This window comes from Neoarius graeffei, chromosome 15 (genome assembly GCF_027579695.1).
Source record: "Neoarius graeffei isolate fNeoGra1 chromosome 15, fNeoGra1.pri, whole genome shotgun sequence".
NCBI classification, from domain to species: Eukaryota; Metazoa; Chordata; class Actinopteri; order Siluriformes; family Ariidae; genus Neoarius; species Neoarius graeffei.
This window is the reverse complement of record NC_083583.1, coordinates 41,930,746-42,037,915: the sequence shown is the minus strand read 5'-3', so window position 1 is coordinate 42,037,915 and position 107,170 is coordinate 41,930,746. Positions and strand designations below refer to the sequence as shown.

Here is a 107,170-nt window from a genome sequence, read left to right as displayed (position 1 = left end):
ATGATTTCCTTGAACTGTTCTTTTTCTGGGAAAGAAGTATTGTAAAACATACATCTTTAATAGAAAGAAGAAACAAGAATTTGTTTCCTAAGTTTTATTTTGGGTTTTCTGAAATCAACACAGGGTGAAAATGATTCATACAGTGTTATACACACACACACAATCAATATATATATATATATATATATATATATATATATATGACAGCACGGTGGTGTAGTGGTTAGCGCTGTCGCCTCACAGCAAGAAGGTCCGGGTTCGAGCCCCGTGGCCGGCGAGGGCCTTTCTGTGCGGAGTTTGCATGTTCTCCCTGTGGGTTTCCTCCGGGTGCTCTGGTTTCCCCCACAGTCCAAAGACATGCAGGTTAGGTTAACTGGTGACTCTAAATTGACCGTGAGTGTGAATGGTTGTCTGTGTCTATGTGTCAGCCCTGCCATGACCTGGCGACTTGTCCAGGGTGTACCCCGCCTTTCGCCCGTAGTCAGCTGGGATAGGCTCCAGCTTGCCTGCGACCCTGTAGAACAGGATAAAGCGGCTAGAGATAATGATACACACACACACTTAGATGGTAGCTGGTAGCTTCTCTGTTCCAACACAAATATGGTTGGTTTGACAAGTACAAGTTATTGGGAGGTATAGCCACTTTGCCAAACGACTCAAACTGTCATGTTCAGCTCAGAGGAAACTGGTTCAGATGATGAGGAACAACCCAGGAAACACCAAGGCACAGGTCTGCCATGAACTGAAAGCTGTTGGAGCAGCATTGTCAGCAAGGCTGCCAAGCAAGAAAGAAGCCCCTGCTCCAAAATCAGTACCTTCAAGCTCAATTAAAGTTTACAGCTGACCACATGGACCAAAAAAAACTTTCTAGAGGAAAGTTTTATGGATAAGACAAAGATTGAATTGTTTGAAGGATTAAAGGTGTAGCATTCAACCCCAAGGACACTGTACCAACTGTTAAACATGATTAAACAAAGTAGATGGAATAATGAAGAAGGAGGATTACCTCAGAATTCTTCAGCATAACCTCAAACCATCAGGACATTTAACCAAATATTCGGTGTGCTGTATGTATATTTTTGATCCTGTGTTGATTTCAGAAAACCTAAAATAAATTAAAATGTGTGTGCCAAATTCTTGTTTTGCATTTTTTCTATTTAAGATGTATCTTGTACAATAATGCTTCCCTAGAAAAAAACAGTTCAAAGGAGTCACTGAAAGCCCAATATTGCCATGACATCCATGTCCATGGATGGATGTATGTGTATGTAAACTTCTGACCACAACTGTAATATTAAATATACTACATGTTATTTATATATTATCTAGGCATGAAAAATAATTATAATTAAATTTAATAAAATAATAATGAAAATAAATCCATTGAAAAATCTAGTTAGATTAATCTGTTTTAGCCCACACTCTGCCCATTCTAATGTAGGTTATGACCACTTGAGATAATATAGTGCATGGTTATGACCACTTGAGAGTGGACCATGGCCTTATTTTAATCTTTATTTACATACATTAATTGATACAATCATGTGAAACAGGCAGTGATTTGGCAATGAGTTTACAAACATACTGTATAGTCAGGACTCAACCCAAAATTGTACTGTAATTCAAAATGCAAAAATCATTCTGGTAGAAAACTATTTTTATTATGTACCCAAGTATTTCATATACACTTGTGCTTTAAAGGTAGATGGCCTTTCAATTTTATAAAATCGGTGAAATTTAGTTCCCTCTGAAATTTGGTCATTGTGATATATGTTTATTTATGTAATATCTCACAAAATATCAGGTCATTCTGTAGCTGGGAAGTTATTTAATTTGAGGGGAGCAAATAATGTGCTTGAAATTGTTTGCTTCACACAGTCAGGCAGACAAAGGTAGTCAGTGTGTGCGTGCATGCGCAGCTTTACCTTCTTCTTCTTCTTTTGGATTTTATAGCAGCTGGCATTCACAGTGTTGCATTACTGCCATCTACAGGTTTACCTTGAGCGTGCACTGACAGTTGCATCATTCTGTCACTAAACGAACAGCTGATCACACCAAGGTGCTCGCTGACCGCTGATATTTATTAGTTTGGTCCTGTGTTTCCTTTCCTTCGCAACATGTCTTTTCACTTTTTGTTACTGTAGTCAGTCTTCCACATTTCATTCACACACTCACGTCCTCCATTTTTATCTCCTGTTTCAAATGTGTATCCCTCAATGCCTTGCATGAACGGGGAAAGCCTACCACATGAAGCATGATGTAGTATCTTGAATTGGGTCATGGTGAAGCAGGAAAAAATAGTGGAGAATTTAGGGCCACATGGCCTTAAATTCATTAATTGTTCTATTTAAAAAAAACTTAATAAAATTGGAAGTCTGTGATTCGAATTAAGTAGCTTTCGGTCCACAAAACAAAAATAATTGGGTGTCAGGGAAAATTCTTTTTATAACCTACACTTGAAAAATCTGAAAGACAATCTACCTTTAATTCTTCTGTAAAATTTCAGCCTTTTTGACTGTGCCTTTAAAAAAAAAAGAAAGAAAGAAAAACATTTCAGTGTGTTTTTTTGTAATGTAGAAAATCTGCTCATCTAGAGTACACCACTAAGTTATGTGCTTTCTGATGGTTTAGCGTTTCTTGCTGCTTTTAGTCGATTTGGGGCTGGGAGTGGACTGCTGGCTCACCTCTTTCAGTTCAGGAGCAGCCTCCTTCTTAGCAACTGGTGAAACAGACTTGCTCACTGAAACAGAAATGCAAATTGCTATGTTCAAGCACTAACACGATTGTGGATGCATTCTAGATTGTTTTCATATTTCTAATTATTAAGCATAAAAAATCAAAACTACAACTTTCTGTAGTTGTGGGAGAGCTGTGAGAACATGGAGTGCTGTACTGTTGTACTGATATTTTCCTTTCAGCGACACTTAGATGAATCTTTAACCCAGTTTACAGATGGCCTTTTAATAGGACTTGTATCTAGATTGCATTCTTACAAGATATTAATTGTGTACATTTACACTTGTGGTGAAATTAAAATCCAATTGCTGTCGAACACAAATATGCAAATAACTTGGTGATGGAAGTCATTGACCATGAGCGTTATGAGAAATATCTGGCTTTAAATATATATTTTAAATGTTTTAGGTGCATTTAACTCTATTTTATGTGGATAGCCTGGATATTCAAGATAGATGAAACGACCAGTGTTTTTTTTTTTTTAATGTTTAGCCCACCTTTGGTTTCTAGACTGGTTCTTTGTGGTAGTTGTCTCTCTAAATCATGGATCTTCTCTAAAGCTGCCTGGAGTGCTTCCTCTGCCTTCAGAGCCCTCTCCTCAGCACTGATAGCACGAGCCTCCACAGCTCTTACACACACACACACACACACACACACACACACACACACAGTCAAACTGCAGATTAAAAAAACCTGAGCTGTGATATGAAAAAATTTTATTTAAGCAATTAGATAGCATTAAGAACTTAGAGTGCCGTAGATGAAGTTTCAAATTAGGGAGTGGAATTTTATGTGGCAAACGGATGTGATGAGCGGAGTGATACAAACAGTGAAATGTCCCAGTGCAGTTATAATAAATAGAAATCATTCTTGGAATGGCAATCAAATTAGTGGAGTGGAACTAGCTGTTTTGTTAATTCATATTATACTCACAGTAGCTCCTGCTGAAGAAGCTCCACAGTACCCAGTGCACTAAAAGCCTGCTGTGCATTCTCAGAGCGTGGCCGCACCACAAGGTCACTGGTCTACACAGCAATAAGCATATTTATAATTACTTAATTGGTTTTACTCTGTTTCATATGTGGATTTGATGGGTGTGAATAGTAAATGAACACTGACCCCAGTGATGTGCACAGTTTCCTCTCCCAACATCTGTTCAATAATGTGACCATCATGGCCAATAAGCTTCAGGACTGACATGCTCTTTTCATCCTCTGTGACATCCTCTTCCCTCTCCTCTGCCTATAGTTACAATATATTCATTTAAATCAGCAAAAGCAGTCTACATGACAAAATGAGAAGGAAGTTGTGTTTTACGTGCCACACACCAGTAAGCTGTACATTGTAAGAAGGTTAAAGTTAATTAATATTTTGCAAAAGTAAAAATCATTGACCTGCTTATTATTTTTATTGGAACTGTAAGGGCTCCCTCCTGCTTTTATAGCTACCTTCTCGTCTTCCTTGGCTTCTGCTGGCCTCTCTGGTTTGGCATAATCACCAGCCTAAAATACAAATAAAACACTTTTGCATGTGTAATGATTAATCCTTTTTGAATTAAACCCTCTGTACAGTTCAGTTAAGTAGGTAGTAATACTTGGGTGCAGACAAAAACAGGTCAGAGGCAAGATGGACTGACAAACACTGATTTGACCAAACTTCAGGAATTATTCCACTCTGTGTATTATGGGTTACAGGTTACAGGGTAACAGAGTCACATTTTCTCATATATAAACTGACTAAACCGATATGCAAGAAACAAAAACAATGGCCAGAAACCAAAGCTGAAAGTACAGCATATTGGATATGCTGAACAAAATTATATATGAGTGATTCCACGCTTATGGGTACTGAAATGGGGACATGAACTTATTCACCTACAACCATTTCTTTTTTTACCATCAGGTCACAAAACATGTAATCTTTAATGAATGATATGTTAAAAGATAACTTTAATTTTCTGAGATGTAATAAAAACATATTTATATGCCAAAGTCAAGCCTATGAGTTCCAAAATGATGTCTGTTACATTACTTCTGTTACGATTGTCCATCTCGCGTCTGTTACAAATTAATTACAATCTAGCTATATACCATGTTAATCTTATTGAAAGAATGTGTATGTTTATTCTACTACACATGTTTATTAATTATATTTGCTAAAACATCACCTTCCTATGTTTCAAAAAGTAATTCTACATTGTTAAAATTGAGAATATATATGTCCACAACACTTCTGTTACGTTCTGACTTTGGCATATAAATATGTTTTTATTACATCTCAGAAAATTAAAGTTATCTTTTAACATATCATTCATTAAAGATTACATGTTTTGTGACCTGATGGTAAAAAAAGAAATGGTTTTAGGTGAATAAGTTCATGTCCCCATTTCAGTACCCATAAGCGTGGAATCACTCATATATAATTTTTTTTTTTTTAAAGAAAAATGTGGTTGAATGGATACAGTTTTTGGAAAAGGTTTATATTTTGCACCATTATATTTTGCCTGGGGTGGCATGATGCTGCAGTGGTTAGCACTGTTGCCTCACAGCAAGCAGATTCTGGATCCAAACCTGCCAGTGGAGGAGTTTGCATGTTCTCCTGGTGCCCGCGTGGGTTTCCTCTGGGTGCTCCAGCTTCCTCCCACAGTGAAAAGACATGTGAATTAGGTTAACTGACTACTCTAAATTACCCACAGGTATGAATGTGAGTGTGAACAGTTGTCTGAGTGTGTGTGTGTTAGCCTGATGAAAACCTGACAACCTGCCCAGGGTGTACCCCACCTCTTGCCCAGTGTCAGCTGTGATTGGCTCCAGCTCGCCCGTCATCCTCAACGATAAACAGTATATTTCCTGCCTCACCCCTTTCCCACAGACCCTTGAGCAAAGGTTTTTCTTTTTTGAATAAGACCAAACATTAAACACACCAAAAACTTATTCAAAACTAGGCACATGGACTACTAGGTAAGAAAACACATCAAAAGTCAAGTCAAAGTCCCTCCTGAGCCAGGATCTGGTCTTCCCAGGTAATCTCTTGTCCCCAGTACTAACCAGCTCTTGATGCGCATGGGTGCAGCGCTGATTTCTGTTACAGTAGCCCTCGGCCTCTCACCTATTATATAGCTAGGGTTACAGTGGAGGGGCTAGTCCTCTGGTAACCGTGAGAGCTTGACTCCCCACTCACATCTGTATTGCAGCATGCCTTGCCAGATGGCAGTAGGTACCATTTTTATGATGGTCTTTGGTATGACCCGACCGGGAGTAGAACTCGCAATCTCCCGGTTGAGAGGCAGACACGCTAACCACTTGGCCAGCTCATGGTAAGAAAACAGGTGAGGTACTTTATTATGTCTCACATGAAATTCCCCTAAACAAAGTAAATTTAAATGAATCCAGAACAAGCTCAGTAGTTGTTCTACCGATTTTAGAACTGCAGCACAAAACACAGCAGTTTCTGCTGTAAAAAGCATTGCACATACAGCATTGCATGAATATGTATAGTGCATACTACAATGCATAAGTGAAGGTCACTATTACAGATGATATATTCTTAGCAGATCCTGGAGTGAAACAAAGCTGAGGAACATTTTATACTGAAGGGATAAAGCTTCTCACCGGAGAGGGTACACTCTCCACAGATAAGGAGAGGTCAGTGATGAACTTGGGCACAGCTTCCCCAGACAGCTGCAGCTCCAAAGGGCGTCCCATCAAATCACACAGCAGGATCCCACAGACGTCTAGCCACTCTGCACACTCCCTCTGACAAATCATACACACAAATGAAAGAATATGCTTTCTGACTGATTGCCAAGATTTGTTGAACTATCAGATACTGGTCATACACTGCAAGAATTATATCTTAACCAGTCATAATGTAATATAAATATTTTTCTGACAGCCAAATATTATGTATACAGAGATGAGAGATCTTTTACCTGAAGCTTGTTGAGCTGGTAAATTTCATTTTCTGTGTCATCTTGAGTCATATTCTTCTGCATCATCTCCTCTACGATAGCTTGCCAAGAACTATAGGGTGATAAACCAAGTGGATCACCAAATAATGTCTCAATTTAACTGCCATTCTGTACCTCCTTTCCTATAACAGCACATCCTGAAGGAGTACAATTTTCATTTTAATGAAGAACATCATACCTGCTATCATTTTATAGTTACATTTAATGTTGTGGAACATTACTCTTACAAACTTCTGACACTGGGGAACACTTCCAAAAATGTGAAAGAAACATCTCCTCACAGGAAACTTCCCTATATTAACAATTATAGATTATCATTATTTGTTGAATAACATGTTTGGGTTTTAATTCATACACCATACAAGACCCTGAATGAATTGTTGCTATAGAGATTATAACATATGAGAACAAGGTCATCAGTATAAACCTGTGATTTGCCTTGTAGCTGGAACTACTGTCAGAGCTGCTATTACAGTGAGTTAAACAACACCATCTGAACAGCTGGTTATTTTTCCAGTGCTTCATGTCTATGTAAAAACTTCTGTCATTCATACTATACAGCGAGAGCACTGGCATTACCTTGTAATATATTTGGACAAGTAGTTAAGTTTCTGTGCAAGATTCCTGGCATCTTCCTCCATCTTCTGAAAAGACACATCCTTAAAGACATTTAATTCTGGGCCTGGTGGAGGAGGGGACTCCTGGGCATCACATCGATCTGGCACCATCAGTAGCAGCAGTTCCACCATCCAGCGAGTCCGCAGAGTGTGCATAGAGCTGACCTATTCATCACAGATGAGCTCAGCTGACTGTTCTACTGGCTCAGAGCATACATAAAAACACAAAAGAGCAGGTACTATACCGCCTCATAAAGTGTCAGGTTTGTGTAGTCAAAGAAGTTGTTTTGAGAGGAGACAAACTCCCTCAGCATGTTCAGGACATCATCGATTTCAATCCTGCCATTGAGACAGATGGCTCAGAGACTAATCAATTACACACGGTGTGCAGTACTGTTCTTAAAACTACTAAAACTTACTTGACGTGAGGCTTGTGCTTTATCCTTTCACTCTCTTTCTGAGTGTTGCCTATGTTTACCAGGGCCTCCTCACACAGATTTATCCAACTTCCTAGGGCCTTCTCCAGCTTTGACCAATCAGAGTGATGCAGTGTTTCAAGCCGTCCAATAAGAGACTTCAGTTTGTTAGCCCAGGAGTCCATTACTCCAGCCAGAGTGATCAACTGTTGATGAATTCCTGAAGTAGCAAAAACAGAGGATCCTGGGTAAAAAAAAAAAAAAAAGACTCACTTTTTGGAGTGAATTAAAATTGTTACATTTGTATTTAGCCAATTGTTTTATCCCAAATTAGTTACAATCCACAAGCTACAACTGAGCAGTTGAGGGTTAAGGATCTTGCTCAAGGGCCCAACAGTGGCAGCTTGGTGGGTCTTGGATTTCAACTAACAACCTTCCAATCAGTAGCCCCAAAGGCTTAACTGCAAAAATAGCTTAAGCTACAAATAGTAGCCAATCAAATGAAGCTACCCAACATTTTTTTTCTTGTAAACAAACTGGTCTCATTAGTGATGTATTAGCACTGGTTTATACTAATAACTCTAAAAAACATGGAGAGTGTATCCATCCATCCATTATCTGTAGCCTATCCTAGCTGATTATGGGTGAGAGGCAGGATACACCCTGGACAAGTCGCCAGGTTATCGCAGGGCTGACAAAGAGACAAACAATCATTCACACCTACGGTCAATTTAGAGCCACCAATTTACTTAATCTGCATGTCTTTGGACTGTGGGGGAAACCGGAGCACCCGGAGGAAACCCACACAGACACGGGAAAACATGCAAACTCCACACAGAAAGGCCCTCACCAGCCGCTGGGCTTGAACCCAGGACCTTCTTGCTGTGAGGCGACAGTGCTAACCACCACACCACCCATGAACAGTGTAATGTCTCTAAAAAGTGAAGAAATCACAGGTCTAGCGCCCCTGCTGGCTGGCTGCAGTATAATATGTAGCACCACCCATCCACATATGTTTTAATGACAAAATAGCCTATTTTCCATGTCAAATTACTCATCTAAACTGTCTTTCCATCTACAGTGTCTAATTCAAACAGTTAGTTTCCCCTATGCTGATATCCGCACATTTTTTAAAATTTTACTCCAGAAATTAGGTTTTAAAATATTATTCTATTATATCTTAAGAAGGTGTGGAAACACTTGGGAATTAAGCGATTTACAGCCTTGGCTGGAAGAGACTGGCTGCAGCACCTGCATCGTGCCCTGTTTGTTCATTCCATGGAGCAACTGAGTTTCCAGGCGAGTTTGTCAGGAAACCTAATCTAACCTCCTAATGTTTTATCATTTCTTATAAATATTAAATTTGACATTCGGCGACATGCTAGACATTGGTATTGGAATAAAGGGGCAGACCTACCAAATGAGTAGGTGTACCTGACTTCCACTCTCGTCTCAACTGCACAGACTCTGGCTTCAAATAGCAGCACAAAGTCCCTACTGTACAAATTCTTGCTCCAAATTTGACAGGATGGTGGAGAAATTTTTGTTTAATTTCTATAGAACAGAAGGGCATGGAGCCACATGGTCCGTTTTTTACAGTCATTGGTTAATACCAACAGTCAAGGAACAACTACATACAATATGATGGACAAAAATTGTGCCACTCTCCCAATGGTGAGACACACAGCCAAATTGACTTCATCCTGGTGCCATGCAGATTCAAATCCAGCATCAACAAAACCAAGACCAGAACATTCCCTGGAGCTGACATCGGTAGTGACCACGACATGGTCCTGATGACAGTGAAACTAAAGCTGAAAAAGAACTTCAAGTCCAAAAGCCCTCGCATCAGATTTAACATCAAGAAACTGAAAGATCCAGAGGTGGCAGCTCTATTTGAAGCAACAGTCGGAGGGAAGTTTGCTGCACTCAATCTGCTTCAAGAAGACATAGACTCCCTCACTGACAGTGTTAAGGAAATCCTACAGGACACAGCTCAACAGGTTTTGGGGAAGAGAAGAAAGAGAAACAAACCGTGGATCACCAATGACATCCTAGATCTATGTGATACCAGACAAGAACTAAAAAAGACCAAACGAACAGACCCAGTGGTTGCACAGCAGTACAGCACAGTGGACAAGCTCATTAGAACCAAAATGAAGGAAGCCAAAGAGAACTGGATATTGGACCAATGCAGAACTATTAATAAAGGAATGAGAGAGGGCAACAGCAGGATTGCATTCGGCACCTTGAAGATGTTGACCAGACAACAACAGTCAAGTACAAGAAACATTCAAGATGAGAATGGATCCCTGTTTACAGATGAGTCAGACATACTGAATCAATGGACAAGATACTGCAGCAAGTTGTACAACTACCCGCTCAGTCCAGACACCACCATCTTGTCTGAATATCCCAATACCAACAGGGAGCAAGGAGATGCCCCAATACTACGGGGGGAGGTAGAAGAGGCAGTGCGAATGCTCAAGGGAGGCAAGTCGCCAGGAGTTGATAATGTACCAGCTGAACTCCTGAAGCATGGAGGTCCTGAGCTCATCAAAATCCTAACTGCCATTTGTCAAAGGATTTGGGAAACCAAGAAATGGCCTACAGATTGGACCCAGTCTCTGATTATTACCATCCCTAAGAAAGGCAACCTGACACTCTGCCAAAACTACAGGACAATCAGCCTGATCAGCCATCCCAGCAAGGTAATGCTCAAGGTTATCCTAAACAGAATGAAGAAAAGGACAGAAGAAATACTTGCTGAAGAACAAGCAGGATTCAGACCCAAGAGAAGCACTGTGGAACAGATCTTCAACATCAGAGTGTTGCTTGAGAAACACCTACAACATCAGCACAGCCTGTTTCACAACTTCATTGACTTCAAAAAGCCTTTTGATCATGTCTGGCAGGAGGGCTTATGGCAGGTAATGAGAAATTATAACTTTGACAGCACACTTATCAACTTGATCAAAAGTCTTTACGACAACTTGAACAGTGCTGTCATTATGAACAACATGATTGGAAAGCCCTTCAGAACATCAGTTGGAGTGCGTCAAGGCTGCCTTCTCTCTCCTGCACTTTTCAACATCTATCTAGAAAACATCATGACAGAGACACTGTACAACTTCCGTCCATCTATTTCCATCAATGGACGCCCTCTGAGTAACATGAGATTTGCCGATGACATCAACCTCATGACAGGCAGTGAAGAGGAACTCCAGGACCTCACCACCAGACTGCAGCATGCAGCAGGAGCGTTCGGCATGGAAGTGAGTGCTGAGAAAAGCAAGACCCTAGTCAACAGCACCACTCAGCAGGCAATAACCAACATCATGCTGAATGGCCAGAAACTAGAAGAGGTGGTTCACTTCAAATACCTTGGATCCATCATTACTAAAGATGGCAGCTCCACCAAAGAAGTCCTTGCCAGACTCAGACTGGCCAACTCTGCCATGATCAAGCTGAATGCAATCTGGAAGAGCAGTGACATGAGCCTTCACATCAAGATTAAGCTGTACAAGTTCCTGGTGGTCTCCATCCTCCTGTATGGTTGTGAAAGCTGGACACTAACTGCAGATACTGAGAGGAGAATCCAAGCTTTTGAATACAAGTTCTTCAGAAGACTCCTTCACATCAACTACTCGGAGCACGAGACGAATGATTACGTCCTACAGCAGATCACCGCACATGCAGGCAAGCAGGAGCCACTCTTAGTCACAGTTCGTCGTCGCAAGCTTGCTTGGTACGGCCACGTGACCCACCATGACTCACTAGCCAAGACCATCCTCCAGGGAACAGTGGAAGGAAAACGCTGCAGAGGACGCCAGCGCAAATCCTGGCTTGACAACATAAAGGAGTGGTCCGGACAAGCCCCCAACATACTGCTGTGATTGGCAGAAGACCGAGAACATTGGAGGTCACTGATTGCCCTCTCCAGCATGGCACCCCTACGACGTCAGTCAAGTAAGTAAGTAAGTAAGTAAGTAAGTAAGTAAGTAACAAAAATTGTTTTGGGTATATTAGTTGCTAAAATAGTTAATAACCAAATACAAGCTCGTTGATTTAAAAATGTAAAGCAACACTATCAGCACTACAGTATGTTCATACAACTCTACACAATCACCTATTTTATTATATTACGTGTCAAGTGCAGCTTTCAACACCAACAATATTACATATTAGAATTTGCAAGAATCTTGCATCAACTTTTTTTCCTTACATCAGGTTAGATGAGTTCCATTCCTGGTTCATGTTGGCACTAAACATTATAACTATGCAGCTATGAGCTTGTCTATACCTGAATTTCAAAACTTGGTGATAGAGCAAATAAAGAAGTGCAGACACAGAAAACCTCTTACCACTCTCTCCATTGATACGGATATCCAGCTGCGTGTGGAGCTCAGTGATAGCATGGCTCAGTTCTGTCATGGCCGCCTGGCCCTTAGGAGTCTCTCTATCCAGTGATGGATGTCTTCTGAACAGCTGCATACACACCTCCACCCACAAATTGTGCAGCTGCCCCAGTGTGTGAAGAGTCTCCTTATTAGAGAGAAGGCCTTCTCCTCCACACCGCTCACACTGGACGATCAACACCTATATATGACACATTACAGTATGAAAAACTCATTCTGTGGCCTTAAAATATTAAGAATGAATAAACAGAAGTTAGGAATTTCTAACCATTGACCATTGCTTCAAGTCATTAAACAACACCTCCTCTGAAGCTTTTTCAAATTTTACATCAGGGCTCCTACAAAATAATTATAAATTTAAATAAATTTAATTAGATCAGATGAAATCAAAATGAATTTAAAAACAAACAAAGTAAATCATCTTTACCTGATGTTACTCTCACAGAACTCGTGCCACCTGACAAGGCCATGCTGGATGGACCTGATACTCTCATACTGTTTTTTTTCAGTCTCTCTGAGGTTCTCCATGAAACCAATTAGCTGCTCTTTCCACTGGTCTGTCAGTTGCATGATGCGTTTCAGGTCCTCGGAGTCCTAGTGTGTTTGTTATAACATGTTTCATACCAAGTATGCAAGAGTTTATATCCTATTGTGGCCACAACTGTTGCAAAACAGTGTTTGTACCTTTGCTGTCAGGAGAGTGGTGAAATGCTCTGCGGTTTTGGTCCATGCCTGCTCACTAACATGAAGTCTGCTGACCAGTTGTAAGTTGTTTAACTTAATAACCTGGAAAAAGGTCTTATTTAGATGTTTAAAAATACAGATGTGGGAACCAAATTTATAAACATGTGGATGTACTGTTATTTTCTAATTACTGACAAAATATCCATACAAAAATGTATGTACATACTAAATTTATCTGACCTCTATTGACAATCGGAATGACTTCACCTAGAAAATGCCCTCAATATATAGTGATATATAGGCAAGTGATTATTCATAGCAAATCTTCTGTTAAATTAGTAACTGATAGTGAAGTAGCCATATTGTGATGGGGAAAAAAGTCTAAGTGATGTCAGTAAACACACATTTTTTTAAAGTACTTCTAGTAGATTCAGGATTTTTCATTATTTCAGTGATTCACTGATTTATTTATTCATTTATATATGCTGTACATTCCTTTTAACTAGATAATGTCTACAGAATTTAGGATCAAATCTGGTCATTTTTATAAACATAGTCTCTTAAAAGCAAAATGGGGAAGTCATGGTCTAAAGGTTAGAGAAGCAGCTGATTCGATTCCCTGGACCAGCAGGAAAGGCTTAAGTGCCCTTGAGCAAGGCACCTAACCCCCAACTGCTCCCCAGGCTGCTCTGGGTATGTTGTATGTCACTCTGGATAAGATTGTCTGCTAAATGCCAGTAATGTAATGTTTGGAAGTTAACCTGATGTCTAGAATGTGTTTAAAATTATTTTATCCCATACATTCTTATTATCAGACCTTGAGAGCAATACTGTAGGTGACTTTGCTCCATAAGTCCCTCTCTGCAGTCAGTACGGTTACTTGCCCCTCCAGCCTTTGCCTCTGTAGTTCATACAGATTGTGGTACTCCCCAACAATGCTGCAAAGGAAACCTGCATGTCATCTAAAAACTATGCACTATACTGTATTAATCTTATCAAAGTTCTCATCTCATCTCATCTCATTATCTCTAGCCGCTTTATCCTTCTACAGGGTCGCAGGCAAGCTGGAGCCTATCCCAGCTGACTACGGGCGAAAGGCGGGGTACACCCTGGACAAGTCGCCAGGTCATCACAGGGCTGACACATAGACACAGACAACCATTCACACTCACATTCACATCTACGGTCAATTTAGAGTCACCAGTTAACCTAACCTGCATGTCTTTGGACTGTGGGGGAAACCGGAGCACCCGGAGGAAACCCACGCGGACACGGGGAGAACATGCAAACTCCACACAGAAAGGCCCTCGCCGGCCCCGGGGCTCGAACCCAGGACCTTCTTGCTGTGAGGCGACAGCGCTAACCACTACACCACCGTGCCGCCCCTCTTATCAAAGTTATATTGCCAAATTAAGATCAGTTAGTGAGATCTCTAAATAAGACAGTGTGAGCCTGAAGATTATATCCATCCATTATCCTTCAGGGTCACAGGGGAAGCGGGAGCCAATCCCAGCTGACTTTGGGTGAGAGGCAGGTCATCTATGAGCTCTATCGCAGGGATGAGCAACCATTCACACTCACATTCACACCTATGAACAATTTAGATTAGAGAGTTGACCTAATCTGCATGTCTTTGGACTGTGGAAGGAAACCAGAGCACCCAGAGGAAACCCACACAGACACAGGGAGAACATGCAAAGGTCCCAGTCAGCCACGAAGTTTGAACTCAGAACTTTTCGGCAGTGAGGCGACAGTGCTAACCACTGCACCACTATGCCACCATGAAGATTATATTAATATGGTTAAGTGGTAGCTGGGCTTTGGATCTACTGACGTACAGTATGTGTCTACTCACTCAGAGTCAAGCTGTGATTGCTTCAGTGCTTTAGCCAGTTCCTCCTGGGCCTTTTCAGCCTGCATGGACACATGCTCATCATGCTCCCTCAGCTGATTTAGCTCTCTGGCTTATCGTAATAAGAAACCACCATATCAAAAGCAAAGCACATGAGGTAAAATGATGAATGCTTAGAACTGCAGATGAGAGAAGCAACTGTTCCTTTCACCCTACAGAGAATTTTCTCCATGTTCCACAGATACACTGAGGTAATTTTAAAGAATAAGAGTGGTGACACACTGAAGAATTAAGAACACTTATTAATACACTTCGTACACTTCTAAAACATTGTTATTTAGTTAGAATTGCAATGCAAGTAGGGGCTTATAATAAGTCATATAACATAGGACTTTACTCATTAAGTTGTGAAATAGAGTGCTTGAAGCAGATGATCTCTTCGGTCAGCCGGCGGTCCAGAGCTCTCTGTGCCAGGGTCTCTGTATGCAGACTTATGAGCTGACGGGGGATTCGGTCCAACAGACTCACATACCTGTGCCTAGGGCAAGTTATCATTATTTATGTCGAGATTTTCAGTTTAGTATTTTAGAAAAGGTTGTAATATTAAAACAGAGGAAATATATGATTATGCTGGTGAAGTCACAAGGTCACAATCGATTAAGGAAACTAGTGAGAAAGGAAGAGAAAAGCTGATGTAATAGTGTTTGAGAAAAACACACCTGAGTTTAGCTAGTAGCTGGCCCCTCTCTCTACACTCCACGCTCACCTGCCGAATTAACTCATGAAACACAATGTTGTAGATGTTCTGCTCCACCCGCACCAACTCCAGCAGACCCTGTATCTGAAACCCAAAGAAAGGTATCAGGGCTATTTTTATATTATTAGTCCCAAAGTTAACAAAAACTAAGACTAAAACTAAAACTAGCAGTGAAAAAAACAATTTTGTTCACTGAAACAAAAATAAATCTCATCTCATCTCATTATCTGTAGCCGCTTTATCCTGTTCTACAGGGTCGCAGGCAAGCTGGAGCCTTTCCCAGCTGACTACGGGCGAAAGGCGGGGTACACCCTGGACAAGTCGCCAGGTCATCACAGGGCTGACACATAGACACAGACAACCATTCACACTCACATTCACACCTACAGTCAATTTAGAGTCACCAGTTAACCTAACCTGCATGTCTTTGGACTGTGGGGGAAACCGGAGCACCCGGAGGAAACCCACGCGGACACGGGGAGAACATGCAAACTCCGCACAGAAAGGCCCTCGCCGGCCACGGGGCTCGAACCCGGACCTTCTTGCTGTGAGGCGACAGCACTAACCACTACACCACCGTGCCGCCCACAAAAATAAATATGACAATAAAAAAAAAACAACAAAAAAACAAAACAAAAAAACTACAATGAACAATGCAACACAAACTAAAACTAAATAGAATTACAGGTAAAATGAGCTTCGTTTTCATTTTCATTTCATTTTCTCTCTTGAGACAGTAAGACAGTATACTTCTGTAGATCTGGCTTTGCACAACGTTACATCAAACGTATTTGTGAGCCGTGGACTCATCACTATGCCATCTTAGAACATTGATTTTCCAGCATCCTTTAAGATGACAGATGCGTGAGTGGACTAAATTCCTTGGAAGGAACATGAATGCTTCTTGATTAACTGTATCCATTATGTCAACAAATATTGAAAATCAAGAAGGATCACCTTCCACAAGTAAGAATTCAAGTTCAAGACATATTTTTGGACTATTTACATTATTGTGCTGTTTGGATGTGCTGATTTTCAGCTACATGCTTTGCTTAGAAGTGCATACCGTAAAACAAAGCACATAGTCATGCAATCTCTATAGACAAACACTAGCAGTAGAACAGGTCATACCGAAGAGCTCAGTGACTTTAACACGGTACTGTCATAGGATGTCACCTTTGCCACAAATCAGTTTGTGAAAGTTCTGCCCTGCTAGATGTGCCCCAGTCAAATGGAAATGCTGGTGTCGTGAAATAGAAGCGTGTAGGAGCAACAACAGCTCAGCCATGTAGCAGTAGACCATGCAAACTCACAGAGCAAGTGCTGAAGTGCATAGCATGTAAAAATTGCTGTCCTCTGTTGTATCTCTCTCTACAGAATTCTAAATGGCCTTTGGAAGCAACAGCAGCACAAGAATTTGCAAATCTCATCTCATTATCTCTAGCCGCTTTATCCTGTCCTACAGGGTCGCAGGCAAGCTGGAGCCTATCCTAGCTGACTACGGGCGAAAGGCGGGGTACACCCTGGACAAGTCGCCAGGTCATCACAGGGCTGACACATAGACACAGACAACCATTCACACTCACATTCACACCTAGGGTCAATTTAGAGTCACCAGTTAACCTAACCTGCATGTCTTTGGACTGTGGGGGAAACCGGAGCACCCGGAGGAAACCCATGGGGACACGGGGAGAACATGCAAACTCCACACAGAAAGACCCTCGCCGGCCACGGGGCTCGAACCCAGGACATGCTTTGACCTGCTAACCACTACACCACCGTGCCGCCCCACAAGAATTTGGATACACCATATTGGGATGTCCAACAAACTCATACAGGTGTGATGGTCAGAGGGCCACATATTTTGGCCATACGAGGGTAAGTCAAAAAGTTCTAAGACAAATTGAAAAAAATCTTTATTTATGAAAATAACAAAGCTATTTCTCTACATGTCCTCCATTTAAGTCTAAACACTTCTGCAAGCGGTGTTTCCATTGGAGAATTCCTTCTTTGTAGAATTCTGGGGGATGTCTTTCATATCTTTTGAAATGATAACATCTGTCTTAGAACTTTTTGACTTACCCTCGTATACTGTACACAAGAGCAGTTTACATGCTACAGAAGGGATGGATAGAGATTAAATAGATATACTTTATTGATCCCCAAGGGTAATTTGGGAGTATTCGAGTACTTCATGTACCTTGTTGGAACCGTGTTTAAATCAAGCCTACTTTACACTAGACCTTATAATGTTAAAAAAAGAAAAAAAGCATACCTGTGAGACGCCTTTGACCTCCTCAAACTCTTGATTGACACCTGCCTTTTCCAGCATATCATCCATTACCCTCATCAGCTGCACTGCCTCCAGGCGCCCACTCGGCCTCCTAATGGGCACATGGACTGTTTTAAGCAGGATTAGTACGAGCATATAATCACATACATATAGTCAGACATACTCTGTGAATAAGGAATAAAAAACTTGAGCTATGTTGTTACAGGTAAATAATCAGTGACAGGATGGTGTGTTGCAGCCCCCCTATAAACCCTGCAGCCAGAAGTAATGCCATTAGTGTAATTAATCAACACATTCTGACCAATCAGAATTGAGGATTCTCCAGTGCTGTGGTATAAGGACAGAGGACGGGAAGGAGGGGGCGGCACGGTGGTGTAGTGGTTAGCGCTGTCGCCTCACAGCAAGAAGGTCCGGGTTCGAGCCCCGTGGCCGGCGAGGGCCTTTCTGTGCAGAGTTTGCATGTTCTCCCCGTGTCCGCGTGGGTTTCCTCCGGGTGCTCCGGTTTCCCCCACAGTCCAAAGACATGCAGGTTAGGTTAACTGGTGACTCTAAATTGACCGTAGGTGTGAATGTGAGTGTGAATGGTTGTCTGTGTCTATGTGTCAGCCCTGTGATGACCTGGCAACTTGTCCAGGGTGTACCCCGCCTTTCGCCCGTAGTCAGCTGGGATAGGCTCCAGCTTGCCTGCGACCCTGTAGAAGGATAAAGCGGCTAGAGATAATGAGATGAGATGAGACGGGAAGGAGCAGTAGCCTAGCCTAACAATAAGCAATACCGGACAATGTGCAATATCTTTCCTGCTCCCCCTCCCCCCCCCCCACACACCCACACTTACCCCACTTCTCCCCCCTTCCTCTCTTCCCCATATCTTATTCTTTTATATTTGTATATGTAAATACTTAATTTATATAGAAGTTTTCTCTATTTCTTTTCTCTGTTTATCTGTAATGATGCTGCTGGAATCTTAATTTCCCTGAGGGAACCCTCCCAAAGGGATCAATAAAGTAAAGTAAAGTAAAGTAAAGTAAAGTCTAGTCTAGAATTCACAGCAATTACTTTGACAGTTTTAAATATATTTTATTTAAGATATTTTTAAGGATATTGGAACTCACATTGATGGAAAGATCTTGAGTCTCTTTTGCTCATCCTCTAACAGAACTGTAAAGTTGCTGAAATCAAATAAAAGCAAGCTGATGAACAATAAACAAGCCATATGTAACCTTACATAAACATTTAAGCCAGAGTTAGTGTTCTGGTGTTTTTACATTCAAATCGGTGATTCTTACTCATCATAACACTGCAGTGCTTTCACTCCTTTATTTGTCATTATATGGTATTCCTCTGGGATTAACGTCTCAGTAGCATTCGTACCCTGTATTTAAAATCACACTATAAGCCTTAGCACAGGAGGAACTGTTATGCCTGGGATTTTTCTTGTGCTTGACTTGCCTTCTGACTATCATCCAAAGAAATGGTGGCCCTGTTAGGCACAGGTGGGAGGGAGATTCGCTGCCTCTGAGCTGCCAAAGCGTCACACAGAAAGGATATATCCCTGTTTACACAACAGAACAGCTCATAAAATGTGCAATACTCTCGGTTAGCTGTACTGTATATTGTTTTAGTTGGCAGTAATTATCAACCTCCCAGCTCCAGTCACAGATGTGGGCTGGTCAAGAAAGTAGTGGTATTTTTTGCGGCCAGTGCTGTGGTGCCATACTACATCTGGTGCACGTATTCCACAAACCTGCACCAAAAAGTAACATTAAATGAAGAGGTTCTTTTGAGCAGGTAAAATTAATGCAAAAACAACATATCCAGGGTCTTTTATCGTGAGCATGAAAGACAGACACAGTAATATTATTTGAACAAACCTTTGTGTATTTGTGGGTTTTGTTGTACTGGGCTCTGTCTTGTGGGCATATGGTTGAGGTGAGATTTGAGAGAAGCTCATCTGGTATGAAGTCATTTTGCTCATTTTGTAGTGAGAGCACTGGCATTTGAACTCCCTCCTTTACTGATGATCTGTCTTTTACTTCAGGAAGCTCAGCCACTGCTGCACATACATAGTAATATGTAGAAAGAATTCATATATTAGACATTTGACATTTTTAACATTCAGGCTGGAACGTTTCTCAAAAACGGACTGTTAATGACTAGGTAAAATAAATTCCTTGCAAATGTCAGAATTAGCATGGAGAAGCTGGGAGCTTAAGAAAAAAAATTACTTCTAACCTGCAATTTGAATTAATATTTTAATGTATTCTTTCCTAGTTTATTCTTGATTCCTATTTCAGCTGTTTCATGTAAATGAACCACATATCTGTGTGATTTCTATAGTCTGTGAAGGACTGGTTTCAGATACGCTACATCCATAATGCTAGAATTTCTTCAGATTGCGATATTTTTATTGACAATAATATTTAGTAATACTGTTATCTACCTATATTAGCCATTTTATCAGGTACTGCTATGTAGGTGTACAATTACTAACAATAGCCCCTCTGTTCTCCTGTACAATGTGTCAGACCCCCTCTATCCCATATCCATGAGTGGGAAGGAACCACCAGGACCACCACTAACAAAATATTTAGGAGCTGATGATATGAGCTTATCTGGGACAGCAGCACTGTTGAGGCTTTTAAACAGTTATTGATGGTTTCTGTCCACACACTGCTCTTGGCTGGATATTTTTGGTTAGTGGACTGTTTCTTAGGGCGGCACAGTGGTGTAGTGGTTAGCACTGTCGCCTCACAGCAAGAAGGTCCTGGGTTCGAACCCAGCTGCCGGCGAGGGCCTTTCTGTGTGGAGTTTGCATGTTCTCCCCGTGTCCGCGTGGGTTTCCTCCGGGTGCTCCGGTTTCCCCCACAGTCCAAAGACATGCAGGTTAGGTTAATTGGTGGCTCTAAATTGAGCGTAGGTGTGAATGTGAGTGTGAATGGCTGTCTGTGTCTATGTGTCAGCCCTGTGATGACCTAGCAACTTGTCCAGGGTGTACCCCGCCTTTCACCCGTAGTCAGCTGGGATAGGCTCCAGCTTGCCTGTGACCCTGTATGACAGGATAAGCAGCTACAGATAATGGATGGATGGATGGATGGATGGACTGTTTCTTAACCCATGAGTGAAAGCAAGGTGAGGTGAAAATGAAAACAACAACAAAAATAAAATTTGCATCCGGACATTCCACTATCACGTCAGTGTGATGCTGACAGCTGTCCTTACCCAAATCAGATTGTATTTCATTGGGAAAAAAGGTAGTTACTTTCCATTTATAGACTGAGCAGAAGTGTAGAAATGATCGACTACAGTCAGGTACTGTAGAGATACCAAGTGTGCCTGTATTGTTCAAGTGCTCAGTGTATACCAAGGCACCAACTAATATTTATAGTGCTTGCAAAGCAAAACACTATATTGTTCTTCCTAGACTTCTCCCCCCCCCAACCAATTTTCTGCAAATAATTCCTCAAAAACCACTGACATTCAAACTTTGCTGCATATGTCTTGTAAACAACACATAAGCTCTTATTTATACATATTATAAATCTTTCTGACGTTTTTATTTTTGAAAACTTTATACTTTAAGATATTAAAGAAAATCTAGCAATAATTTCCCATTGAAATGAATGATGGAATCTTTGTGACTTTAACATTCTATTACAGTCAATTGTCAACAGTCACATCACTGCTGCAGTCTCTACAGCTCTCTCCCACTCCTTATCTATCTATTGATCTATCTTCTCCATCTTTTTAAATTCTCTCTTTATTTCTCTCTCTGTCTTTATCAGCTTCCAATCTCTACATGTCTGTCTCTCTTTAACAAATTGGGATTACCATCACATATTGTGCTTTATTTAATATATTAATACACTGCCCTATCTGCATACCTTTTTACTCTTATATACTTTTACTTTTTTTGTGGGCTGGGCTATCAATCAATCTTAACTAATCTCATTTTACATCAAGGAAAGTAGTTTGGGTAAATTCTTTATCTATGCCTGCATTATATAGCTTTAAAACTTTCTAATATTTTACTTTGTACTTAGTTTGAACTTTATTTTATTTAGCAAGCAATACTTCCTTCAGGAAATGCAAATCTAGCTTACTTTTGAATGATCTGCATGTTCCCTGCAAGGGCATTCCATAGAAGTGGCAGAAGAGTGAACTGAAGTGATAGAAAAGTGTCTCTAAGCTCATGGAGGCAGGATTAATGAACTGCATAAAGCTGATTACTCACAACTGATTCCTTCCACAGACACAACAGAGTGACTGAGTTTCTTCGACCTGCGGCTCTCTGGCTTTGGGAAATCAGGAGGACACGGTCCGGCTTTCACACACGCACACATCTTGGCTTAATTAGTGGACTACAGACACATACCCATTATATTACAGTTTTAAAAAAAAGGGTTTAATTTTGCACAGCCCAGCTTTACCACACAGTGCTGCGGTCTGGCAGACAGTAATAAAGTTTGTTGCCATGGGGCGCGCGCGTTTCCACGCAACTTAACGAGCGCATACTTACGTACTACTTAAAAAAAAAAGGGGAGGTGCGCCTCCATGTTACCAGGTCGCGTGCTATTTTATACAGTATCTAGTACAGTAATATGTGGGTTAAGAAGTAGGAAGAGCACTGAGAACTATAGGCGCCGTTTATCTCGAAATCATAACAAATGGGCTGCTAACCCTGACTACTTCTGTCTTTTTTTTTTCCTTCCCACATTCACTGCACTCAGTTCTTACATTTTTAATGAACATTCAGTTTAAATTATTGATGGAAACTCAATAACCTGTCGCCTGGGTGAATAAGTGAGGAGCCTATAAAATAGCTTAAATTAATAACATGCTATTTCTTTTCCTTTAGATATAACACGTCTTTTAATAAATTCAGGGCAATCCAAAACTTTTAAGACATTACCCTTTTCTAAAATGAAATCATATATTGCTTAAATAAAAAGTGGACAAACATCTTGAATGTATAAATGTCTTACATAACCTTAGTTTCGATGCAAATTCTCTCAAATTTGACACTAATCACTGGTGCTTATAATTTTATGATACAATCACACTCGTGATCAGCAAAAATGTAGGTGTAGAAACATTTGCAAGTTCTGTTTCTCAAGAAAAATGCATGTTGCAGTGACAGTTTTTGTTCTTTTACCATCCTGCACAATCAAATAAATTCCACAATTCTAGCTCGAATTAAAACAATGCTAATCGATTTGTTTAAAACAAACAGCACAATTTGCCTTGTCCCCAGACACACATTTACTACATATAATATATATACACACACATTTGACAAAAAGACAGATGATAAAAACATGCTATACTGTATATGCTACAGCACTCAGTTCAGGTAAGCCTTGCATTGCAATTCTACATCACATACTGTATCACATTACCTATAATCACGTCTTCAAAACCTCATGTCTCACAAAAAGACAATCAATCTAGAATCTACTGCAGAAAGTAAAAAATCTCTGCATTCACATGCTCCACCTTCAGCAAATCCTTCGCTTTGGTGAATTTTGAATACTCGGATAACTTTCAGCAGTAATTAGATTTTCTTTCTAAGCAGCTGATGAAATGTCTGCATTTCTTTTGCTCACCTAAAATAATAAACACAGTCCATCTTAGTAATCCAGTCTACTTTTTTCCTTTGTCACATGTATATACACTGATATGATACCCCATTACAGTGCATCACTATTTTATATACTTGAGAATAATCATTGGTAAATGAACAGTTGAGTCGAATTCTGAGGTAGCTCCTCAAACTAGTACTCTTGCACAGCTATTCCTGAGTTCTATTGGGATGGAGTTGTAATTTAGCCAAGGATTTTGTGGTATGGATGGAGCGTAAGTGAGGAGGTGAATGCACGGATGTCCGTGATCATGGAGGCTCCAGAAAGGGCTGGTGAGGCTGGGAGGAAGGTGAGTTTGGACACCTCTCCATATGATGAACACATGTCTGTACTGTCTTCACTCTTCTGTAGCAGGTCAAAGGAGCTCTGGTTGTCTCCATGGTCTTGCTCCTCCTGCCCAAAGCCAACCACCTGGGTGGAGTTGGAAGAGGGGATACGATATGTACTACAGATGCATGGCTAAGATACTGTAAAGACTGACTAAAGAATTAACATATTAGCACTGGTACAGGTCAAGTATTGCACTCACATGTACACTGAGCTTCTTGCTGTCTGCACCTCTGTGCTCCATATACCAAGACACCAGATCTGCTTTGGTCATTTGCTTCAGAGCCGATATCTGTCAGGTCGAAGGACACATAGCATAATATATAATTACAACCCCGATTCCAAAAAAGTTGGGACAAAGTACAAATTGTAAATAAAAACGGAATGCAATAATTTACAAGTCTCAAAAACTGATATTGTATTCACAATAGAACATAGACAACATATCAAATGTCGAAAGTGAGACATTTTGAAATTTCATGCCAAATATTGGCCCATTTGAAATTTCATGACAGTAACACATCTCAAAAAAGTTGGGACAGGGGCAATAAGAGGCTGGAAAAGTTAAAGGTACAAAAAAGGAACAGCTGGAGGACCAAATTGCAACTCATTAGGTCAATTGGCAATAGGTCATTAACATGACTGGGTATAAAAAGAGCATCTTGGAGTGGCAGCGGCTCTCAGAAGTAAAGATGGGAAGAGGATCACCGATCCCCCTAATTCTGCACTGACAAATAGTGGAGCAATATCAGAAAGGAGTTCGACAGTGTAAAATTGCAAAGAGTTTGAACATATCATCATCTACAGTGCATATCATCATCAAAAGATTCAGAGAATCTGGAAGAATCTCTGTGCGCAAGGGTCAAGGCCGGAAAACCATGCTGGGTGCCCGTGATCTTCGGGCCCTTAGACGGCACTGCATCACATACAGGCATGCTTCTGTATTGGAAATCACAAAATGGGCTCAGGAATATTTCCAGAGAACATTATCTGTGAACACAATTCACCGTGCCATCCGCCATTGCCAGCTAAAACTCTATAGTTCAAAGAAGCCGTATCTAAACATGATCCAGAAGTGCAGACGTCTTCTCTGGGCCAAGGCTCATTTAAAATGGACTGTGGCAAAGTGGAAAACTGTTCTGTGGTCAGACAAATCAAAAATTGAAGTTCTTTATGGAAATCAGGGACGCCGTGTCATTCGGACTAAAGAGGAGAAGGACAACCCGCGTTATCAGCGCTCAGTTCAGAAGCCTGCATCTCTGATGGTATGGGGTTGCATTAGTGCGTGCGGCATGGGCAGCTTACACATCTGGAAAGACACCATCAATGCTGAAAGGTATATCCAGGTTCTAGAGCAACATATGCTCCCATCCAGACGACGTCTCTTTCAGGGAAGACCTTGCATTTTCCAACATGACAATGCCAAACCACATACTGCATCAATTACAGCATCATGGCTGCGTAGAAGGGTCCGGGTACTGAACTGGCCAGCCTGTAGTCCAGATCTTTCACCCGTACAAAACATTTGGCGCATCATAAAACGGAAGATACGACAAAAAAGACCTAAGACAGTTGAGCAACTAGAATCCTACATTAGACAAGAATGGGTTAACATTCCTATCCCTAAACTTGAGCAACTTGTCTCCTCAGTCCCCAGACGTTTACAGACTGTTGCAAAGAGAAAAGGGGATGTCTTACAGTGGTAAACGTGGCCCTGTCCCAACTTTTTTGAGATGTGTTGTCATGAAATTTAAAATCACCTAATTTTTCTCTTTAAATGATACATTTTCTCAGTTTAAACATTTGATATGTCATCTATGTTCTATTCTGAATAAAATATGGAATTTTGAAACTTCCACATCATTGCATTCCGTTTTTATTTACAATTTGTACTTTGTCCCAATTTTTTTTGGAATCAGGGTTGTATATCCAGCTTGCATACAAGATATGCTAAATCTTTACCTTTTGTTTTACTGAGAAGCATCTTTAAAGCAATAGTGTAGTGAAAAAAATTTACCCCAAACGTACTAAGGGGTGCATCAATGAGCCAAGAAATGTATCAACCAAATAAAGAGCTTCAAATGAGGCACTTTGTGGAAAAGATAAAGCACCAGTACGTGGATGGTGTGGTTTGTTTTCTCACCTCTTTGCTGAGTCGGTCAAACAAGTACTGCTGGGTGACCACCTCAAACCAGTTCCTGTCCACCTCTTCACCGAGGTGTGTATCCTCACACTCCTTCAGCTTGATCAGAGCAGTGACTTGTGCCTGAAATGCCTCTTCTGACAGATTGGCCATCTTCTCATCAAAGTTCACCAAGAACTCTTCAATTTTATTCTCTACAAAGTCAGTGCTGTCAGTGTAACAATGGCTTAGTCAGGCTCTGCTCAAACATCACAGTCAGTCAATTTGCATATCCATTATGTCAACTGAACATAATAATAACCTTCAACTGCAATTTAAGAGAGCAACATTAAACTCTGTTAGCCCCATAGATATGGTACTAACCATGTAAATAGACTGAACAACCTGATTTTGAGACAGATTTAAAATTAATCACCTGAATTTGGTTGCTTGAGTCTCAACAGTAATCGAGAAGCCAAGGATACTGGACGTGTTCCGGCAGGTAGGATACACCTGATACCTGTGGGATGGGGCAGAAAGAATGTCCATCTTCTTTCATCAGCACCAACCATTTGAAAAGAACACAGACTTTTACACAAATCATTGCACTGAATCGATAAATCTCATCTGACCCCAAAGTCTCTTTAGTCCTTAGGAAATCAAAGCAAGGCTCCTCCATGTGCATCTAACCAACAAAAACACAAAACGCCACACACACCCTAATTAAAACATCATCTCCTTTGCTCATGCGGTATATAACTGAAGTGCAGAACTCTTACCACAAGCAGCTCCATTAGTGCATGCTCTCGGAGATTCTTAATACCAGACTGGAAACAAGGACATTAGACAATGTCAAGGCCACAAGCATAGAACCAATTAGTAGAACATACTTCATAATTAATAAAAGTTGTGTCACTTGCATTGCTTCCTAGGTCCCTGTAACACAGTATATTTAATAAAGTGAGACACATGTGAACAGGGCTAACCCTACCTATGAGCCATCAAAAAACAAAATATTCAGGCAGAATTAAAAAAAAAAAAAAGACAGATGTATGGACTAAGGATCTTGTGCTATCATGTTAAACAGTATACAAAACAGCTTTCTGTATTGAGATTTATGTAAAAATCACTCAAAAGTTTAAATACCAATGCCAAAACCCATCCAGTTCTTCAGTAATGTCAGACAGACTTACTGAAAAAGTGATATTCAATTCAATTTCATTTGTATAGGGATTTTTAAAATAAAAACTCGGCCACAAAGCAGCTTTACTGAAACCTAGACGTAGATTTCGATTGACAATGAACAAACCAGTAGTGACTGTAGTAAGACAAATTTCTCGCAGATGAAATGAAGAAATTTTGAGAGGAGCTAGACTCAAAAAGGAACTCACCTGGATGACCAAACACTGGGATTATAAATCATTACAATATACAGGTCATATAGAGAAAAGGCAAACCGTGCAAATGTGTTGAAAAGATACAAAACACAATAAATACCTGATAATAAACAGTGACCTCAGAGTTGGCATCACCCTTGTTTAGGGACTGGACTTTACACAGGTGATGCTTCTGTGGCAGATCCACCACACGGAATAGAACAGGAGGCTCAGCTGGAAGTGGCTGAAACTGGAGCCTCCTATAATGCATAAGACCAAATAAAAACAGCTGTTGCGTATGGCTCGGACTGGAAAACACTGCCTGTTTTAGACTGGTAAACAAAAAGCATTACAGCCACACTGATGTGCATTACTGCTAGTGTATGATTGTGATGAATTATACATGTGGTTATATGGGTCTCCTTGCTCTAACACAGGGTTCATTTATTTTCTACTTTTAAAAAAACAAACAACCCCCCCCCCCCAAAAAAAAAACCCCACACACCACACCCCTGCAAGAACCCCGTCATTCAACTGACTTGACTTATGAAATGGCTGACGAGTTTAAAGATGTATTCCGTCTCTCTATTTGACATGTCACTATAGTGACATGGCCACTCTGACTTCCATCAGAGTTTCTAGGGACAATTACAACAGTTTCCTGTTGCCTTTTACCGGATTACTATACATAGTTTTCACATGATGTCACAGAGTCGGGGATTCCCTAGTGGCGGCCATCTTGCGGGTCAAGCTTACCGTACGGGTCACTGAGCACACATTGTAACGCACGAGTACAAAGTCTTCAAAAGAACCCAAGCAGGCAATTTAAAGCTAGCAATGGTGCACACCTGTTGTATTCACGGCTGTCGTAATAGGTCAGATGATGACGTCAAGCGGAGTTTTTATGGAATTCCCACTGTACGGGAGCATGAAGGCGAGCAAACAAAGAAACTCAGCATACAAAGGAGAAATCTATGGCTTGCGAGAATCAACCGCAAGGATTATCAGCCTTCCAAACACAGCTCCGATCATTTTATAAGTGGTAAGTTGTTTAAATAAACAATCAATTGTGTTTAAGTTTGTTTTTGGAAACCAAAACATTGTGTAAACAATCTCTGGAGAATGCCTAACTGGAACCGCTGAGTGTACGTTTACATTGTAATGTACACTTAATATCGCTCGTTTGTCACATTTTCTATTTCCAATGTTTACATACCTTGGCTGTAATTAGGACACGACTGTCACTTGTTTTTAATATGGTGGACTTCACAGACCCAGCCACAGACAAAATAATTGTATGACTCCAGCGACTTGTATGCTTTGAGGTCGTCAAGTGTGTAGGCACTTTTACCATTCACGAAATAGTTCACAATATCAGGGTACGATATGGATGGCAGCCCTGCATAGTCACTTGAAAATGCATCTTTGTCCACTTCGTAGGGGTCAATTCCCCCAATCAAGGCCAGTTTGGCTGCATACCGTTGTCATGAGATGTCGTCTAATGTATCTATATACTTCTGTTTGCTTGATTTTGCCGACATTGATCTTTATTTTAGAAAACTGACTATATAACTTCATAAATTCATCCGAGATAACGTAGCCGGTAATGGCGATGGTCCGTTTTGTTTGACCCACAAGATGGCGGCTGGAGGGCGTTCCCCGGAATGCCGTGACGTCAGTGAAAACTATGTATGGATCCTTTTCACGTGACGTCACGACAAACGCGGCCGTCATTTTGGACATGTACTACCAGTAGTTTACCACAGCCAACATTGAGGAACGGCAGCAAAGAAAGTTTTTACTTTCAGCAAGACTTCCATCATGCCACTATATTGTTGTGCACCTGGATGTAGTAACCATCAACAAACAAGGCAAGGTTTATCATTTTATCAGATCCCGACGGAGAAGATGGATAGCGGCCATTAACAGGAAAGATTGGCAGCCCTCGGCATACCAACGCTTGTGTAGTGACCACTTTGTTGGAGGTAAGACGAATAAAATTAGCCAGAAAAGGCATTACATTGCTGTTAACATTCTGTGGCGGCGAGTGTGTAACCAAATAGATTAAAATAACCCATTGTAACCTCTTTGTTCTTCTGTAGTAACTACTGTTGACTAGCTAATGTCAATAAGTAGCTGGTATGTTACTGTAGCAATGTTTACGTTCAGTCATTTGGATGACTGTTAAAACCTTTCAGTCTCAAGTTTTTCCTTTACTGTATTTACTAGTTTACTGTTATTATGATCCGGCAGCTATTTACACCGAATCCAGTGTAAAGAGCTGCCGGAGCCGACGTCTGAGATTCTGGAGCGCGCTCCGGCTTGCTCCCCCTCAAATTAAGCAGCGCGCTCCGGCTTGCTCCCGGAGTGCTCCGGCTTGCTCCCGGAGTGCTCCGGCTTGCTCCCGGAGTGCTCCGGCTTGCTCCCGGAGTGCTCCGGCTTGCTCCCGGAGTGCTCCGGCCGAGGTTCCTCTCAAATTAAGCAGCGCGCTCCGGCTTGCTCCCGGAGTGCTCCGGCCGAGGTTCCGGAGCGCGCTCCGGCCGAGGTTCCCCTCAAATTAAGCAGCGCGCTCCGGCTTGCTCCCGGAGCGCTCCGGCCGAGGTTCCGGAGCGCGCTCCGGCCGAGGTTCCCCTCAAATTAAGCAGCGCGCTCCGGAGCAAGCCGGAGTGCGCTGCTTAATTTGAGGGTGAGCAAGCCGGAGCGCGCTCCGGAACCTCGGCCGGAGCACTCCTGGAGTAAGCCGGAGCGCGCTGCTTAATTTGAGGGGGAGCAAGCCGGAGCGCGCTCCGGAACCTCGGCCGGAGCACTCCGGGAGCAAGCCGGAGCGCGCTGCTTAATTTGAGAGGAACCTCGGCCGGAGCACTCCGGGAGCAAGCCGGAGCGCGCTCCGGAACCTTGGACGTTGGCGTGTATGTGTGTGGCGATGGGTTTTTAACGACAGAGGTATACAGATCATGTGGGCCGAAGTCAGGTAAAGACGAGGGCTTCGTGTACTTCCGTACGTCAGTGAACAATCCTGGTGGAAGCAGGTAAACGTCGTTCTCTAAGCCTGCTAACCTCAATTTTTGCAAATACCTCTCCCTCTGCTCGCCCTGTAAATGCCCTACGCTGCTGGATAGTGAAGGTGTTTTCTGCATCTCGCTCCTTTTTCTTTTATGTTTTTCGTTTGTTGCCTTCCTCGCATTCAAACTGATTCGAGCCGAAGTCCACTACATGTCCAAAATGGCAGTTGCGTTTACAAAGGTCACGTGACTGAAAAGGGTCTATAGAAGTTGTCCTCTCAACCATTCAAACACACATTCACACCTATGGGCAATTTAGAGGAGCCAGTTAACCTAACTGCATATCTTCGAACTGTGGAGGAAACCGGAGCATCTGGACAAAGCCCAAACAGACACAAAGGCCCGTCAGCCACTGGGCTTAAACCCAGAGCCTTCTTGCTGCAAGGCGACAGTGTTAAACACTATACCACTGTGCTGCCCAAAGATGCATTAAAGAGGGAAAATCCCAAAACACTGAGGTACACATGAAGAAAAAAAAAAAACACTTACTCAACAAAACACTGCAGGAACTCTTTGGACTCCTATGGAAGGAGAAGTAGTACAACAGTGATTAGGATCAGGATTAAACAGATTTGTGACAATAAAATCACCACAAACTAGGGAAGATTTTGTCTTCTATTAGCTTCTCCTATGTTTATATACTAAAGTTCGATGCGACTCACATCACTTGTGAAGTTGCCCTGCACAAGTCCTTCCACAAACATTTCTGCCTTAAACTTGGTGACAAACTGCATCAGATCATCCATGGTGAGGTTCTTCTTGATGGCCTGGTACTTCTGGATGACCGACCATCGAGAGTTCTCCAGGATCTGCAGACGCACATCTCTGTGACAGAAGAGCCATAAAAATTCTTATTCAGTGGCCTAGTGAAACAGTATCAAGATATATTTATTGATGGAGACATCAAAGAACTTCTGTAAGTCACTGTGGATAAGGGGGTCTATCAAATGCCATATATGCATATGCAATTCCTAGCTTATTATCTTTCTTCTCTTTCAGCATGACTAAAGGAAAAATTCAAATGCAAATCAAATCTCTCAGGTAATGTGATTTGTATCTGCTTAAAATAACTTTGGTAGAGATTTTAATGTGACTTAAATGGTACTCTAGAAGAAAACAACTAATTATAGTTTGCCAGAAATTAATGTAGCAGTAGCAGCACCAATTATATTTTGTGTGTAAATAAAATACAATTTAACAAAGCAGCTGTAATCACTTATTTCACATTTGTATGACTATCTGAGGGGATAACATTAAAGTTGGAGCTAAACTCTGCAGAACAGAGGATCTGCAGAAGCACAGTTCAGCATTAATAGTCTAAATCAGTGAAAAAAGTCGACTGACTTTCCCAGTCTCTCTGGCTTGATGAGGATGTTGAAGTATGTCTTTTTCAACTGCTCTATAAACATGGTGAACACGTCAAGAGTTGCAGTGAAGTCTGCCAAGTAGTCCACAATCAGATTCAGTAGCAACTGTGAAGACACAAAATAACAGACTGGAATAACAATGAAAACTTTGAATGTATGAGGCTGAACGATATACTGAATAAAAATAATCCTCAGTACACAGACCTAAATGAAGGGCAGAATTAAAAAATTGGTTAAATCTTTCGGTTAAGCCAGTCAAAACTATCAAAACTTGAAATATGTTTGCAATTGATCTGCCTAGCCATATACTTACAGGCAGTTTGTGATTGAAACCTTTGAGCCGTATGACCAGGCCGTGATCCCCTGGAATCAACTTGTACTCCAACTGGGCCACATCTGCGTCGTAAGCTGGCTCAGCCAAGTTATGAGCCAGGATGTTCACAAAGAGGTCAAAGAGAACCAGGCTTTATAAGAGAACACAGCAACAAAGGTAAATATAGACGGTATAACGGCAATTTGATGGAAATGTCAACATCCACATGGAAAAAATCATGTGGTCAAAGGGGGACCAAAAGAAAGAAAAAATAAAAATCACTTTTACACTGCAAGTTCTCCAACTGCTGTGTACACACACACCAAGTTCTGCAGCATAGTCTGTATTATTCAGTATGGCCAATTAAATAAGAAGTGAACCAACACTCACTTTTCAGGAGACTCCTGGATCACGGGTGTGAGCAAGTTGAAGCGAATGTATGCTGCAGAGAGATTTATAAAATGATGGAAGAACATACACAATCATACAATTCATTTCTTTCTATCACCTTCTCTTCCATTACCTGTATGCCATCTTTTGATCACCTCTTTCTCACACACACACACACACACACACACCTACCTTCCCCTTTTCAACCAACAGGGAACGGGTTCCATTTTGGTTCATACACCAAATTTTGAACGGTTCAAAGCATTTCGACCAAAAATAAATTGGTTCAGAAGCTGAAAAGTTGGTTCCCAGCTGGAACCAAAATATAGCTGGTTTTTCCACTGTGAACCATGATGACATCAGTGGGAGGAAAAGGATATGTCTTCAGGAAAAAAATGGAAAGAAAAATATCTGCAGTAATGGAACAAAGCGTTTAAAAAAAAAAAAAAAAAAAAGGTGGTTAATGTGCTCTGCCATCTTGCTGCTACTGTTTACTTTTGTTGTGCATTGCACAATGCCCTCCGTTTATGGCACATCCTTCATTACAATGGCTCTGCTCAAAACTGGAGAAAATGTGGGCTGGTTCGCTACCTTGCACCAAGATTCAAAGAATCCTGAGCAAAACCAGCTCCAGAACCCATTCCCTGTTGGTTGAAAAGGGGTACACACACACACACACACACACACACACACACACACACACACACACACACACACACCTACCTCTTGGTATTTTAAACTTCGTGTCCTTTTTGAACCACAGTCTCCCGTGGCTGTTATCAACAATTTTAACTGGAAACTCGACATCAGGACAGTCTGTTGTTTTCAGTGCAAAATCCGTGGCTACAGGCAGACACAGAAACCAAGAGAATGTGATTCACACACATCAAACAATGGAAGCACTTATCATTCAGTAGGCAGCAGAACAGACCTATGAACTTGTTCTCAACTGGGAGGTGAAGGGCAGGGTTCAGAGGGAAATCTCCAGACCATAATTCACTCCATTCCAGAGGAATATCTGTAAATGCAAACCAAAATAAATGAGGGCTTAACAATACACAGTTTTCATTATAATTTCATTGGTACGAGAAAGATGTGAAATTGGTTCAGAGACTAGAGTGGGATGCCTGGACGCTTTGACTACACTGCAAATTACATGATTCAAAGACTGTGTGTCAAAAAGGTCCTAAAAACCATTTTACCGTAATAAGCACGAGAGGGAAGTCCTTCCCCAAATTCTGACCTTAAAGCAGATACGCAGAACCATGGCCTCACTTTTTGTTTATAAATGCCTTGAGACCTCAAGAATGGCACAGGAATAGTTTTAAGCATTAACAATAAATCTAATATAGTAATTTTTACGATTAAAATGATTCATATAGGTAGCGGTCTGAGTGAATGACATTGACATCTGTGACGTCACTGCAGGAGGTCTATTGGGCTCATCGCCATTTCCATTATACTAAAACAAAAGCTGACTGCAATTTCGAGCTTCCATTTTGAGCCAATTTATCACCATGCCACATAGATGTGTTGCTGGTGGGTGCAGCAACACAACAGAAAGTGGATTTATGTTGCATTCATGGCCCAAGAACGTTCAAACTGCAAAGATTTGGACGCGTTTTGCGAGAAGTTCATGGGCACATTGGGCGCCTACGAAGTGGTCTCTCCTCTACTCTGCACATTTTACTGAAGATTCGTACGAGACCTCTGATCTGTTGAGGAGCGTTGGCTATAAGCCCGTATTGAAAGAGGGTGCAGTACCAACAATTAAAGGAAAAGAAAACCACAAGAAAAGGAAAGTAAGTTCAGTTGCACCAGTTCTCCCGGAGTGTGAGCCGAGGGTTGTTGCTAAAACACGGGATGGAACAGAACGTGACCTCCCCGCGGCTGTTGCTAAAACCGGTGACATCCTGTCCCGTCCCGGGTTTTAGTAATTGCCTGAGCCGAGCAGTAATGGCGGAGCATTCAGTATGGAGAAAACAGAGAATGAGTGGAGCAGCCGTCTGATTCCTCCGCTGGATATGCTTGCCTCAGTAGCAATATCTCGCCCTTGCGTGGAAGAAGTGAATGAACGGAGAAGTGAACGAACAACTGAAAGTCAGATTGTTTCAAAACAATCGGCCACAAGATCGGCCTTCAAGAAGCGAGAACTCAGATGGGTAAGCTCCGACTCTCATTTGGATACAAAACACTTGTTGTTTACCTGCATTTAGATTAATACACGTAACTTGTATTGTGTTTAAGTTACTGGTATAAGATTATTTAATTTGCTTCAGAATGTGACTGTCTCAGTTCATCTGATTATTTAATTAGCCTTTTACGTTTTATCAGTGAAAATGCATGCATGTTGCATAAGTTATAACACCTATCCTGTTTTAATGAGACTCAACCCACAATCAATGAAGTCAAATCAGTCTTAGTTGAGCAAGTCAGTAACGGTATTTCTTACTTTCACCATAAATTTTTATTGATACGACTGTGGTCTATAGCTGTAAACAGCCTCGGCCTTAAAACCGGTTACCGCTGTGATGTCACGCACTCAGGGCTGGCTGGCTCAGCGGGGCAGCTCGAATCCCAACTTTGAGGTTGAGTTTAACTCTCAAAAATATATATTTTTTTAAATTCCCATTTACGCAGCATACAAGAGTCAAGGACGGAAATGCTATCCACTCAGAAATGTATTTAAAATAAAAGGTTCTGAGTATCTCCTTTAATCTCAGGAAAAGACTGAAGAGTGGTGCAAGATTAATAGAACTTTCTGCACACCATATATATTCCATCATCCAAGTCATGTTTGGGGTCTGAAGTTTGCTTCTTTAGTTTTGCACTTGTGTCAAGAGTTAAATGTAGATAACAACTAATGAATGTTTATAGCATCCAGTTGCAGCCTGACATAATGCAAACTCCACGCATTACATATTAGGTTTCATCTGTCAAAGTGTGTAATTGTGAAATTAACCTTTATAGACAGAGCCACTGCTTTCATTATTTCAGTTTAAGCCAACTTTTAAGTGATGAAGCAGCCAACAGTGCTGAAATACATTGGCCTTTTTGGCAAAGATATAACATTTACACCGTTATAGATCATATTTTGGCCCATCAGCATAATGGCTCCTACCTTCTACACTGTACTGAGTGCCAAACCACTTCTCCTTCAGTGGGCATCGTCCCTCGTGCTCTGGGGACAGCAGTAGCAGGTTTGCTCTATCAGGAGTGAGCAGTGCCAAGGCACGGGAAATCATCTTCTCACACACACACACACACACACACACACACACACACACACACACACACACACACACACACACAATTCACCTCTAAATGGTAGCAATAACTACCCTAATCATAAATGGCATTCTCTTATATAAACAAACAATATACATCGGCATAATGCTTTTAAGCAGGAAAAAAAATCCTACAGCCTGTAACACTATAAACAGCTTATTTTGACAGGTAAGCGTTAGATACCATTAGTCTGACTCATCTTACAGTTACCTGTGATGGATTAAAAGCAACATTACAATTCAAGTAGCAATGGAGGAAGTGCACAGCATGCATACCTCTGGGTTGTATTCAAACATGAGCTGGTCTCCGCAGAGAAAGTCCTCTTCAGGGAAAAGCTGCATGTTCTCACAAATTTTTTCTACAAACTCAATTGGATCGGTCTGTCAAAAATGTAATAATATAATAGGCAAATGTCAAAAATAAACTAATACAGATTAGATGCATCTATTTCAAAACATAAGAAGCAAAGAGTACCTGCTCTTGATAGTGAAACTCATTGGCGTCTATCTTCTGAATTTCTTCATATATCCTGGAACAGAGCACAAGGTAAAACTTTCAAGCAGTAATGAACCAAGGTTGCTTTTAAAAATATTTATGACTAAACAAGAGATCAGTTAGCTCAGTGGTTAAACTATTTTCCAAGTAATAACATGAAAAGGAACCAATAGACCTCCTTGGACTCAAGATCACGTGATCTGAAAGGAGTAAACACAAATGGTCGCTAACAGCTCTACTAGTGCAGCCAGTGATACAATTTGGACGAGAGGAAAAAGAAAAAAAAAGAAAGAAAAAAATACTTGATAAAATGACAAATGTCCACGATTACGATCACAAATCATCTTTCAAAGTGTGGTAAATGAAGGTTTCAATGCTACAGTGCATACAACTACCAAACAATATAAATTCGCTTGTAAATTTTATAAATTTCTTACCTCCTGAAGTCTTTTATCGCTCGGAAAAGAATGAAATGATAAACTATCAGTTCAACTGTTATTGCAGCAATAAGCTGTGCAATAATGTACCATTTTGAGCTATATCTCAGACTTTGTAGTTCATGAATACAGATATTCCATACAAGCACATGAGGCATATAGGCATTCGTTTACCCATTTCAAACCACATGACTACAGCGCTCCAACAGAACCGAGGAGGGCTTTTATTTGTCCTGTAATGTGTATATGAGCAACATGGTTGACACTACAGGTAATGCCAATGTGGTGCTTTTTTGGTAAATAAGATCAAATTGCACTTAAATCCCTTGACTTGAGTATTTTCTTTTCATGCTCTCTTAACGTCTCCGTCATCAAACTAAAACCCTGTGAGGTTCTTATTCCCTTGACTTAGAATTAGCATGAGGATATTTTTCAATGGAGACTAGAAAGGAAGTAAGGTAGTGGATAACAGCACCTGCTAAACACTGTAAAAGTAAAAACTGCTTGTAAGAAAAGCTCCGAGAATCACCTCTGCTGGGGTCCGAGTTTCTGAAGCATCTTCATGTACTGGAACACCAAATGCACCACCTATGATAAGATAACTATTAAACCATGTGTTCAATTTCCACCCCCCACTCCAGCAGATAAAGAGCAGCTCTGAGTTTTCTAACCTGGTAGAAATTGTGATAGCCCTCATCAGTCAGGGTAATGGATATGCTAAAGATGGAGTAAGTAGTGTTTTGATCAAAACCTGTCTCGCTGTTGCCTCCACACAGAGCCAGTGCCCAGCACCTACATAAACAAGTGTATTAAATCAACACAAAAAGGTACATCTCATTCACAGTTCATGCACTTATAAGGTGGGAAATGTATGTGGGTGATGGTGCAGAACTTGCTTCTTCCTGAGCTCAGACAGGATACTGCCAGCACCCTCATGTCCAACCAGCCAGGATATGTAGTGCAAGGGCTTCACCCTGTAGTAGCACACACGCACAGTGTTTTTGCATACAGTTTTGACAATTATTGGAACAGCTGAGATCCATGAAAACGTCCAGCATGTTGTTATTTATCCTGACAGCAGGAAATTATGATGGCCGTGTACTGTAAGGTTTCAGGTTTTCACCTCTAACCTGTAATGTATGCCTTGAGGAGGTAAAGCCCAGCTGATGGTAAGAGCATGGATTTTTCTCACTGGAACCACTGGAGAAGGAAAACAGATTGAGATTATATATGTACAGAACAGCAGAGCAGCAATATTTTTTGAATTATTCCTTTCATAACACAAGGACAGCAAATGTTTAAGATCCAGTAACTTTAAAAGAACAAAGAGGCAGCCTCGACAATGAGTTTTCTTTGAAAAAAAAAGGGGGGGGGGGGCTTTTCTGCCATACTAAAATTTAAAAACAATTTTGAATGCAAATGTCAAGAGTCACAAAACATATTTAACAAGTCTCCTTTAGCACACAATGAAGCAAAGTGTTCTTTTAAAAAGACATAATACCCTTTAAATTAATTACCCAGAAAAAGGCATGCATGACAAGACAGCAGACAGTACCTCTATAAAGCTTGCTGAAATTTGGTGTAGCAAAAGGGTCCTGAAGGTTGGAAAAATCAGGACGTGTCTGACCACTGAGAGGAACAAAAAACCCAAAACAATAAAAGACATAGCAAAACAGTGTACAGCTGAAAATACTGAATAACAACTGACATGTGGAACACTTACTTGTTTGGGACCTTAATGAAAATTTCCCTCACCCATTTTTCTAAAGTATCCAGTGTCTCTGTAGAGGAAATGAGAATTATATGACCCATGTGACAAAAATCAGAAATTAAAAAACCAAAAAAAAAAAAAAAAACCCCTTTAGATCACAAGATGCACAAAGCAGTTTAAACTGTCTCTTGAGCAAATTCAGAAAAGAGACAAGGGGAAAAACTTTTAACACCCAGGGGTTTGTGACATCCCTTACCTCGGGACTGCACAGTGAGGGTCATGTAATGAGCAGAGTAGTATCTCATCCAAAACTCCCGCAGGCGCTCGTAAGTGTTTATCATCTTCTCCTTTGGTTCATGCTTCAGAGTTTGGGCATTTCCTAACAAAGTTTAAGCAAACAAAGATTCCCTTATTTTATGTTAATACAATGCATTAAATCAAACACTTGTGATTAAATGTGGTATAAATTTTCCACCAGATGAAAAGTGATATTTGGTCTTTAAATAATATTATGATGCAAATATTTTGGAATATTTTAGAAATGATAGCAACGGAACATGATCTCACCCCAGCAGAATTTGCTCATCGGATGGTTGGGCTTTGCTAGGCTTCCAAAGAGCATTTCTTTGCGATGAGAGTCTGATGGCCTGGCCAACTGGTATTCTACACAGCCATAGAAAACAAACACACGCACCCCTGAAATTACAGACTCTAAGACCAGTGTCTGTAGTGTATTAAAAAGCAAGTGAAACCTTTGGAACGACCTGTATTCATGTATAACTTATTATAAAATTTATCTTAAGCTATAGTTTGATCTTCATCCAAATTATAATAATGAACAAACACAATCCATTTTAACTAATAACACACATCACTGCTTTGTTCTTGTCCATATTGAATACATTGTTCAAACAATCACAGTGTATGCTGGAAAACCTATGTGAACTTCTAGCTAATGACTTCAACAAAAGCTAAATGGAAACAGGAGTTAGCAAGCTACAAGTCTCATCAATGAGACGAGTTTGGAGATGTGGGTTATGCCTCGGTCTCACATAACCGGAATCACTTCACGGGAGATGCCGGTAGATGATTTTGAGCCTTCCTGGGGTCAACCGGCACATGTTCCGGGCCCTTCTGTCGGAATACGTGAGAGCCGGGGAGCTACCTTGACAACCGGGAGGGTGTGGCTTCCATCCACAGAAAGTTTGGTCGTCTTGAAAATGGCTGTGGGTCAAGCACTGGATGAATTCATCCGTCGCAACCGTGAAGGCATCTGTGAGCATCCTTGAGGCATACGTGGGCTACCGAGGTTTACCGTAGCATTCTGTCGCAACATTTATATTTTATGTGCAAACAAAATATAAATTTTATAAAGCAGCCATAATCACTTCTTGTCACTTGTTTCACATTTATATGACTATATGAGGGGATACATTATGTTGAAGCTAAACTCTGCAGGACAGAGGATCTGCAGAAGCAGAGTTCAGCATTAATAGTCTAATCAGTGAAGAAAGTAGACTAACTTTCCCAGTCTCTCTGGCTTGATGAGGATGTTAAGTATGTCTTTTTCAACTGCTCTCTGCCGTACTACAGCTGTGAAAACCGCACAATTTATGCAACGGATCACCTCCAAGATCCTTTGCCACGGTTCTCACAGATCTCTCCAAGATCTGTGAGAACCGTGGGGTTGCCACGGCAACCCCAGCTACGGTTCTTACAGATCAACCAGCTGTGTGTGACCTTAGCATTAGATACTTTAACACTCAAAAACTGAGTTTGCTACTTGCAAGAAGCATCAGCTGATGTGAACCATGACTCACAAAAGAGAGGACTCAGAAGATACAAGATCAAGAATTGCTGATTTACATAAAACTGGAAAGGGTTACAAAGCAATCTCAAGGAGTTTAGATATTCAAATCAGTCCACAGTTAGACAAACAGATGATTTCGTACTGTGGCTAATCTTCCTAGAAGTGGGCACCCAGTCAAGATTACTCCAAAAGGCTCAATGCAGAATCCTCAGTGAGGGAAAGAAGAACGCTGGCGTAACAGCTAAAGACTTGAAGGAAATCACTGTGTTAGGTTTTATTATTATGTAGGTTTATATAAGTATTATTCTTGACCAACAAGGCAGCAATTTATATTTGTGACAAAATTAAGGATTAATTTCTGTTCAGTTAAAATGACCTTATGTCTCGGCTGGACATTGTTTGGGAACATTTTGCTTATTTTGATATGAAATGTGTATTATTGATCAGAAGATATGTCTGGATAGCGCCAAGGTCTGCAATGATGTCAGATCAACGCACACACACCCGCACAGCTGCATAGCTAACGTGTATTTGGGAATAAAAATTAAACTTAAAGCCATGATTTAAGTTAGTTTTATAGCTAGGATTGTGATTTAAGAGTGTTAGAGTTAACCAGTTTCTTTAATGTTGAATCTGAAGTTGAAATGATTGAATGTTGGATGTAATGGTAGCCTTATTGCTGCACAAAGTGTTAAGATCCTTTATTATTTTTGGACTATTGCATATACTATGGCAGTGATTTAGATTTAATTGTTAGGTCTAAGATGCATTTAAGTGATTAATGTTAGTTTTATAGTTTTATAATTACAGAATATAATTTAGGATTGTTAAGACTTTATGATTCTAATGTTACTTTCTTTGTTTCAGTTTATTCTTATTTTGTTTACTTTCTTTTAACATATCTTTGTTTAAAATTGTTAGAGACATTCTTATTTTGCTTATGATTGTCTTACTACATATTGATGAAATCAAGATGTAATTTGCTGACTTAGCACACATTCATGTGTTAAGAAATTATGATTTTAATATTTTAGCTTTTTCATCCTTTAGCTATTAGATCCTTTAAACTATTTGTTTAATTTGGCATTAATTTCTGATGTATTTTTCTTTGACTAAGACTTCGTAGACTAGATATATTATCTGTGTTTAAAAAATTCCATCACCATCTTAAGTACATATTGCCCTATGTTCTATCTGACCTGAAGGGGTGTACGTAAGCAAAGACCTTTAAAATCTGTCTGTACCTTGCTATCATGTCATATGATCAGAAATATGTTATGTTATGATTGATTCAAGATTTACACACACACACACACACACTCTGATGGAGATTATTTGACTTGCTCCAGATCATTCTACACACATTCCTACGACGCACACACAACACACCCACCCACCCCTATTCACGCACACACAGAGCCAAGGTCTCCAGTGATTCGCACACAGACACACCCACACTCTGCCTTCAGAGAGATAAACAAAATGTATAAAAAGTTTCTGTGAATTCTCCATCTTTGACGAGGGAACTGTGAATAAACTGGCTGTGAAACCATATCTCTGGTTTTCCTGGTCTGTTTCTTTCGCGGTGTCTCTGTCTCGGATCCATGGGGGCACGAAGGCATTGGGGTCTCGAGAAATAAGGACCGTTCAGACTGGGTGAACCTAACACACTGGAACTGGCTAATCTCCCTTTTCATGAGTCTATTGTATGCAAAACATGGAACAGACAGAACCTCCATGGCAGGAGGCCACAGAGGAAAATCACTGCTCTTAAAACAAACAACCCTACATTGCTGCATGCCAAAGAACACCTTGACACTCCACAACAACTGGGAAAATGTTTTGCAGACTGATGAAATGAAGGTTGAATTATTTGGAAAGAACACACAGCACTATGTATGGCGTAAAAATGGCACATTAAACATCATACCAATGGTGAAGTATGGTGGAGGGAGCATCACGATTTGGGGCTGTTTTGCTGTCTCAGGGCCTGGACTGCTTGCAATCATCAATGGGAAAATCAATTCCCAAGTTTATCAAGGTATCCTACAGAAAAATATCAGCACGGCTATCCGCCAGCCGAAGCAGGGCAATGACCCTAAACATCGAAATAAATCTATGACAGAATGGATTAATAAAAGGAAAATCTGCCTTTTGGAGTTGCCCAGTCAGAGTGCAGACCTTAACCCAATAGAGAACCATTCACACCAGACATGCTAAGAATATAACGGAGCTGAAGCAGTTCTGTAAGAAAGAATGGTCCAAAATTTCTCCTGAAATGTTACACGGGTCTGATCCACAGCTACTGGAAGCACTTGTTTGTGGTTACTACTGCCAAAAGCAGTTTGACCAGTTATTAAATCAAAGGGTTTACTTACTTTTTCCACCAGCACTGTGAAATGTTTAATGGGTATGTTCAAGAAAGACATGAAAAGATTATAATTGTGTTATTAGTGAAAACAGATTGTATTTGTTCATTACTGTAACTTGAGATCATATCATATTTTAAGATACATTTATACATAAATGTAGGTAATTCCAAAAGGCTCACTTACATTTTCTTGCCATTAGGCATGTAATGATTCACCCATTCACCCAATTCATGATATTCTTGGGGTGGACTATCAAAAAATGCAACATTTATTATTTTCCTATTTATCAACTAATTAAATATTCCTTTTGTTAAATGTTTCATTTTCTTAATAACCAAAAATAAATTTACCCACATTTGTAAAAGCTTGAGTAAAATAATACCCTATTAATTAAAATATCACCTTTCATTAAAAAAAAGTTAACAAATAGACCTTTTCTTAATAAACTTATGAACATTTCTAGTACCTCAAACTACTTTTCTTTAACTTTAAACAGTCCGTAAAAAGATAGCTTAGATTTCTTATTAAAATTATTTGTATGGTCAATTGTACAACAGCTCTTTCCCATTTTAGAGCTTCTCCCCCCTCTTTTTGCTGCATTAGAGCTGTGTTACCGCTGCATAGGGTGAAGTTATAGAATAATCCCGCTATCGTTGGTTATTGCACCCTCTGCTGTCTAAATAATGCAATTACAGCTAGGAAAAACTAAGATTACACAGCCTGATAATAATGGTGATTTTTTTTATTTTATCGATTCAAATCATCATAAATTTGTATCATGAATTATCAATGCACAATGTATTGTTACATGCCCATTTGTCACAGTATATATCCACCTCTTTCTGCATGCAAAAGCTCACATACTCCTACTATTGGTGAATGCTGCTGTGACTGACAGAGCAGACAGTATGCTATCCCTCACACCCAGAGAGCATAGCCAGTTTTGCTCCCCTTCATTCCTGACAACAGATGGTGGTGGCATTGTTGTTATTCAAACTCTCAATCACTGGACACTTTTCTGTTGTGCCACTCAGGAGCCCCAGGACCAGTATATTTATTGTGAAAATCAACATACTGATAATATACTGACCACTGTCCACTGCCTCCACCTCTCTTTCAATAGCATCTTCTATCATCAAAGGGCAGATGAAGAACTGTGCCCACCTGCAGACATATTCAGTGAGTTCAATTCCAACAAAAATGACAGGCTTAGTTTAAATCAGCACTCAATTTTTCACAAAACCAGGATCTGGCCATATCAAGACTGGTTTTAGTGAAGATGCTCCACTCAAAGACCATTCAATTTATCATACACTCAGCTGGCCTCAAATATCAGGACATTGAAAATTAGAATCTAATTTGCTACTCGTACTTGTGTGTGCACTTCTGTTCACATACCAGTTTCCAATGAGAAAACAAAACTTCTGAAAATATAAAAACACACCATGCTTTTCAGAGCATGATATAGCCAATTGACTGAACAATTGTTCTTTAGAGTTTTGTTCAGTCAAATGTTGGCACTCATTGTTCATTTCAATTTACCATTTATTAACCAGTGTGGGAAATAAGGCCGGACCGGCAGACACTGACCGGCAATTTTCACATTTGTTCGTCTGCATTTCAAAAGTATCGGACTGGATGGTCGATTTAAAAAAAAATAAAATAAATAAAAATACCGTTTGATTGGACGGGGCAACTAAATGTTCAGTCCAGACAAGTCAAATCCGCATCTGCTTGCGGGACAAGTTGAATTATTGCCAACTCTTCCAGAAGTTCCAGGAGTCTCCTGCATATTGATAGCGGCTCCCTGAGAGAGAGCATGAGCACATGCTGATTGCTCTGTTTTGCCAAGTAGTGCAATCAGTGTTCTGTGTGGGTGGGCTTTACGTCTTCTCTCCTGGACACGCAGTCCATCAGTTCAGTGTGTCCAGGAGTGTTGTAACGGAATGCCTCCCCCCACAAAACAAACAAACAAACAAAAAAAAAACCACACAAACAAAAAAAACCCCGCTTCACCTCAGACTACATGAAAGTGTCTCCTTGCCTAATAAGGGTAAAACAATGAGGGCGTTGTGTGCTCTACTTTTTGGAACAGTGAGTTTAACATTGCTCATGACGGGGTAAACGATTGTAAAAGACATGTTGAGAGGAGTTTAACAAAGTCATGTGAATATTATTTATACTCGCTGCTAAGGCAACATGATAAGGCCAAACTCCTTGAAAACTTGATTAAAGTTGCAACAGAATATAAAATGAGTTAAAGAGACTGCATTTCAGATTTTTCAGGCACAAGTTTAAAAAAAAAAAAAAAGGAATTTTCCCTGACACTCATTTATTTTTGTTTAGTGGACCGAAAGCTGCTGAATTCAAATCACAGACTTCCAATTTTATTAGGTTCTTTTTCTAAGAGAACAATTAAATGATTTTAAGGCTACATGGCCCTAAATTCTCCGCTATTTTTTCCTGCTTCACCATGACCCAATTCAAGATACTACATCATGCATCACGTGGTGGGCTTTCCCCATTTGTGCAAGGCATTGTGGGATACAAATTTAAAAACAGGGAGAGATAAAGGGAGCACGCGAGCGTGCGAATGAAACGTGAAAGACCGACTACAGTAACGAAAAGCGAGAAGACATTATGTTGCGAAGGAAAGGAAATGCAGAACCAAACTAATAAATATCATCAGTCAGCGAGCACCTCGGTGTGATCAACTGTTCGTTTAGCGACAGAATGATGTAACTGTCAGGGCACGGTCAAGGTAAACCTGTAGATGGCAGTAATGCAACACTGGATGCAAGCTGCTATAAAACCCAGAAGAAGAAGGTAAACCTGCGCATGCGCACATGGACTTCCTCTGTCTGCTTGAAGCGAGCAATTTCATGCACATTATTTGCTCCCCTCAAATTAAATAACTTCCCAGCCACAGAATGGCCTGGTTTTTTGAGATATTATAGAAATAAACATATCACAATGACCAAATTTCAGAGGGAACTAAATTTCACAGATTTCATGAAATTGAAAGGCCATCTAGCTTTAAATAATAGTAATAAGCAGTTTACATAAATAGTACTAGAAAGGCACTCGGAGAGCGTAGACCTCCGCCAAGAATCTTTTAAAAAAATCCGGGATCCAGAATGTGATCCGGATCACCGCCAAAATTTAATGGATTGTTACTTGTGCCCAGTCACACCTCTGGAAAAAATTTCACAGCAATCCGTTCATAACTTTTTCCGTAATGTTGCTAACAAACCAACCAACAAACAAACCAACGCTACCGAAAACATTACCTCCTTGGCGGAGGTAATAATAAGTAGCCTACATATTTTGTCACATTTTCTACATACCGTATAGGCCAATCTAATCTGGTTGAAAGATGAGAGAAAATTACTCAGAGTATACCGCCCTTCAATATATACTCAACATGTAACCGCTCCAGAAAATATAATAAATGATACCTTATGCTTTTATATCTTTTATGGACCACATCTTTTAGGAATTGTTAAAAATTCCCCATTTTTATAGTAATTATTTAAGTGTCACATCAATAAAGTTCCAACGAAACTAGTTCAATCCCCTCAGTGATCCGGCCATGTTATTGCTTACGAAATTCCGGGGAAGCCGAGTACAGCAGGCGCATGTGTAAAAATAACCACATCGTAATATCTAATTATAGATCATTAAGACTTTGAATTCATTGAAAATCAGAGAAACGGCGATCAAATGCCTCAATAAAATAAATATCTGTGGTGAATCTTCATTTCATTCGGACTTTTTATTGTATTTTTCTTTTGTGCGGTTCACATTAACACCAGAGGCGTTGCCAGGATGTCATGCTTGGGTGGGCATTTGGTTTATTTGGGGGGGCAACAAATTACATTTCTTATTGTAGTGCATGTATGTATGTGTGTACAAGTCCCCCATTTTCGTGATCAGACGTGTTTCCCATGATTAATAGCGCATTCAGACGGGTATGAGCAAATTAATAGGACAAAGATTTCCTAAATGGGGGCGGCACGGTGGTGTAGTGGTTAGCACTGTCGCCTCACAGCAAGAAGGTCCTGGGTTCGAGCCCCGGGGCCGGCGAGGGCCTTTCTGTGTGGAGTTTGCATGTTCTCCCCGTGTCCGCGTGGGTTTCCTCCGGGTGCTCCGGTTTCCCCCACAGTCCAAAGACATGCAGGTTAGGTTAACTGGTGACTCTAAATTGACCGTAGGTGTGAATGTGAATGGTTGTGTGTCTATGTGTCAGCCCTGTGATGACCTGGCGACTTGTCCAGGGTGTACCCCGCCTTTCGCCCGTAGTCAGCTGGGATAGGCTCCAGCTTGCCTGCGACCCTGTAGAAGGATAAAGCGGCTAGAGATAATGAGATGAGATTTCCTAAATGATAGTTGCTGGTGATTGGTTGAAGCAAAGTGGATAAAATAACATAATGGTGGGAAATCTGCACTGCTTGGAAGAGGTTTTGTTTATTGCTCTTGTGACATTTGCTACTTTTTATCATCATCGTCCTCACCATCATCATCTGCTTGACCCCAGGGAGTTGGGTAGCCCCACTGGGCTCTGAATCTGCTACAAATCCAGTAATGCAATTTGAACTATAAGATGTTTTGATTGAACTAGGTTTTGATTCCAGTAATTATCACCTACTAATGCTTCCAATTTCACAAATGGCCATTTTTAGTTCTTTACAACAACAAAAATCTTTTGAAACTCTATTTTGCGTAATAATTTGGAACAGTCCATTTTTAGTTTTTTTTTATTTAAAAAAAACACAGTTAGCATTGGAAGGTTCGTTCAAAAACAGTTGATTTGTACACTGACGGTTGATGACTTGAAAATTAGGACGATTGTCATTTCTATTGACTCTTCAGGAAAATCATTGAAAAAAAAGTCATTTGCATAATAATTTGGAATGTAGTGCAAGTTGAGATCCATACTCACACAAACATTCAGAGGGTCAAACATGAAAAAAACAGACACATGAAAAAAAGGTTGGGCATCATTATGCACCATAGCTGCATCTAGTGATAAAAGGAAAGGACCTGTCATTACATGGACTTGTGTGATTAATAGAAGCAATGGAACATTTTTATATCAATATTTTTTCCCTTTTTTATGAATACAAACAGAACTTATAGGCTGCAATATAGGTGTATTAAAGAACTATACCTACTAGAGAACAAGAATAGTGGAAAATTGCTCTCAGTCTAGTTAGATAAGTGATCAGTTTCTAGTGTATAACCTGGAATATCTACAGTATTAATCTGCGGTTAGATTTGGAAAATTCTAAAACAAATTCATTCATATCCAAATTCTTTGTTATTTGTTTTTCATGTGCCAGAATGACTAAATGTGTCTTCCTTGAATGCAGCATTGTTCTTCGGAGAGGTGTGAGAATGCGAGTCAGAGTAGAAAAAGAGCTTTCACATGCAGCTGATGACACACCAATGATGAGTGCGGTGACATACAGTTTATGCAGCATGGGGAAGGCCTCCTTGTACTGCTGGATGCATTTGCACACTTCAGAGAGGTTAGTATCTGTGCTTAGATTATTGACTAACAGTGTTTTTGCCACAGCAATTTCATTTTGTAAGCCCACATCATTAAGTTCCTGGCCAGCAAGCACTTGAAGTGGCTGTAGGAGAGAGGGGTCAAGAAAAGACACAGATTTGGGCAGGAGGAATGATGTCGCCTTCATTAAGTCAACATTTTTTTGACAGAACCTTGTCTCCATTTCCACAATAGCTCTGTCAAGAATGTTGTACATAGCCCTTTTAAATGCCTGATTAGGAGCACTTGCTAGGTTGTTGGAGTCACCATGCCCTATACTTGACAAAATAATGCTACCATCAAGCTGGGAGTTAACTGTCCGTCTCCTTTTAGGTGGATTAATGAGTGCTTCCACAGTGAGAGAAATGCTCCTCCCAGAAGGAGTCGCAACGTAACTCCTTCAGTGTACTCAGTGAGGCTGCCACCACCTCTCCTGCAGTGCATAAATCTACTGTTTGTGACTGGAGAATTGAATTGGCTGGCTTCAGCGCACCAAGCACACGAAGGAGAAATCTACCAGTGTCAAAGAAGTTCAGGCAGTTCAGCTGGGTCAGAAGACCACACGCTTCTGTACAGAGGTCAAAAGGAGCAGTGTTATCGTCTGCTACCTCAGACAGAAGCTGCCTGATGGCATCCTCATTGTCAACAATTGATTTTGTGACATCATGATGACTGGTCCATCGGATTTCAAGGAGTCTTTTCAGTGTGGGGGTGTCATATCTATGTACAACATAATGTCTGTGACAAAATGTGTTCATTGCACCAGACCAGTCAAAGAACTTCTTTGCTAGAGGCTCAGACTGCATTGCATGTACCACTGCCAGATGTAGTTGGTGATTGTAACAGTGGACATAAGGGATGTCTTTGCCAACTTTGCTCTGTAGCAAGGCCTGGACACCACCCCTCACTCCTGACATAACAGAAGCACCATCATAGCATTGGGAGACCAAATTATTTGCACTGTAACCCAGATCAGACAAATGTGAAAGGATTTGATTGCACATATATTCAGCATTAAGCTGGTCCAATTCAACTAAGCCAATTAAATGTTCCTCTGGAATGGAATTCCGGACAAATCGAATTATTATTGACAGGTTCTCAATGTTACAGCGGTCCCTGGTGCCATCACACTTGATGCTCATGCCAGGGGTGTCAGCCTCATCATATTTCCTTTTGATTTCTTTTAGAACCATTTTTGCCAGAGTTTCAATTATCTCGTTTTGGATGGTGTTAGACATGTATTTAGCATTTTCGAGGATGCATTTTGCGATACCCTTCAGTTTTTGATCTTTGAGGAGTGTATACTCGAACAGCCAGATTAAAAGCCCTTCCTCATTCTCAGCCCCGTGAGGTGTGCCCCCGAAAAGCCAGTTCATTTACTGCGAGGAATTGTATGACTTCACCTACACTTTTCACATAGTATCTGTTCTTTTCAATCTGAGTTTGACCGAGAAGGTGAACGATACTTTCTCCTGTCTCTCCACGGCGTTGACACTCCTGCCAGGCGGACATCGCCCTAATGTGCACAAGGCTGGAAGCGTGCTTGTTAAAGCCACCGTCTTTTTCCAGAGCCTTTTTCCAATTAGTGTACCCACGTTTGGTGAATATGTTGTCCGAATTTAAACTAAATTTGCGACAGGCAAAGCAAAAGCTGGCATCTTGCAAGACTGAATATTCCAACCATGGCTGTGACTGAAACCAGCCTGCACTAAATGACCGGTAGGTTTGGCCAAAAAGGCGTTTTGGATAAATTTTTAGAATGGGCTGAGATGGGCTATCCGTGTTTAAATCAAGGGGAACGGAAGACTGTATGCCTGTAACGTTTGTGCAGAGCAATGCATCTTTATCGGTAATATCTGTTGTAGCAGAGGTGCTAGCGTCAACGGGAACAGAGACATGTATGATGTTAGCATCCACCGACAAAGATGCAGCGCTTAGCACGGTCTTGAGGCAACTTTGGTTGAGGGCAGAGGTGCTGGGCTGAGAAACATCCTCAGTATCGGAGGAAGTGCTGGGCACGGGGGGTGAGGGTGTCTGCTTTTTAATGAGAAACCTATGCATGACTATCAGAAGGGAAAGTAAGCAATGTATTACTGTTAACTATTAACTCGGAATCTACAGTACTGCCGTACACACTGACTTTGCTACTACCGCATGTGCGTAGAGCGAGCACGCACGCAGCTTTTTTATATATAGGGTGGGCAGGGCACCCCCCCCTTCCCTTTCGAAATGGCCAATGAGAAAGCAGTAGAGTGCAATATTTACGCCACCTCCGAGCAAAATCGCGCATATTGTGATGATATTCACAGGCGTTTTTTATAGGATGGGCAACCAATTTATCAGGGTGGGCAAGGCTTATCTCAGGGTGGGCACTGCCCCCCCCCCCCCCGTAGACACGCCCCCGATTAACACATTATCGTAAAATATTTTGGGGGAATTTTATGACAGTACCAATTTATACTTCAAGTTTTATCAGATTAATCAAGATTTAACTTCATTTCCTCCAGAAGCTTTGAATCTGGGTGAGTCTAACTCTTAATACTGCAGATGAGGTAATGGAGTATAACACATGCACCATAACAGGGCATTGGATAGGTTTTGTTTATTGTTACAGTTAAAGTTTGAGTTTTATTGAAAAATTATAAAATCATTAAAGCATAATCATTATCACAACAATACCTGCTTTTTGATAAACTTTGTTAACCACTGTCAGTAAGCGTAGGTTGATTGGAGAGGAGACGGATGTATGTGCAGAAAGAAAGAGTGTCTTTATTATAAAAGAAACAGACATACAGTCCAAAACAGCAGGCTGAATCAATAATGATAAACAGGCAAAAGGGTAGCCCTGTGATGACCTGGTGACTTGTCCAGGGTGTACCCCGCCTTTCGCCCGTAGTCAGCTGGGATAGGCTCCAGCTTGCCTGCGACCCTGTAGAACAGGATAAAGCGGCGAAAGATAATGAGATGAGATGAGGCAAAAGGGTCGAGTGAGGCACAAACAGACTAAACCGGGCAGGACAAGATCAGAAACCAAAACACAGAAACGAGAGCCAATAACCAGGAAGACAATACAATAACTGTTATAAACAACGCAATATTTCGCACCGTGTAGGTGTTAGCAGCGTCCTTTCATGCATGCGCTGATTGCGCTTAATTCAGGGCAGGTGCTTGTCATTAGAGTGCGCGTGAGTCTGTTGCGTGCACCATTGCATGCAGGTGTGACAACCACTTGCCTTTCATTGAACTAGTAAATATATAGTAACAAAAGGTTATGGTCAGGACAAGTGAAAAATCTTGCTGCTTGTCCGACTAGATAAGTGGATTAAAAAAAATTAAAGCTCCACGGCCTTTCGATTTCATAAAATCGTGAAATTTAGTTCCCTCTGAAATTTGGTCATTGTGATATGTTTATTGCTGTAATATCTCACAAAATATCAGACCATTCTGTGGCTGGGAAGTTATTCAATTTGAGGGATTCCTGAGCAAATAACGTGCATGAAATCACTCGCTTTGTGCAGTCAAGCAGACAGAGGAAGTCCATGTGCGCATGCACAGGGTTACCTTTTTTTCCTGCTGGGTTTTACAGTAGCTGGCATCCAGTGTTGCATTACTGCCATCTACAGGTTTACCTTGACTGTGCACTGACAGTTACATCATTCTGTCTCTAAATGAACAGCTGATCACACCGAGGTGCTCACTGACTGCTGATATTTATTAGTTTGGTTCTGCATTTCCTTTCCTTCGCAACATAACATATTTTCTTCTCGCTTTCCATAAATGTAGTCGGTCTTCCACATTTCATTCGCACACTCGCCCACCATTTTTCTCTCCTGTGTCAAATTTGTATCCCACAATGCCTTGCGCGAACGGGGAAAGCCCACCACGTGATGCATGATGTAGTATCTTGAATTAGGTCATGGTGAAGCAGGAAAAAAAAAAAAAAAAAAGAATTTAGGGCCATGTGGCCCTAAATGAATTGTTCTATTTGGAAAAAAAATTTATAAGTCTGTGATTCGAATTCAGTCGCTTTCGGTCCACTAAACAAAAACAATTGGGTGTCAGGGAAAATTCTTTTTATGACCTACACTTGAAAAATCTGAAAGGCAGTCAGTCTACCTTTAATGTCGAGCCCTGATAATTCAAATGTGTTTGTCTGTATTTCAAAAGCATCAAACCAGATGGCCCATGAAAAATGGTAAGGATATGGGTCTAATCTACTTGTAATTTTCTTCCAAATCTTACACTGGGCGAATACATTATGTCGTAACGGCCTATGAAACAGGCCCCTGTGGGCGCGAATTTAAAAATTCATAACTCTGCCACTGAAGGCCCTAGCTCCGCCAAAATTTACAGGAACCTCCCTCTCCCCGAGTGGCACAATAAATAAGACAAGAATAATACACTCAGTATTTATTGTTGTTTTTATTGCATGATGCAGTTGAACTAGTGTTTTAGGGTTGCCAGTATCTGATTGATCCAGTCACAGTTGTGTTCAGTTTACTTGAAACTTTGCAGTACAATATTATGTTAAGTGGCAAACTGCCAATCAATGGTTATTATTGTGCATTTTTAAAATTCATAATAATAAAAGTCAGAGTCATATACTTTGTGTGATGTAGATTTACATTTTAATAGAATTTTTATTTTCTTCTAAGTGCTAGTTCAGCAGATTTTAGTCCGAATGCCAAATGATATTACCATGTCAAGTTTTGAGTCATTTTAAAAGTCATTTTATTACAAAGTTACAGTGCTCAGTGTAAAGGAGTACACCCCCTTTGAAAAGTAACATTTTAAACTCTCAATGAACATAATTTCCAAAATGTTGAAAAGACAAAATTTAATACATCATCTGTTTAACTTATAACGTGAAAGTAAGGTTAATAATATAACTTGGATTACAAATTTTTTCAGTTTTACTCAAATTAGGGTGGTGCAAAAATGAGTACACCCCACAACAAAAACTACTACATCTAGTACTTTGTATGGCCTCCATGATTTTTAATGACAGCACCAAGTCTTCTAGGCATGGAATGAACAAGTTGGCGACATTTTGCAACATCAATCTTTTTCCATTCTTCACCAATGACCTCTTTTAGTGACTGGATGCTGGATGGAGAGTGATGCTCAACTTGCCTCTTCAGAATTCCCCAAAGAAAATAAATTTCTTTACACCACAAAGGTGAAGGCTACAAGAAAATCAGCAAAGCTTTACTTATCAGTCAGAATACTGTAGCAAAAGTGGTACAAAAATTTAAGAAAGATGGAACTGCAACCATCTCACAGAGACGTCCAGGTCGTCCACGGAAGTTAACACCTCGACAGGAGCGTCTTCTGATGAGAAGGGTTGAAGAAAATCGGCATGCAAGTTCACTGCAGTTATCTAAAGTAGAAAGCCAAACTGGGGTGACTATTTTCCGTGACACAATACGGCGTACACTGGAGAGGAATGGCATGCATGGATGCTGTCCACGAAAGAAGCCTCTCCTAAAGCCCAGGCACAAAAAAGCCCCCCTAGAGTTTGCCAGGGCCCAAGCTGACAAAGATAAAGTCTACTGGGACTCTATACTCTGGAGTGATGAGACCAAGATAAATATGTTTTTGGAACTGATTGCTTCAAAACTGTATGGCGTCGCAAAGGTGAGGAATACAAAGAAAAATGCATGGTGCCTACAGTGAAACATGGTGGTGGCAGTGTCCTTATGTGGGGCTGCATGAGTGCTGCTGGTGTTGGGGAGCTGCATTTCATTGATGGCATCATGAATTCACAGATGCATTGCTCTATACTTAAAGAGAAGATGCTACCATCACTCCGTACCCTTGGTCGTCGTGCACTTTTCCAACATGACTCAACACACATCTAAAGCCACTGTTGGATTTCTGAAGAAGAACAGGGTGAAAGTGATTCAGTGGCCAAGTATGGTTTCAGATCAGGAGACAATCGAACACCTATGGGGAATTCTGAAGAGACAAGTTGAGCATCACTCTCCATCCAGCATGCAGTCACTAAAAGAGGTCATTGTTGAAGAATGGAAAAAGATTGATGTTGCAAAATGTCACCAACTTGTTCATTCCATGCCTAGAAGACTTGGTGCCGTCATTAAAAATCATGGAGGCCATACAAAGTACTAGATGTAGTAGTTTTTGTTGTGGGGTGTACTCATTTTTGCACCACCCTAATTTGAGTAAAACTGAAAAATGTGTAATCCAAGTTGATATTATTAACCTTACTTTCACATTACAAGTTAAACAGCTGTTATATTAAACTTTGTCATCAACATTTTGGAAATTGTTTGTGTTCATTGAGATATTGTTTAAAATGTTACTTTTCAAAGGGGGTGTACTCATTTACGCTGAGTACTGTACTTGGACTCTTGTACTCAAAATTTTAACTCTATTATATAAGAATAGTTGTATTGTTAATTATTAAATTTCTTATAAACATAGCATAAAAAAGTCATTGTTGACAGTGTTTCATGAGTGTTATTATAGTACCTATATATGAGTACCAGTCAGTTGTAACCAACTGGAACATCCTTGGGCCCCCCCATACTTTTTTCTAGACACGGAACTGACCTGTGCGCACTACGGTTTTCTTGGGTATAACTTTAAGCATGTTTATCTTGAATCTTCTGATATTTCCTTGTAAATTAAATTCAATTTATAATGCAATTAGCAACTGTCTTGTGTAATTTGACCTTTGAAGATCACGAAAATGTGCCTGGAAATAGCCAAGAAGCCATCTCCAGGCATCTTAAAGCCCTTCAACTTTCGGGGCCCACATTTGGCCGCGTTGTTCCAGGCCTTTGGCCCATCATTCGGACAGGCTGAAATTTGGATAGACAGACAACATTTCAGACTTGTCTGTCCTGTGACAGTCTGCTTAAAATCCCTCATTTCCCACACTGTTAACCATTGTGTTACTATCCATTTTTAAAAGCACATTTGAGGGGAATATATCCACTTGTATGCATTATGAGATTGAAAGGTCTACCCCTGTACTTGGACAGACAGGGTCGTTTTATATATGTAATTTTAAGACATTATGTATTCATTCTGCATATGAATACATAAAACTTGCCTATCCAGTGCCTCTTTGAAGTACTTCCTCTGAACATCAAACTGGAAGATGGTCCTCTCCAAGTCAGTTGAAGCATTGTCACTGCCGCCATGTTTCTTTAGAAATGCATCAAAGCCGTTCTCAGCTGGGTACTTTTCACTGCCCATGAACACCACTGAGAAAAAGAGAAACAAACAAAAAAAAAGACACATGCATATGTAGTAGTGAATTGCTTTTTGTTTAAGGTGACATGCTAATATCAGCTTGTCATTGGACAAAACTATCAGACGAAGCTCAGACAAAAATAACCTTTCCACTGTGAGCAAACAACTGTAATATGAACTACAAGTATGTGGGTATGTACATAAAGGAAAAATAGGCCATAATAAGGCATTATCATCAAAATTACTCCATCACATACACAGTGACAGGCTCAGGAATCTTTAACAGCTACACTACTAGATAGATCAAGGGAACAGAGGAGGGACAGACAGCATCCCGACCCATTCCTTCCTTCTCTCCAACCAGACATCATGTACAGTGGGGCAAAAAAGTATTTAGTCTGTCACCAATTGTGCAAGTTCTCCCACTTAAAAAGACGAGAGAGGCCTGTAATTTTCATCATAGGTATACCTCAACTATGAGAGACAAAATGAGAAAAAAAAAAATCCAGAAAATCACGTCTGATTTTTAAAGAATTTATTTGCAAATTATGGTGGAAAATAAGTATTTGGTCAATAACAAAAGTTCATCTCAATACTTTGTTATATACCCTTTGTTGGCAATGACCGAGGTCAAACATTTTCTGTAGGTCTTCACAAGGTTTTCACACACTGTTGCTGGTATTTTGGCCCATTCCTCCATGCAGATCTCCTCTAGAGCAGTGATGTTTTGGGGCTGTTGCTAGGCAACACGGACTTTCAACTCCCTCCAAAGATTTTCTATGGGGTTGAGATCTGGAGACTGGCTAGGCCACTCCAGGATCTTGAAATGCTTCTTACGAAGCCACTCCTTCGTTGCCCGGGCGGTGTGTTTGGGATCATGGTCATGCTGAAAGACCCAGCCACGTTTCATCTTCAATGCCCTTGCTGATGGAAGGAGGTTTTCACTCAAAATCTCACGATACATGGCCCCATTCATTCTTTCCTTTACACGGATCAGTCGTCCTGGTCCCTTTGCAGAAAAACAGCCCCAAAGCATGATGTTTCCACCCCCATGCTTCACAGTAGGTATGGTGTTCTTTGGATGCAACTCAGCATTCTTTCTCCTCCAAACACGACAAGTTGAGTTTTTACCAAAAAGTTCTATTTTGGTTTCATCTGACCATATGACATTCTCCCAATCCTCTTCTGAATCATCCAAATGCTCTCTAGCAAACTTCAGACGGGCCTGGACATGTACTGGCTTAAGCAGGGGGACACGTCTGGCACTGCAGGATTTGAGTCCCTGGCAGCATAATGTGTTACTGATGGTAGCCTTTGTTACTTTGGTCCCAGCTCTCTGCAGGTCATTCACTAGGTCCCCCTGTGTGGTTCTGGGATTTTTGTTCACCGTTCTTGTGATCATTTTGACCCCACGGGGTGAGATCTTGCGTGGAGCCCCAGATCGAGGGAGATTATCAGTGGTCTTGTATGTCTTCCATTTTCTAATGATTGCTCCCACAGTTGATTTCTTCACACCAAGCTGCTTACCTATTGCAGATTCAGTCTTCCCAGCCTGGTGCAGGTCTACAATTTTGTTTCTGGTGTCCTTTGACAGCTCTTTGGTCTTGGCCATAGTAGAGTTTGGAGTGTGACTGTCTGAGGTTGTGGACAGGTGTCTTTTATACTGATAACGAGTTCAAACAGGTGCCATTAATACAGGTAATGAGTGGAGGACACAGGAGCCTCTTAAAGAAGTAGTTACAGGTCTGTGAGAGCCAGAAATCTTGCTTGTTCGTAGGTGACCAAATACTTTTTTTTTTAAAGATTTTTTTGGGGCTTTTTTCACCTTTATTATTGGATAGGACAGTGTAGAGACAGGAAATGAGCGGGAGAGACGGGGAGGGATCGGGAAATGACCTCGGGCCGGAATCGAACCCAGGTCCCCGGATTTATGGTATGGTGTCTTATCCACCTGAGCCACGACACCCCCAAATACTTATTTTACCGAGGAATTTACCAATTAATTCATTAAAAATCCTACAATGTGATTTCCTGGATTCTTTCCCCCCATTCTGTCTCTCATAGTTGAAGTGTACCTATGATGAAAATTACAGGCCTCTCATCATTTTAAGTGGGAGAATTTGCACAATTGGTGGCTGACTAAATACTTTTTTGCCCCACTGTAGTTGCCAGAACCACAACATGACCTTTATACCTGCTCAGTCCACAAGAAAACTTGTTCTTAAAAGGACAGAAAAAGAAAAAAAAAGAGTTCCAATTGAGCATATTGAAAATGCTCTGTGTGGCAGCGGGGGCGTGGTCAAGCGTCTGTCTGTGACTGGAGGGTGGAGTCGGGGAAGGTAAGTGGCAGAATCACTGCACCGGACGTTGGTTAATCTGTGTTTGTGTGTCTTCCCCAGTGACCGTGCCCTATATAAGGAGAGGGAGAGAGCAGAGGAAGGGGGCTCCCTCCCAACCACAACGCATGTGTGTAGAGTGTGAGTGAGTGAAAGCTGAAAAGCTAAATTAAGTGTAATAAAAGGTTTCTTTGTGGAACTTAATCCTGGCCTGCCGTCTTTCTGTGCTCCACCCATATGAACTACTAGAGTGGTGCTGAAACCCGGGAATTCGAGCACAGGAAGAACAGCCCCATGGAGTCCTCCCCCTTTGCGGACCTGGTCCACGCCCTCGCCACGGCCCAGCAAAGCCAGCACCAGGCGCTAGTCACCCTCCGAAAGGAGCAGGAGCACCAGTTCGAGACCCTGATGCAGCAGGAAGACCGACAGGCGTTCCAGCACCTCCTCGCGTCGGCGGGGGCCACCACCTCCATGGGCCCTTCTCCCCTCACTAAGATGGGCCCGCATGACTACCCCGAGGCCTTCCTCACGCTCTTCGAGCAGGCAGCAGAGGCCTCGGGCTGGCCGGTGGAACAGCCCGCAATGCGCCTCCTCCCCCTGCTAACGGGCGAGGTGCAGCTGGCCGCGCTACAGCTCCCCGCTGATTGCCGGCTGGTCTACGCGGACCTTCGCCGGGCCATCCTCCAGCGGGTGGGCCACACCCCTGAACAACAGCGACAGCGCTTCCGCGCTCTGCGTCTGGAGGAAGTCGGCCGGCCGTTCGCGTTTGGCCAGCAGCTCCGGGACGCCTGCTGGCGGTAGTTGAGGGCCTACAACCGCGATGCCGAGGGGATCATCGATCAGGTGCTACTGGAGCAGTTCATCGCCCGCCTACCAGAGGGAACCGCGGAGTGGGTCCAGTGCCACCACCTGGCATCGCTGGATCAAGCCATCGAGTTGGCGGAGGACCATTTGGCGGCTGTTCCGATGGCAGGACAGCAGACATCCTCTTCTTCCCTCTTCCCTCTCTCTCTCTCTCTCTCCCCTTCTGTGTCTATCCCTTCCCCCCCCAGGTTAGTGAGCCCCAGAGCGCCGGTGCAGAGAGGAAGCCCGGGCCAGTTTGCTGGCGCTGCGGGGAGCCGGGCCACCTCCAACAGCAGTGCTCGGCGATGGAAGTGGGCGCGGTGGTTCGGATCCCCGATGCACCAGGAGCCGCCCTCAATCGGGCCGGAGCGTATCACATACCGGTGAGTATCCAAGGGGATACATATCAGGCTTTGGTGGACTCTGGCTGTAATCAGACCTCAATTCACCAAAGCCTGGTGCAAGACGAGGCATTGGGGGGAGCACAGGGGGTGAAGGTGTTGTGTGTGCACGGGGATGTTCACAGCTACCCTTTAGTGTCAGTCCACATTCTTTTCTGAGGGGAAAAAATTTAGAGTAAAGGCGGTGGTTAATCCTCGCCTCACCTACTCGATAATTTTGGGGACTGATTGGCCAGGATTCGGGGAGTTAATGAGCCATCTAGTGAAGAGTGGGTCCTGCCGTAATTCAGCAGGGGGAGGTCCCGGTGTCGCTTTGGCGGGAGCAGCTGTCACAGAGCCGTCTACGTCATCTCCGTGCCAGAGTGAGGAGCAGCAGGCTCCTCCTCCCTCTCTCGGGGAATCCCTTGGGGATTTCCCATTAGAGCAATCACGAGACGAGTCTCTGCGGCATGCGTTTGACTAAGTGAGAGTAATCGATGGTCAAACGCTCCAGCCAAACGCCACCTCGTCCTTCCCCTATTTTTCTATTATGAAGGATAGGTTATACCGAGTGACGCAGGACACTCAGACGAAAGAGCAAGTCACGCAGCTTTTGATTCCAAAGAGCCGCCGGGAATTGGTATTCCAGGCGGCTCACTTTAATCCCATGGCTGGACACTTAGGGCAGGATAAGACACGAGCCTGACTAATGGCCCGGTTCTATTGGCCAGGGATTCGCGGCAATGTCCGTAGGTGGTGTACGGCGTGCCGCGAATGCCAGTTAGTAAATCCGGTGGCCATTCCAAAAGCGCCTTTGCGCCCTCTCCCATTAATCGAGACCCCGTTCGAAAGAATTGGGATGGATCTCGTCAGGCCATTAGATCGGTCAACACGAGGGTACCGCTTTATTTTAGTTCTGGTGGACTATGCAATGCGATACCTGGAAGCAGTGCCTCTTCACAGTATCTCAGCACGCAGTATTGCAGAAGCACTCTTCCGCGTCATCTCCCGAGTTGGAATCCCGAAAGAAATTCTGACTGACCAAGGCACGTCGTTTATGTCACGTACACTGAAAGAACTGTACAGGTTATTAGGTATTAAGCTGATCCGCACCAGCGTTTAAATCACCCACAAACGGACGGTTTAGTTGAACGGTTTAATCGCACCCTCAAAAATATAATTAAGGTGCCATACCATAAATCCGGGGACCCGGGTTCGATTCCGACCTGAGGTCATTTCCCGATCCCTCCCCGTCTCTCTCTCCCGCTCATTTCCTGTCCTGTCTCTACACTGTCCTATCCAATAAAGGTGACAAAAAGCCCAAAAAAAATCTTTAAAAAAAAAAAAAAAAATTGTTTTGGGAAATTTGATTGAATAAATGACATTTTTTGTAAGGCAACCTCGTTTTTTCCATACTCTTACCAGTCTTAGCAGCTTGTAAAAACAATGATATTTATTGCTTTATATAAAGAAATACAATTAATATTATGCAGAATTTAGTTCAGCCTTATAGTTCGGCCCTCCACAAAATTTTCTGTTTCTCATGTGGCCCTATGGAAAAAAATAATTGCCCACCCCTGGTGTAGACTAGGGGTGTGCAAAAATATCGATACGGCGATATATCGCGATACTTTGTCTTCCGATTCAATATCGATACTCAAATTTGAATATCGATATTTTTTCAAATAATAAAATCATGTTTCAGACGGGTTGTAAATCCAGTACGACTTCCGCACCTCCGCTCCGCGAGGTGTCGCTGTGCCGCTACCTCACTGCAAGGCACTCTTCGTCTTCTCTTTTTTCCCCGGCGGTTGCAGTGAGGAAAAAAAAACAAGCAAGCATGGCTGTTAACATAAACCTAGAGACGCCGCCGAACTTTAAGGCAGATGTTTGGAGGCACTTTGGATTCCAAAGGAAAGGAGAAAAAACAAACAAACAAACAAAAAAAACAGTGAGCCGGACAAAGAGAATGCACTTTGCAAAACCTGTTTCGCTCCAATTAAATTAAGATGCTCCAATTAAGATGCCCACTGCACCAGGGTTCGAATTATAAATTTGACCCTATGGGGGTCTCTATTTAAAAAAAAAAAAAATGCATACTCGCTCTCCTGGACCAGCGCACTTTTGCGCACTGCAGTGCACAGCTTTCACACACAGGCGCGCGCATGCACGCACGCATACACACGGTGTTACATATATATATATAGTTAAACAAAGGAAGATCGTTGTGAGATAGAGGACAAGTCTTCTTCGGACTTAACTTCACATTCGATTTCGCAGGCTGCAAATTTCAGTTTGCGCGCATAGTGGTGTGGTGGTGAAGTACAGCCGTACATGTTGCGGTTTAATAACACGTTCAATACAAAGTTATGGCTGCATGGTGATCGGAAATGAAACGAGTTTTATTTATATGGTGATATAGGCTATTCAAGCTTATTATGGTGATAAATGACGTATTTGAGAGACTTCCACAGAAAATTAAGTTTGCTTCTTTCATGGGAGCCTGAGGGAATGGGAGCTCAGCTCCCATTGGCTCCCACGTAATTCGAACTATGCACTGCACTTTTCAATGTGTTTCAGACAGTGTGTTGTTCCTGCAAAATAAGCACAAGTTAAATGTTCTCAGGTATATGTTCTCAAGTTTACAAAGAACAAATTGATATTAGTGTTAGCACTGAAATGTACCGTATGTGCAGTCTGCAATGCAAGTTTTAAGTTTTCATAAAACAATTTGATTCTGCTTGTTAAGCAGCACTGATGTGTCCATGCTTACAGAAAAGTTGATAATACTAGCACAGAAATGGGAATTTTCTGTATGTTGTAGTGAAGCAACTCTTGGTTTTGCCAGCAGTGGAATAGAGACAAATATGTCTGGCAAGAGTGTGTAGTTATGTATGTGAAATGTAATTTTACAGTGGTCAATAAATTCTGATTTTCTTCAGAGACACAGATATTGTGATGTGGTTGAAATTTCTTGCAATATATTGATTATCGCAGAATCGCTGTACCGTGATATTATCGTTATCGTGGGCAAAATATCGCCATAGTATCGTATTGTGAGGTATCCGGTGATACCCAGCCCTAGTGTAGACTATAGAAAAGTCAACGCAGTGTCTAAATTCGACGCGTACCCAATGCCTCGTATTGAGGAGTTGCTCGATTGACTAGGCACGGCTTGCTTTTACTCGACGCTGGATTTGACAAAGGGTTATTGGCAGATCCCCTTGACTCCATTATCCCGAGAAAAAACGGCCTTTTCCACACCGTTCGGCTTACACCAGTTTGTCACACTTCCTTTTGGGCTGTTTGGGGCGCCCGCTACGTTCCAGCGACTGATGGATAGTGTCCTCCGCCCCCACGCCACCTATGAGGTCGTGTACCTAGATGATATCATTATTTATAGTAATGACTGGCCGCGGCACCTACAACGCCCGAGGGCCGTCCTTAGGTCGCTGAGGCGGGCGGGTCTCACAGCCAGCCTGAAGAAGTGTGCGATTGGGTGGGTGGAAGTACGGTATCTGGGCTTCCGCTTGGGCAACGGGCAGGTGCGTCCCCAAATTAACAAGACAGCAGCAATTGTGGCCTGCCCGAAGCCCAAGACCAAAAAGGGGGTGAGATGGTTCCTGGGGCTGGCTGGCTACTATCGTAGGTTTATACCTAATTATTCAGACGTCACCAGCCCGCTAACTGATCTGACTAAAAAGGGGGCACCAGATCCGGTCCAGTAGACGGAGCAATGCCAGCGGGCTTTCTCTGAGGTGAAGGCTGCACTGTGTGGGGGGCCACTGTTACACTCCCCTGACTTTTCTCTCCCCTTTACATTGCAGATGAATGCGTCAGACAGAGGGCTGGGGGCCGTTCTGTCCCAGGAGGTGGAGGGGGAGGACCGCCCCGTCCTGTACATAAGCAGGAAGCTGTTGGTGCATGAGGGGCACTACAGCACCATCGAAAAGGAGTGCCTGGCAATCAAGTGGGCGGTCCTCGCCCTCCGCTACTACCTCCTGGGGCGCTCTTTCACCCTCTGTTTGGACCACGCGCCCCTCCAGTGGCTCCACCGCATGAAGGATACCAACGCGCGGATCACCTGTTGGTATCTTGCACTCCAGCCCTTTAATTTCAAGGTGGTCCACAGGCCGGGGGCGCAGATGGTCGTGGCGGACTTCCTCTCCCGTCAAGGGGGGGGGTCAGCTGCAGGCCGGACAGCTGCCCAGCCTGAGTCGGGCGGTGGGGGTATGTGGCAGCGGGGGCGTGGTCAAGCGTCGGTCTGTGACCGGAGGGCGGAGTCAGGGAAGGTAAGTGGCAGAATCACTGCACCTGATGTTGGTTAATCTGTGTTTGTGTGTCTTCCCCAGTGACTGCGCCCTATACAAGGAGAGAGAGCGAGCAGAGGAAGGGGGCTCCCTCCTAACCACAACGCATGTGTGTAGAGTGAGTGAGTGAAAGCTGAAAAGCTAAATTAAGTGTAATAAAAGGTTTCTTTGTGGAACTTAATCCTGGCCTGCCATCTTTCTGTGCTCCACCCATACGAACTGCTACACTCTTATTTAGAGGACACCGAGATTTTCATTTCGGTAATTTCTTAGAAACCTGATGGTCCCTCTCAGGAAAATTGGGGGGGGGGGAAGCAAAGGGACCAGGCATCCAAATAAAGAAAAAAGTGTTACAGGTACAGTAACCACTTGCATGTCAGGTTATCTGATTTAAAAAAAAAAAAAAAAAAAAAAAACCTTACTGTGCTCAAGGAAATGGGCAAGACCAGGCAGATCCTCTGGATCACTGAAGCTTCCCACACAGATACAAAGAGCAGCCGCTGACTGAGAAAGAGAAAGTGCACGGTGTCATTAATCCATGCTCTGACAATTTATTCTCTTATTTGCAAGACAGAATACACCAAGATGATATTAGAGTAGCCCACAGTGTTCATAATAAAATATCTGTAAGGGAAGGGAAAAGTAATCAATTTTGAGATTCTGTACCCATGCACAAAACAGGATCATTTTTAAAACTTTTGCAGAAAAGGTTTCTCATCAAACATTTCCGATGTTTAGTAAAAACTACGGGAGTCACCTATATCATAAAAATATGTTTATAAAAATGAAAAATTTCTTGACAAATCAAGCTGACCAACAAATAGTTTTCTTCTCTGTGGTATGCATGGAAATTCAAACACCTAGTTATAATGCCTAGATGCTCCTAAAGAGCCTAACTAGCTGGCTGCTAAATATTAGATTAGAACTAAATTGAAAATCCGCACTCCAGTCGATCAATGAAATGCGGCTTCATCAAGGTTTATCACCTGTTTCTCTGACATGCTTTTCTTCATCTTTTTCCTCACTTCACCATTCTCGTCTGAATCAGTCCTCTCTCCATCATCATCTTCCTCAGACCCACCATCTTCTTCCTCCTCCTCGTTGTTGTCGTCGTCGTCATCCTCCTCCTCTGACTGCTCAGACTTACACACGCAGTCTTCCTGACCCAGATCTGATATGAGCAGTGCTCTCAGACCATTGCTCAATTCAATGTACCTGAAAGTTTTGATAAAGCAAGTTGAAAGTTGCATATGGGCCTTTATCAAGCAAATCGCCGGCTGAGGGGCCATGTTTTACCTGTATTTCTTTGGGTCACTTGGTGATTTAATTATTTGTAAGTCCCCAAGGTCTTTCTCTGCGTTCTCAGGTGGGTCTCCAGAAGTCAGAGCAGTTCTCGGTTCGGTCTGAGGCTGTGGTGGTGGCGGCTCTCCACTCTCGGGACCGAGCTCTTGGATCGTTCCACAGGATGTTTTGGACTTGTTTTTCTGAGGCATTTCTAGAAGGAAGTCAACACTGCAATTACACATGACTGACTAATTAACACATTATCCACATATCAAAGAATAAAACGAAATAAATAATGGGTCAATAAATACAGGTCCAATAATAAATATGGGTCAATAAATATGGGTCCAATAAATAAATATGATGCAATAAATATGGGTCTACACTACATCCTGCAACACCTTGACACTGCAGGGATGTATGCCAGGATCCTGTTCGTGAACTTCAGTTCGGCATTCAACACCATTGTTCCAGACATCCTCCACACCAACCTCACCCAGCTCACTGTGCCCTCCTCCACCTGTCAGTGGATTACAAACTTCCTGACTGACAGGAAGCAGCAGGTGAGGATGGGGAGCATCATATCCAGCACTCGGTCTATCAGCACTGGCACCCCCCAAGGGTGTGTGCTCTCCCTACTGCTCTTCTCCCTTTATACCAACGACTGCACCTCAAGAGACCTGTCTGTTAAACTCCTGAAATTTGCGGACGATACAACGGTCATCGGCCTCATCTGAGATGGTGACGAGTCTGCATACAGATGGGAGGTTGAACGGCTGGTCTGGTGGTGCAGTCAGAACAATCTGGACCTGAACACGCTCAAAACTGTGGAGATGACCGTGGACTTTAGGAGGAGCCCCCCCCCACTCTGCTGCCCATCACCATCATCAACAACATTGTGACTGCTGTTGAAGCCTTCAGGTTTCTGGGTTCCACAATCTCTCGGGACTTGAAGTGGGAGACCAACACAGTCACTGTCATCAAAAAGGTTCAGCAGAGGTTGCACTTTCTGCGCCAGCTCAGGAAGCTCAACCTGCCTAAGGAGCTGCTGACACAATTCTACTCTGCCATCATTCAGTCTGTTCTTTGCTCTTCCATCACTGTTTGGTTTGGATCGGTCATCAAGCAGGACAAGAACAGACTGCAACAGACAATAAGGTCTGCAGAGAAAATTATTGGTGTCAACCTGCCCTCCATCCAAGACCTGTACCTGTCCAGAGTCAGGAAACGGGCAGGTAACATCTCTGCGGACCCATCACACCCTGGTCACAATCTGTTTAATCTTCTCCCCTCAGGGAGGCGATATAGATCACTGTATGCAAAAACAACCAGACACAAGAATAGTTTTTTCCCCCCTCAGGCTGTCTCTGTGATGAACAGCTAAAATCCAGATTCATATATCAGTAATATCATTTGCAATATATCTGCACACTCATACTGCCATTCTGTGCTCACTGTTACTCATATTTATGTCTGTGAAGATTCTCAATCATCCAGGTCATAGTAAACTGTGGGTGGTAGAAATGGGCAACTGGACTTGCTTGAAGATTCTTGAAAACGTTTCACCTCTCGTCCGAAAGGCTTCCTCAGTTCTGTCTGACTAATAGGGAGTATCAGATATTTATCCTCTCCTGGATCAGAATCAGAATTCTGATGACCAGCTCATCTAAGGTGTCATTGAGGCATCATGTTGGTGTGGGTCACTGGAGGCTGGAACATCACCATCCTTCCTGCTGACAAAGGGAGATGCACAGTGGTGCTAAACACAGCGGACTACCACTCCAGGATGACCAGTCTCCTCAGTGATACAACCACTTATGACACATTGAGGAGGGACCCCACAAGTGGTTACAAAAGGAAAGTTGTTAGCTGTTTGCAACAACTAGAAAAGGACCAAACCATCAACCGATCTCTTTACTACAGATTGTACCCTGGAGAAGCCGTGCCTCTCATATACGGACTCCCCAAGATTCACAAAGAAGGAGCTCCTCTCAGACCGATTCTCAGCAGTATAAACTCGGTCACATATAACATTGCCAAACACCTAGCCACCATCTTGGCTCCTCTGGTCGGGAATACACCATGTCAAAAATTCCCAAGATTTTGCTACTAAAGTTGCAGACCTCAAACTAGATTCAGATGAAACCATGGTTTCCTACGATGTCACTTCTCTGTTCACCTGCATTCCCACCACAGAAGCAGTTGAATCTGTAAGAAAACGACTCCTTCAGGATAGCTCCTTACTGGATAGAACGAAACTCACCACGGATCAGATTTGCACCCTGCTTGACCTCTGCCTGTCTACCACTTATTTCCAGTTTAATGAAAGTTTCTACAGACAGAAGCATGGATGCACCATGGGATCACCAGTGTCCCCTATTGTGGCCAATTTATACATGGAGGAAGTGGAACATATAGCTTTGACCACTTTTGCAGGAGTTGCTCCCATCCATTGGTTTAGATACGTGGATGATACCTGGGTTAAAATCAAAATCCATGAGGTGGAAGCTTTCTCGAAACACATCAATGCAGTGGATAGCAACATCAACTTCACTCGGGAGGATGTCAGTGGGAATAATCTAGCCTTCTTGGATTGTGATGTACACATTAGACAACGAGGTCTACCGGAAACCCACACACACAGACCAGTACCTACTTTTCGACTTTCACCACCCACTGGAACATAAATTGGGGGTCATTAGGACCTTGCAACACAGGGCTCAGAACATTCCTACAACATTAGAGGGAAAAGAGAAGGAGCAGAATCATATCAAGAAAGCACTTCAGAATTGCGGTTATCCCAACTGGGCTTTCCTAAAGAGCATAAAAAGGAACATAACTGACAAGGATGATAACAGGAACAAACGCAAGAACATTGTCATTCCCTACATTTCTGGTCTATCTGAGAAACTCAGGAGGATCTTCTACAAACACAACATTCCAGTACATTTCAGACCCAGTAACACTCTGAAGCAGAAACTGGTCCACCCTAAGGACAGAATACCCAGACACAAACAGGACAACGTAGTGTATGCAATTCAGTGCAGTGAGGATTGCACGGACTCATATATTGGGGAGAGAAAACAACCGCTATACAGGCGCTTGGCTCAACACAGGAGAACCAGCTCCTCAGGCCAGGACTCAGCTGTCTACATTCATCTTAACAAAGGACACTCATTTCAGGATTGTAACGTACACATTTTAGCCAGAAAGGATTGTTGGTATGAGCGAGGAGTTAAAGAAGCCATTTTTGTCAACCTGGAACGGCCATCACTGAACAGAGGTGGGGGTCTAAGACATCATTTGTCAACCATCTACAATGTGGTCTTGGACACTCTTCCCAGACGGCTGGGTGTACGCCAGGACCCAGCTGTTTTCGGTGACTCACAGGAGGACAGAGAGAGTCAGATTGCCATTGATCACCCTAACGGGCAATCCTTTGATCACCCTAATGACTCGCCGTTCACATCCAGCCTCCAGTGACCCACACCAACATGATGCCTCAATGACACCTTAGATGAGCTGGTCATCAGAATTCTGATTCTGATCCAGGGGAGGATAAATATCTGATACTCCCTATTAGTCAGACAGAACTGACGAAGCCTTTCGGACGAGAGGTGAAACGTTTTCAAGAATCTTCAAGCAAGTCCAGTTGCCCATTTCTACCACCCACAGTTTACTCATATTTATACTTATTTACTATTTTATCTTTGCACTATGCACCATATTGCACCAAAAGGGAAAATCCTTTCTGTGATGAACAGCTAAAATCACATTCATATATCAGTAATATCACTTGTAAAATATCTGAACACTCATACCGTCATTCTGTGCACACTGTATACTTTATATTTATCTATTCCATACTTGACTTACTTTGCACTATGCACCATTTTTTCCCTGTTTGTTTGTTTTGTGTATATGCTTTTTATCTGTTTTGTACTATGAGAGCTAAGTGAAACCGGAGTCAAATTCCTCGTGTGTGTCCACATACCTGGCAATAAAAGTGATTGATTCTGAAAGGATTAAAACCTGACCAGTTTTCTAAATTTCTACTCAACAGCCTAGTTTTGATCAGTTATCATCTGAAACCACAACTTCACTATAAAGTGCACTAGTCTGGGATGTTTGTAGTGTATTGTGTCGTGATGTCTAGATGCAGAGTGGAGAATATCCAGTGCTCTAATGACATTTTACAATGTAAAGCAACCAGGAAGTGTCAAATAACGGACCATATCGGATATAAAACATGTACACAATATTCTGTAACAAAATAATAAAATCACAAGGTTACTAATACCAATAACTTGCTTTATAGAATGTCATAATAACTGACAAAGAGAACTGAATACCCCCAGGCAAACAGATTTTTAGCCACTGTATTAATTGCCCCTGTGGTATACACGCAGCCATTCACTGTCAGTGTTAGCTAGATACTTTAGCTTAGCTTAAGTGTCACACAGTATGATGCTCACTCTAACATGCTTCAGTAAACATGTCCGTAATATAAGACATATTAATCTTAAATTAAAGACCATAACAAATATTCAACAGATATACACTATAAGTGATTTGTAAAAGGTTCAACATACACCTACCAGTCTGAAGCTAAAAAGCTAGCTTGGTTCTTGTTTTCTTGTCTTAATGTGGACCGTATCCCAAATAACATCAACACTCCTACATAGGCACACTACACAAGGCAGATACGTCACTGCTTCTGTTACGTAGGCATGTATTTGGTATTCAGTCCTGCCCTTTAACCTTTAAGTTAACGTCACTTTCGAGGCTCTAGTATGGGACAATGTGATTGGTGAACAGGTTTGAACACAAAAACAAGCCATATTCTGATTGGTTTAACTGGCAACACGCTGCAAGTTTTTTTTTTTTTAAATCTTTATTGAAACCAACAGCAACAAAATGCAAATACAGTTATTAATACAAACATAAATAACAAACCAAGAGCCAGGGGGAGTTTTTTCAAATAAAAGCATTGAATAATGAGCACAAATGAAAAGTTTTAGCAGCTTTCTTGTTTTTAGAGTCAGAGATGATTTTGATATCCTGTTCAGTTTCCTTTTCAAATGCTATAAATGACGGTTTTGAATGACTAAACTTGGCTTATTTTCCTAAAGATCAACAAATTTATTATATATAAGAGTCATTCTATAATTAGGGGTACATCTCAAGTCCATGTGCTGTATTTGTCAATTTCACTAACTATTAACTTCAGCCAATGATCTTTTGTACATTAGCACACATTTCTCTTTTGTATAATACAAAAAGTTAACAAATTACATCATTTTACTCTGCAAAAATGCATATGTAATACTGGAATTTGGTGTTTTTATGCTGTCCGATTTTCCAAATGTCAGCTTTGGTCTTCATATTTACATTTTAAAAAAAGGTCTTTGTTTAAAATTTTTACAAATATTTATTCATGGTAATTATTATAATATGACAAAAGTGTTTAAAAGCCTAAAATGCTTTATATTATAAATTAAATGAAGAATTTTGTGTGTGTCCGAGAAACTTATGTCAACTGTGTTACCCACTGAACACAGTGAACACACACATGCACACACATACCCAGAGCAGTGGGCAGCCATGCTAACAGCGCCCGGGGAGCAGTTGGGAGTTAGGTGCCTCGCTCAAGGGCACCTCAGCCCAAGGCCATCCCATGTTAACCTAACCGCATGTCTTTGGACTGTGGGGGAAACCGGAGCACCCGGAGGAAACCCACGCAGACACGGGGAGAACATGCAAACTCCACACAGAAAGGCCCTCGCCGGCCGCTGGGTTCAAACCCGGAACCTTCTTGCTGTGAGGCGACCATGCTAACCACTACACCACCGTGCCGCCCTATAACTCTTTCTGTTTTTTGCTTTTGTTGTTATGGAAACCAAACAGTACATATTTCCAACACAGAGAAAAATCAGAGTCAAGCTTGGCTGTAATCCATTCATCCATCATCTGTAGCCGCTTATCCTGTTCTACAGGGTCGCAGGCAAGCTGGAGCCTATCCCAGCTGACTATGGGCGAGAGGCGGGGTACACCCTGGATAAGTCACCAGGTCATCACAGGACTGACACACAGAGAGAGACAAACAACCATTCACACTCACATTCACACCTACAGTCAATTTAGAGCCACCAATTAACCTAATCTGCATATCTTTGGACTGTGGGGGAAACCAGAGCACCCAGAGGAAACCCACGCAGACACGGGGAGAACATGCAAACTCCACACAGAAAGGCCCTCGCCAGCCACTGGGCTCGAACCCAGGACCTTCTTGCTGTGAGGCGACAGTGCTAACCACTACACCACCATGCCGCCCTTGGCTGTAATGTACCGGGTAATTTCTGTCCAGAATGTGATGGTAAAGCAACATTGCCAGAACAGGTTCATTATTGTTTCCGGGTCCGTCTCACACAATGAACAGTCCACACAGATGTCTCTCTTAAACTTAAGCATATAATGCTTGGCAGGATAGTATCTATGAATCAGTTTGAAAGACACCTCCTTTACTTTGTTTGTAAGGAAGTAGGCAACACGCTGCAAGTGCAAGATGTACGGAGAGCTTTTTGACAAGCGTTTATTATTCATATTCAAATTTATTTGTCACATACACAGTCATACAGAGTACTACATGCAGTGAAATGCTTATTGCAATGCTTCTTAGGTCATGAAGATAGTTTGGGGGAGGGAAGTAGTAAAAAGGATGTAATAATAAGTAGAATAAAAAATTAGAAAAAAATAAAAATGTGATGATGGAGTGCTCTGCAGAGTATACACAATATACAGAATGTGTATACATATATATAGCTCTGCAATATACACAATATACAGTGTACAACATACAGAATATGTATAAATATATTTTGCGCGCACACACACACACACACACACACACACACACACACACACACACACACACACACAAACAAACCACTAGACCACTATGGGCTAGTGAAAAAACACTCAAAAATAGACCACTATGGGCATGGTTTTTAGATTCAGCTGCGAGGATGTATCTTAGATTTTCTTTGGGTGAAATAATAATTACATGTTTGATGTGACACCCTAACTAGGAGTACAGTAAAGTTCAGTAAGTTGTTTGCTGAATGAAAGTGCACATTTGTGACTTATGATATATTTGTGATTTAAAATGCACAACAAAATGGCACATTTAAAATTTACATTTACAATACAATGCCATGCCATAATTATAAAGAAAATAGTGTCTTTTGACACTATTGGCTTCTCACAGACATTGCACCAACATTTGGATATTTTCTAATGTTACAGTTAAAATCTGTGTCCTAAGTATAAAACAAGACGGTGGACTATTTTTCTCTAACAGAACGTCCTAATTAACTGTTTTATTCAACCTGTACCAACACTACAGCAATTTAACAACATTCCATATTTAACGCTATAGTTAACGGTGTGGGATGCCCATGGAGCAAGAAGGTTCCTTTTATCACTGATACTATAGCATGATCTATGAACATTCATTTAACTTGCAGAAATCATCACCATATTAGCAATTATACTAGTGCATCTAAAAAAAAAAGAATATCGTGAAAAAGTTCATTTTTTTCCATAATTTAATTCAGAAAGGTAAACTTTCATATATTCTATATTCACTGCATGTAAGTGAAATATTTCAAGGCTTTTTTTTGTTTTAATTTTGATGATTATGGCTTATAGGTCATGAAAGTCAGAAATCCGGTATCTCAAATTATTAGAATATTTCCTAAGATCAATGAAAAAAAGTATTTGCAATACAGAAATGTCCAACTTCTGAAAAGTATATTCATTTATACACTCAATACTTGCTCAGGGCTCCTTTACCATGAATTACTGCATCAATGCGGCGTGGCATGGAGGCGATCAGTCTGTGGCACTGCTAGGGGTGTTATTGAAGTCCAGGTTGCTTTGATAGTGACCTTCAGCTCATCTGTATTTTTGGGTTGGATGTTTCTCATCAACCTCTTGACTATACCACATAGATTCTCTATGGTGTTCGGGTCAGGTGAGTTGGCTGGCCAATCAAGCACAGTAATATCATGGTCAGCAAACCATTTGCTAGTAGTTTTAGCACTGTAGACAAGTGCTAAGTCCTACTGGAAAAGGAAATTGGCATCTCTATAAAGCTTGTCAGGAGATGGAAGCATGAAGCGCTCAAAAATCTCCTGGTAGACAGCTGCATTGACTTTGGACTTGATAAAACACAATGGACCAACACCAGCAGATGACATGGCACCCCAAACTTCACACTGGACTTCAAATACTGTACCTTGGATTCTGTGCCTCTCCACTCTTCCTCCAGACTCTAGGACTATGACTTCCAAATGGAATTTATTTTCATCTGGAAAGAGGACTTTGGACCACTGAGCAACAGTCCAATTCTTTCTCTCCTTAGCCCAGGTAAGACGCTTCTGATGTTGTCTCTGGTTCAGGAGGGGCCTGATATTAGGAATGCGACAGTTGTAGCCCCTTTCCTGAAGATGTCTGGGTGGTGGCTCTTGATGCACTGATACCAGCCTCAGTCCACTCCTTGTGAAGCTCCCCCAAGTTTTTGAATAGAGTTTTCTTGACAGTCCTCTCAAGGCTGCAGTCATCCCTGTTGCTTGTGCACCTTTTCCAGCCAGTCTTTTCGGCAATGACCTTCTGTGGCTTACCCTCCTTGTGGAAGGTGTCGATGATCATCTTCTGGACAACTGTCAAGTCAGCAGTCTTCCCCATGATTGTGGTTGTGTGTACTGAACTGGACCACAAGATACATGTTATTGATACTGTTTTATTCAAACTCGAAATGAAATACTCTAATAATTTGAGATATTTAAAAAAAAATTTGCACCGTATGCCACAATAATCAAAATTAAAATAGAAAAATGCTTGAAATGTTTTAGTTTACATACAATGAGTCTAGAATATATGACATTTCATGTACAGTATACACACACACATACACACACATTTTACTGGGAAATCTGCCACTCATATTTTTCATATGAACTACATCTGGGACATTGAGTAACATATTTACATAATATTCATTGGCTTTGAGTGGTCTATCAGATATATTCCATTCAGCTAGCATGAAACTGAACGAGTCGAAGACGAGTTCAATATCATGCTAGCTGAATGGAATAAATCTGATAGACCATGAAAAAAAGCCAGCCAATATTATTATTATTATTATTATTATTATTATTATAATACATACACACTCTCTTCATATCAGAATTCTCGAAGGCCAACGCTACCTTACCCACGATTTGGTGCTGTTTGCACGGCAGTTCAGTTACCTTCCAGCCGGTGTAGCATAGAGCAGTAGAGATAGCAAAGGTCAACTCTAGCTTACCCGCAACTCTGTGCTGTTAGCACAGTAATCCAGTTACGTTCCAGCCAGTGTAGTGTTAGCGAAGGCCAACACTAGCACAGTCAAGCCAAATGTTATTATTATTTTCCCTGTGTAATTTACCAAGTTACTTTTAAAATCAACATCGACAGCTACACACAACGGAGTGACCTGGCAGCCAAAATTCTCTCAAAATCTTCTGTATTTAACGAAGCAAACCTCGCATCCATGTTTGTTTACAAATTGTCACTCGTTAACGCGGAAGTTTTACATCTCCGACATGTGATGTTGTGTTGTCTTGACAATGTCAAGACGCTCATTCTCCATTGGGTAGAGTGGTGTAATACATGTAGGATAAGTGATATGATAACAATATTGCATGCTATCAATCCAAATGAATGAAACCCACTAGAAGAGAACAGAATACATGTTTTTCTTTCATGGAAAAAGTGCCCTGTATGTATAATAACTTTCAATATCCTACACTCATTCGTGAAATATATTCACCACTCGAAGATAAACGTCATATCTTCAAGCTACATAAACACATTCACAAACAAAAAGTACTCAAATTTATCAAAACATTTAATTGATTTCCTCACAAATGACATATAGAGATTTATGTCACAGTTTTGGATCTCCATGTCTTGGATGTAGCTCGTATGAGTGATATGAGTGATATATGAGTGATATATTTCCCAGTGATATATTTCCCAGTGGAAAACTCGTGTGTGTGTGTGTGTGTGTGTGTGTATATATATATATATATATATATATATATATATATATATATATATATATATATATATATATATATATATATATATATATTCATTATAAAAATGCAAAAGTCAACACCTACCTGTTTCTTTTGTGTTGAAAGCAACTTGTCATGATGTTGGGTGATTAACTCAAGGAACCAGAGCATAATCAAAGCCAACAGCAGAGGACAATTTTACAGGTAGCTGTTCTAGTTGCTTGGAAGGAAAAACAGAATCACTGATTGTAATTTTATATTATACATTTTGCCCATCCTTTTAAAGGGTGCCCATAATTCTACTGTTGAGTAACCTATAAATTTTATGATATGATAAAATATACATACAATACGATGCGAGTGGTACTTTTATTGTTACAAATTGCATCTAAAACCAACTTTAACAATGATCTGTGCACTCAATCTATATCATTGTGCAAATTTTTCTACCAGTCAAAAATCACTGACAGCAAAGTTAGAGTACATCTATATCTTCCCAGCTTCAGTTATGGCATAAAAATAAATATCTACTCAGCAAAGACCAGCTTGATAGCTTACAACATCTTAATTATAAATATCTCCTGTAAAATAAATTTCAAAGTAGTTACAGAAAACATTGTTCATAAATGCTTACATCACTTGATTGAAAACTCAATGTATGTGATACATGTAGAACTCCACAAGGATTTGCTACGTTTCTGGAATATAAATCAGTTGTGGCACAAGTTTTACAATATACATATACTGGCATCTCTAAAGATATTTTTAACATGTTGTCACTGTAAATGAAGCATAAATACGTGCAGTCACAGCCTGAATGTCACCTTATGGCTCAATTCGGTCAGTGCAGGCACACACACACACACACACACACACACACGCACGCACAAAACATTCAGATATATAGTTATATATGTTCCACAAGAAAATACTCACTTTTATGCAAGAGAACATGCGGGGATTTGATTTTTGCTTTGTAAGACTATTTGTAGGCTACTTGGCTTAATTCATGCAAGTACTAAACTACCTTTGATATATTATGACATATTGAATATTTTCAAAGTGCTTTGTATGTCCAAAAACACACATTATATTGTGCCCATTATAGGTATTCAAAGGAACCTATGGTGTTATTTTATTGCCAAAAATGGAGAGCGCATTAGCTTTTGTAGCCGTTAACAGGATATATAGTGATTATGCAGGTTACTTTGATTCTCATACTTGTACATGTGTACATGTACAAGTTAAATTCATCTGGCCCACTTATACTTTTTGTGATCACCCGTTCATGTTTCTTTTTTCATACTTTAGTGTAACGACACCGCCGAAAGTCATCAGCCAACCAGAATGGGTTTTAGCTGATGACCTTTCCTACATTTTTAGTAGTAGGAGAAAATCAAGATTAGTGCCTTCTATTCTGACACCATATTGCTGATGACAGGCAGTTCGAGTGGTCAATTATCAATATTAAGAGCCATTAAATGTTTACATTTATAAGGGGAAGCTATGGCCTAATGGTTAGAGAAGCAGCTTTGGGACCAAAAGGTTGCTGGTTCGATTCCCTGGAGCAGTAGGACTGGCTGAAGTGCCCTTGAGCAAGGCACCTAACCCCCAACTGCTCCGGCAAGAGTGGTGGTGTACCTTGTGTCTGACTAGCCAAAGAAAAGCTGATGATGTGATCATCAGTTTGGGTGGTGCCTGACTGATTAGATTAGAAATGTTTACAGGCACAAAAATGATGTACAGTGGAAAGAAAATCTGACCATGTGAGAGTAATAATGTTTGAGAGTGAGCAGGATGAGATTATTTCATATTTTCCAAATGAGATTTCTTTTTTCCCCATTTTTTTTATATATTTACACAATGAGGGTGAAGACTTGAATGTACTTCCTATGAGATATATGTAGCCATTACATTTTTTTCAAACTGCTACTCTGTCATATGGCAGCAGAACAGTTAGAGGAAAGTGATATCTGCCCTTTTCTGCATACATGAGCTCAGAGATACCCACAACTGATAACGAGAAGGTCATTTATGGTCTGTTATACTCCTGACCCTGGATGGCTGCGACATTGTACATAGATGCAAACTCACAATCTCTTGACGGTAGGGTTAGCGCTTCTTTGTTGCCCCACTCAGCCAAGCAGGACAGGTTTGAGTCTGGGCATCTATTTTTGTATGGCAGCAAAATAAGTATGAGAAAGAATGAAAGGAATCTTGATGACTGATCAAAACTACTGTGCTCTTGACTTTTGGCAGTGAAATAACTTTATAAGAACCGACCAGCCTGTGGTTCTGCCGAGTTAAAAAACAAAAACAAAAAAAAACCCCAGAACATCAAAACCACCCTGAAACAACAGACCATTATTGTGCATAATATATAACTGCTATGGCCACTCTGCAGTTGTCTGAGTTTAGGTCACATTTGTGCTCTTTCACTGAGCAACAGTTGAGGAAAAGAAGCAGAGAGATTGTGTTTGGTGATTTTTAAAGTAACGATTATGCTTGAATAATACACCTGTTGAGGTCTGATTAACTTATATGAGATATCTGTGTCTGGCAGTGAGTATGTGCTTTTTTGTGCTTTGCTGGAGTCCCTGCTTTGACCTCACTCTGACCCTTAGTTGGAGGTGTGTTTAAAGTGACGGTATAGCAATAACAGTAAACTACATACTGTATGGAACACTACTACATGTAAGGAATAAAAAAAAAGTCTATGTTGATGGAAATGGAAAGCAGATGAAAAGATAGGATTAGCACAATAGTCTAGCACGTGACAGCAGCAACGGAAGTGAACAGGTTAAATCAGCAGCAATTCTGAGGTAGCTGCGTCGGCTTATCACTAAGCCGAGTGGTCTTGGCTCCACTGACCATGGACGGGTCTGTGTCCACTCGCTCAGACATCTTCACACAGATGATGTCCACCAGGCGCTCAAACACCTGCTTAACGTTGATGTTCTCCTTGGCGCTTGCCTCATAGTACTCAAAGCCTGAAGAAAATCGCATTATATTATATAATAACCAGATCATACTGAACTGTATAATTTGAACTTAAGTTTAAATATGTCAGTGTTAAAGCATTTTTAAAGTGGCTTCTTTGTCCTACTCACCTAGTTGATCAGCCAAGTGCTTGCCTTTCTCCACAGGTATCACTCTCTCATCAGCCATGTCACATTTATTTCCCACTAAAATAACCTGAGCATTGTCCCAAGAGTAGGTCTTAATCTGGGTTGCCCTGAAACAAGAAACACTTATGGTTTAGTGAGTGATTTAAATTGCATCAGCATAGTACTGGGTGATTTGATGTTATAATATAGATATTGTGATAAATTAGGTCACAATGCTTTTCTGAGATATTGTGGGTATCAGGATATCTATTATATTTGGGGTTTTTTTAAAAATAAGAGTTACAAAATCTGTAACTGTTTATGGAAATGGAAATGGCTGATTTGATGGTTATGATTTTCAGTGGTTTTTTATTTTATTTTACTGATTTATTATGACTAAAATAAATTGTAAACATTAAATAATATTTTTTTAACACACTGTAATTTTAAAATGCAACCTTATTAGAAAACCTACACCAATCAGCCATGACATTCAAACTACTGACAGGTGAGGTGAATAACATTGATTATCTCGTTACAGTGGCACCTGTCAAGAGGTGGGATATTACGCAGCAGGTGAACAGTCTTCTTGAAGCAAAGTGGCTTGGCAAAGTGACTACACCTCAGAATAACTTGCATACAATTGTTTGACCTGATCTTGGTATTGGCAGTTGTTTAGAGTTATTTAGTTGAGAACAGTTCTCAAACTTGATTTGCTGGAAGCAGGAAAAATGGGCAAGTGTAAGGATCTGAGGGACTTTGACAAGGGCCAAATTGTGATGGCTAGATGACTGGGTTTGAGCATCTCCAAAAAGGCAGGTCTTGTGGGATGTTCAAGGTATGCAGTGGTTAGTACCTACCAAAAGTGGTCCAAGGAAAGTCAACCAGTGAACCAGCGACAGGGTCATAGGCGCCCAAGGCTCACTGATATGTGTAAGGAGTGAAGGCTTGTCCGTCTAGTCCAATCCCACAGAAGAGCTACTGTAGCACAAATTGATGAAAAAGTTAATGCTGGCTATGATAGAAAGGTGTCAGAATACACAGCGCACGCAGCTTGCTGTGTATGGAGCTACGTAACTGCAAACCGGTCAGAGTGCCCATGCTGACCCTGGTCCATCGCCAAAAGTGCCTACAATAGATACATGAACATCAGAACTGGACCATGGAGCAATGAAAGAAGGTGGCCTGGTCTGATGAATAATGTTTTATTTTACACTATGGAGATGGCTGTCTGTGTGTGTGTGTGTGTGTGTGTGTGTGTGTGTGTGTGTGTGTGTGTGTGTGTGTGTGTGTGTGTGTGACTTATCTGGGGAAGAGATGGCACCAGGATGCAGGATGCACAATGTGAAAAAGGCAACCCAGTGGAGGCAGTGTGATGCCTGGGGCAATGTTCTACTGGGAAACCTTTGGTTCTGACATTCATGTAGATGTTACTTTGACATGTACCACCTATCTAAACGTTTTTGCAGACCAAATACACCCCTTCATGGTAACAGTATCCCCTAATGGCAGAAGCCTTTTTCAGCAGGATAATGTACTCTGCCACATTGCAAAAATTGTTCAGGAATGTTTTAAGGAACATGACAAAGTGCTCAAGGTGTTGACTTGTCCTCCAAATTCCCCAGATCTCAGTACGATTGAGCATCTGTGGGATGTACTGGACAAACAAGTTAGATTCATGGAGGCCTCAATTCGTAGCCTACAGGAATTCAAGAGACTTCAACTAATGTCTTTCTGTCATATACCACAGCACACCTTAGGAGGTCTTGTGGAGTCCATGCCTCAAAGGGTCAGAGCTGTTTTGCCAGTACAAGGGGGATCTACACAATATTAGGCAGTGGATATAATGTTATGGCTGATCAGTGTAAATATCATGAGACATATTTGTGTATCATAGAAATGCCTTCAAATATTGTGATATAATATTTTGTCATATCACCCACCATCACATCACCATACTTTCATGGTCTGTAATTAAAGCTAGTATCTCACTGGGCTGCAACAGTTTGTGACAAATTGCGAACTTCATTCGCGAGAGAGTTTCAAAAGTGTCTTGAAACATTCGCGGGGCTTCTCAATTTCCTCACGAGTCTCAAAGTGTTGCTCCTTCATTGCTGAAATTTTGAACATGTTCAAAAAATTTGTGCGACAAAATTTCTCTCAAAATAGCCGCAAATGCGTCACTGGTGTCGCAAAGCCTTCGCGAACCCTTCTCAAGTCAGTTTCCGTGAGGCTTTCTCTACTTTCCTGCCTGCCGAGGGAAAGCCGGACTGCGAGAGCCTGCGACTAGCTGGAGACACAACAACTGCGATAAAATATGTGAATATCAATTCAGTGTGATTCCAAGTGAAAATTGTCGCTAATTCGCATATTTTATCGCAATTGTTGTGTCTCCAACTAGTCGCAGTCTGTCACAGCCCAGTGAGATACTGGCTTAACAAAAGTGGACAGTAACAAAGTACATTTACTTGAGTACTGTACTTAAGTACGCTTTTTGAGTATCTGTACTTCACTTGAGTATTATTTTTTTTTTGGAAACTTATGACTTTAACTTCACTACACTTGAAAGGCAAATATCGTACTTTTTACTTCACTACATTTCTATCAAGGTCCTTGTTACTCATTACTATGAAGCGGCTTTCAAAGTGAATGTTTTGTTCTTTTCTAAATTGGGATTGTTTTTTTTGCAGGTGACACTGAGACAGCCTATCAGTAATCACTAGGGTCATGTCACGTCCACAGACTGTATAAAATCAAGTTCAATTATTTCTTGGCAGCATTATTTAATACGATCAGTTGATGGCAGAATGAAACGAGGAGGTTCTTCTGGGGAACGGAGACACACCCATGGCCATACTGTACCTAGAACCCATGTTTTTTTAGTTTCCTAAAAGGATTAAAAATTCGTTTCGTTTCAAATGTTTGCTTTATTTATCTAAAATGAACCACATCACAGCCCACAAAAACTCGCCGTCCAACCTGCGGAAGCATATTGAGGTATATAAGCGTTTTATTCCAAGAGAAAGCTTGCAGTGACATTGTCTGTGCTTTTAGAGCTAGCGATAACGTTGCAATAGCTATACAATCTGGTTAGTCAAATGACTTTCTATGGATTTGCCTGCCAAGTTGCCGTAGCCTTGTCCACGGCTAATGTTTAAACATAGCTAGTTAACTTGGACACTGTTAGCATGTAAAAATGGAGTTATGCTAACATGAATAATGTTAACTTATCTGAAGTCCTTTCAGAAATAAGTTTTAGCATAATCCTGCCAAATAAACAGAATGTAGAAATCTTTCTTTTCTAGTAACGTTAGCTACCCAATATGATTTTGAGCTTGAAAAGAGCATGCCAGGTGGAGTTTCAGTGGCTAGCTAGCTTAACATTAAACCACCATGATGGCACAGCATGTGTTCATTTTGTGAATTCACATTTCTGTCTTTGGTAACGGCATTAGGTTTTGTAAGCATTGTGGCAATAATACAACGATGCGTTGACAGAAAATGTACTTTTAATACTTAAGTATTTTTAAAAGCAAGTACTTCAGTACTTTAACTTAAGTAAAAATTTGACTGTACAACTTTCACTTGTATCGGAATAACATTTGACCAGTGGGAGCTGTACTTTGACTAAAGTAATGAAATTGGGTGCTTTGTCCACCTCTGGTAACTAATATGATTGAATATGTGATACAACCCCGATTCCAAAAAAGTTGGGGCAAAGTACAAATTGTAAATAAAAACGGAATGCAATAATTTACAAATCTCAAAAACTGATATTGTATTCACAATAGAACATAGACAACATATCAAATGTCGAAAGTGAGACATTTTGAAATTTCATGCCAAATATTGGCTCATTTGAAATTTCATGACAGCAACACATCTCAAAAAAGTTGAGACAGGGGCAATAAGAGGCTGGAAAAGTTAAAGGTACAAAAAAGGAACAGCTGGAGGACCAAATTGCAACTCATTAGGTCAATTGGCAATAGGTCATTAACATGACTGGGTATAAAAAGAGCATCTTGGAGTGGCAGCGGCTCTCAGAAGTAAAGATGGGAAGAGGATCACCAATCCCCCTAATTCTGTGCCGACAAATAGTGGAGCAATATAAGAAAGGAGTTCAACAGTGTAAAATTGCAAAGAGTTTGAACATATCATCATCTACAGTGCATAATATCATCAAAAGATTCAGAGAATCTGGAAGAATCTCTGTGTGTAAGGGTCAAGGCCGGAAAACCATACTGGGTGCCCGTGATCTTCGGGCCCTTAGACGGCACTGCATCACATACAGGCATGCTTCTGTCTTGGAAAATCACAAAATGGGCTCAGGAATATTTCCAGAGAACATTATCTGTGAACACAATTCACCGTGCCACCTGCCGTTGCCAGCTAAAACGCTATAGTTGAAAGAAGAAGCCGTATCTAAACATGATCCAGAAGCACAGACGTCTTCTCTGGGCCAAGGCTCATTTAAAATGGACTGTGGCAAAGTGGAAAACTGTTCTGTGGTCAGACGAATCAAAATTTGAAGTTCTTTATGGAAATCAGGGACGCCGTGTCATTCGGACTAAAGAGGAGAAGGACGACCCAAGTTGTTCTCAGCGCTCAGTTCAGAAGCCTGCATCTCTGATGGTATGGGGTTGCATTAGTGCGTGTGGCATGGGCAGCTTACACATCTGGAAAGACACCATCAATGCTGAAAGGTATATCCAGGTTCTAGAGCAACATATGCTCTAGGGCTGTAACGATACACCCAACTCACGATTCGATTCGTATCGCGATTTTTGACCCACGATTCGATACGCCCACGATTTTTTTTTAAATGTTTTTTTAAAGTAGTAAATTTGACTTATTAACATTTACTTACTTACATTAACTATTTAATAACAAATAATTCAGACCACTGCAGAGAATGAGTAATATGTATGCAAAAATGAACAAATGTATATCCAAAGACTGTTTTATTTCTCAAAATAATACTGTTGAGCCGGCAGCTCTGTTTTTTTCGGTTCTGAAAAAGTCATTTTTCCAAATCGTGTAAATCCGTTAAGATTTTTTTTTTTGGGGGGGGGGGGGGGGGGGGGGCGGCGGCTCTCTCACTGTCTCACTCTCATAGGGCCAATGATTTTCTGTGATCGCGGAAAACAGATGGAAATTACGGAATTTTTATGGTGAAACATTGCTCGCGTGTCAAAATGTAACTGCCGCAGAAGGCTTCCGCCCAAGCAGACATGCCTTCAGTGTTGCCAGATATTGCTAACGTTTTCCACCCCAAAATATGTTCAAAACCAGCCAAAAAGCACCTAAACCCACCCAATCTGGTAACACTGCATGCCTTTCCAGTCAAGTGGCTTGTGGCACACCTAGCCAGCCAATGAGCTGCTTGTTTACAGATTCGCTCCCCGCGTCGCAACCAGAATGGCGACCGCTTAAAAGAAATGAATGCTCTGCCAGTGGCGAGTGTGGACGTTGCGTGACTCGCAGAAGATTGTCGCAGGTCGGCGAAAAAACGACTTACTAATAGATATTAAAAAAAAGTAATTTAAGTAAGTTTAAAATGTAATTTAAATAAAAAGTAAAGTATTCATAAATTGAAGTTTGGAAGCGCCTCTGTTTTTGGGCTGAGGAGAAGTTTGAAAGGGTGTACCGCGATTCTGCCTTCTTGTATCGCGATACGGATCGTGGCTCTGCGTATCGCGATTTCGATTCGCATATCGTTACAGCCCTAATATGCTCCCATCCAGACGACGTCTCTTTCAGGAAAGACCTTGCATTTTCCAACATGACAATGCCAAACCACATACTGCATCAATTACAGCATCATGGCTGCGTAGAAGAAGGGTCCGGGTACTGAGCTGGCCAGCCTGCAGTCCAGATCTTTCACCCATAGAAAACATTTGGCGCATCATAAAACGGAAGATATGACAAAAAAGACCTAAGACAGTTGAGCAACTAGAATCCTACATTAGACAAGAATGGGTTAACATTCCTATCCCTAAACTTGAGCAACTTGTCTCCTCAGTCCCCAGACGTTTACAGACTGTTGTAAAGAGAAAAGGGGATGTCTCACAGTGGTAAACATGGCCTTGTCCCAACTTTTTTGAGATGTGTTGTTGTCATGAAATTTAAAATCACCTAATTTTTCTCTTTAAATGATACATTTTCTCAGTTTAAACATTTGATATGTCATCTATGTTCTATTCTGAATAAAATATGGAATTTTGAGACTTCCACATCATTGCATTCCATTTTTATTTACAATTTGTACTTTGTCCCAACTTTTTTGGAATCAGGGTTGTAAATATAGATGCATATTCTACACACCTCAGCATACCATCTTTAAAACACGATGCTGTCCAAAGCTATTTATCCATTTAATCATAAACACTGATGAAGTACTGAATACATACTGTCTTCAATCAGTCTTCTTTCCTCTCATAGAATGAGTTGTTAGATTCCACCTGTATTGTTTCTAGACAGACCATTCCACCATAATTGACCTGTTTACAGTTGCTGACCCCCTCCCTGTAAGAGCCTTGGTTCTTATACTGGTGTTTCAGTCTGCAGCTTTTCATCCTTTCTACTCTCTCCAAACTTGGCAACACAGTATCTGCACTCAGATAGGAGTTCTGCTACTCAGGAAGATCCAGGTATCACAGGTGGAGTGAAAAAGAGCCCAAGTTGCACATATCAGTTTCTACGAGGGACAAGTGTACACCAGCTCACTGTACACCAGTCTGGTAGAAATCATATTTCACGCCTTGTCTTATCACGACTATACAGATGATACTCAGCTGTAATTACCCTTCCCTCTGGAGGATGCCTTAACCTTACGCATGTCTGAGCCTGGATAAATTACCATCACTTCTAACTAAACATTTCGAAGACAGACTCTGCTATCAGCCTGCACTCTTAGAAGAAATGTGTTGAAAAATTACACACATTATGTGTAGCAGTCGAGTTTATACATTCTGTGTTAATACATCAGCTGTTTTCCACATAGTTATGTGGAGTTTTAAAATAAACGCAACCTGTGTATTTGTTCACAGCATTCAGGACAATGTGTGGACACTGATTTGCTTTACATAGCACATAATGTGTTAATATTACACATTCAGGCGGCACGGTGGCGTAGTGGTTAGCGCTGTCGCCTCACAGCAAGAAGGTCCTGGGTTCGAGCCCCGGGGCTGGCGAGGGCCTTTCTGTGTGGAGTTTGCATGTTTTCCCCGTGTCCGCGTGGGTTTCCTCCGGGTGCTCCGGTTTCCCCCACAGTCCAAAGACATGCAGGTTAGGTTAACTGGTGACTCTAAATTGACCGTAGGTGTGAATGTGAGTGTGAATGGTTGTCTGTGTCTATGTGTCGGCCCTGTGATGACCTGGCGACTTGTCCAGGGTGTACCCCGCCTTTCGCCCGTAGTCAGCTGGGATAGGCTCCAGCTTGCCTGCGACCCTGTAGAAGGATAAAGCGGCTAGAGATAATGAGATGAGATGAGATTACACATTCACATATCTTCGTGTTAACTTTCCTGACACATTCACTGTGTTAAAATCAATAACAGCGAATGTTTCAAAATTAACACAACAAGCATTGTACCAAAACCCAACCATTGATGTGTAAGAATTTAATACAGTTTGTGTCAGTTTTAACACATCCTTTCTAAGAGTGCGGCAAGAATCTTAATCCATACTAACACCATTTTAGCAAAAGAGCAGGCCTTATGATGAGTGTTGATAGCATCCCAGTGTACTAGCACTTAATATAACTATTCATGGTAGTGGTTATTTCCTCTGTTCCTGTTTGTAGTTTTGTTTGTTAAAAAAAAACAAAGAAAAGAAATTGTCAAATCTCATCTAATCTCATTATCTCTAGCTGCTTTATCCTGTTCTACAGGGTCGCAGGCAAGCTGGAGCCTATCCCAGCTGACTACGGGCGAAAGGCGGGGTACACCCTGGACAAGTCGCCAGGTCGAAATTGTCAATATCCTAAATATTTCATATTCAAGATTCTGCCCTACTTCCAGGTCCCTATTTAAATGTAAGCAAATTTGTTGATACTGACCATGGCTGGGTTTTTCAAAAGCATCGCAGCACAAAGTTCATCGCTAAATGGTAGCGCGAGCAGCACAATGAACACTCTCTCTCCTAGTTAAGACGCTCTTAGCATTAAGAGGCTTTTGGGAAACCCAACCCATGTTAATTCCTTTGAACAAAATGTCACATTTTCCTTGAGCCTTATTCCTTCCTTTCCTTCCAACATGTGTTCAGATGATATGCTGATGGATTTGATCTAACATAGATCATCTGGTTTTACACAAACTTGTGGTATCCATGCCAGCTAACATGCACTTTGTCATTAAAGCAAAAGGGAGTATGTACCAAATACTAAGACATTCTGTAATTCATGTAAAAAAAATTAGAAGATTTTACTTCTCACTTTGTTGCTGAAAATAAAATTTTGAATAAAATATTTTGTATTAAATTAGAAAATAATACAAAATAAAAGCATTTTCACTAGTGGTCTCAAGAGTTTTTGACCCCACTGTGTATGCAATGCTGTGGCTGTGTGTGATTTTACATGCTTGTGCAAATTCTTGCGCAGTCAAAAATGTCTGATAGCAAAGTTACAGCACATTTATACTATGTAAATTTATACACATTTATGTTTACACACACACACACACACACACACACACACACACACACACACACACACACACACACACAGCTCAGGTCCTCTACCAGAGGCTTGGGAGTTTGAGGGTCCTGTGAAATATCTTAGCTGTTCCTTGGACTGCGCTTTTCTGGACAGAGATCTCGGACATTGTTCCTGGGATCTGTTAGAGCCACTGCACCGAAGGCTTCTATCATCATGGGGACGATTGTTGTCTTCATCTTCCACATCTTTTCTAGCTCTTCTTTCAGCGCTTGATACTTCTCGAGCTTCTCAAGTTCCTTTTTCCTGATGTTACTGTCACTTGGTAATACACCCATCCATTATCTGTAGCCGCTTAGCCTGTGCAGGCAAGCTGGACCCTATCCCAGCTGACTATAGGCGAGAGGCGGGGTACACCCTGGACAAGTCGCCAGGTTAACGCAGGGCTGACACAGAAACAAACAACCATTCACACTCACATTCACACCTACGGTCAGTTTAGAGCCACCAATTAGCCTAACTGCATGTCTTTGGACTGTGAGGGAAACCGGAGCACCCGGAGGAAACCCACACAGACACGGGGAGAACATGCAAACTCCACATAGAAAAGCCCCCATCGGCCGCTGGGCTCGAATCCAGGACCTTCTTGCTGTGAGGTGACAGTGCTAGCCTATATATCTCCACTCATACACACACACACACAGTACTGTGCGAAAGTCTTAGGCACCCTACTTTTTTTCACACAAACTGTGTTATAGATTTCTATTTTATGACTTCTACATTATCAAGTCAGTACAAAAAACATTTTAGAGTTCCAAACGTTCATTTTCCAGCATGAAATCTGAGCATCAGGGCCAAAGCTGCACTCTCCAAAATTGTGAAGATCAGTGGTTAAATCATACATACATGTCAACCTATACGGAATGTCCGTATTTTATACAGATTTGATTCAATAAACGTAGTATACAGGCGTACAAATAAAGTTATACGGATTCTTTAAAAAAACTTCAATATTTATTTAGAGCTATAATCAATTCCCACGATGATAAAAGAGTGCATAACATTTACAAATGTACTGTACACCACAGAAAGCACACACAGCCAGTAAAGAGTCTTATGAAATCGCGCGTTATCTTGTGGTAGCGAGACTTCATTCCACTTCTGATCATGCGCATGCCGCATTGCGAGAATCCCACCAACCGGGAAGTAACATTTTGTTTGAAAAGCGTATTTCCACCTGAACGACTTTCAATAGCGACTGAAAAGATTCTGAATGGGCACTCCGGCAAGATCAACACAGACACTTGCTGTGACATGCAGCCTAGTGAGGTATTGGTGCAGACTGCTAAAAAAAGCTGTCATGGAGTACAATTCAGAACATTAGAGTGACACTTTGTGTTTTTGTCAAACATTGGAGCTTTGTATTCATTCTGAAGGTTTATTGTTATTAATATTGAATAAAAAGTAACTTGGATATATCGTTGTTAATTATCATTCAAATTTTAGGTAAATTATTTTAATTTGCATCTTATAAGGATTTTATAAGGAAAATACGGATTTTGGAGGTTGGTTATACAGGTTTGATTGACCAAAGGTTGACATGTATGAATCATAGGTACCCAGCAAAGCAGCCGCACAGACCTGTATAATAGACATGTCTTGAAAAAGGCAGAATCCATCTTATCAGTCAGTGCTCACCCTCTTCACTCTGAGTTCCAGTTATTACCTTCTGGTTCACGCTTCAGATTCCCTTCTGTAAAACCAACAGATTCAGACACTCATTTGGTCCGAGTACCATTTCTCTGTTGAACTCAGATCAGGGACAGAGTTAGTTTGGGTTGGTCTGTCAGGTGGTTGTGACCAAATACTATTGTTTATGATAGTTTTGTTGCCGGGGAGTTGGAAATGTTTTATGTGGTATATGACCTTAGCTGTGTTGCTTTGGTCAGTACAAATATATTGACAACATTTCCAGCAGAAACCTCATGGATCATCCTTGTGGTATTTTAGAATTAGTTAATTTCTCATCTCATTATCTCTAGCCGCTTTATCCTGTTCTACAGGGTCGCAGGCAAGCTGGAGCCTATCCCAGCTGACTACGGGCGAAAGGCGGGGTACACCCTGGACAAGTCTCCAGGTCATCACAGGGCTGACACATAGACACAGACAACCATTCACCTCACATTCACACCTACGGTCAATTTAGAGTCACCAGTTAACCTAACCTGCATGTCTTTGGACTGTGGGGGAAACCAGAGCACCCGGAGGAAACCCACGCGGACACGGGGAGAACATGCAAACTCCACACAGAAAGGCCCTCACCGGCCACGGGGCTCGAACCCGGACCTTCTTGCTGTGAGGCGACAGCGCTAACCACTACACCACTGTGCTGCCCGAATTAGTTAATTTATTTCACTAATTTATCTTATTTATTTTCTTGACTTAGGGATTTTTATCAATATGAATAATGTCATGCATGGAATTCTGTAGGCCTACATGATGTTATGTTGTATAAATACTGTCCTTTTTGTTTATTTGTTGATGACAGCCAAAAGGGGACAGTAGGGGAACACTTTTGCTTCTTAGGCTGTTGCGTTCAGTGCCCCTAGTGGTTTGTTGTCTTTTGTCTTCTGTTCTTCTATGTCTGTTTTGATATCTTGCTGCAAAACCAATTGCCCTCTGGGGACAATAAAGTTGAAAGCTGAGTTGAGTTCAGAAAATTAAATGTTACAGAAAAGAATGTTTGTATCTGAGCAGCATATTACATAAGAGACCACTTTTCAGATTAAAAAGAAAACATAATGAAGGCTACTGGGTTTTGCTGCAAAATTAAGAAGCAAGTATGACAGTCAAAGTGTCCAGAAGAACTGTGGCTGGTTCTGTAAGATGCTCAGTAAAACCTACAGCTCATTTCCTTATAAAACTGCACTTACTGTACCTAAGACTACTATTTTTTTTTTAAACCAAAGGGTCATCTCACACCAAATATTGACTTTGTTTACAACCCCGATTCCAAAAAAGTTGGGACAAAGTACAAATTGTAAATAAAAACAGAATGCAATAATTTACAAATCTCAAAAACTTATATTGTATTCACAATAGAACATAGACAACATATCAAATGTCGAAAGTGAGACATTTTGAAATTTCATGCCAAATATTGGCTCATTTGAAATTTCATGACAGCGACACATCTCAAAAAAGTTGGGACAGGGGCAATAAGAGGCTGGAAAAGTTAAAGGTACAAAAAAGGAACAGCTGGAGGACCAAATTGCAACTCATTAGGTCAATTGGCAATAGGTCATTAACATGACTGGGTATAAAAAGAGCATCTTGGAGTGGCAGCAGCTCTCAGAAGTAAAGATGGGAAGAGGATCACCAATCCCCCTAATTCTGCGCCGACAAATAGTGGAGCAATATCAGAAAGGAGTTCGACAGTGTAAAATTGCAAAGAGTTTGGACATATCATCATCTACAGTGCATAATATCATCAAAAGATTCAGAGAATCTGGAAGAATCTCTGTGCGTAAGGGTCAAGGCTGGAAAACCATACTGGGTGCCCGTGATCTTCGGGCCCTTAGACGGCACTGCATCATATACAGGCATGCTTCTGTATTGGAAATCACAAAATGGGCGCAGGAATATTTCCAGAGAACGTTATCTGTGAACACAATTCACCGTGCCATCTGCCGTTGCCAGCTAAAACTCTATAGTTCAAAGAAGAAGCCGTACCTAAACATGATGCAGAAGTGCAGACGTCTTCTCTGGGCCAAGGCTCATTTAAAATGGACTGTGGCAAAGTGGAAAACTGTTCTGTGGTCAGACGAATCAAAATTTGAAGTTCTTTATGGAAATCAGGGACGCCGTGTCATTCGGACTAAAGAGGAGAAGGACAACCCAAGTTGTTTTCAGCGCTCAGTTCAGAAGCCTGCATCTCTGATGGTATGGGGTTCCATTAGTGCGTGTGGCATGGGCAGCTTACACATCTGGAAAGACACCATCAATGCTGAAAGGTATATCCAGGTTCTAGAGCAACATATGCTCCCATCCAGACGACGTATCTTTCAGGGAAGACCTTGCATTTTCCAACATGACAATGCCAAACCACATACTGCATCACTTACAGCATCATGGCTGCGTAGAAGAAGGGTCCGGGTACCGAACTGGCCAGGCTGCAGTCCAGATCTTTCACCCATAGAAAACATTTGGCGCATCATAAAACGGAAGATACGACAAAAAAAGACCTAAGACAGTTGAGCAACTAGAATCCTACATTAGACAAGAATGGGTTAACATTCCTATCCCTAAACTTGAGCAACTTGTCTCCTCAGTCCCCAGGCGTTTACAGACTGTTGTAAAGAGAAAAGGGGATGTCTCACAGTGGTAAACATGGCCTTGTCCCAACTTTTTTGAGATGTGTTGTTGTCATGAAATTTAAAATCACCTAATTTTTCTCTTTAAATGATACATTTTCTCAGTTTAAACATTTGATATGTCATCTATGTTCTATTCTGAATAAAATATGGAATTTTGAGACTTCCACATCATTGCATTCTGTTTTTATTTACAATTTGTACTTTGTCCCAACTTTTTTGGAATCGAGGTTGTAATTTATTATTTATGGATTACTGCTGTTTATATTATTTTTTTTAATGTTGAAGCATTTCATTTCATTATTTTTAAGCCATTTTTGGTCTACAGGATTTCTTTACATGTGCCTGAGACTTTTGCACAGTACTGTATGATTTTATATATATATATATATATATATATATATATATATATATATATATATATATATATATATATATATATATATAGGGCTCGAAATTCTTTTTTTTTCACCAGCCAGCCGGACTAGTTACCTTCCAAAGTAACTAGCCAAACAGAAAATCAACTAGCCAAAATTTGTTCATGTATGAATTTTACTTCTGTCAAAAATAACGCAAAAGAAAGTAGTTACCATTGTTCATGACTAATGTGCATTTATTTCAAGACCTGAGTATTTTGATACTGTTGTTAAAAACATAAATGAGAACAACACAGGGCACCATAATATAATATCAACAAATAATAATATATTGGAAAACTTGGCAACTTGGTGTATGAGTATTGAAAGCAAATATACAACCCTGATTCCAAAAAAGTTGGGACAAAGTACAAATTGTAAATAAAAACGGAATGCAATAATTTACAAATCTCAAAAACTGATATTGTATTCACAATAGAACATAGACAACATATCAAATGTCGAAAGTGAGACATTTTGAAATTTCATGCCAAATATTGGCTCATTTGAAATTTCATGACAGCAACACATCTCAAAAAAGTTGGGACAGGGGCAATAAGAGGCTGGAAAAGTTAAAGGTACAAAAAAGGAACAGCTGGAGGACCAAATTGCAACTCGTTAGGTCAATTGGCAATAGGTCATTAACATGACTGGGTATAAAAAGAGCATCTTGGAGTGGCAGCGGCTCTCAGAAGTAAAGATGGGAAGAGGATCACCAATCCCCCTAATTCTGCGCCGACAAATAGTGGAGCAATATCAGAAAGGAGTTCGACAGTGTAAAATTGCAAAGAGTTTGAACATATCATCATCTACAGTGCATAATATCATCAAAAGATTCAGAGAATCTGGAAGAATCTCTGTGCGTAAGGGTCAAGGCCGGAAAACCATACTGGGTGCCCGTGATCTTCGGGCCCTTAGACGGCACTGCATCACATACAGGCATGCTTCTGTATTGGAAATCACAAAATGGGCTCAGGAATATTTCCAGAGAACATTATCTGTGAACACAATTCACCGTGCCATCTGCCATTGCCAGCTAAAACTCTATAGTTTAAAGAAGAAACTGTATCTAAACATGATCCAGAAGTGCAGACGTCTTCTCTGGGCCAAGGCTCATTTAAAATGCACTGTGGCAAAGTGGAAAACTGTTCTGTGGTCAGACGAATCAAAATTTGAAGTTCTTTATGGAAATCAGGGAGGCCGTGCCATTCGGACTAAAAAGGATAAGGACGACCCAAGTTGTTATCAGCGCTCAGTTGAGAAGCCTGCATCTCTGATGGTATGGGGTTGCATTAGTGCGTGTGGCATGGGCAGCTTACACATCTGGAAAGACACCATCAATGCTGAAAGGTATATCCAGATTCTAGAGCAACATATGCTCCCATCCAGACGACGTCTCTTTCGGGGAAGACCTTGCATTTTCCAACATGACAATGCCAAACCACATACTGCATCAATTACAGCATCATGGCTGCGTAGAAGAAGGGTCCGGGTACTGAACTGGCCAGCCTGCAGTCCAGATCTTTCACCCATAGAAAACATTTAGCGCATCATAAAATGGAAGATACTACAAAAAATACCTAAGACAGTTGAGCAACTAGAATCCTACATGAGACAAGAATGGGTTAACATTCCTATCCCTAAACTTGAGCAACTTGTCTCCTCAGTCCCCAGACGTTTACAGACTGTTGTAAAGAGAAAAGGGGATGTCTCACAGTGGGAAACATGGCCTTGTCCCAACTTTTTTGAGATGTGTTGTTGTCATGAAATTTAAAATCACCTAATTTTTCTCTTTAAATGATACATTTTCTCAGTTTAAACATTTGATATGTCATCTATGTTCTATTCTGAATAAAATATGGAATTTTGAAACTTCCACATCATTGCATTCCGTTTTTATTTACAATTTGTACTTTGTCCCAACTTTTTTGGAATCGGGGTTGTACTTACTATCAGACTATAGCACCCAAAATATGTCCAACATGCTTTCTGTATTTAACCATTAATGAGAGAGAAAGCATTAGGAGCTTCATATTGACTAGGAATCAACTTGAAAAAAATTAATTATTCCATAAAAATCGTATCGCAGCCAAGGCCTACCCTGCTCCCACGTTTGCTTATAAGTCCTTTGTTGTTTCTCCTCTTCAGACCGAGGTCGCTTTGTCCCCGTCTCTGGCGGTTTCTGTACACCTTTCAGAAAATTCCACATCGCAACGTAGCTTTGGCAGATGTAGATGTAAACAACAACAAAAACACGTGTTTAAATGGGCGATAATGTGGCCACATCTATTGAATTTGATAAAGTGATGTGGCAGCGGGGGCGTGGCCAAGCGTCGGTCTGTGAATGGAGGGCGGAGTCAGAAAAGGTAAGTGGTGGAATTATTGCACCTGATGGGGATTAACCTGTTTGTGTATCTTCCCCAGTGACCGTCCCCTTTAAAAGGAGAGGAGAGCAGAGAAAGGGAGCTCTCTCTCCCCAACCAGAACATATGTGTGTGTGTGTGTGTGTGTGTGTGTGTGTGTGTGTGTGTGTGTGTGTGTGTGTGTGCGCGCGCGCGCGCGGCTGGGAAGTGATAAAAGGCTGAAAAGCTAGCAATAAATAGTTCATTGAGAACTCAGTTCTGGCCTGCCGTGCTTCTGTGCTCCACCCACCTGGTCCAATACTACACGTGATTACTGCGATATTCAACGAGATGTGTTATATGCATGTAGTGAAAAAACCAACAGCCTGACTCGTACATGATATGATTCGGAATTCTTCGGTAGTTTCCGTCCTGCCGATAAACACAATCAATTAACACAGACACGGCACACGCTTAATATGTGGCAGCTTTAGTTGATGGTGTGTCTGAATCTTCGCTTCATATATATTTTTTATTTTCAATTAGCCAGCCGGGCTGGCTAGTGACAGGAATTACCCGCCAAATGAAAAATTAAGTCGCTTCGGGTGACCGGACCACCGCGAATTTCGAGCCCTGATATATATTAGGGTGCATCAGTTGCCCTCACTTTCATAAAATCTGATGCATTTTTGTTTGGGTGTTCCTTTTCACCAATAAAGACATCCTGTAAAATTTTTGACCATATTCAAAAGTCTAATGGTGGCACCATGAGGTTCATTTTTTGCCAAAAAACGCTTATTTTATGTTTTCGCGTAAGGTTTGAATCACAATGTTGGGTTTATTGATTTCTTGTGACCCAGAGATCATGTTAAGAACCTTTGCAAGGGATTGAGAAGCATTAATGTGATTCATAATACATTTGTATTGTTTAAAAGTAGTTGAACAATGATTCAATGAACAGCTAAAACTCAAACTGTGCTTGATGATATATTTAGAATATGTACTAAAAATGTGTATCTAAGATATTTGCTATACTCTATAAGGTGCCATAATGTTTCATGAAAAGTGATCGAAATTTTGTCATAAAAGTCATAAAATAGCAGCTTTTTTCATAACTTTGAGCTCCTGGTGCCCAGTTCACCCAGTGTGTTTTCTTACCAAAAGGAACATAAAAACAAAAATGCATCATGATCGGAGGAACTTTTCATTTTTAGGGGGCAACTGATGCACCCTAATATATATATATATATATATATATATATATATATATATATATATATATACGGTGGTGTAGTGGTTATCACAGCAAGAAGGTGGCCGCCCCGTGGCCGGCGAAGGCCTTTCTGTGCAGAGTTTGCATGTTCTCCCTGTGTCCGCATGGGTTTCCTCCGGGTGCTCCGGTTTCCCCCACAGTCCAAAGACATGCAGGTTAGGTTAACTGGTGACTCTAAATTGACCGTAGGTGTGAATGTGAGTGTGAATGGTTGTCTGTGTCTATGTGTCAGCCCTGTGACGACCTGGCGACTTGTCCAGGGTGTACCCCGCCTTTCGCCCGTAGTCAGCTAGGATAGGCTCCAGCTTGCTTGCGACCCTGTAGAACAGGATAAAGCGGCTAGAGATAATGAGATGAAATATATATATATGAAAAGTGTGCAGAATTCATTACTTTGTCCAAGTGTCTCCCAAACCCTATTCTTGATCTGTCCTTTATGCCACACTGAGAATTTCCAATACTCCAGCACAGCCTCATGAAGAGCTTGCTACTGCTTGTTTGTTACTCCATAACCAGGATTGACATTCACTCTTCTAGAAACCATGGTAGAGCTTTAAATGACTACACCTCTGATTTAGACTCACCAATCCTGTACTGCATTAAATGACTCCTCATTGGTGATGTCATACATGAGAATAAAGCCCATTGCTCCTCTGTAGTAAGCTGTGGTGATGGTCCTGTAACGTTCTTGACCTGCTGTATCCTGCAGAGAACAAAAACAAAACATTTAAATCTGTAATGTATATTGTGAGGGTTTAATTGTGATGCTGCAAGGTATTTATGATCTTTCAAAAGCTGATGGAAATAGTGGGTCAGAATTCATTCGAAAGGTTCAGAGAAAAGGTCATGAAATGAAAAGGCCAACTCATGCATTAAAGATTATTGATTATCTGATGGTCTTTATCATTTGTGACATAAATTATGTCTTTATGTCACAGTAAGAATGGTAGCTGTATCTGTATCATAAGCAGTAACTCCTGGTCTCCTAATCTCACTCCATCTGAAAACCAGCTTATGATTATCATTTTTTTCATGGCTAATTAAGGAATTCGGCACAGTGGTGTAGTGGTTAGTGCTGTCGCCTCACAGCAAGAAGGTCCGGGTTCGAGCCCCGTGGCCGACGAGGGCCTTTCTGTGTGGAGTTTGCATGTTCTCCCCGTGTCCGCGTGGGTTTCCTCCAGGTGCTCCGGTTTCCCCCACAGTCCAAAGACATGCAGGTTATTGTAGGTTAACTGATGACTCTAAATTGACCGTAGGTGTGAATGTGAGTGTGAATGGTTGTCTGTGTCTATGTGTCAGCCCTGTGATGACCTGGCGACTTGTCCAGGGTGTACCCCGCCTTTCGCCCGTAGTCAGCTGGGATAGGCTCCAGCTTGCCTGCGACCCTGTAGAACAGGATAAAGCGGCTAGAGATAATGAGATGAGATGAGATAATTAAGGAATTGAAACTATTACCATCTTCTTCATTTATACTTAAATATTATGTATGGAAGAATCAGTAATTTCATTATTGATTGATTTAAACACAAATATATTGATTATGAGCATCAGTAGAGAATGGCTTTAAAAATGTTTGCATCAAACAGTAATATACCTCTTTATGTGTTAATTAATTTTCTTTATACCACAGCGCTACTGAATGCTTGTACCTAATTGGTCAGAAAGTGATTCATTTTTGATAACAGCAACTCTGACAGTAATTACAGCTGCAAGGCAAATCACAGGTTTATATTAATAACACATTGTTTCTATAGTAACAGCTCATTCACAGTGATTTGCATGGCTGTGCTCCACATCCACTGAAGCCGGATATAAATAACATAGGTGCTACTATGTAATCTAAATGATTTAAAAAACGTGTTCTTGTTGAACAAAAACATAACATATTGCCTAATTGTAGATAAGGTAAAGCCTTCTGTGAAAAGATTTAACAGTTATGGAAGGAGTCTCCAGTGCCTTTAAGGTTTCTGACATGGAAGAATTATCAGAAAAAGGAACGTTGCTCTTTCTGGTTTCTCAGAAACATGACAAGCTGTGATTTTTGTCTTATTAACTCTTATTTAATGACAGTCAGCTTACTGGTATCTAATAATCAGCTTTGCAGATGAGTCCAAATCACCAATGAGCATGTCACAGATGGTTCAGATAAGGAAAACTATGACAACGTATAAAGCGTGTTTCATTTAAAAAAAAACAAAATGAAACAAAAAAACACCACAACATGACTCATTTGGGGTGTACTTTATCACATGAAAAGCTGCAGAATCGTCAGCAGAACTCAGTGCATCCTTTCCAACATCAGGAACTCTACAGCTGTTTAATCAGCCTTGATTACAAGTTGCTTACCACAAACTGCAATTTACTGAAGCTACTGCCTTCAGCCTTAAGCGTGTGTTTACTCTCCAGTACCCTTCACCCCCACCTCACTCTGAGGAGCAGCTTTAATTGGCTCTGAGCATCATTCTGCCCTGTGCTGCTGTACTGCTGCTATGACGACCAGCACTGATGATGCAAGCAAGGGAGGCTTTTGCCTTGCATTTCCTCCTGAATAAAATACCATTTCCATTCACAGTCTGGTAGAGGGATGTGCACTGAAAGTCAGAGGACTCTGAAATGATTCACCTTAAGGGCGCTGGGGACAAAGCATGCATCGATGTGCTTAGAATAGATCTTGCACCAAAGTGCCCAGTATGCAAGATCTGTCCTGAGGTTGACATTCTATCACTTACACTTATATACCATCTGTTCACCCAAAGAGTGTGAATTCACACTGTATTGTTATTTTTGTGCAGGACAAAAATATAACTTTCTCAATGATCGATGTACTGTCCATGTTAGAATATAGGTCATGAGAACAAATTCATAAACACCAACAAAAGGGTATCCAGAAATGAACACATGAACATGCGATCCCAATGAACTCACCCAGATTTGGAGTTTGACCCTCTTGTCATTACGGTAAACTGTTTTTACTTTGAAGTCAATCCCAACAGTGCTGACAAACGAGTTACTGAATGAGTCGTCTGCATATCGGAACAGAAAGCTGGTTTTTCCCACACTGCTGTTGCCTATAATGAGGAGCTTGAACATGTAGTCAAAGTTCTGGTCGGAGCCATCTCTTTGTCCAAAGCGGTGATCTGCTTTTGCCATCTGTAAATGCACAGAACCAGACAGGTGTGGAGATGGAGCTCTGAGCTGTGAAAATGATTCCTACAGACTACCATTTCGGTTCAGGGTAGGAAAGGCCTCGACAGGTCATCATGGTGTACCGACTGGGGCTTGGTCTGTCAAGTACGATTCATCAGCAATCAACATGTCTTTCTCAAATGACCTGATATGGTTGATGGGTATTTAAAGTGTAATTTAAAGCTCAGTATATTTTTATGGTAGCATGCCACCTACAAATATGAATGAACAGATTTAATAAGCTGATATCTTGGAATATTAAAGACATTAGAAATAATAAGGGGTAAACAGTGAGCAGGTATGAAGAGCTCACACACACACAAAGAGAGAGAGAGAGAGAGAGAGAGAGAGAGAGTCTTTAACGACGGCTTGAACGATGACATGTACAGATGACATGCACAGATGATTGACACGCGTGTAGAAAACATGCGCTTCTTATCCCACAACATCAGGCCGGTTAATTCCCAGTCAGATGATAGTGATGCTCTCCTACCTCGAGTGTGTGAGCGCTGCTTCTGCTTCCCTCCGTCCTTCCTTCCTTCCTTCTCGGTGGGGGCTGATCGCACTGATCAGAGACGAACCGTTATGGACGAATCGTTTCCGTCTGAAATATTTTGAACAAATCGAGTGAATCGATTCACAAGTACGAACGAATCGAAGGTTTTCCTTTCATCCGAAATACTGAACCAAGGTGATGGACGCTTCTCAAATCCAAATGATTCACAACCACATGTTATCCTAAGCTACTGTTTTGTAATACCAGGCTATTTATTAGCCTACTATACACTCTCAGGAAAAAGCATAATAAACTATTCTATTCCTTATCGCAGGGGTTGGACCATCTTTTGTACCTTTAATATGCCTCTTTTACCCAGAAAGGTCCATAAATGTTATTAAAGTGCACTACATCCACACCAAAAGACACTGATTTTAATTTTGTAATTATTATTTTACATCATTTATTCTAGCATTATATAATTTTATATATTATTATTATTGTAATTAAGGATGTAGTTTTCTTTATATTTTAATATTAAGCTTCATGTACACTACCGTTCAAAAGTTTGGGGCCACTTTGAAATGTCCTTATTTTTGAAAGAAAAGCACTGTTCTTTTCAATGAAGATCACGTTAAACTAATCAGAAATCCACTCTATACATTGCTAATGTGGTAAATGACTATTCTAGCTGCAAATGTCTGGTTTTTGGTGCAATATCTCCATAGGTGTATAGAGGCCCATTTCCAGCAACTCTCACTCCAGTGTTCTAATGGTACAATGTGTTTGCTCATTGCCTCAGAAGGCTAATGGATGATTAGAAAACCCTTGTACAATCATGTTAGCACAGCTGAAAACAGTTGAGCTCTTTAGAGAAGCTATAAAACTGACCTTCCTTTGAGCAGATTGAGTTTCTGGAGCATCACATTTGTGGGGTTGATTAAATGCTCAAAATGGCCAGAAAAATGTCTTGACTATATTTTTTCTATTCATTTTACAACTTATGGTGGTAAATAAAAGTGTGACTTTTCATGGAAAACACAGAATTGTCTGGGTGACCCCAAACTTTTGAACGGTAGTGTAAATTAATTCTGAAAAAGCCATTTGGGAGAATTAATCAAGGTGTATTTTATTATTGTACCTCCAAGTGAAAGATACACCCTAAAGGGGCTTTCTGAGTGCAGTAGTTTATGATGTTAAGCTGTAGTAAAGGCAATATTGATAGGTTAAACTAAGCATAGTTTGTTGTTTACACCATAGGTTTCAACAATGAACATACGGATGAGTGGTGAATCAAATGAATTCAAACTCGCGCACGATGACGCACTTCAAAAGAATCGAATCCGTAAAACGAGTCATCACGTCCATCACTAGTTTCCAGAGCAGGGAAAAGACTGCTCCACCTGAAGAGAGCCATGGAGGAGGTTTATGATGGTAGTGTTCAACTCACATCTGTTATCACTCACTTGTTAACCTTAGAGGTGACCAACACATTAATATAACCTAATGTACATTATCACTGTAACTGGTTAACCACAGAGATGACCAAAACATAAAAAAAACACACACACTGTAAGATACCACTGTAGCTGGTTAGCAGGTACACTCATTCAGTACAAAATCGGGTTAACTTGTTAACCAGAAAGACTGCTGAATAGATTTTCCTGCAATACTTCGCCTTACTACACTTTTAATGCAACCCTGACCAGAATAAAGATCACATGAATGAATGAGAGGTGAAAGCAGGCACACAGGGGTGATATTCATACATTAAAGGCATTGGATATCATGTTAATTTAGTTACCCATTAATTTAACACTCAAGTTGCACCGTAAGTGCTGATAAATGAAACATTTTAAAACAATTACTTATATCATTAAGATGATTAAAAACACACACACACAGAGGACGGTGGTGGTAATTGCACTCCAAGCTATTTATTATAACAGCTGACACCTTATAAATGACCTTATTTATAAGTGGCAAACTTTAATAACAGCTAATTAATTCTCTTCTTACTGAACAGCACTGACACTGACTTCATGCAGAATGGAGAAAGAATGCTGAAGATCACAGTCCATACTAGAACACAGCAAAGCATATAGTTCCCAAATCCCACCTGATTTAACCTGTCAGGTAATTACTCAGGCCTTTTTTTTTTTTTAAACCTGGAATTGAAATGTGTTGCAAATACAGGGGTTTAACTTGGGCTTGGGGGTGAAGTTAGTGCTGCTTTCATGGGTTCCAACCTTGTGGACAGAATAACATTCAAATTGTCTCACATGTAACAGTCACTATTACTGAACCATTTAAATAAGTTCTCAATCTGGGTTTAAGGGAGAAGGATTTAATTTATCGAATGACAATTGGATACAACAGATTCACAGTTTCAGTTTTGCCAAGATACATGATACAACAAAGCCTTCAAAGAATGAACACATTTAGCTAAATTTGATCAAATGTATATACACAGCAGTTAACATTTGTCTTGATTGAAACCATTTTTCAATAATAGGTGTGAAACTAGGGCGGCACGGTGTAGTGGTTAGAGCTGCCGCCTCACAGCAAGAGGGTCCGGGTTCAAGCCCCGTGGCCGGCGAGGGCCTTTCTGTGTGGAGTTTGCATGTTCTCCGCGTGGGTTTCCTCCGGGTGCTCCGGTTTCCCCCACAGTCCAAAGACATGCAGGTTAGGTTAACTGGTGACTCTAAATTGACCGTAGGTGTGAATGGTTGTCTGTGTCTATGTGTCAGCCCTGTGATGACCTGGCGACTTGTCCAGGGTGTACCCCACCTTTCGCCCATAGTCAGCTGGGATAGGCTCCAGCTTGCCTGCGACCCTGTAAAAGGATAAAGCGGCTAGAGATAATGAGATGAGGTGTGAAACTATATTACATCATTATAACCATTATGCCAGGCTTTGCCATGAATTTAAATTTCCATGAGATGTAAATTTATCTATACATCATTGTTGCCTTTTAAGGCACTGTTTGACACTCTGGAGTGTTAAAAAGGTTGAACCAACAGATTCACTCTTACACTGTATATTATTACCAATAAGATATCAAACAGTGAAACAAATGATTTTCACATTTACACTTAATTTTTTTTTTAAATTACATGACTTAAATTAATGTGGCCATGAAGTTCATATACAGTACCAGTCAAAGATTTGGACACACTCATTGATAGTAATGAGTAACTGTGTCCAAACCTTTGACTGGTACTGTCAGTGTAACTGTTCCAACTCTAATGCTAAAAAAGTTCCATTCATTATTTGCACAAATGCATCAGACAACATTCAAAGCCAACAATATGTATAACTGTCTTCTCATATTCCAAACTATTTATGTTCTCCAGTTAGAGTCAACTGCCCTCATGCACAGTATCATAAATACAATTTCCCAAGCTCAATGTTGGATAGTCAAGCTTCAGACTTGTTTCTCTACTTTACCCTTTTATCATGGTTGAAGAAAAGTCACTTTTAGTGGTCTAAAGTGGTGAATTCTTCATTCCTTGAAATACAACGAGTCATCAAAGATTAAAGCCAGAGACACAGAGAAACATCTTGAACCTTTGGGTTGAGATTGTAAGATGATCGCAGCTAGGGCTAATACAGTCAGTACAATGTAGGGATAAAGACTAGACAGTTTCTCTGCCAGGAGAGTGTCCTTCCTCTCCTTTACACATGGCTCCTCCAACCTCTTCCCCACAGGACTAGGTGTTACTTTGCAGTGACTGCTTGCCCTATCCCGCTCTGCTCAAGTTCTGCAATCACAGACATGTGTTTGAACTCCGCCGGTCTATGGTTGAACGTCTCTACTAGTTGAAAAGTTTCATGTCTCTGTGCTGCATAAAATAACTGCACCTGATTGGCCAAACACTGAGCTTCAAGAACAGTCTGGAGAACAAGAGCACAAGAAAGAACATACAATATGCAGAACATGTATGGAAGACAAATAGCATACTCTCAAAGGAACTTTAAATTTAGGAAAAAAAAATTCCCACTTCAGTTTTAAACTGAAGCAGAGTGTCCAATATTGTTTTTAACTAACAGAAGCCAATTTACCATAACACAAACTCCATGAATAAAATTTTAACTATAAATTTCACTATTAGCCAAACTATTCCTTTACCAACAGTATTAGCCAAACACTTGAGTGTGCTACTCACAATAAACTTGCTATCCATTTCAGCAGTCATGAGCACAATGTCCTTGTCCTGCTTCAGGTCTGAGTAGTGGTACAGAATTAGCTGGCTAGAAGCGTTTTCTCCCAAAGTCTGGAAGGAAAATCAACAATGTGCTTTAAGAGACAGTAGGCCATAGACTGGGATGTAACTTAGTCCATCTGCAGAACTTTTTACCTGAACGTTGATAAGAGAGGTGAAGTGTAGCTCCTGACCTGCCCACTGACCCAGAAAGAATTCATATCCTTCTTTTCGGGGCAGAGCGTATAGAAACTGATGGAGAAACAAGGTTCATGCAAATTAATCATCTCATTATCTCTAGCTGCTTTATCCTTCTACAGGGTCGCAGGCAAGCTGGAGCCTATCCCAGCTGACTGCGGGCGAAAGGCGGGGTACACCCTGGACAAGTCGCCAGGTCATCACAGGGCTGACACAGACAACCATTCACACTCACACCTACGGTCAATTTAGAGTCACCAGTTAACCTAACCTGCATGTCTTTGGACTGTGGGGGAAACCGGAGCACCCGGAGGAAACCCACGCGGACACGGGGAGAACATGCAAACTCTGCACAGAAAGGCCCTCGCCGGCCACGGGGCTCGAACCCGGACCTTCTTGCTGTGAGGCGACAGCGCTAACCACTACACCACCGTACCGCCGCAAATTAATCAATTAATTAATAATAAATTAAGAGTACCTAAGGGCATTTTTAAATGTGATTTTGATAACTTGTACAAACTGATGTCATAAAAAATACATTGCAAATTTTTTGATGTACATTCAAAATGATTTAGTTCTAATCCAAATAAAACAAATATGCCCAAAACAAACTGTATTTTTTTTTTCTCCAGCTGAAACCCAACAACAGATCCCTAACGTGGACGAGAAGATTTCATTGTAGTTTTTTAATACAATACTGCCACCTTGTGGTCAAATGGTATTTTATCATCACCACCACGTCTATCTCAGGTTCCAGAACTTGGTCCGGAAAAACCCCTGTCCGACACATTAGTGTATTCCCTAATCCAAATAACTCCAAAATTAATTAGCTAATTAACACCCTCCTTTTGTTGAAGTGTGTTAGAGCAGAGAAACACTACAATGTGCATGACACATACTCGAGGATCAGGGTTGGGATCCTGTGACATAAATGATATTATTGCTGGAGATCTCAGGGTCCTGTAGGTTTCATTGGGTTAGCCATCTACACATATGGAGCTTCAAACTTACACAGTTCACACTCGTGTTTCTTATTTGAAGATGTTAATGGGAGAAGGTACAGCTACTACTTGAACAGGTGACTGAAATAAATGTGCACCTTAACACCTATTAGTCTGTTTGCGGAGTCTGAACCAAAGCAAAATTGATCCTGCTTTTTTAGGTCACATGTTGGTTTAGGTTAGTTTCAGTGTTTGTTTTTGTCCAAATATCCAGAGCACACAGAATTTCTGCAGCTCTACAGTTCTGCCTTTTGGTTCAGTTTGTGTCTCACAACTCATTTTCACAACTTGCTGTGTTGTTTGCCTAAAATTAAACAATGTACCAAACTCTGCCTATGTGAATGCACCCTTAGGGTTCCAGGACAATTAAATAAACATGGCCATCTTAAAGATACCAATACTGTACATCTTACCGTTGGGCATAACTTGGCACGGTTGATCATCATCTCAAATGTTGAACCCTGAAGTATAAAAAGTATTTAGTTACTGTGAAATCTTAGCTGTCTAGCTGAATGTGACATTGTGCAATTTAAAAAAAAAAATGTATTTAATTAAATGCTTCATCACTTTACCAAATATCCTCTAAATCCAATTATTTGACCATGCACTGGCAAACTAAAGAAATGAGCTTACTTACCGGTATAACAGCACTGATTGTGTCTTTTGCTGAGAAGTAGTTCATCCAGAGCTACAGAAAGGATAATATCTTTTTAATGTTTCAATTAGTAACTAATAAATTTAAGTTGCCATTGCCATGTCCAAAATATTCTCCATGAACTAATCATACATACAGTATATCTAGAATATATTTTATTAATGTTTCAATCAATAAACAAAGCTGCCACCTCTCCAATTTCTGGACCCGGTTTGTCCTTCACCATGTCAAGGTTGAGTATTGAATCTAAGGTCTGTCACAAAAACAAAACAGAAAATAATTCAGAAATCCAGAACTAAATTAATCTTAGTTAAGGATATGCAAAGTTCTGCTACCTTGTTTTTGGTAAAACCTCCAGGTCCAGCTTTATCTCTCTTATCTTTCTAAAAAAAGACAGTAAAAATATTCCACATTAAAAGAAGGCATGAATACATTCTAATATACTAGAAGAGTACAGGTTATGTAAACTTACGTGAAACGAATGAATAAAAACATGTCTTTGTTTCAGCTGTCAGTTACCTCCTGCTCCATTAGTTTAATGAAGTCAGCTTGTTTTGAATGTCCAACAGGTTCCTTCTTTATCTCACTGCACTTCTCAAGTCGGGCTTTGTATTCCCGAGGTTTGGTGCTGGAGATACAATTAAAAAAAAAAAGGCATGATTCTCATCCATAAACGTAGAGATTATTATACATAAATACATAGATAAATCTACATGATATGCACTTTTATTAAACATGAAATCTAATAGTTATAAATATAACTCTGCCACCCTATGATTCATTTTATTCAAGTCATATTTATTCATATGAAAACATATAGAGGCAAATTGCTTAAATCTAACATAATGCACAACATATGCGCTTAAACGAATATGATTAAAAAATATATTATAAAAGGACAGGATTGATATTAGTGTTGTAGTACTAGAGCAAGGTTGTATATAATTTGCATTACCTCCGTAGTGTTCTGATCTTCTCTTCATATTTACTATAATACGGGTTTTCCTCTAATTCCGGTTCCTTGTTCATAGAAAAAGTTCTGAGTTGATTCGGCACAAGCCCAGGAATGAGCGGTCGGATCCCCGCGGCTCTCACTGCTAACATCCCACGGTACAAACAGGCCATTTGCACCATGGCCGCCGCCATCTTCTCCCCGTCGCACATCAATAGTGTTCCGGGTGATTTCCGGCAGGTTATTGGTTCCGCTTAAACAACAGGACCTATCCGAAAAACACCACGGTGATGAGAGTCTCCTGTATACACATTGTTATAAGTAAATACAAATAAAAAACAAAACCGAAAAAATATACTAAAGTTCGACCTAAGCCTAAAAACCATCAAATACCCATTTGTATACCAAAATAGGAAATAACCGAGAATAATCACAAAGTGAGAAAAATCTTAAGCAAGTACTCAGAAGCTTTTAAAAGATGTTTTATTTTATTCTTAAATTTTACTTTACATTTTGCTTACATTTTACATTTTAAACTAAGTTATTTTGCACAGAAATATAATTTACGCAATTTTCCATATTATTCCAAAATGTCGCCCACTTGATAAAAAATGGCGCCTAAAGTTTGCACTGGAAGAGTAATGCTGCGTTCATGTGCTATGGGAAGATGATATTTTCCAGTTGGGAAGTGGTATTTACCAGTGTGTTGTGTTCACATGCTTTTGTTGTTGTTGACAAATTAAAGATGGTGGACCAGATTCAAGTTAGCAATAGTTAGTTAGCTATCGTTAGCAATAGCGTCTGCTCTGGATAGGTAAAAACAAACCATAACAACACATTTTTAAATGAAACGGATTTCTAACGTATTATATTACACTTGTTAATGACGCAACATTGCATAGACACAAAAAACTACCCACTAGTACTAGTAAAAAAAACTTTAGTAGCGTACAATGCTTAACATTCAAGTGTCTTGTACCGCTCGCCGCCATGTTGAAAAGGTTAAAGTTCATCTCATCTCGGCAACTCGTGTATCAAAATTTTCTACGAGTTGCCCAGTGGAAAATACCACAAGAGGGGGCGTTCATGTGTGCTTTCCATGTCGGCGTTTGGCATTTACCATAATTCCCATAGCACATGAAGGCAGCATAAGGGCCGCACTGTCGCCTCACAGCAAGAAGGTCCTGGGTTTGAGCCCAGCGGCCGGCGAGGGCCTTTCTGTGTGGAGTTTGCATGTTCTCCCCGTGTCCGCGTGGGTTTCCTCCGAGTGCTCCGGTTTCCCCCACAGTCCAAAGACATGCAGGTTAGGTTAACTGGTGACTCTAAATTGACCGTAGGTGTGAATGTGAGTGTGAATGGTTGTCTGTGTCTATGTGTCAGCCCTGTGATGACCTGGCGACTTGTCCAGGGTGTACCCCGCCTTTCGCCCGTAGTCAGCTGGGATAGGCTCCAGCTTGCCTGCAACCCTGTAGGACAGAATAAGCGGCCACAGATGATGGATGGATGAGTAAGGGGCTGGAAATAATGGCTACAGTTTTCCATCAAAAGGCGTTGTTTGGCTCAGGGTGATTTGTGTATGAACAGATTCATAAGATAGCAGAGTAAGTACGAATTACAAACAATACATACATACATACATACATACATACATACATACATACATACAAAACTGGAGCTATAGTATATTAATAACAGAGAGAGAGAGAGAGTAAGTACTGTGCAAAAGCCTAAGGTAGGTGCAAAGAAATGCCGTAAAGAAAAAAAGGCTTTAAAAATAATGAAAAATATAGCCGTCAGTGGCAAACATTAGGG

The 107,170-nt window shown here is 41.0% G+C and overlaps 4 protein-coding genes across 6 annotated transcripts; all 4 read right to left on the bottom strand.

The window, feature by feature from the left end:
- Positions 1-2,529: 2,529 nt before the first annotated feature.
- axdnd1 (axonemal dynein light chain domain containing 1) lies at positions 2,530-19,821 on the bottom strand (the record flags this gene model as incomplete). Its single annotated transcript, XM_060940661.1, has 24 exons — positions 2,530-2,740; positions 3,234-3,364; positions 3,670-3,761; positions 3,856-3,978; positions 4,131-4,238; positions 6,348-6,491; positions 6,668-6,758; positions 7,286-7,488; positions 7,569-7,662; positions 7,743-7,983; positions 12,104-12,338; positions 12,426-12,495; positions 12,585-12,751; positions 12,842-12,943; positions 13,659-13,779; positions 14,697-14,801; positions 15,091-15,231; positions 15,413-15,534; positions 17,726-17,834; positions 18,856-18,912; positions 19,030-19,115; positions 19,193-19,295; positions 19,384-19,487; positions 19,615-19,821. Coding segments are annotated over 24 exons (3,069 nt in total), but the record flags the coding sequence as incomplete, so codon positions are not given.
- Positions 19,822-22,978: 3,157 nt separating this feature from the next.
- On the bottom strand, positions 22,979-69,079 carry nrd1b (nardilysin b (N-arginine dibasic convertase)). Of its 2 annotated transcripts, XM_060941343.1 has the most exons (31): positions 68,976-69,079; positions 64,390-64,588; positions 64,080-64,308; positions 63,516-63,597; positions 55,082-55,235; positions 43,543-43,616; positions 38,838-38,933; positions 38,527-38,649; positions 38,283-38,340; positions 38,115-38,188; positions 37,690-37,759; positions 37,456-37,533; positions 37,231-37,351; positions 37,089-37,147; positions 36,102-36,156; positions 35,903-36,007; positions 35,461-35,584; positions 33,271-33,357; positions 33,063-33,182; positions 32,340-32,391; positions 31,950-32,100; positions 31,614-31,741; positions 30,932-31,094; positions 30,759-30,790; positions 27,329-27,467; positions 26,611-26,658; positions 26,464-26,516; positions 26,268-26,351; positions 25,853-26,060; positions 23,912-24,001; positions 22,979-23,793 (listed from the first exon to the last, which is right to left on the bottom strand). In XM_060941343.1, exons 2-31 carry the CDS (start codon positions 64,584-64,586, stop codon positions 23,566-23,568), a joined length of 3,282 nt encoding a protein of 1,093 aa, XP_060797326.1. In that variant the 5' UTR covers positions 64,587-64,588; positions 68,976-69,079; the 3' UTR covers positions 22,979-23,565. The 2 variants fall into 2 exon arrangements, with proteins under 2 accessions (XP_060797326.1, XP_060797327.1); XM_060941344.1 differs by lacking the exons at positions 22,979-23,793; positions 23,912-24,001 and having other exon boundaries at positions 25,961-26,046.
- An 8,227-nt stretch (positions 69,080-77,306) lies between these two features.
- rab3b (RAB3B, member RAS oncogene family) lies at positions 77,307-97,815 on the bottom strand. Its single transcript, XM_060940529.1, has 4 exons — positions 97,591-97,815; positions 95,250-95,368; positions 77,612-77,736; positions 77,307-77,491 (listed from the first exon to the last, which is right to left on the bottom strand). Exons 1-4 carry the CDS (start codon positions 97,813-97,815, stop codon positions 77,307-77,309), a joined length of 654 nt encoding a protein of 217 aa, XP_060796512.1.
- A 2,473-nt stretch (positions 97,816-100,288) lies between these two features.
- Positions 100,289-105,570, bottom strand: atpaf1 (ATP synthase mitochondrial F1 complex assembly factor 1). Of its 2 annotated transcripts, XM_060940527.1 has the most exons (9): positions 105,362-105,570; positions 104,926-105,034; positions 104,742-104,789; positions 104,597-104,659; positions 104,389-104,439; positions 104,165-104,212; positions 102,709-102,804; positions 102,517-102,624; positions 100,290-102,244 (listed from the first exon to the last, which is right to left on the bottom strand). In XM_060940527.1, the coding sequence occupies exons 1-9, from the start codon at positions 105,568-105,570 to the stop codon at positions 102,068-102,070; spliced, it is 909 nt and encodes a 302-aa protein (XP_060796510.1). In that variant the 3' UTR covers positions 100,290-102,067. The 2 variants fall into 2 exon arrangements, with proteins under 2 accessions (XP_060796511.1, XP_060796510.1); XM_060940528.1 differs by lacking the exon at positions 105,362-105,570 and having other exon boundaries at positions 100,289-102,244; positions 104,879-104,965.
- Between the last annotated feature and the right edge of the window lie 1,600 nt (positions 105,571-107,170).

Coding starts and splice junctions, on each gene's coding strand:
- nrd1b (XM_060941343.1), bottom strand. CDS start 64,586: ATGCCTCAGAAAAACAAGTCCAAAACATCCTGTGGAACGATCCAAGAG. Junction 38,341..38,526: donor CCTCACTGTGCAGTCCCGAG/GTAAGGGATGTC, acceptor TTTCCTCTACAG/AGACACTGGATACTTTAGAA. Junction 26,517..26,610: donor CACTAATGGAGCTGCTTGTG/GTAAGAGTTCTG, acceptor TTTGTTGGTTAG/ATGCACATGGAGGAGCCTTG.
- atpaf1 (XM_060940527.1), bottom strand. CDS start 105,570: ATGTGCGACGGGGAGAAGATGGCGGCGGCCATGGTGCAAATGGCCTGT. Junction 104,790..104,925: donor TTAAACTAATGGAGCAGGAG/GTAACTGACAGC, acceptor GTCTTTTTTTAG/AAAGATAAGAGAGATAAAGC. Junction 102,625..102,708: donor CCTCTCTTATCAACGTTCAG/GTAAAAAGTTCT, acceptor TTTTCCTTCCAG/ACTTTGGGAGAAAACGCTTC.
- rab3b (XM_060940529.1), bottom strand. CDS start 97,815: ATGGCAAAAGCAGATCACCGCTTTGGACAAAGAGATGGCTCCGACCAG. Junction 95,369..97,590: donor GGGTCAAACTCCAAATCTGG/GTGAGTTCATTG, acceptor TGTTCTCTGCAG/GATACAGCAGGTCAAGAACG. Junction 77,737..95,249: donor TTTAATGCAGTACAGGATTG/GTGAGTCTAAAT, acceptor TTCTTGTTTCAG/GGCAACCCAGATTAAGACCT.